The 103,971-nt window shown below is 42.6% G+C and overlaps 3 protein-coding genes and 1 long non-coding RNA gene across 9 annotated transcripts; 3 read left to right on the top strand and 1 right to left on the bottom strand.

Moving 5' to 3' along the window:
* Nucleotides 1–7,089: 7,089 nt before the first annotated feature.
* On the top strand, nucleotides 7,090–33,630 carry CSE1L (chromosome segregation 1 like). Of its 2 annotated transcripts, none has more exons than XM_081916720.1 (25): nucleotides 7,090–7,239; nucleotides 10,072–10,167; nucleotides 11,962–12,104; nucleotides 14,327–14,428; nucleotides 15,709–15,854; nucleotides 16,018–16,108; nucleotides 16,656–16,763; nucleotides 18,282–18,374; nucleotides 19,213–19,380; nucleotides 19,472–19,601; nucleotides 20,824–20,889; nucleotides 21,964–22,166; nucleotides 23,165–23,249; nucleotides 24,127–24,188; nucleotides 25,192–25,328; nucleotides 25,703–25,806; nucleotides 26,046–26,143; nucleotides 27,072–27,222; nucleotides 27,629–27,837; nucleotides 28,955–29,052; nucleotides 29,221–29,306; nucleotides 29,741–29,822; nucleotides 30,809–30,955; nucleotides 32,120–32,351; nucleotides 33,129–33,630. In XM_081916720.1, exons 2-25 carry the CDS (start codon nucleotides 10,083–10,085, stop codon nucleotides 33,216–33,218), a joined length of 2,916 nt encoding a protein of 971 aa, XP_081772846.1. In that variant the 5' UTR covers nucleotides 7,090–7,239; nucleotides 10,072–10,082; the 3' UTR covers nucleotides 33,219–33,630. The 2 variants fall into 2 exon arrangements, with proteins under 2 accessions (XP_081772846.1, XP_081772845.1); XM_081916719.1 differs by having other exon boundaries at nucleotides 7,112–7,229.
* A 5,870-nt stretch (nucleotides 33,631–39,500) lies between these two features.
* STAU1 (staufen double-stranded RNA binding protein 1) lies at nucleotides 39,501–79,647 on the top strand. Of its 4 annotated transcripts, XM_081916840.1 has the most exons (17): nucleotides 39,502–39,677; nucleotides 49,158–49,349; nucleotides 49,743–49,810; nucleotides 53,795–54,071; nucleotides 55,539–55,663; nucleotides 56,751–56,907; nucleotides 61,676–61,814; nucleotides 64,724–64,889; nucleotides 68,293–68,391; nucleotides 69,486–69,716; nucleotides 70,570–70,713; nucleotides 72,535–72,681; nucleotides 73,532–73,604; nucleotides 74,856–75,172; nucleotides 76,096–76,218; nucleotides 77,115–77,200; nucleotides 78,639–79,647. In XM_081916840.1, exons 4-17 carry the CDS (start codon nucleotides 53,867–53,869, stop codon nucleotides 78,724–78,726), a joined length of 2,100 nt encoding a protein of 699 aa, XP_081772966.1. In that variant the 5' UTR covers nucleotides 39,502–39,677; nucleotides 49,158–49,349; nucleotides 49,743–49,810; nucleotides 53,795–53,866; the 3' UTR covers nucleotides 78,727–79,647. The 4 variants fall into 4 exon arrangements, with proteins under 4 accessions (XP_081772967.1, XP_081772966.1, XP_081772968.1 ...); XM_081916841.1 differs by lacking the exon at nucleotides 49,158–49,349 and having other exon boundaries at nucleotides 39,501–39,677; nucleotides 70,576–70,713; XM_081916842.1 differs by lacking the exon at nucleotides 49,158–49,349 and having other exon boundaries at nucleotides 69,504–69,716.
* LOC309373050 (retinol dehydrogenase 10-like) lies at nucleotides 77,475–89,841 on the bottom strand. Of its 2 annotated transcripts, XR_014169768.1 has the most exons (6): nucleotides 89,180–89,841; nucleotides 86,507–86,605; nucleotides 86,155–86,300; nucleotides 83,912–84,043; nucleotides 82,362–82,604; nucleotides 77,475–77,496 (listed from the first exon to the last, which is right to left on the bottom strand). XR_014169768.1 is itself a non-coding variant. In XM_081917249.1 (5 exons), exons 1-5 carry the CDS (start codon nucleotides 89,633–89,635, stop codon nucleotides 82,526–82,528), a joined length of 912 nt encoding a protein of 303 aa, XP_081773375.1. In that variant the 5' UTR covers nucleotides 89,636–89,841; the 3' UTR covers nucleotides 81,125–82,525. The 2 variants fall into 2 exon arrangements, 1 of the variants encoding a protein (XP_081773375.1); XM_081917249.1 differs by lacking the exon at nucleotides 77,475–77,496 and having other exon boundaries at nucleotides 81,125–82,604.
* A 659-nt stretch (nucleotides 89,842–90,500) lies between these two features.
* On the top strand, nucleotides 90,501–96,487 carry LOC309373182. The gene is made up of 5 exons (XR_014169799.1): nucleotides 90,501–90,515; nucleotides 91,762–92,575; nucleotides 93,674–93,794; nucleotides 95,159–95,229; nucleotides 96,352–96,487. It is a non-coding gene; the product is annotated as an uncharacterized lncRNA (long non-coding RNA).
* Nucleotides 96,488–103,971: the final 7,484 nt, after the last annotated feature.

The raw sequence follows: 103,971 nt of genomic DNA, 5'->3' as shown, positions 1-103,971 counted from the left end.
CTACTGGTTCCCTCTTCCGCTGCTACTGCTCTCTCACCCTCAGTGAGCCTTTGCGCCTCCGGCGCTGTAGATGTCAGTTCCCTGACATCCACCTCCCCTCCAGGGCCCCCTTCACCCCCTCCCGTCTCCTCTCCTACTGGCGGTGAGGAGGTAAAACCCTTGAAAGAACCTCCCTCATCTTCCGACGTCGCGAACACTTCCTTCCACTTGTTGCTGTTCCTACTCTCTAGGTACTCTTCGTCATCAGAGTCCACTCCCTCTTCCAACTCCGACTCCGCGAACCCTTCCATTTCCTCTTCCTCATCGGTGGTGCCGAAATACTCCCTCCTAAACCTTGCTATCGGCTGAGGTTTCCTCGGGAACCTTTGATGGAACGTTTCTGTTAAAACCTCGTCATTGACTTCCTGCGCACTTACCCAGGTGTTTTCTGACTCCGGTTCCCCTTCCCACGCCACTAAATACTCCACCTGATTTCCCTTCCACCTGGAATCGAGGATTTCCGCTACATGGTTGCGGCGTTCCCTCTCTTCCAAGGCTGGTCCCCTGATGTGCTCCCCTTCACCTCCTCCCCTGTATGGTGACAGTAACGACCTGTGGAACACTGGGTGCAATTTCATGTGATTGGGTAATCGGAGTTTGAAAGCTACCGGGTTGACCTGCTGAATCACCTCAAAGGGTCCCAATCTTCTGGGCCTCAGTTTCTTACAACCCCCTTTGAACGGCAACCCTTGGGTTGACAACCACACTTGATCCCCCACCCTTATGGTTTCACCTTCCCTTCTGTTCTTGTCTGCCTGCTTCTTATATTGTGCCTTAGCCCTTTCTAAGTTGAGCTGGAGCTGCTGATGGATGGCTTCCATCTCTTCTACAAAATGTTCAGCCGCTGGGACGCTCCATCTCTCCCCTCCTTCCCCTGGAAATGCCCTGGGGTGACACCCGTAATTAGCCAAAAAGGGACTCATCCCTGTGGACACATTCTCCGCATTATTGTAGGCAAATTCTGCCAACGCCAACTTTTCGACCCAATCGTTCTCTCTGTCATTGACATAACACCTAAGATATTGTTGAAGAATGCCATTTGCCCTTTCCGCCTGCCCGTTGGTTTCAGGGTGCCGGGCAGTTGAAAAATTGACTTCCACGTGTAACAAGCTCATGAGCTTCCTCCAGAACCTGGAAGTAAATTGTTTGCCTCGATCTGAGATCACCCTCGAGGGAGCCCCGTGCAACCTAAAGATATGTTCCACAAACAACTTCGCCGTTTCTTCCGCTGTGACTGCATGTGAGCATGCTACAAAGTGGCACATCTTAGTTAACAGGTCTACTACTACCATGATGGCTGTTTTCCCCTTGGACCTTGGCAGATCCGTCATAAAATCTATTGATATCGCTTCCCAAGGCCGTTCTGGTGTGGGTAAAGGTTCTAATAACCCTGCCGGCGCCCTTCTTTCCCCTTTGGCTCGCTGACATTGGTCACACCCTCTTACATACTCCCTTACATCTTCCCTCACCTTAGGCCACCAAAATTCCCTGGTAACCAACCACATGGTCTTGTGTTGCCCAAAATGTCCCGCCGTGGGGCTATCATGCAACTGCTTGAGTACTCTCCCCCTCAATTCACCTTCGGGTATATACAGTGCCCCTTTGTAATACAATGCCCCATTTCTTTCCTCAAAACCTCCGGGGCTCTCGCCCTCCCCCCTGAGACCTCTGAGCTTATCCTGGGCATATTCATCATTTTCCGTTTCCTCCACCAGTTCTCGTTGCCCCACCATCGCCGCCCCACACACCCAGTGGTCCTCCGGGATGACATGTCTCTCTTCGATCACCCCCTCCCCTTCCCAATATTCTGGTTTGCGTGAGAGCGCGTCCGCCCTGACGTTTTCTGGGCCTGGCACATAACAAATCTCAAAGTTAAATTTGGAGAATTCCTGTGCCCATCTCACTTGTCGTTGGTTGAGCACTCGAGCTGTTCTCCAATACTCTAAATTTTTGTGGTCGGTGCACACTTGCACCTTGTGTTGTGCCCCAATTAATAAATGTCTCCACCTCCGGAATGCTTCGTGAATGGCAAGTAGTTCCCTGTCATACACCGTGTAATTCCTCTCGGACTTATTCAGCTTCCGCGAGAAGAAGGCACACGGTCTCCACTCCGACGCACTCCTCCCCGGTTGAAGAAGGACCGCCCCTACCGCCCGGTCGGATGCATCTGTTTCCACTCTCATGGGTTTTCGTAAATCCACATGCAGAAGTTGTTCTTCCGAGGCGAAAGCCCTTTTCAGTTCTTCAAAGGCTCGATCCGCCTCTGCCGTCCAAACAAATTTCTTCTTGCTGCTGAGACAGTCGGTGATGGGCGCCGTCAAGTGGGCAAAGTTCTTGATGAACTTCCGATAAAAGTTCCCAAATCCCAAGAATCTTTGCACGTCCTTCTTGGTCTTCGGTGTCTTCCATTCCAGTACCGCTTGGACCTTGCCTGGATCCATGGCCAATCCCTTGTCTGACAAGCGGTACCCCAGGAATTCCACCTCCTTGGTATGAAACTGGCACTTCTCCAGTTTCACCCACAGCTGGTTGGCTTGCAGCCTGCCCAACACTTCTCGAACGTCCCTCACATGCTGTTCCTCATTTTCCGAATACACCAACACGTCGTCTAAAAAGGCCACACAATTCTTGTAGAGCAAAGGTCCCAGAACGTGGTTTATAAAAGCTTGAAAACACGCGGAGCCCCCTTGTAGACCGAAGGGCATAACGAGGTATTCAAAGGCTCCCAACGGGGTAAACATGGTGGTCTTCCATTCATCTCCCTTCCTTATGCGTATCAGATTGTACGCCCCCCGCAGGTCCAGTTTTGTAAAAATCTTTCCCTTCCTTACTCTGGTCAAAATGTCATCAATTCGGGGCATAGGGAAAGCCAGGGGCTCCGACACTGCATTGAGGGCCCTGAAGTCACACACCAGTCTCGGTTTGTCTGTGTTCTTTTTGTCCACAAAGAACACTGGGCTGCCCCCCACCGCTCGGGACTCTCTGATGAAACCTCGCTTCAAGTTTTTGTCAATGAACTCCCTCAGCTCCTGCATCTCCCTGTCTGACATGGCGTACAGCTTGCCTACTGGGAGTTGGGCCCCTGGGAGTAGGTTGATTTGACAGTCAAAGGGTCTATGCGGTGGCAGTTTGTCTGCTTCCCTTTCGCTGAATACGTTGCTCAGATCTGCGTATTGCGGGGGCACCTTCCCTTTGTCCATCACTTCCATCCCCGCTAGGGTGACTCTGTCTCCTCCCGAAACCTTCCCCTCCTTGCAGTGTTCTAGGCAATGCGCTGACCCAAAGGAGACCACCCTCTGATGCCAGCCCACTAGCGGATCGTGTAGCGCCAGCCAGCTCATCCCCAAAATGATGGGCGCTCCTCCCAGGATGGCCACATTAAACGCTATCTGTTCGGTGTGCCTTGCCACTCTCATTATCATCGGGACAGTCTGTTGGCTAACTTCTCCCCCCAACAGCTCTCTGCCGTCAATCGTAGTCACCTGCAAGGGGTTACTTAAAGGGATAGTCTGTATCTGGTGCTCAGCTGCAAACTCCTTACTCATGAAATTACAGGAGCTGCCTGAATCCAAAAGCGCCTTGACCTTTAGTGGGTGTCCGTTTGGCAGTTCTAGTAACACCTCTATCACTAAAGCGGGTCTGGGGGGTTCTGGCATGGGCACTTTCATTGCTCTTTGGCCTGGCTGCTGTGCCCCAACGGTGGCAGCCAGGCGTTGGCTTTTACTTGCTCCTTGCCTTCCTCTTCCTTTCCCCCAACAGCTCCTGCCATCCCTTGCCATTCCTTTCTTTGTGGGCAAACTCTGGCAAAGTGCCCTGGCTGTTGGCAGAGATAACATCTCTTGGCGCTCTTTCCCTCCTTTTTCCGCCCTTCACTGGGATTTGAAACTGCGCGCGCCCGCGCTGTTCCAACTTCCATCGGCTCTGCCGGCGGGAAAGGTGGCTCTGGAATGTCTGGAATGCGGAACTCCCTCCAACGGTCTCCTTTCCCTTCCCACTTTTCCATAGCCCTCGCCTCCTGGCGCGCTCCTATGGCCAGCGCAGATTTGGTTAACTGGTCCATAGACTCCGCCCTGGGGCCCCGGGAAAGCTCATCTTTGACGGTTGAAGAAAGCCCCTCTTCGAAAAGCATTTGGATGGGCTCCGCCGATAGGTCCCACCCCAATTTGTGAATCAACATGGTAAATTCAGTCCAGTACTCACGGACAGATCTGCTTCCTTGCTGGCAAGCCATTAACTGCCTTCGCACCACCCCCTGCTCAATATCGCTGGAAAACATCAGGTCCATGGCACGAAAAAACTTCCTCGTGTCCTTTAAGATCTCATTATTCGCTGCCATCAGGGGTCTAACCCAATCTTTCGCCCCGGATTCGAGATGGCCAATCACATACGCCACTCGCGATTCCTCATCGGGGAAGTCATCAAACTGCAAGTTTAGAGCGTATTGCATCTCTGTTCTAAAGGCATGATAGTTCCTGGGATCCCCCCCGAATTTCTGCACCAATCCTGGCACCTTTCTGGCGAGCGGGGTGGTTTTCTCCTTTCCCTTTTCTGCATCCTGAGCCCTCCTCTCCTCAAGCCTCGCCGTTTGCAGCGCCAACTGGATCTCCAACGCCCTGTACCTTTCTTCCAGGCTTGGACCTCCTCCAGCTGCTCCTGCTTCCCCGGTTCCGGCTGGATTGCTCATGATGCTTCTCCCTGCACAAGCTGGCTTTCGGAGACTTTCGGATTGCTGTGATGGGACGATGAGCTGCTTGTGCGTAAAATGCAAGTCCCTCAGAGTTTGATCAGGCTTTCAAACCTCTGCCTGTGACGGAGCCCCTCCAGCATGGCTGCGTCAATCACTAGTAGAATCCGAAAGTGGCTGCTTTTGGAAACGTTTCCAACATAAAAGCTCCTTAACGGAAACACGTCGTCTGGCCTCTCGGCGTGACAGTTTCCGTCGAGGTGTGGGTGTCCCTATAGGAGGTCCTGAGACCTCCCCACTGGTTTCGCTTGAAGCGTCTCTGAGCCATCCCTCCGACTCACTTTCCCTTGGAGTTCTTGCTCGCCCTCTACTGGTTCCCTCTTCCGCTGCTACTGCTCTCTCACCCTCAGTGAGCCTTTGCGCCTCCGGCGCTGTAGATGTCAGTTCCCTGACAGCTAATAATGATGATAATGCCTTAGTGGTGGATTTAGTCTGCTTTATTAGTTATTCTGTGGTGCTTCCCCGATACTACCACATTACTGCTGTCCAGAGGGGCTCCAGGGCAACTAAACTGGGACCAAAAATAAAAATCCAACACATTTGCAGTATGAAGTTACATCATTTCAGCAGGAAATTGCAGGATATGCAGGGACTAGAAACGAAGTAGTATGACTACCCCAAAACTTCTGCTGGCACAAGTAGTATTGAAAGTGGGATTGCATATAACTGCCGCAATAGCATCATGAGCAGAAATTATGTGCATTGAAAAGACTGAATGGAGGGGTCCCTATGGAAAGGGTGGAAGGTGCTATACCAGTTACGCTCAGCAGCTGGCAGCAGTGATACACAGACACCAAAGCATTTAGAGCACAGATGGAAACACGAGCTAGATGTCATGGTTAATTCCCACGACAGCCTCCCACTTATCTCCTTTCCTCATCCACATTCAAAAGCTCCTATTATGTGTGTGTGTGAAGCAGAGTTTGCCAACTTTGTTCTGGCAACATACAGGGTGGGGCGGTTAAGGGCATTTAAAAAAAAATCATCTGGTGCTGAAGTGATTTCAAAGCAATCCATTACCATTTATTGCAGCCTAACAGGATAGCCGCTATGGAATCTGTCACACACATACCCCACCCCCACACACGAACTTGTAAATCTGTCTGTGCTTGGCTACCCAGAGCTTAAATACATGATCTTTTTCACACATCCCTTCAAACATGCAGTTAAAGATGATCCCTAACCTGGCAGAGAGAAGACCTGAAATATAGGACCAAACTGTATCAATTCTGAAATGCGAGACAATCCTGTATTATATAGGACAGGTTGCAACCCTGGCCGAAGGTACACAAACAACAACAACAACAGTTGATTTGTACCCCGACCACCTGACTGGGTTTTATATACAAGAACATTAAAACGCTTCCCTATTCATGCAGTGAGAGATTTTACTTTCTTGGGCTCCGTGGTCACTGCAGATGGTGACAGCAGCCGCGAAATTAAAAGATGCCTGCTCCTTGGGAAAAAGGCATGGCAAACCTAGACAGCATCTTAAAAAGCAGAGATATCACCTTGCCAACAAAGGTCCGTATAGTTAAAGCCATGGTTTTCCCAGTAGCGATGTATGGAAGTGAGAGCTGGACCATAAAGAAGGCTAATTGCCGAAGAATTGATGCTTTTGAATTATGGTTCTGGAGGAGACTCTTGAGAGTCCATTCTTAAGGAAATCAGCCCTGAGTGCTCACTGGAAGGACAGATCCTGAAGCTGAGGCTCCAATACTTTGGCCACCTCATGAGAAGAGAAGACTCCCTGGAAAAGACCCTGATGTTGAGAAAGATGGAGGGCAGAAGGAGAAGGGGGCGACAGAGGACGAGATGGTTGGACAGTGTTCTCGAAGCTACCAGCATGAGTTTGACCAAACTGCGGGAGGCAGTGGAAGACAGGAGTGCCTGGCGTGCTCTGGTCCATGGGGTCACGAAGAGTCGGACACGACTAAACAACAACATTCATGTACAGAGCAGGGGCAGAAGTTCAAAATGTGATGACGACATTATCATAAACCTTTACAAGGTGTGCCCGCACGTCCCGCTCCGCCTTCCACCCACCCCTGGGTTAGCCTGGGTGGACCGATGCGCAGCAGCAGAACGAAGCCAAAGGACAGCAGCGGCGCCGTCATCCAGCTTCCGGGCGCGCCGCCGCCCTTCTGCTCTCAGCCTCGCGGGTCAGGCTTGAGCCAAGCCGCGGTGCCTTGTGGGAAACCGCTGAGCAGGGCGAAGCCCATTGGCCCGCCCGGACTGGGCAGGCTCGCGCTCGGAATTGGCTGGGGCCTTTCGAGAAGGCGGCCGCTGATTGGTGCCCGGCGGGGAGGGGGGGGGGAGAAGAGGCCGCTCGGCGCCCTGCGTAATTCGGTCACTACGTCGCCGCCGCGCCCTCTCGCCGAGGTTTGAATGTGAAGCGGAGGAGTTGCTGTCGCCGCCGTCGCTGCCAGTCGTGCTCTCTCAAGGGGTCACGTCAGGTGAGGCCGGGCGCCTGAGCGGCGGGGGTCCGGAGCCCTGAGTCGGGCAGGGGGGAGACGGCGGAGCCCCGAAGGGAGGCGGCTGCGGTCCGCCTTCCCCGGCCCTCGGGTGGCTCTCGGCTTGTGGGCCCAGCCGAGGGAGGGGGCGCACCTGAGCATGCTGCGTCTGCCTCGGCCCGCCCCTTCGGGGCAGCGCGCGCCCCCCGTTGGTCCTTGAGCCTAGCCCGTGACGAAAGCGCCCTGTTGATTGGCCACCGCAGCTGCCACTCCGGTGGGCGAAATAACGAGGTGGTGTGATCCGAATATACTTTCAATCACTGTCTCTCCGTTGCGATTTCCCCCTTCGTGGTATTAAGGCCAAGCCTCTCTCCTCGCGGACTCAGCCCGGAGGCCACGGGACTGCCACATGCTGCGGAGGGAGCGGGATTTGTAGCTCCTGGTTCCCTGGGTATAATGAGCGGGTGCCAACCAAGGCTTAGGCTGCAATCCTGTGCGTACTTTTCCTGGGCATGAGCCCCACTGAATAGAGCTGGGCTGACTTCAGAGTAAGCATGCATGTCAGTGACTACGCTGCTGGTAGCTCTAGAAAGATGTGATGGGTCTCAGGCTTATGCGGAAATGGGGTGTTTCCTAACCTGACTTGGAAAAGACTTGCGGGTGTTCAGTGGCGAGGGAAAGCCACTCTGCAATTGTTCAGAGGTGATTCTTAGGTGCTTGCATGGAATGTTACATTTCAAAGGATTTCCATAAACGTTTGTGGTAATTTTGCATGGCATTTTATTTCCACATTGCAAATTAGGAGTTGAGAAAGAATAATGGCCACTTCCTGAACTCACAGCACAGCCTGTTTGTAAAGGTTACTTTTGCATTAAGTGAGGAAGCAGTCAAGGTAATAGACATACCAGTAAATGGTATGAAATAGAATATGTTTACATCTCCCAGTACAGTGGTACCTTGGGTTACATACGCTTTAGGTTACAGACTCCGCTAACCCAGAAATAGTGCTTCAGGTTAAGAACTTTGCTTCAGGCTAAGAACAGAAATCGCGCAGTGGCGGCGCGGCAGCGGCGGGAGGCCCCATTAGCTAAAGTGGTGCTTCAGGTTAAGTACGGACCTCCGGAATGAATTAAGTACTTAACCCGAGGTACCACTGTATTATTTAGGAGATGTGCAGTAGCATTTTGTAGCAGTGAAACTGGGTTAACAGCGGCTGGATCCTTCTCATACAACAGTGGTTTCTTAAGCAGTGGGTGGACCTTCTCCAGGAAAATGTTTGTAATGGTAGCTAGAAGTTTTCATCTGTCATGATGGGTCTGGGGTGAAAACACACATCATGGCCTTCACAGTATCAAACAACCTGTGTGGAAACTAGGTCAGACGTGAGCCATGCAACTGCAACAAGTGGATGCTTTTGACACTTCCTCTATAGCAGTGTTTGCCAACCTTGGGTCTCCAGCTGTTTTTGGACTACAACTCCCATCATCCCTAGCTAGTAAGACCAGTGGTCAGGGATGATGGGAACTGTAGTCCAAAAAACAGCTGGAGACCCAAGGTTGGCAAACACTGCTCTATAGGTAAGGTAAACGGTGTTTCCATGTGCTGCTCTGGTTCACCAGAAACGGCTTAGTCATGCTGGCCACATGACCCGGAAGCTGTATGCCTGCTCCCTCGGCCAATAAAGCGAGATGAGTGCTGCAACCCCAGAGTCAGTCACGACTGGACCTAATGGTCAGGGGTCCCTTTAGCTTTACTTACTATAGGCAGTATCTAATTATGCCCCAGTTGGACAGTACCTTAGTAGCTTTTTCAGCAAAATTTAACTGTTACAGTGAGTGGAGTCTAACAGCCCCTGCACCATATGGAAAATTCTTTGTTTTTTACCACTAGTGTTCAAGCTTGTCAGCAAACCAAGAAGCGTGATCTATGGAAGAGACACTGGAGGGTCACCCTTGGTTGCCTGATTAACCGCCTCATGCCTCTAACAGGCCATGTATTGAGTTAGCCATGTTCATCATTTCTTGCATTATCCATCAGATCCATACATTCACACATAATGTGCCCTCCTCTTTGCTCAACTGTTTATTCTTGGTCCCATGGCTCTCAGTAGATCAGTGATCAGCTTAGAATTCAGGAGGAGAGTTCAATGTTCCAACTGGGGCTGTCGGTTCCAGAGTTTCAGAAGAGTAATGAGAGTATAGTGACTTTTCTGTTGCCCAGTTGCGCAGGAGAGGAAATTCTTGTTGTTTCCAGAAGCCTCTCAGTATTATAATCAGTTGTCAATAATTGTCTGTGTGTACATGTATGTGAATGATCACTTTGGTTCCTGATTTTGTATGTTGTATGTAACTTCTCTAAAACTAAAGAAGAGAAGGAGTTAGGATTTGATATCCCGCTTTATCATTACCCTAAGGAGTCTCAAAGCGGCTAACATTCTCCTTTCCCTTCCTCCCCCACAACAAACACTTTGTGAGGTAAGTGGGGTTGAGAGACTTCAAAGAAATGTGACTAGCCCAATGTCACCCAGCAGCTGCATGTGGAGGAGCAGAGACGTGAACCCAGTTCCCCAGATTACGAGACTACCACTCTTAACCACTACACCACACTGGCTCTCAAACTGCATGTGTGCACCTAGAGGTTTTCATACATGCCTGTTGCATTTTTTCTTCTAGTGGTTGTTCCCAAGGGTTCCTTGACTTTCCAGAGAGATTTTTCAGAAGGCAATGGAAACAAGTATAACAGGTGGTTCAAAAACATGTAGCAATATACAGAAACTTTGCTTATGACTCTTGTTCTTGTTTCTGATTTTTATAGAAATTTTTGTTAAATTTTTAGGTTCTGCAGTTATGGAACTGAGTGATGCCAATTTGCAGACTTTGACAGAATACTTAAAGAAGACACTTGATCCTGATCCTGCCATAAGGCGTCCTGGTAAACAGTTTAAAAATATGAAATTTGAGCCTGTATTGAATGGTGTCTAGTGATAGTTTGACCCAAAACATTATAAGAACTGTTTAGTCATTTTCTGGGTTTTTCAGAATCAATGGTAATGGCCCAGAACATGGTTTTTCAAACTGTTGGGACAACATTCATTAATGAAAAAGAAAACTGCTTGATTTTTTTCAGTATATTCTTATGTCAAGGAGCAGGCTGACTGAAATCAGTATGTGTCAAAATGAGACCTCTGTTTACTTTCTGTCACTTTAAATGCAGATCAGTTGTGTGGGTGGAATGGCTGACCCCTGGAAACTTCATGTGACAGTTGGACATACATTCTTTTAAAAAAAAAGTTAGAAGGTCTATCTGTATGCTTTTTGAATTGCAGTCAAGTTACTGATTATTAAATGCAAGTTAGCTTTAATCTTGCTGCGATCAAAACTGCATGACGGATCAGTGAATACTTTCTGAGTCATATTAACTGTCCATGGTTCCATTCTGAAATCTGCCTTTGAGGTGATTGGACATGATGCAAAGAGAGTAGGTTGCATTGAAATCTGAAATCAGTTTTGAAGTTGAAGTGAACTGTTTAAGTACTTCATGTCCCTTCGGCTTCATTAGGCATGCCTTACTTATCTTGATTATAACCACGGTCTCACTCAGGATAGTAAATGTGAATTCAGGGGGTCCTGCTTAGGCAAAGTAACTGGAAATCTCAAGAAAAACCAAACTGATTTCAAAAAGACTAGAGGAGGGGCAAATGTGTATTTTGCACATCTCTATTTATTAGCTGTTCAGATAAATTAGTGATCTATACATGCTTAGATTTGAGTAAGCCCCATTGAATATACTGGGATTTGCTTCTGAATAAATATTCGTTGAATTGCATTGAAGGTCAGGTCCACACTGTGCTGACCTCTTAGAAAGAGTCACTACTGGAGGTGCTGTTTTTGCCTAGTGGAATTGTTGACTCCCTCCTCCCGCTTTTAACAGCAGATCCTCAGGCCTAATCTCACACAGCTTATGAAACTGCTCTCACAACAGGCTTGTCATGCAGCATGGAGAGCTTCTGTACAAGAAACATTAAGTCTAAACATCTGTTGGCTGTGTGGAACTAGTTATGTGGTTCGTTGAATCCAAAACAGTTTATTAACACTGCAAAATATAAGTAAATATGTATAATATTGGTGTTCAACTGTTAAATTTTACAAAATACGTAACTATTTCATTAAATTACTTCCCATCAGTTAAATTGCGTCTTCCATTACTAATTCTTGCTGTGCATTCTGCATTTCTGGAAATACTATATGAGTCTTCAAAATACTATATGAGTCAAAGTTTTTCAGTAAAATGAAGAGTCATAACATGTAGGTTAAGATGACAGTCCAAACTGGGCTACCTTTTCAGAAATTGTGAAGATACAGAATTTAAGAGCAGCTTCCTGATCTGCATCTAAAATGATTTGCAGTTGCCATATTGCAGCTGTTTAATAATTGTGGGGTTGCAAGTACTGTCAGAAATATTAGGCAATATCCAACTAAGTCATACTCTGTGTAGGTCAAGTAACAGTAACGGTATTGAACAAGCTGGTTGTGAATAAAGTAAATTGATTTCAGTGGATCTACCTAAGTGTGGCTTAGTAGGATACAATCCATTAATAGCCATTTCTTCACTGTATCATGCTAAATACCAGCTTGGTATTGTATTAAATGGTGTTAAATGTTTGGAGCTTAGACTGTGGAATAGCTAACCTTTTTGCTAAATTCATTATATTTAAATGTTTTATAGCGGAAAAATTCCTTGAGTCGGTTGAAGGAAACCAGAATTACCCACTGCTACTTTTAACTCTACTGGAGAAGTCCCAAGATAATGTCATCAAAGTCTGTGCCTCTGTCACATTCAAGAATTACATTAAAAGGAACTGGAGAATTGTAGGTATTTTGTTTATTACAATTGTACTATGATAGTGTGTTTCCTTGTAAAGTAAGTGGTTATGAATAAAGTAATAGGAACACTTGTGAACTAAGATGTTGCAGGATGATTATAGATATCAGATTTGGTATTGTGGTAAGCTACTGAAGGGAATACCAGGGACATGGGTGGTGCTGTGGTCTAAACCACAGAGCCTAGGGCTTGCCGATCAGAAGGTTGATGGTTTGAATCCCCACGACGGGGTGAGCTCCCGTTGTTTGGTCCCAGCTCCCCACATAGCAGTTTGAAAGCACGTCAAGTGCAAGTAGATAAATGTGTACCGCTCCAACGGGAAGGTAAACACAGTTTCCACGCATTGCTCTGGTTCGCCAGAAGCGGCTTAGTCATGCCTGGAAACGATGCCTTATGAGGAATGGCTAAGGGAGCTGGGCATGTTTAGCCTGGAGAAGAGGAGGTTAAGGAGTGATATGATAGCCATGTTCAAATATATAAAAGGATGTCACATAGAGGAGGGAGAAAGGTTGTTTTCTGCTGCTCCAAAGAAGCGGACATGGAGCAATGGATCCAAACTACAAGAAAGAAGATTCCACCTAAAAATTAGGAAGAACTTCCTGACAGTAAGAGCTGTTCGACAGTGGAATTTGCTGCCAAGGAGTGTGGTGGAGTCTCCTTCTTTGGAGGTCTTTAAGCAGAGACTTGACAACCATATGTCAGGAGTGCTCAGATGGTGTTTCCTGCTTGGCAGGGGGTTGGACTCGATGGCCCTTGTGGTCTCTTCCAACTCTATGATTCTATGCTGGCCACATGACCTGGAAGCTGTACACCGGCTCCCTCAGCCTATAGAGCAAGATGAGCACCGCAACTCCAGAGTTGTCCGCGACTGGACGTAATGGTCAGGGGTGCCTTTACCTTTTACCCATAAAGCTACCTTTAGAAACAGGTATCTATTCTTCCAGAACAACATACTATTAGTACACTTATTTACTGAAGGGAATAGTGATTTTGTATCTGAAATCCCAGGTTAACAGTTTCTTTGGTTGCTTTGCTAGTTGCAAGGATCCACACATTTGGACTTGCTTCACTAGCCAATCCTTTATTGGTGTCCTTCATTGTCTCCTCCCTTCCCCAAGTTCTGTGGCACCTACAAATAACTTGAGAAAGGTATGGATGATGGTGCTTGAACTTGGCTTTTGCAGAAAATATTACAAATGCCTTGTTGTTACTATCTTCTGCAAATGAGCTGTAGAAAGAAAAATGACAAGTAGAGGAAAGAAAAAGAAGAATTTTCTCTCACACAGGATTTTTGAGACAGTACAGTGATCTTGATAGATGAGAAATAGTTCTCACTGGTGAACTGTTGAATGAATTTATTATACTTCCTACCATGTTACCCTTTTCTGATTTGGTTACTTTCATTAGAATTGGTGTTTTAATTTTTATAACTTTGAACTGTATCTGCTTCAGATCTTCCAACTATTGATACTAATTCACTGCAACAGGAAATTAGGACACTTAATCACAACTGAATCAAATGGTCCACTTTGAGGTTAATATTTATTATTTTGAGGATGTTCCAGAATCTGCTTTAAGGGCTTGTACTCGGTTACCCTTCAGGTGCTTTCTCATCAATGGGTTTAAAACGTTGAAAAATAACGTCATATAAATAGTTAAATCATAAATTTGGAAAAGTATCATTTTACAGCTGCAGTTATTGGCACAGAATCAGGAATTGGGAAGGTAGCTCCTTTCTCATGGAGCATTTGAACCTGTGAAGATGATAACTGCAGCAGCGGGGGTGGAGTGGGGAGGCTATAAGCCGGCAGTGCATGCTGCACCATGGCAACCCCTGCAGTTGCTGTTTAGTTTGATGATGGAGAACACTGATGCAGTGACCAGTTTATTTCAGATGGAAGTGGAAACAGAGCACGAAATGGAACTCTGCTTCCTGGTGTCAGCAAATTCCACCCATCTCGCCTGATGCATCCACATGCCAGTATGTAGTGTTTACAGCTGAGCTGTTGTGATGCAACTGGTTATGGTCTATTGTCTGTCTGATTGGCGGTATGCACAGGAAAATATTTCCTGGGCCCAACATGTTTCAGAATAAATGTGTAGTGTTTGCTTTTTCCTGAAAGCTTACAACTCAGCCAATGCACTTGCTGCAAAAATGCAAGTATCTCGAGATGTTATGATACTAGCTCAACTAACATTTTGTTCCTAGATTGAAGATGAACCAAACAAAATATGTGAAGCCGACAGGATAGCCATCAAAGCCAACATAGTACACCTAATGCTTAGCAGTCCAGAACAAATTCAAAAACAGGTGAGGTGACAACGAAGAAAAAAAACACCAGAATTCTGCTTATTTCAAGAGGGAATTGTTTTGTGCTGGGAGACTGATTGTGTTAATATATGAAATTTTGTTTTAAAGTGAGAAGCAATAGATACATCTAAGGGCGGATGAGTTGCTTTGTTTCTGGTTTGTGTCAGTTTCACGCAGTTGGTTCACAAAAAAAAAATTAGTATGAAAATTGGTTTTTAAATATCTTACCCTAAAATAAGTGATTTTGGGTGCATTTCAGTATGTTGTTTTGAGTTGAGAATTGTATTACAAAATTCAGGGAAGTGTGAAATCTGAAGGATAAGCTTGCTCCAATTTCTTTTGGTATTATTAATTATGTATCACTACTATTCATATTATATGTATCTTATACATAAAGAAGGGAAGCTGCTATTAAGTTTTTTATTGGAAATAAGATGAAACCTGCATTAGCATTTCAGAAGTGTTGGGTTTTCCCCTTCTCAATTTTAGCAAACATAGCTGATATGGTGAAGATAAAACATGTGATTACAGATGTCCCATTGAAGCCATGGGTGGGAATCCTATGAGAACATTTGGACAGATTTAAAAACCCACGAAATAGCTAAGCAGTGTGTGAAACTACCCCAGTATGCCAGCTGAATTTCCCATATGCAGTGTCTTGTTCTAGTTTGATATCCAGGGTGAGTGGGAAAAGGCAACTAAATAGGCCCACTAGTGCAATAATTTCTGCTTGAGCACTGAAACTTCTTCTTTCTCCTTGCCCTCCATGCACCTCCCCAGTTTGCTGTAGATGGTCAAGGGAACCCCCATAAAAGATTTGAAGGGTTGTGGGGGGTCAGGGAGAAGAGAAGGAGAAGAAATTCATTTGCACAGCCAAAAGTCCTTGCCTTAGTGGATCTATTTAGTTGGATACCATCCATAGTGGCATATTCTTAAGGCAAAATGAGCCAGGACCCCGAATGTGAGTCTGCCACTGAAAATGGTAGCTATACATGCAATTCCCCCTCCATAGTATCTTGTACCACTTTCATGATTTCACATAGTCCATTGTCCTATCATGCTTCCATTGACAGTGGGGTGGGGAAGGGGGGAAAGTTGTGGTGTCATGAATAAGATCTGCTAGATACTGCAGACAGGATCAGGGAGGTACACATGCACCTGCTTTTGTCACTGGAAGTTGCATACTTAACATGTAGAAAGCCTGTCTTGAGTTTACTATAAGGTGGTTGTTTATCTCCATGCAAATATCTACATAATGTTTCTGTGTCTCTCTGTCCTAGTTAAGTGATGCTATCAGCATAATTGGTAGAGAAGACTTCCCTCAGAAATGGCCTGATCTGCTAACGGAGATGGTGAATCGCTTTCAGAGTGGAGACTTCCATGTTATTAATGGAGTTCTTCGTACAGCGCATTCTTTATTCAAAAGGTAGTGGGTGAATTTCCAAGTTCTGTTTTGAAAGTAAAAGCACTCTGCTCTAGCAATAATGCCTTTCAACTGCTAACTTCTTTCTTTTGCTTGGCTCTAGTTTTCAAATTGATAGAAAATGATCATGCAAATTAAATAGTTCTGGTTTTCCTTCATTTGTCAGGTATCGTCATGAGTTTAAATCAAATGAACTGTGGACAGAGATCAAACTTGTTCTTGATGCTTTCGCACTTCCCTTGACAAATCTCTTTAAGGTACAGTGTGGTATTTGAAATATGGAATTGTTTTATATACCTTCTGTGTAATGTCTTTTTTTAACTTCACAGCCAGCATAAAGCATTTTATGTTGACTTTTATGAAGTTCCTACTTCTGTCCTAGCTGCTGCGATGGTCAGATATATAAGGTGAAGAAGATAAAGTTTGAACTAAAATCTTCCATGCTTACTCTGATCGTTTTTAAAGAGGATGTGTTAGCACCCTATAATATGCTGTTTATTAATAACTGCAATAATTGATGCTAAATTAAGATGTTTTTATTAAAACAATGCTATTGGTGTTCAGACCTCTCTTTTTTAGGCTGTGCCATTTTGTTTTGTTGCTTTTATATTTTATTGATGTTTTAGCTTATCTGGTTTTGTACATATATTGTGCTTTTAATAGAAAAGAGAAATTACATTTAGTTGAATTTGGATGAGAGGCATGAATTTGTGGCATCAGTGAGCTTTCACAGAAGTGGAACAGTATTGGCAAGTGTCTGAATAGATTTTGTTGGTGATTGCTATTAAAATTGCTCTTTTCCAGGCCACAATTGAGCTTTGTAGTACTCATGCAAATGATGTCAGTGCTTTGAAAGTACTCTTCTCATCTCTGATTCTGATTGCTAAGCTGTTCTACAGTTTAAATTTTCAGGTAAGCCATCTTTTACATGCTCTTCTAGTGGATAGTTCTGATCCTGCAAGCAACTTTCTGTATAGGAGCAATTTCACTGATGGATAACTGCATGATTAAAAACCTCGGTGATGCTAGCCAAAATTCTTGATAGGTTTTGGAGATGCAAGCAAGTTTAAAAACGCAAGTATCTGGCCAAATGTCAGTGCTCCATAAGTGTGCTAGGATAAGTTGTTTGTTAGAGCTTTAACAAATCTAAAGTAATGTGCATGTAACCTTTTAGTATAAGAAGCTTGGCTTTTCAGATTTGGATTCAGCGCTGATTATTTTTGGTAAGACTGGATTTGATCAAAGGTTGTGTCAGGAGACAAAAGAACAGAGGGAACGATAGCTGTTGACAGACAGAACCTCTCAAATTTAGGGGTAATAAACCTACTTAAGTTTACAGTGGTGCCTCGCAAGACGAAATTAATTCGTTCCGCAAGTCTTTTCGTCTTGCGAGTTTTTGGTCTTGCGAAGCACAGTTTCCCATAGGAATGCATTAAAAATCAATTAATGCGTTCCTATAGAAACCGCCTTCAGACCAGGTCCGGGGACAGTCTGTCCCCCGACCTCTTCTGAAGGCTGGCGGGGGGGGGCGAATGTCTTTGCTTCCCCCCCGCCTGCCTTCCCGGGACAGCAGAGACTTCTCCGCTGTCCCGGGGCGATCTTAAAATGCTGGCGGGCGGCAGCAAAGGCTTCGCTGCCGTCCCCCAGCATTTTAAAAGCCCCCGGGACAGCGGAGACTTCTCTGCTGTCCCGGGGTGATCTTAAAATGTTGGCGGGCGGCAGCGAAGCCTTCCTGGACCTCTTCTGAAGGCCGGAGGGGGGGAAAAGGCTTTGCTCCCCACCGCTTGCATTTAAAAGAGGTCCCCAGAGATTTCCCTATGGGCTTTCTTCTTGCGAAGCAAGCCCATAGGGAAATTCGTTTTGCGAAGCGCCTCCAAAACGGAAAACCCTTTCGTCTAGCGGGTTTTTCGTCTTGCGAGGCGTTCGTCTTGCGGGGCACCACTGTAATTAAGTCAAAGGAAAGGTGGGTGCTTCTTGTTTTTTACTCATCATAGGCATAATGGTAGGCCAGTAAATAAAGAAGCAGGGCTTACATGCATCTGTTACTAAGACTAATGTGGTCCACAATGATCCTTAATTCTGGGAACCCTGGGTGAGCAAAACGGATCTGACACAATAGGCTGCAGTTCCATTGCCTTGAAGCACTGTCAAGCCGTAAAGCAAGCTGGTTGTTACACAGCTCCTGCTATGCTGATTGAAAACTGAGGAGAAGGTTGATGAGCTACACACGTTAAAAGCTACAGAGAAATTGACTTGGTTTGTGTCTCTTGGGCTTTGGATTTCCTTTAGCAGTTGAAAATTATGTTTCATACCTTCTCTTTTTTTAAAAAAAAGTAATTCTGTATTTCTTTGAGCAGGTTGCATGCCAAAATAAGCAATTACCTAATAGAAAAATAACTATGGATGTGGATCTACTTCTCTATTTTGTAGGATCTTCCTGAATTTTTTGAAGATAACATGGAAACCTGGATGATGAATTTCCATAATCTTCTAACTTTGGATAACAAACTCTTACAGACAGATGTAAGTAGCAACATAAAAGTGGGATAGAGAAGCTGTCGCTCTCCAGATGTTGCTAGACTAAAACTCATCATCCCTGATCATTGGTCATGCTGGCTGAATTTGATGGAGTCAACAAAATTTGGAGGTTCACAGTTTCCTCTTCTCTGGCATAAAACCTTTTGGAAAATTTCTGTGTAATGGGAAAGGGAATTCAACACTCCACTTGAGCTGCAAAAAAGAAGCTTTCCTGGGTTCTGAACAGGACACTGAAATTGCAGTAGCTCAAGTAATTCTGATTTTTGTCATTCTCTTGGAGGGAAATTGTGCAGCCAGTATAGGAAAAATTAAAGGTAGATGGTAATTTTCTCAAATAAAAAATTGTGTCCCTTTGTATAACATATCATAGCACTGGGTCCATATGTTGATAGTGGTAATTCTCTTGTCATGGTCATATGTGATGACTGGGCAATGAGAAATTGGCTTTGGAAGAGGGAAATGCTACCAAGCCTGTCCTCAGATGAGCATCTAGTTAATCTGACCTCACTTTCTGTTAGTGTTTGGGAACATTTCTCCAGCCAGACTAGGATTTTGGCTTTGGGCAACACAAACTACTTTTTCAAGACATGGGGAATTGCTTGGCTGATTTTGGAACCCAGTTGGGACTTTTACCCTAGATGATGCCCTTAGGCATGTATTATTGTCCCGTTTTCATCCCCTGAGCCTCCTGACCATCCTGCCCTCCTCCTGCCCTCCAAATCCCCTCCTTTCATTTACTTTACTTGCTGCTTTGGCAGATGTCAGGGGTACTAAGAGACTACATTTTCCAAATACGTTGGTGGTGCTTCTTTTTTGTTGCTAGGATGAAGAAGAAGCTGGTCTGCTAGAGCTTTTGAAATCCCAAATTTGTGACAATGCAGCTTTGTACGCCCAAAAATATGATGAAGAATTTCAGCCTTACCTGCCCCGTTTTGTCACAGCAATCTGGAATTTATTAGTCACAACAGGGCAAGAAGTTAAATATGATTTGGTAAGTGACTCTTTTCCATCCAGCTTGAAATAAATGAACCTTTTTTAGGTCTTCTTCAGATTATGCTCATTTTGTGCCTTTCCCCCCGCAGTTGGTAAGTAATGCAATCCAGTTTCTAGCTTCGGTTTGTGAGAGGCCCCATTATAAGCACCTGTTTGAAGACCAGAATACACTGACAAGTATTTGTGAAAAAGTAATTGTTCCCAACATGGAATTTAGAGGTAAATATTTCCTTTCTTAAAAATCTTGATTAAAATTTTCCAGGAAAGCAAAAATTGAGTTTTTAGCAATGAGGGCTTTAGAACTGGCACAGTAGCCAAGTAATGGACTGTATTTGTGGCCATTTGCGTTCAAGAGGTTTGCATCATGGTTTTGAGAGGCATTTTCTGTTCTGCACTCTCAGAACTGCACTTCCCTTTAATATATATGCAATATGTATGTCCATCAGAGTTGGGGAACTTCTGTCACTCCAGCTGTTGTTAGATTGCAACTCCCACTATTTCTGACCATTGGTCATGTTGGGCGGGGCTGATGGGAGTTGGGATTCCTTCAGTATCCAGAGGGGTACAGGTATCCCATCCCATCATGAGTGACTGAAGTAACTCATCAATTTGGAAGTTCCTCTTCCACCAGTTCTTCTAGCTCAGTTTAATCTGAGTGTAGTACACTGCTTTTACATTAATTGGATTTTCCCCTGTCTCTTATCATGAAGTGGTTCATACATAATGCCAAAGAAAGTTTTTGTACTCCAGAAATGAGTCTTTCAGTATCTCAAACTGATTTCCAGTCTTAGTTTGCTGGGCCAAGTACAAACTATAATTTTGGCAGTTCAGATGAAACGGTAAATCATAGTTCACCTCAAATGATGAAAGAAGTCAGGGAATCATGTCTAGGGAGAGGCTGCTTCAAATCTTGTTGTTAAAGATTTGGCTTTATGTCTGAAGCAGCCCAACGGTTAAAATCCCCAGCTACTCCAAGCTATCCTTAATATTTTGTCGTACAAAGATATACATTGGTTGTGATCAGGATCTAAAGAGCATCTCATGCTAATGGAATCTTTTACTTTTTGCCTTTGAAGAGCAATGCTATACCATAAGCTGCTGCTTCTGGAAATCTCTCTATTTCAAAACTAATTTGCTGTGCAGTATGGTGCGGGGTTGCTATTTAAAGGAGGAGTAAACACCATGCATGGCTTTATGAAAATAGTTCCACAATGTAATTTGGACCCTGACCTGAGTATTCTAGATGAGAACTTTATTTACTACTCTCATATAAAATACTGATGGTTCATGAACTCCCATTGCCTTGATCATGGTAACTTCATAAAACAGAGCCCAATAATAGGTGATTTAAATTTATTTACAAGCATATGTTATATTAAAATAAATGTAGTTTGTATATCATGGCTGATCCTTTACATGTTTGTGGACTGCTTTTCTGCAGCTGCTGATGAAGAAGCCTTTGAAGATAATTCTGAAGAATATATCAGAAGAGATTTGGAAGGATCTGGTAAGCAGTTCTATACAGGGTGTATAATGGCATTTGAGAAACTGATGCAGTTTTCTGAAGTGTTGACATGTGCGTAAGTACATGCATTAATTGTCTTCCCTTGAATAGGCATGCAGTCGTAATACTTCTTCCCTTTGGGATTCAAATATGTAATGGTGTGGTTTTTTGCGCTTGTCCTGTGATTCCATGGATGAGCACATTTGTTGGCTATTGTGGGTGGGGGTTCATCTGACAAGCCTTAAGGCAATTTTGCTTGCTTTAAGGGTTACTTGTTTTTGTCTTGCTTTTTAGTAGTTCCTGGTGTATTACTGCTAACACTAGGAGGACTAGCACTACATCAGATTAAATGGTTGTTGCACCTTATTTATCCAGTGCCTACAGCCTTCTCCTACTGAAAGTTCAGCCTCCACTCCTGAGTTACTCCAAACAGTTCTCTATGAAGTTCTTCTTTACCCCAGCCAGAATTTTCTTCTTGTAGCTTTTCACACCCTCTCTTCTAATGTATAGTCTGTTTCTATGGAGTACCAAAGAAGCAGATGCATTTGGGTTGAGTGCTTCACATACTTCTTACTCAAAAGTCTCAGTTATATATGTGCACACTTGGAATTTAAAACCCATTGAACTCTGGGACTGAGTGTGTCTTCTGAGCCTTTAAGGGGCGCATGCTGCAGGGAGCAGTCATTTTTAGTGAACCATTTGTTCCCCTTGTGATCTTAAATTGCTGACTGTGTCAGGATAGGTTTTATAGGATCCTAAACTAATCCTTTAAATAGTCCCAAAATTCTTCTGAATGTTATTTTACTTGTGTTTTGATGCTATGGCCCTGCAGTTTTTGCTTTCATTTATATTCATGAGAATCAATATTTTGGCAGATTTTGTAATTCTACATTCCTTAATATCACTAGCGTGGTTTTTATGAATAATAATAGAGAAGCCTATTTTAGCAAATTGCTCTGTCCCTGAAGCACAGCAGGGTGAATCCAATTTAGCCGTTTTGCAAGCAGAGCTTCAGAATGAAGAAACATTGTTTTAATATAACCCATAATGCACCTTGTTTTTATCTCTGCCTTGCAGATATTGATACCAGACGCAGAGCAGCCTGTGATCTTGTAAGAGGGTTGTGCAAGTTTTTTGAAGGACCTGTAACTGGGATCTTTTCTGGTTACGTTAACTCTATGCTGCAAGAGTATGCAAAGAATCCATCTGTCAACTGGAAGCATAAAGATGCTGCTATTTACCTTGTAACGTCTTTGGCATCAAAAGCTCAGACACAAAAGGTACTTGTTTGCATTTGACTGTAAACACAGGGTACTAGACATAAGTTGAATACCCATCCAGACCTGTTTCCTTGGGGAGAAGAACCATTATTTAATAGTAAGCACTCCGTGGAAGAGCATTCTTGACAGTAATGACATGTTTATGACCCACAGACTTTTAGATATATAAAATTGACTTTGGAATAGTTTATATAAAGTAGATCAACCCATGAGCAAAATTTGGTATTTGCCCTGGGAACAACCTCTGCAGTCACTGCTTCCAATTTTGTTGCATTCCCACGCATGCCGCCTTGGAAGTATACTAATGTAAGTGTTCAAGGATTGGATTGCTATGGTTTAACAATCTCTTCTAGGCTTGGCAAAATTTTGGGGCAGGGACTTCAGCACTCGATGTAAATATAAGAGGTGGGACATATGAAAAATAAAGTTTCTGAACAGGGGCCCAGCTTTATAATTTTTGGTGTTTTGTGCTGCCATGTGCTGCTATGTTCGAATGGGACATTTCAATTTTTACCAACAATTGAAATTAGAAGTACTGATTATGTTACTTCATCGATTTAGAGTACCTCTACAATAAAAACCTAAATAGTGTGGGTTTGACATAACAATCATGAGCGTATTGAGAATTAGCTTTTTTCAGGACTATTATTATGTTTGCAATATCTATCAACTATCAACTAGTTGTGTTTTTTACATTTTAGAAGACATGGCGTAAAATGTATTGTGGTTAACCTACCTTTCACTTGCACCTTTTATAACTATATTAGATATCTGAAATAGACTAACCTATTATCTTATAAGTAGAATATAAGAGTATTTATTCCTTCTCCCATTCACAATCCAATGCTTGAAGCCAAAGTATATACAATGAATACTTACAGATCTTGCCAGATATCATTCACATGCGAACTTCATTAGTGTGTAAATGGGAGCCTCTATAAACCAGTCCAGCAATTAATATTGTTTATGATTATTTTATCACACTTTTTTTGTCCTAGCATGGAATAACACAAGCCAATGAACTTGTAAACCTGACGGAATTCTTTGTGAATCACATTCTACCAGACCTGAAGTCTCCTAATGGTATGCTTAGAATTCTATATTAAACATCTGTAACACCAATAAATGTAAACGAGCATGGGAATAATTTTGGATCTGTGTTGTTGTGTCATGCAGGGAAGACATGGGCATAGATAACTAAAATAGGCATAAGATCTCTTTAATTTCTTACCAGGTTTTAGTGGATTGCCTTGTATATTGCATTTTTGTAGATGCACACCTGGTATCGGTGGGCAAACTGTCCAAGATCCTGGAAAGCCTCTGCCACTCAGAGTGGTCTGGGATGCGGAGCCCTTATCAGCTGAAGATTATCAAAGCAACCTTCCAGGGGCCACATGCAAGTGGTGGGCAGGGCCAAAGACAAAAGTGGGCAGAGCAATGAATGCAGATTTTGCCTTTATACAATAAACTAGTTTGTATGCATGTCTCACTCTCCTCTCTGTGTAGGCAAGCAAGTGCCATTATCGGAGTTCATGGGCACATTCCAACCAGGGGGAGAGGGAAAAGTTGGGGAGGAAGTGTGGCTTGTGTACAGTGCCAGGAACTTATGTTCCCCACTGTTTGAGTTGACAATATTTGTCAAGGTGGACCAGTGTTCTGACATAGTAGAAGACTGCTTCCTGTGTTCTTAATATGAGTCCAGAAATTGAGGATGGCTGGAGTTATTTTTTTGAAGTTGGGTGGGGTAATGGGTATGGGGGCAGAACAAAGGAGAGCCAAGTGAAGAGCATTTTTTGTGTGTGTCATTCTGCAATCTTGTCTCTCCTTAAGCTTGAGACTGTCAGTGGGAATCTTTATTCTGTTGATAAATTGTGGAAATATGCTGTGAAATTTGAACTTCTATTATATATCTAATTTTGTCTATATGGTAACCGCATAACTAGTATTAACTTTTTGGCAGTGAATGAGTTTCCTGTGCTTAAGGCTGATGGTATCAAGTACATCATGATTTTCAGGAACCAAGTAAGTTGTATCTTCATTCAGAGTTCTTAACATCCAGCCGAAGTTGTTTGATAGACTATTTTTTGTGGGCAAAATACTGCAAATGGTGTACCTAGAACTGTACTAATTGTTTCACAATGTGCTATCAGTACTTCTGGAAAATAACATAAATTATTTTAGGGTACTCCAACCCCCATTTTAAAACCTCCAATTCTGAAAAAGTTACAGTATATAGATGAAAAAACCCTTTCCCTGGAATCCATTGAACAAATCATAATTGATTTAGGGAAGATTCTCTAATTTCATACTTTGTTTTTTAGAACAGGTACAAAAAGTGCTCCTGTTTTCGTGTGTGTGATATCTTTTAAAATCTTCAGCTATGCAATCTTCTAATATGCAAAACATTCCAAAGGTCCATGGGACAGCATCCTGGGGGACCATAGGATTTCATGAGCCTCAGTTTCTGTGGCCTCCTGGAAACCTCTTTGTTGTGGCTGCAGCAGCCTCCAAGGCTGTCCCTCTACTATCAGTGATTTGGCAGTAAGGAGGTAAAAAGGGACATGTTAGGGGCACATGAAAGAGAGGCTTGGGGTCCATAGGCTCCAAAGATCTCTTGCTTCCCCAGCAAGGGAGGGGGAAATTGCTGGCTCTTGAACTGCTGTGCTTGTTTTTCCTCCCCCACACCCAACACACACGGTGTCTGCAGTTGCTGCTGGCAGTTCTTCCCCCACAGATTCCCCCACCCACATTGAATTGCTGTGGCTAGGAACTCTAGGAACCCCATGACCTTGGTTTAATAGAATGTGCACAGTAATTTTAAAAAAAGCTTAATACAGGTATGGGTGCACAATGTATGTACACCTCATGCAGGAAAGTTACAGTGGTCTGCTTATATAACAGTTGCAATGACCCAAAGATTTTGATAATAGATGGAATGTTTCAGTCCATTGTTTCTGACTTAATTCTTCCAAAACTGCTTGGTACTTGCTTCTAAAGCATTTTTACCTATGTGTCTATTTTGTAGGTACCCAAAGAACAACTATTGGTTTCTATTCCTCTCCTAATCAATCATCTTCAAGCAGAAAGCATTGTAGTTCATACTTACGCAGCCCACGCTCTTGAAAGGTTATTTACAATGAAAGGAGCTAACAACACTACACTGTAAGTTTATGTTCAGGTATATATGTTACACTCATCTATTCATTGATTTCTTGCCGCTTTGGCTATATCCCTCACTGTATATGGAGAATCCTAAATTGATAAAACCACACACGTGTATTTATTATGCTAGTTTTTGCATTTTCTAAAACCAGAGTTTTTAGCTGATTTCCAAGTTGACTGCGCTCCAGAGGCACTTGAAAATGAGTTGGCCTTCTCCATCTCTCTGTCCCTTGCACTGTCATACTCTAGGATTTCACACGTTCTTGCATTCCCTCTGGTGTCCATTCAGGATTGGTAGGGCTCTCCAAAGTAGAGGATCTTGATGAGTCATTGGAAAAACATTGGCGATAATCAAACACTCTTTTCCTCTACAGGATTACGGCTGCAGAGATGGCACCATATACAGAAATGCTGCTAACAAACCTTTTCAAAGCACTGACACTTCCAGGGTCATCAGAAAATGAGTATATTATGAAAGGTAAGAGGTTACATTTATTAGTCCAAATAGTTACCCTCAAATTTAAACCACTTTTCCTATCTTAGAGGCTCTCCCATTAGTATTTTTGAATGCTGTGCTACGTGCCTATATAAAACTTAATGAACGAAGTTCTTATCTTGCATGCATCCTAGTATTTTTATGCAAGAAAAAAAATGTAATGTTAAGCTTAATGTTGCTGTCGTTTCTGCATTCAGTAATATAAGTCTCTGAATTTCCAGCTATCATGAGAAGCTTTTCCCTACTTCAGGAAGCCATAATTCCCTACATCCCTTCTCTCATCACTCAACTCACACAGAAACTGCTTGCTGTCAGTAAGGTAAAAAAGAAGATACTATTGCTTTTCTCAACCTGATTTAGAGGTTCATTTTTTATCACTTGTGTTGACGTAATTCCTCGCCAATTTAAAAACAAAGCTTGCTTGAATCCTTGTTAGGGAATCAAATTATGTATTGGGGGGGGGAAGTACTTACCATGATCCCAAGATCCACTGGGCACACAGTGGACCTGCGCACACAATACTGCTCTGGGCTCATGTTTATGGATGAGAGCTATTGAATACAACTTTATTTTAACCTTAGGTTTTCTCTTACTTATATCACTTTATCCGCTTTTTAAAACAATTCCATTGAATTTTTGTAGAAGCACATCAGGAGATTCCACTGAATACTACAGAACAATTGTACATATAAAAGCATAGCCAAAAAAACCCAAGTGTGTAAAGAAAAGCATGTCTGCTTAATAAAATCAATTGTTAATAAACATCAAAATATTTTTTCACTGTGTTTTCATGTAAGTCCCATGCAAGTTAAATGAGGATCTAGTAAGGTATGGTTAAAATTGTGATTGGAACTCGCATGGAAGCATTTAAGCTTGTCATGTGATTTTTCTTAATATATAGTTGTATGTCCACCTATAATTTTTGTAACTTTTAATCTATACGGTGAAAAGTAACTTGGTAGTCAGAAGCGAGTTGATATTCATCTAAGGCAGCCTTGGGAATTCAAGAGGAGATTCTAGCCAGATACAGGCTAAATAAGGCCATTTTCAAATTTTGACCTGATTGGAGATCGAAGGAGGCCCATGTCAGAGGTTAACTGTTTGCTTTCCTATGGTGTGACTAGAATTCTCATGTTTTAGGTAATGATAGTTGCACTGAAAGCAACTTCCTACTTTTTAGTTTAAGTAAGAATCTTATCAGTGACTTTGTGGTGTTCACGTCTTCTTTTTCCCCTTTTTCTTTTTAGAATCCAAGCAAGCCTCACTTTAATCATTACATGTTTGAATCAATTTGCTTGTCAATAAGGATAACTTGCAAAGCAAACCCCACTGCTATTGGAAGCTTTGAAGATGCTTTGTTTATGGTGTTCACAGAGATTCTGCAGAATGACGTGCAAGGTATAAAGAAAACATCTGGCTTCTTTGAAATAGGGTATAAGCAGTGTCTGCAGTTCAGGTAGCCATTATTTATTTATCTAATTGAAAATATACCTATTTACACCTTTTTATATTTGGCAGATATACACATGATCACCCATAGCTGTAATAAAGTAAGCCAAAAGAAGAAAAAACTTAGTTTGCGTGGTTATATTCATTTAGTTATGTTATTAGCCCACCCTTACTCCAATAACCTCAGGGTGCTATAAATGGTGTTTTCTCATTCTCTGAGGAGATAGGTTAGGCTGAGAGTTCACAACCAGCTCAAAATCACAAAATGCTCCTTTGGATTATACTGTAGGTATCAATATTTACACACATGAATACACTCTCCTGTCACCTATAAACTTCCTTCCCCTTTCAACAGAATTCATTCCATATGTGTTTCAAGTGATGTCTCTGCTTCTGGAAATGCATAAAAATGACATCCCATCCTCGTATATGGCCTTATTTCCACATCTGCTTCAGCCAGTCTTGTGGGAAAGGTCAGGAAACATCCCCCCTTTGGTGAGACTCCTTCAGGCCTACTTGGAGAAAGGTGCCAGCACGATAGCAAATGCCGCAGCTGACAAAATTGTATGTATACACTGATTGCGTTCCTTGATTTCTAAAAGTGTGTGTGTTGGTGTTTCATAAAAAAGAGGTTGGAGACTCTCTCCTGTGTTATTAAATATCAGAAAGAATGAATTATATTTTACTCACACTGGAAATCCAAGCTGTTAATTCAAGTTGGCTTGTGAAGTTATAAAACTTTATTAGACTCTAATGGCTATCGCTAAGGGAAAAGTCTGCACCAGACTGCAGTCCTAGATGCTATGCATTCAAAGATGCTATGCATATGCTTCATTGTAGAAAATGACACATTTTGAATGTATTATCTTGAGCAAGTTTCTTTTCATGTTGGAATGGATTCAGATTTGCCCCTCCACAAATGGAAATGCTGCTTTCATTCAGAGAAGGAAATGAGAACCACCTGGGGCTCCCCTGTAGCCCCCAGAGCCACTTCCATTCTGTTTGGGAGATTTACTGACTCTTCAGATTTTTGCAGACTGAAGAGATTACTGGCTGGGGTTCCGTTTAGAATTCTCATAAAGATGCCAGCCCCCAAAAGCAGCCCTTCCAGTCTGTTGGAGAGTGCTGGTTTGCTCATGTCCTCTTATGGGCTTCCCATAGGGATCTGGGCAGCCAATCTGGGAACAGAATGTGGGACTAGTTAGGTCTGACCCTGCAGGACTTAAATTCTTAATCTGCACTTGATGCTAGGCATTTGTCACTTACAGAGAATGAATGGCTATGTATTTCCCTGTTGTTTCCAAGCCATGCAATACTTTTCAGTAGTGCATTCAATCTGTCCTAGCACTGCTGAATACCCAGCTATGATCTGAAATTCCTGAATAATCTTAACTCAGTTTTTTACCCCATTGCTAGGGGTAAGTTTAACTAGGCAGAGTTAAATCAGTTCCCAGACTCATTGACTGTTCTGCTCTGCTAGTCAGTTACATCATAATTCCATTCTGGGTAGATTTTGTAGCTGCCAGATCATTTTACTGTTAATAATTTGCTGGCATATGTCTGTCTCGGGAGACAACGGAGGAGTGCACCTTTGGAGGTGAGGTCAAGCTGTTGGAAGGTTGCAGCGCCTGCTGTCGCAGTGGAGGCCGATACAAAACTTTGTGTTTTCCTTATTTTACAGCCTGGACTATTGGGTGTGTTCCAGAAACTTATTGCCTCTAAACTTAATGACCATCAAGGATTCTACCTTCTCAACAGTATTATAGAACATATGCCCCCGTGAGTATGAACATACCAAATTCAAGTAATTTTGCTGCTATTAGTTTGCATTATTGTAGATCTCCTATTGCATGTACTCAAAATATGCCAAAAGAAAGTTAAGAAATAGTACACTCAAATGGCCTACTGGATTGATTAACCGGTTTCAACATCTTTTTGTCATTCTAGTGAATCCATTGATCAGTACAGGAAACAAATTTTCATCCTGTTATTCCAAAGACTTCAGAATTCCAAAACAACAAAATTTATCAAAAGTAAGCTATATGTTTTATGGCTGAATGATTTGGGGAAGAACTCTGCACTGAGTGGCTTGGTATGCTTTGGATTAGAACAATCATCATGTGTCTTTTGATTTGATTTCAAAGATGGCAATAAAGGGCATACTGGTCAGAGTAACAGGATTTGGAAGCAAAGAGAGGAATAGTCATTGAAGCTTGAACTTGGCGCCTAACTAGTATAAGGGCTGGGTTGGTGGGGATTTGTGATGGAGTTGGTCCCTCTGCATAACAGCTTTGCCAGGTGGGTCCTAGAGACCCTGTGAAACCAGCAAAGAAGTTTTGTCGACAGATAGCAGGAAAGATACAGATGCTTATTCACTGTGATTTTATAGAAGAGAGAGACACATATTAATACTGTTATACGTGCTCTTTTACAGCTACTGATTCATTCATTCTCCTTCTTTTAATAGGTTTCTTAGTCTTTATCAACTTGTATTGTGTAAGATACGGAGCAATAGCACTTCAAGAAATATTTGACAGTATACAGCCAAAGTTAGTATCTTTTTTTAAAAAAAATATATTTCTATTTCTTATTATTACATTTCTATCCCGCCTTTCATCTCAGTTATCCTGCTCCTCATTTTATTCCCACAACAAACCTGTGAAGTAGGTTAGGCTGGGAGGGGGTGATTGGCCCAAGGCCACCCAGTGAGCCTCATGGCCAAATGGGGATTTGAACCCTGGTATTCCAGGGGGTCTAATCCAGCTCTGCAGCCACTATACCACACTGACTGCACCAGGCTTTACTAGGGATAACTGATAGCTGTATTTTCAGGTATCATTCTGTTTCCCAGGAAGAAGGCATCGGAGCTGGAAGTGAATATGAAAATGTATTATTTGTTTGTTTATTTATTAAATTCATATCCCACCCTTCCTCCCAGTGAAGCCTAGGGCAGCAAAACCAATTTATCCCCTCGCAAGTGGCTAGACGTCATAATTAAGTTGGTGTCATCTTGCAATAAGGGCCTGACAGTTATGTGCTTTAATTCAAGGTGGCAAACTGTAGAGGAAGACTCAGGAGCAATCACCCTTTTGAAAAGTTGTTTATGCTGTGAACTGTCCTTAGATAGGGTGGCATACAAATTTAATTAATAATAATGTAACAGTAATGGTAACAACAAAAACATAACTACTTTGGTTGCAAATAAAGATTCTTTGTTTGCACTTCCAGCTTTAATTCAAGATGACAAAGTAAGGCTCAGGAGCAAACATAATTTGGTACTTTTTGGATTTGGCCCCTTTTCTCTGTCACTGTTCAGTCAGAAATGTTGAGCCCTCTTAATTCGCTTCTCTCGTGGTATACTGATTAAGCCAGGAACTCGTAACACATCATTTGGTAATGCTCAGTGGTCTGCCTGATTTGTGTTCAGATTTCTAAGTCAATGGATCTCTAGCCTCTCTAAATATCTGCACTTGACCCAATAAATGCATTAGGTGGATACTGCAAGATTAAATGGGTTTCTTTTGGCACTTAACAGGATGTTTGGAATGGTTTTAGAGAAAATCATAATACCAGAAATACAGAAAGTATCTGGGCAAGTAGAAAAGAAAATCTGTGCTGTTGGTATCACAAAAATACTCACAGAATGCCCTCCTATGATGGACACAGAATACACAAAGCTGTGGTAAGTGCAATTACTTCTTTGATAAAGTTTATTATTGAAAGGTAGAACTTCTAAGGATGAAGAAGAAATTCCTCTCTTTAAAAAAAAGATGTCTATCTTACCTGGGGAACATGCTAGTTTTTGCTTAAACAGTTGCAACAGAGATTTTTGCCAAAGGAAGGAATCTCTCTGTTGGCCTCTCCCTCCCTCCATTGCTTCCCTTTCTATTTCAAAAAAGATTTGAAAATGTGCTGGCCAAAATATGCCGTGCTGTTAGGAATAAGAGGATAAGAGTTCCAACTTGGGGGTGATAATTCAATCTTTCTGTGTCTAAAAGAATTCAGGGGACCAGTTTAGGGGACAGGAACCGTTCCAACCGGCAGGAACCGTTCCAAATAAGTTGTTATTAGTTTTCCAATATTCCTCCAATAATAGCCAAATTATAACAATATCAATGAATTTGGCAGGAACAGTTCCAGGGGCATTTATACCAAGGCAGTGGTTATATTGTAGAGGAAATATGAATTATAAGGAAAACAAATAAATGTATGGAACATAATGGAAACAAGAGCAAGTAAATTGTTTTCCTTGGACACCGTCCGAAATAGAAGAACAGCCAGAGTATGGATAGGCTTTTTCCAGTTTTTCTGAATGCTTGTGCCGTTCCATTGCCAGTTTCTGCTCTGGCTCTGATAACTAGATCCAGGTATTCCTCTGCCTAAGGAACATTCTGCTGCTGAAAATTGGCTGTTTTCTGCGGCGGTTTGAAATGGTTTTTGAATCCCCGCGGAGGGGTGAGCTCCCGTCTTTCGGTCCCAGCTCCTGCCCACCTAGCAGTTCGAAAGCACCCCCAAGTGCAAGTAGATAAATAGGTACCACTTTATAGCGGGAAGGTAAACAGCGTTTCCGTGTGCTGCGCTGGTGCCGTCTTGCCAGAACAGCTTCGTCATGCCACATGACCTGGAAGTGTCTCCAGACAGTGCTGGCTCCCGGCCTCTTAAGTGAGATGAGCGCACAACCCTAGAGTCGGACACGACTGGCCCGTACGGGCAGGGGTACCTTTACCTTCACCTTTAACATATTGTTTTTGTGCTACGCCTTTAAGATTTTAATTTTCGTAAGTTGCTTAGATTCTTTTGCAGCGAGCAACGAATAAGTCCATTAAATAAAAGGTTTTCTCCACAGGACACCCCTTCTTCAGGCTCTCATTGGTCTCTTTGAGTTGCCTGAAGATGATACCCTTCCTGACGAAGAACACTTCATTGATATAGAAGACACGCCAGGGTACCAAACTGCATTCTCCCAGCTTGCCTTTGCTGGGAAAAAAGAACACGATCCAGTGGGCCAAATTGTGAACAATCCTAAAATCCATCTTGCACAGTCTCTTCACAAGTTATCAACTGCGTGTCCAGGCAGGGTAAGATTGTGTGGCTGTAATCTAGTGTGTGTGGTGATATGAATGTGGGGAATCATTTCTTTTTCCTGAGTCTGTTCTCTTATCCTAGAAAATGCAGTGTGCCAAAATCGGAAGATTCCTTTTTTGACTGCTGTCTTGAATGAACATGCTCATAATCGCACTCTGTTGAAATCAGTTGTGCTGATTTTGTAGATGTGTTGAGGACTGGGGTGCCCGTCTTCTGCAAGAGCGATTTCTAAAGCGTGCCTCACTTTCAGATTATCTGGTTCTGATATGGCTTAATTTGTCAAACTCTAGTCAGCAACTAGATGGTTCCTTGGTTGTGGCATTGCTCAAAGCAACAACTCACCAGGTAGAAGGTGAAGAGATGTGTTCATAACTTTCCACCTAGCTTCATGCTGGTTGGACTAACTGGATAACCACATACATGATTCCATCTTTTCCCCTTTCCTTGCATCCAAAGTTAACCTTCCTCAGTCCTGGCATCATTGTACTGCCCCCTTATTGACTAGAAGCAGATTCAGGCTGTGCTAGCTCTGCGCAGTGTTTGCAGCAACGGTACCAAAGTGTGTAGATGCAGGCAATAGCTTAAGTGCTGACTGAAAAACGAAGCTATAATATGAAAGTATACGCTGAGATGCACACAAGTCAATTAACGTTTTAGGATTTGGAGAAACTAAAATGTTAAAACATTTGCCTGCAAGCCTGCATGCTGGTATTTTAAACTACTGTAATTTAGATGCATATTAATAATGCCACTCTATCTTGTGTTTAAAGGTTCCCTCGATGCTGAGTACTAGCCTGAATGCAGAAGCTTTGAAATTTCTTCAAGGATACTTACAGGCTGCAAGTGTAACATTGCTCTGACCTCTTTATTTTGAATGGGAGAATTTCAAAGTTGCATCAAGGAACGCTGATACTGACTGTTCTAAACAAAGCTCGGACAAGGTGAAACGAGTTGCTACTTCAAAAAAGACATCACTGAATTACTGCTTGATACAGAAGCTGAATGATACTTTGTTCATGTGATCATAGGTAAAGAAGCAAGTGACTTTTCCATTCCCAGTTTGCTTTCAAAGGGAATAGTAATAGGAGTTTATCATTTGGGATTGATTGAAGTTCCACATCTGCAGTGTTTGGGTACCATTTTAAAATGTATAGAGTACTGGATGCAAACTCATGTTGTCACTTATTTTTTCCAGTTTATTGTCATTTGTATTTCTTTTGTGTCTCAAAAGATTTATCTGAATTGTGAATAAATAAGCTCTTGTTTAAAGTATTTGTCTAGCAATATATATCTTACTATGGTAGAATAAATTGTAGTTGTCTGCAAAGAAACTGTCAATTAGTCCCAGCAATACCCAGCACTTCTTAATTTGCTTTTCCACCTGAGCTTTACCTTAACACTATTCATGACAAACATTAAAATTGTATTTGGAGAGGCACCTTCATAGCATTCTGACTCTTTAGTGTCTCAGTCATACTTGAACATCCCACCCATCTTTCAGGAAATGCATTGCTATGAAATATAGTGGAAAATAAATGTCTCAGATTTAATCCATGCAGGTGCTTCTTGTTAAGCAGTTGTGTTCAGCTGCATTTGGGACTTGCTGGTATTCTTCAATTTCATATTTTAAACACTGAAATGCTGAGTCTTAATATTGGTCAGTGAAAGGTAACAAATGATTCTGGAGGAACTGCATCTTGCTGAAATTTTGTCTAGGGTTGTGTAATCACTGCTGTTAATATGTGGTATGAGTACATAGGAGGCTTAAGGTTACAGATATTCAGAAATAAAGAAAATAAAAAGAGGCAATTTATTATCTCTTACTCTTATCTCAGATGTTTAACAAGACTGCAATGGCCTTTACAAATTTAGTGCTATATAAATAGGAGTAATCTTCACAATTGTATACAGCTTGAACTCCCTTAAAAATAATTACTATGGAACTTGAATATTCTAACCACTAGGCCCAGAAAACAGTCTTGAAGGCACATGATGCAGGTCTACTGCTGAAGGTCTGGGCCTCAGTACTGCATGAGTGTGTGACTACCTAAGAACCAAGTACAAACCATTTTCTGCAGCAAGAATAGGACATAAACCAATTAAAAAGCAAGTTGACAGTCAAATGTATTCTGATTTCCTTTTTTAGTATGGACTCATGACGTGTGTGTGTGTGTGTGTGTGTGTGTGTGTGTGTGTAACTCCAGAAATCCTTATGCAACACAGACAGTAGCAATGGGCCTTTAAATATGTTTTCATGTACCATTAGTCCAATGTCTAAAGAACCTTCTATTTTAAACTTAGGATAAGTTTGCACAAAAGCATCTATTTACTGTATTTCAGTCACAATTGTCAAACACTTGTAGTTCCCAAGTGGCTCAAATAAGTAAGTAAGTAAGGAGAGAGGAACCCTTGACATCAGGCTTACAAACTGAAAAAACAACAGACTAGGAGAACATCGAGGAAGGAGATCACATTATTCAAGGTCAGAACAAAGTGGTGAGGTTTAAGAGGGTGTTTATATCCAGTTCAGGCCAGGCTGATCTTCCCTTGCTAGTGATCATGCTTGATAAGCAAGTGGTGGTTTTTGTTCCTTTGACTGATGGATGGGGCCAGAGTGTTCTTTCTCCTTCCATTTGCAGTTTTGGGGTAACAGTCAGCTGGAGCTGAGTGTTCTTTCAGGCAGCAAGAAGAGAAGTGAGAGTTCCCTGCAGCTAACTCCTTCTCTAGATGGTGCCAAGTTGGTGTCATCATTCCTCACCTTTTCCTTCATGCTACCTGTAGAGGCAATGGGGTTCAGCCTGCCCTCTCTGTTCGGCTGATGGAAGCCTCTACTCATCACCTCAGGGATAACATTGGATGGAACCCCATGGTGCTGAAGAAAGCAAGCCAAGGAGAAAGTAGAACTGGGGCTCTGCTCTACCAGAAGGGAAAAGGCAATGTTTGTTCTGGAGGGCAAGATAGGAGGCGGTAGATGCAGACATGAGAGACTGATAGGAAATCGGTCATTTGTTTTGTTGTACCATTTAACCTAGCAGCCCAAAGCAGGCAATGGGGGTGAAGAATCGAGTCAAAATGATGAGCAGGGGTTTCCCAAACATTTGCCCTAAGCTTCAGTTCTAAGCAAAAACCGTCCACAAAGTTATCATGCTGTAAGAGGCAGAAAGCTCACCTTTTAGGTTTCATATGTAATATACACTTGCGTGTAATGCTAACTCTGCCCATGTGCTGCTTTATTAAGGCTGTCACTAGATTAAATAAATGCTGGTTGATTAAACTTGCATAAGCATGAAATTAATAGTTTCTGGATCAGGCTACTGAGGAGGGCTTACTAATTTCAGTGGGACTTTACAACCAAGCAGTGCTGCAGAATTGCAGCTTATATGGAAATAGTTCATGTGTTGATTGTCCTTTTTCCTCGCCAAGCCAACTCCTCAATACAGAGCAGCAATGCCTCCAAGCACATATGGGATACCTTTTGAACATCTGTCCCTGTTCTGCTGCCCAAGAACAAAGGATGGCAGGTACCAACCTTGAAATGTGGAGAAAGAAGTAACTTTTCTACAGTGATAGGAAGGGGGAAAGCCTTCAGCTGATTAAACTGCAGCTCTATTTCAGAGACTCATCTTTCATAAGCAAAATATATTACACATTAAAAAAAAAAATTCTTCCCTGTTTGATTTTCAGGGCTGGCTCTACCATTAGGCAAAGGCACCTGCCTCATGCAGCAGATGCTTTGATTTCACTTGTAGTATAACAGTTACCATGGAAAATATGGATTTAAATAATAGAGTTTGGAGAAGATGCAGTTTTAAATGATTAAAATGGGACTCCAGGGAAGGAGTGGGGGGAAGTCCTGAGATTCGGAGGAATCATATGGATATGTAATTGATTTTTTAAATATAATTTTGTACTGTAAAAACATAAAAATAGATTTCAAAAAAGGGGGGGAGGCAGCAGATGTTGAGGATAGTGGCAAACCAATAGCCCTAGATAGGATCAGGTTGTACATGTAATTTATTCATGGATGAATGAACGCCCTCCCCCAAAAGAAGGAAGAACACAGTGTGCCTATTCAAAGGATATAATTAGTCACCAACCTTTTTAGGGTTGTTTTTTTGGGGGGGGGTAGTTTTGGGTCCCATCCCCACTCTGAACATCTCTTTCCCCCCTTTTGAGGATTAGTCCATCCCATTGAAAGACTGGATGCACATTTTTTGCTTTCCCAAGTCAGATCCAGTATAGTTAATCAGCCTGGAAAGGTAGATAGAACTGAAAAAGGAAACCAGAAAAAGTGTCTCTTTGAACTTCCTCCTCCATCTCTATTCAAGGGAAGGAAAAGGTAACCAGCCTCATGACCAAGAGAGCAGGAAGTGCAGTCAGGGGGTCAGAGGCTTAATGCATGCTAGGAGAAGACCTTAAATGAACAATGTTGGCAGTCCATGGTATATATACCTTATACTATATAATTCTCTGACTCTACCTCAATACTTTGGGCTTTGGGGCAGCCAAATCTTTCGCCCTATGGGAAAAGAAGACAGGTGCAAAAGTAGTCTTGATGTTTGCTATACTTATTGATATGAAATTTTCCTTTAAAGCCAATTTTGTGACTTTTTTAGAGGGGAGGGGGGCGCCATTTGCTACCCCACCTTAGGTAGGAAAATGTCTCCATTCAGTCGTATTTTAGACTGTGAGCAGGGTGTTCTAGACTAGTGACTGGAAGCAGCTGCCAAGACCATATAACACTGGTCCTGAAAGACCTACATTGGCACCCCAGTATGTTTCCGAGCACAATTCAAAGTGTTGGTGCTGACCTTTAAAGCACTAAATGGCCTCGGCCCGATCTACATCCCCATCATTCAGCCCAGAGATCCAGTCCTGAGGGCCTTCTGGAGGTTCCCACACTGCCAGAAGTGAAGCTACAGGGAACCAGGCAGAGGGCCTTCTTGGTAGTGGCGCCCGCCCTGTGGAATGCCCTTCCCACCAAATGTTAAGGACATGAGTAATTATATAAGGTTAGGTTGCTGAAATGAAAACTAAGAAAGAATGGACTGTGTGTGTGTGTGTAAGGACTTTTGAATTCAGGTTGGTTCTGGTACTAAAAACAAATCCCTAGGCTAGGCTCAGAGGCAACTCTCTTCTTTAATTCCAATGTGTGTCTTTTGTGCCTGGTTTTGACCGGTCGGGGTTCCAGGAGAAAAGCAGCAAAGTCGATTTGACAAGCCTGAAGTTCGCCCACTCCTGTACAGTGCTAAAAAGTCCGTTCTGCTTAAAGGAAGCAGAAATAACACAGCTAGAATGCGTGGGGCAGGTTTTGCGGCAGTCTCTACCGCCAATCATGTTCTCAGCTAACACTATTAGGACATGCGGCAGCGCGCAGCCTGTAAGCTCTCGCCCACTCGTTTGCCACATAAGCACTTTGCGGAAGCTCCTTAGGGGGGCCGACTTGCTTTAAATAGAGCAGCATGCTTGGCTCAGCGGCTTCCAGTACTACTTCGTAAAAGACTACAATACCCAGCACCTACAGTTACTTTCTCAAGTTTTAGTCGGAGCTTGACGGAAAGGAGGCACTACAAACCCCTAGGAGTCAGAAAACACATGTTGTAATCTTCCAGTCCGTTCCATAGATAAGGCTGCAATTGCAAACCCTATATTGCTTGAAGAAGTGGTGCGAGAGCTTTTGATCTAGCTTAATTAGAAAACTGTTGAAACTACTATCTGCCCCCCGCCCGGAATCTTGCGTTCCCAGAGCGAAAGTGATCTCTTACTGATCTGGAGGTCAAATCTGATTATTCAGGCCACAGTTTCAAAAAGGAGATGATTTTATGGCGTTGCAATGTATTCACTTTTATGATTCAGAAAGAGTACGCGGAATGAAGCAACCTTTAAGCCTGAGATGGTAAAGCGGCGCCCCTCTAGATATTCTTGGACTCCAACTCCCATCAGCCCCAGGCAGCATGGCCAAAGATCAGGGATGAAAGGAGTTATGGGTCAACAACGTCTGGGAGAGGGGGGCACCGGGTCCCCACGCCTGCTTTATGCAAAGAAGCACAATACGTATATGCGGATCTGTTGGTTGGCGCCCTAGAATTCAATAAAAGGAGGAAGTGGGTGCTGCTTAGAGCAAAACTGGGATCCCAGAGAAATAATTCCTATCTCAAATACAGTGGTACCCCAGGTTAGGTACTTAATTCGTTCCGGAGTTCCGTACTTCACCTGAAACTGTTCTCAACCTGAAGCACCACTTTAGCTAATGGGGCTTCCTCCTGCTGCTGCTGCTGCTGCCGCGGCGCCGGAGCCCGATTTCTGTTCTCATCCTGAAGCAAAGTTCTTAACCTGAAGCACTATTTCTGGGTTAGCGGAGTCTGTAACCTGAAGCGTATGTAACCTGAGGTACCACTGTAATGGTTGTTTATTAAGGAATCCTGCCATCCAGGTTCTTCTTTCGTCCAAAACCTAACCGCGAAATAGCAGATACCAATATTATACAATGCTGGGCTGTCCCCTCTGTTTCCTTCCGCGCCCTAAATCTACTCCAGAGTCCGAAAACAGTTCATTCAGCTCGTTGCACCCGCTATCTTTAAGAGGAACGGAACACAGGGTGCAATTCTCCGTAAGCAAAGCCTCGTTGCCCTTCACTGGTCTTCTCAGCTGAGAAAGAAAAACAAGCATGTCCACCTGGGACCTCCCGCGAGGGCCAACCTTGGGGACCCGACAGGAATTGTTTCCTCACACGCCCCGCATTCCCCGCTGCGCGAAGCCCCACTACCTCCCTCCCCGCATCCTCCGGCGCGGCTGCGGCCGGGAGTCCCGGGGTTTCTGGTTGGAAAGCGCGTGGCGGCAGAGCTGTCACTTCCCCTGCGAGCGCAGCATGCTGGGAAATGTAGTCTCGCCTCCTTCGCAAAGGAGGGAGGGAAAGCGAGAGCGAGCTGCAGACTCGGACGGGCCGCCTAAGTGACAGCCGCGGGGCATGCCGGGAGGAGTAGTCCCGCCGGCCGAAGAAACCGGCCCGTGCCCGGATTGGCGGCGCGCTCCGCGCTGGGCGGTGCTATAAATAGCTGCGAGAGGCCTGGTTGGCTCCTCCTCCTCCCCCCCCCACGCCGTCGCGTGGTGCCGTCACTTCCTTCCCGGCCGGAGCTGGCCCCGCTCATTCTCTTTAGTGTTTGCCCTGTGTCTGCCGCCGCCGCGACTCGCTCGCCTTCCCCCCCCTTTCCCCGGACCCCCCCCTCTTCGGCCTGCCAGCTGCCCATGGACTGAGCCGCCCCACGGCCCGCCCGCCAAGACGAGCCGGCCCGGGAGCCGCAGCCCAAAACAACCGCCAGGTGAGGGGCGGAGAAGCAGCGGGCGGGTGGGCAGCCGGGCAGGCAGGCAGGCAGGCAAGGCGGGCGTCCCTCCCAGCCGCCCCCCGCCCGCCACTCCTACCGCGGCGCTGGGATATGTGGGAGGGGAGAGGCCTCGGCCGGGCCTGCGCTTGGGGTTGGGCCTGTGGACGGGGCGCGAGAGACGAGGCTCGGGCCCCTCAGGCGGCGGCCGGGGTGGGGGGCGCGGGTGGGCTGCTGGCAGGTGGGGGGCTCGAGGCTGCCAGGCTCTGCCTCCTGTTATTTAGGGGAAGGTGTTCGTGGGGAGCTGGCTTGAAGACCCACCACTCCCCCCTTCTTTCGACTCCGACCCGCCTTCCCTCCTGTCCGTCCCGGGCTCTTCCCGCCGCCGGCTCGCTCTGCCTCCTTGCTCTCCTCGTGTCCTGCACCTGTGAGAGAGCAGGAGGCCGGGCTTGGGAGGCCTTTCCACCCCCACCCTGTGGCCTGATCCTGCAAGGGTCGCCTTACGTTTTCCTCCTGGCCGGCGCCCCTGTTTACAGGGATCTTCGCCGCGCGCATAGCAAAGTTCGTGGCGGGCAAGGAGAGCGTAGGAAGGGAAGGTTGCGTTCTGGCTATTCCGAATTACCTGTGCAAAAAAAGGGGAACGGGGTAATTGGTGCACAGTGGGCTACAATAGTACGTGTCTCTGCCCCAGCTCTTCATCTTGCCTTTCTGGATCGGGTGAGATTGTGCAGCCTGCTCAACGTTTCTTGATAGTCATGTGCATTGTGTTCTTAATGTGTACATGCATTGCCAAGTTCCCTGATGTTCTCGTCCTGTACCTGTGCGAAACAGGTGGTAATGCTTCTCTATCCTGGGTTGTGTCAGTTGCAGGGCATGTGCTTTCTCATTTCTCTGGTCAAGAAAATAATGCTGGAGTGTAGAGCCTGTAATTTAAATCCTGTAGTGTTTACTGGATCACACTTTAGTTGCTTCAGGCTTCTCCCAAGACTTGCTTTCTCCAAGATAGCCTTGGAATATTGCTGTCAAGTTTCAGTTTAATTGGGGGGAAAGTCTTTTGTGTTCTCGCTTACAAACATAATGCTTTCATCTCCTAATGGAAGTAATGAATGGCTTAATGGCTCTAATGGTTTAATCTTTTTCCACTATATATGCCTGCACACTTAATTGGTCTCCTGTCATTTAACTTTAGCAATATAAGCAAGCTTTTGATGTGTACTCTTTTCCACTTCAGCCTGGAACCAGAACCACTTCTGAAACTTAAATAGTTTTGTATTTGCATATGTTGCGTCATCTTTGGTGATAATGAATTTTTCATTTTATTTCAAAGCATTTATATACCACTTAATACTTCAGTGTGCAGTCTAAAAAACAAAACAATATATCTTTAATACATTTTTTTAAAAACCTATAAAAGCAAATAAAGCAAATTCAGAAGATTCAAATATGTGAAGCAAAGTCAGGGGAAGCCAGGGTGAAAAGATACATCTTCACAAGACTTCTGCAGCAACTGATGGTTGCTGCTTCACATACAGCAGAAGGAAGGGATGCCCGTTTTGGGGTCACTACCATATGATATTCTGTAGGATGCACAAGTTGAATTTCCTGAGATGATCTAAGAACAGGGGCAGGTAGTCTTCCAGGGTTTTACATATCAACAGGACCTTGAACATGCTCTGGTACTTATTGGCAACCGGTGCAGTTCATTCAGTTCAGGTGTAATATGTGCACATCTTGGTGCTCCACTCAGCAGCCTGGCCGCAGCATTCTTCACCAGCTGCAGGTTTTGAACCAGTCCCAAAGGGAGCCCCACATAGAGCACATTACAGTAGCGACGTGAATCACAGTAGCTAACCCTGTCCACGAAAGAGCATAGTTGGCATATCAGCCTAACACTGTGCCCAAATTTGATGAGTACTTCTAGTGGTTTCATATAGTTCCATCTGTACTCCCATGAAAGGAGCAGGTTCATAATTTGGGGGTGTTCCTTGATTCAGTACTGTCACTGGAGGCTCAGGAGGCCTCAGTAGCTGCTTTTGCCTTTTCTCAGCTCTGGCAGATTCACTTTAGGACAGAGAAGATTTGACCACAGTATTCCATGATCTGATAACTTCCAGAATGCATTAGTTCAACATGCTTTACATGGGGCTTCCCTTGAAGACGACTCAGAAACTTCAGTTGGTCCAAAGTGCAGCAGCTGGAGGTTCCATTTAGATCTCCTATAACCCCTCTTTTAAAACAGCTGCACTGGCTACTAGTTCATTTCCCAGCACAATTCAAAGTTCTCTCATTAGTGTTTAAAGCCCTATTCAACTTTATTTGGGCTCCAAATATTTGAAAGACCACCTCCTTCCCTACAGACCCTCTTGCATGCTGAGACCAGCAGAAGGGGCACTCTTGGAAGTTCCTGCAGGTGACAGCCAGGAGAAGTTCCTGCAGGTGCCCCATGTGGTGGCTTCTAAATCCTGGAATTCCCTCCCCACAGAGTTATGTCTGGCACCTCCATTATGCACCTTCCAAAATGCTGTATAATGGAGGTGTGAATCTTTAGGACCCACCTTATTTTTACTATTGCAACTTTAAACTGTTTTTAATATTGTGCTTTAATGTTCTAACCTGCCCTGGAACCTTAGAGTGAAGGGTGGGTAATAAAAAAATATTAATAATACTAAACGGGGGGCAGATCCATAATCTCCCAATCCAGTTCTCTGAATCAGTCCTGGTGAGTAGGAATTATAGCGAACAATACTTTGTCACAGCCACATTGTCACACTTTACTATATGCTTGAACTTGAAAATATTTTAATACTGTGGGTTTCATGGAATCGTAAAGCTAAATCCTGTAGAAGTTACTGGTAACTGGTAGTCAAGAGACCAATGCGATTTTTGATATATTTAAAATATCAGTCTGGTTGTTTTAAGTCATGTTCTAAATAGCACTGTATGGTGACCCTACAAACCAAACACTTGATCAAATAGATATTCAACACAGCACCAGAATGTTTAACATTTTTTATTAAATTCAGCTTTGCTAGACTGTATTCTGTGCTATATATTATCAGACATTCATACCTGACTAGTAAGATGCTCTCTCAGATTAAAGCTTCAATCTTAATAACTCTTAACTAGGAAATGTCATATAGAACTTAGTGATACTTAATGCATGATAGGACTGTGAAAGGAGAAGGAAGTGATCTCCAAGTGAATTTACCCTTTTGTGACACTAGTAAAGTCATGTTCCAAAGACTTACTGGGGGATGATTAATGCATGGCCTGTACATCCCTTGATTACACAACATCTGACAAACAACTGCTAAGGGTGTGAACTGAATCTGTTGAAAAACATTGTTTAGGAGTAAATACAGATCTATCTGTGATGGCTTATTTATGCATGTTGTGTGAAGCTGCAGTCAACAAGTAGTAAATGCAAATGTGTGAACTTGTTTGTAAAACCTAGGCTAACATTGGTTTTAGGCATATGCAAAAGTGTCTGAAATCAAGTGAGAAGAATTTGTCTCTACCAGTTGCTCTGCTGCTTAGCAAAACTCATAAGTAAACTGAAAGCGATTGCAGGAACAAACTGAAGTGGGGCCATAGAGGGTATTCCTTTGACACTTCCTTGAGTAGTATACCATGGGATGATCCATAACATCAAAATTATGATGGTGGAGGTATGGCCTTGTGCAGTGTTCTTCGATCTTGGATCCCTAGATGCTGTTGGACTACAGTTCCTGTCATCCCTGACCTTTGACCATGTTTGCTGGGGATGATGGGTATTGTAGTTGAACAATATATGCGAACAATGTCTGGGGCCCAAAGGTTAAACAGTAGTCTAGTGTATGAATACTGCCCTTTGTGCAGACCTGTTGGATGAGAGGAAAGAGAGAGGGGCTGAAATGGAATTGAGAGCAGAGCTAGAGACTTTCTGTGGACCAAGCTTGCTCACCCACCTCTGCTGCTTCCTTCCCCTGAGTCCTAGAATTTAACTGAAGTTTAGCCTACAACATGGTGCCTCCTTCTGTTGTCTTTTTTAACTACATATTTCTGTTTGCCTTTCCTTTTTCTCCATTTTATTATCTTAAAAGTTGATAGTGCTGCTAGTGTGACCCACAATAGAGCGTCACAACCTACCAGTTATTGTGCATCTGCCATACATGACCTTACTTATTGTGCTATTGCAGACAGCCTGAATTGAGTCAGGGTGGCAAACTCACCAGTTTCAGAAGCATTAATGCTTTTTGCTTTTATAGCATGGTGTGCTGTTGAAAGTCTCAAAGAGGCAGGTGGTGTTTCCATTTGTACAATTGTGCAGCTACAACGAAAGGATTGCTGCAGGTACCATCGGTATTAGCCATCAATTTTGGAATTGGCAGTCTTTCTTAAAATATGCTTACCTTGCTATCTTTGTGTTTGGCAGACTGAATTCTTTCCATTTCAAAGTGTTTGGGTACCTTTTGACATGGAACATACAGGCTAAAGGGACCAGGAAATTGTGTGTGTGTGTGTGTGTGTGTGTGTGTGTGTGTGTGTGTATTTTGTTGTTTTTCACTTTTCACAACTACAGAATGCATTCCATCAGGGAACTCATAGGTACAAATCTTGCTCGAATGAATGGTAATTGAGCCAAAGCACTGATGCGTACCCTTCATTTCACTTCCTATATAAGTCAGTTGCAACAAAACCAGAGTCTTGTAGAGAGGCTTAACATTGGGCAGATTTATTATGGCATAAGCTTTTATTGATGCATCCAGTAGCTTTTGCTATAAACAATTGCCTGGTTCCCCCATGTTTTTATTGGGATATTTCTAAACCACTTAATATTTTAAATACCATAATGATGGACAATAAAGGTACAACAAATAGCTTGAGACAAAAAAACCCAGAAAAAACCTAGGTTCCCCCCTCCCAGTTTTTCTGATCTGGTACCCCCCACCACCACCACCGGTATGCCTTTCACATATCTAGATATTGCCTGTCTTTCTGGGGAAACCTATAAAAAATAGCATCCAACGAAATGTATACAACATCTCAGCCTGTCTTACTTCAGGGAGCAGACTGTAGAGTGAACAATAAGGCAGCTCTTCTTACCAGTTACCGGTAATTCTTCCCTGATCTTTTTCTTCTTTAATTGCTTTTTATTGAGTTTTAAAATTATTATTCATATACATATCCCATTCACTCTTAAACATATATTGTGCACATATATCAACCAAACAATAACAATATTGCTTTACAAGTGACTTCCCACCAACTCAGTTCGGCTTCTTGTTTCTTCCTTCTCTTTTCAACTGTGTTGTTTTTCCTTATTACCCTTCTCTTATGCAATATTTCTTATCTGTTCTTTACTTTGCAAAATTTAGTCAAATCGTATCAAGGATTTTATCTGATAACAGTGTTTTTCATATAATCTTTTCCATCTGAAGGCAGCTCAGTTTAGAGAAGTTTTTAATGTTTAATGCTGTATTGTGTTTTTAACATTCGGTTGGGAGCCACCCAGAGTGGCTGGGGAAACCCAGCCAGATGGGCAGGGTATAAATATATTATTATTATTATTATTATTATTATTATTATTATTATTATTATACATTCCCACTCCTTTTTAATTTTTTTGTTTGGTTGGTTCCTAATTGCCTCTGTCATTTTTGCTAATTCCAAATACTAACACAATTTGATTTGCCATTCTTCCTTTGTTGGTGTCTTATCACCCTTCCAATTTCTAGCGATTAACATTCTTGCTGCTGTTGTAGCATATAGGAACACCCTTTTTAATCATTTGAAGTATCAATTGTCATAATGCCCAGAAGAAAGGCTTCAGGTTTCTTCTCAAATGCTTTTTGAACATTTTTTAAAAATTCGTCATAGACAAAATTCCCCCCAAAATTAATTTTGTGACAATCCCACCACATGTGGTACATCATTCCTTCCCCTTGATTACACCTCCAGCATACACTTGACTTTGATTTATATATTTTGGCCAGTTTTCTGGGGGTTATGTAGCACCTGTTATAGCATTTTCATGATGTTTTCTTTTATTGTGTAGCAGGCTGTAAATTTTAAATCCTTTTGCCACAATCTTTCCCAATCCTCCATCTGGATGGAGTACCCAATTCTTCCCTGTTCTATCCCTTTTAGCATGTTATAGTATGAGTCCCTAGTCATGTACTGTCCAGCACAATGAAAATGTAGTTGGTATATCTGAAGTTCCTGGGGTTTTGAGGAACAGTGTTCTTTAGAACCACAAGAAGATTGAACTCTAGGTTATCTGTGTTGGTAATAAGTGAACCCCTGAAAATGTTGATGATAAAAACATTCAGGACCCCATAATGTACATGTTAAGACCTGAAAATCCAATCTTGGGGAGCATGCTTGAATCCAAATGTATTCTCTCTTTCTTTCTCCACACACACACACACACACACACACACACACACAGTGCATTGGCAAAAAAACAGCACATACCACAAATATATTACTGAGCATAGCACAAATCATAGTGGTAGTAATGTAATCTTGTAGTGCCATTAAGATGGCTCTTGCAAGCAAACTAGCAAAACATGAGGGGAGAGGTGGGTTCTTCCACTGTCTTGCAGTCATATGTAACACTGACAATCTGCACTGTTAGGAACATCAAAGCATGTCCATGTTTTTAAGAAGAGGTCTGGCCAGTTTTGCCTGGAGCAAGAGAGAGCTTGATCTGTAAGCAATTGGTGAATAGTTGGGTAGATTGCAAACTATTTTTTGGCTTGCAGTGTAGTTACAGAACTTCTGTAGTAGATTATCTAACATGTAAGGCTGCTGCTGTTATTTCCATTTCAAACTTATTTGCTACCTGTTATTGCATGTGACTTCTTTAAATGACAGACATAAGACACCTCTGTCCCTAGGAACGTAAATGTTAAATGTTCAGGCAGTCGGGAAACAAGTACCGGTAATTAATTTCCCACCAATTATTCTTAGAACTTTGAAAGAAATGTAGACAAATCACTTGGTGGTTGGCAAGTGTTACACCCCAGCATGGGGTTTTAATAACTATAATAGACCCCAGTATTCAGAGGCTGCAACCTATTTGGACGTGTGTACCACGAGCACACTATCGTATAACCTGTGTGTGAGCTCTTTACGGGCTGTTATGCTAACTTGATAGATCATGTTTCTACATAGCCTATTGAAGTCTTGACATTTTGCCTTGCTTACCTTGGTTTTTAAGAGACTTTGAATGTAACTTTTTGGTAATAATGATCCCATGGTACAAGCATAAGTCAAAGCTGTAGATTAGGGGTGGGGAGCCTTTGGCCCTCCAGATATTGCTGAGCTACAACTCCCATCAGCCCTAGCAAGCAATGCCAGCATCTGTAGTCCCACAAAAGTAGTAGTAGTAGTAGTAATAATAATAATAATAATAATAATAATAATAATAATAATAATACTTTTTATTTATACCCCGCCCTCCCCAGCCAAGGCCGGGCTCAGGGCGGCTAACAAGCAATAATAAAAACAAGTTGAATGATTACAACTTTAAAACAAAATTAAAATACAACATTAGAATATTGAAACATTAAAATATTAAAATGTAGCCTCATTGCAGGAGGAGAGAGAAAAAGAAAAAAGAAAGAGAGGGAGGGAATCAAATTGGCTCCAAGCCAAAGACCAGGCGGAACAACTCTGTCTTATAGGCCCTGCAGAAAGAAATCTGATCCTGCAGGGCCCTGGTCTCATGAGGCAGAGCGTTCCACCAGGCTGGAGCCAGTGTTGAGAAGGCCCTGGATCTGGTTGAAGCTAATCTAACTTCCTTAGGGCCCGGGACCACTAGGGTGTTGCTATTTATGGACCTTGAGGCTCTCCGTGGGGCATACCGGGAGAGGCGGTCCCGTAGATACAAGGGTCCTAGGCCGTGAAGGGCTTTAAAGGTCAAAAGCAGCACCTTAAATTTGACCCTGTACTCCACCGGGAGCCAGTGCAGCTTGAAAAGCACTGGGTGAATATGCTCCCATGGCAGAGACCCTGTGAGGAGCCTCGCTGCAGCATTCTGCACCTGCTGGAGTTTCTGGGACAGCTTCAAGGGCAGCCCTGCGTAGAGTGAATTACAGTAGTCATGCCTGGAGGTGACCGTCGCATGGATCACTGTGGCCAGGTCAGGGCGGGAAAGATAAGGGATGTATGTAGTGTATGTATGGCATCTTCTACAACACACAAGAATAATGAATTATATGTATAGGGCAGCAAATCTTTCCCAGCAGGATATGTGTGTAACAAGCTGGATGGAGATCAGGAAGAGTCTCTAGAATCTTTTTATCTTGAGCTTTATTGTAGTCACTAGCATCCCTAATCTCCAGTGACAAATGTGTTGTCTTTTAAAGCATTGTCAATGATATCTTTGTCAGGTCAGTTTGCTCTAGTTTGTGGTACAACTTGGCCTTGTTGCTGATGCTCCATAAAACTCCTAGCTAGCTACATATCTCCACATATTGCATCATTTGATCCGTTTGTCTTGCAGAGGAGGAAGCTGTATGCATATTTTGTCTAACATCTCCACTGTTATTACATATCAGGACTGGTGTAGCCATCTTTTATACTCACAACAACATTGACTAGGAGTGAGGAAAAAGGAAATCTGATAGGGTGACATTCTAACCAAAATGCATTCCATTTCGCTAGCCGCTCTAACTTTATTCTTCATGGTCATCAGATTTCTGCAGTCCACCACTTCCTTTGTACAAAACAGTAAGCATGTCACAATTATGTTGGGGCACAGGGCAGTTGTTTAACATGAGGATGTGTTGCAGTAACTAACTTGGATTAATCTAAGGCATTTGCCATGAAGAAATTACTATTTAAATAGGAAGGTTCATGAATGTTCTGTAACTTTTTTATAAAGTGCAGCACTGATCAAAGTATCTGTAAAAGCTACTTTTTGAAATGCACTCAGGCCTGATTTAAGTTCGCACAGCTGGTTTCACTTAACTATGCATGATTGGGCATGGCTGTCATCACACTTCAATTGGGTTTCATTCCCTATAAAATGTAGAAAGTTGACACACCTGGAATTCACAGCCCAAGTGTGGTGGTGTGGTTGAAGACTTAAATCAGGGGGTCATTGCTACAGTAACTGCTTATAAACCTGCACAGGTAGGTTTCTTGCACATTCCTGGCATCATATTTTAATGGACTCTATAAACAATGAAGTATTCTTTATTGGTTCCACTTAATCTTAACTGGAGGGGACAGCAAGCTATGAAATCTCAGAGCAGGCTGCCTTTCTGTTGTCAGAGCAGAAAGACATGTAATTATCAGTGTGAGCTTTATATGTGTGTGCTTATGTGTGTGTATAATTCTGATTTGTGCAGGGCTGAGAAGAGGCTGTTAATAGGTAGCACCAAGATACAGTTAAGAAGGCACGGTTGCCAAAATTAAACACAGTTCAAGCATACTTACAGGGCTTGTTTTGGCAAAATGGAAACAAGACTCTCTGTTCTCTTTCTTCAGGATCAACAACTTGCTGGCTCTAAAGAGGAGGCATCAAATATTGTCATTTAACCACCTCAAAAATGTTTGGAATAGTGAAATGCTTCAAATCAGCCTTTTGGGGAGTGAACTGGCTTTGTTTAGATTTAGGTTTATTCAATTTATGAATCGCTTCCAACAACAAAAAGCCCTGAAGCGATTTGCAGCAAGAAGGTAATACAATATTTAAAATGCACAAATATAAACATTCAGATTAAAAACATCCAATTGATGATGCCCAGGAAGACAAAACACCTTTGACTGAGGCCAAAATGATGACAGAGTTGGTGCCAGGAGAGTGTCAAATAATTACTGGCTAATTTTTAACTGTAATGGGTGCTGTCTCTTGAAGACCCTCTCTGAAATGACTTCATAGCTAACACTTCTGAAGAAGTAAACATTTCTAAACCTTTCAAAGCATATGTGCTGAACAATTTTATCTAATGAGAATTTTTCTCCAAATGTTGCTCCTGGTAATGTTGATAAGTACTTCGTTGTGGAATAGTATAATACTGTACTACTCAAAAGCATCTTTCTAACTTTCTCCCCTTTTTCTTTTGTTTATAGGCAATCTCCAACATATAAATCCCCTTGGAACTAAAGCTAAAGCTACACTGTCCCTGGATCACTTAAAGGTACAGGAAGTTGGGTATTCTGAAAGTCCAGCAGCTCTTTATCACTGGCTGATATTTTGGGGTGGACACAAGTATATGGGAGTTCTGTTGCAGTTTCCTATCTTAAGATGCTGCTTTAATGTCAGTTGTATCCAAAGCCATCAGTACTTGAGCTGAACAGACATATGCACTTCTCCCTACTGCAGCACCCTCCTGCACCCTCAAAAAAAAACTGCTGTGGGTGGTTAGAGAAACTGCTTCTCAGTTTTCCCATATCCTGGCTACTGCTTCCCCCAACCCCTGTGTCTTCTCTCCCTGTTCCATTACCATCAACAGCATCTTTGAATCTCTTGCTTCAACAATATGCCATATATAAGGATGACACACTTTAAACCTGAAAGGAAACATCCAGGGCATGGATTAGTCTTCCCTAGATATTGGGATTTGCTTGTGGAGGGTGGCTTAGAATATACACAGGCCTGTTCATTTGTCTGGAGTATTATTAACTGCATTCTGCAGCACATTTCTGATACTTGATTCTGGTATAAAGCAAAAGAATAATATTTACAAACAGGAGAATTTTAAATTCTATTCAAACTACTGAAATCTGTAATCATATCTTTGTTAATGTTTTATTCCTTCATTGAAACAGTCCAAATAGTGAGGCAGTATTCCTGCAAATGGGGGCATGTGTTTTCAAGAGTATATGCTCTAGGTGTGTTGCTCTCAACAGATAGTTAGGGGGCTGTGCATGTTAAAGCTGATGCCTGCATTCAGCAGAGAGCCAGTTTTTTGTCTTTTGTGTATATCCAGGTGACTCAGTGCTCTTAATGTAGTGGTGAGTCATTCTAAACAGATATCTAGAGGGCAGGCCTCAATTGCATGTCAAGATAATGGGATGTGTCCAAGGTTTTCTGAAAGGGGCAATCTGTAAGAGTGGTATGTGCATGCTCGGCCATTTTATAGAAAAGGCCTTCAACTAAGCAGTTCAGTTAGCGGAGTCGGTTTAGGAAAAACAGGTTTACTCAGTGACACATGTGCCTGCCTTCAGCTTTTTAATCTCTAATGGAAAATGTCCTTGCCACACGTTTGTGAACATGCTCTGTCTTAAAATGGCAACTTGAAATTTTCATTATTGAACCTAATATGGAGAGAACTTTAGGCAAGAGCAAAACAACACACACACACACATGGCTGGTGTGTGTGTGTGTGTGTGTGTGTGTGTGTGTGTGTGTGTGCTCTTTGTGAAACCTGTAGCCTCTTGGGTCCCTTTCTTGGAAATGTAGGAACATACCAGGTCAGGCCATAAGCAAAACTAGGCACCACATCATTCACACAGTTACCAGTTATGCAGATGGCTTTTTAAAAGGAAGTTTCAGGTGCAAGGTCTGATCCAGACCCTGAAGTTGAAGGCCGGTGGCTTTGACCCTTTGTTCCCTGCTGCTCTCCCAATAAGTGTCACCACAGAGTTGGGGGTAGAAGTCTATTATATTCATAGTTGGGGGTGGAAGCTTTCCTCCAATGCAAATAGCAGGGCCTAATCCATATTGGGACCCACAGCATAGGGCAAAAGGCCAAAGCACCTTTTCCAGGCTTGAATCAGGCTCCTGTACCTGCAATTTGTAGAGCTGATGATTGTACTAGTTTGGCCCTTTTTGAACTGGCAGGGCTTCTCCCTGTCTCTGTCAGAGATGTCCCTTCATTTGCTACCTGAACATTTTAGCAGGAGATGCCTGGGACTTTCTGCATGCAAACCCTATGCTATACCACTGAGCATTTAGTGCATTAAGGGTAGTGTGAGGTACAACATGGCCCAGCTGCTGCTGGGCTGTAAACTCCTGACTACTAGTGAGCTATGGCCCCTTTCCTTAAGCATGCCCAACCCTGTTTCTGATGGTCATTCATAGCTTTAAAAATGGCTGTTTTGGGAGCTGTGCCTTTTGAAGCTGAGCCAAGCTATTGTAATTTACAGGAAGCATTAATGCTGAGTTGGAAATCAATAAAATCCTTAAAATAGTGAGTGCCATGTTAAACATCAACTTAGTAAAACAAAGCTGTAAACCTTTTTGCTCTCTGGATAAAAAAAACCCACCTAGCAGCATGGTGGAAGTCTGCTTTTGATAGCTTCATTTACAAGCAGAGTATTGGCTTATTTGGCAATGAAATTTGTGAACTTGTCAGAATATTAGAAGACTTTGGTCTGTGGTGCTTCACGTGAATACTTTCTGCACATCTCAGGCTAGCATGTTGAGCCCAGCCTGCTATTTTGTATGGCCAGGTATTAGAAAATGTTTGCACACTGGAGAGCATTCAGTTTCCTACCTGCAGTCCAGCATCAGGTTCATCAAGTGAGACTTTGGATTGTGTATTTCAGCTCTTAGATGCCAACTCATTGTGTTGAAAATCCATTTGCTTCCACTGGCCCATAAACCCTTGTCTGCCTTTTCAGAAGTACGCGTCTTTCCTAAAATCCTTAAGAGGCAGTTTGCAGATCACTTTTGTCTTTGACTCATCCTTTCTAAATTTGGAAGCCTATTCATGACATCAATTCTGAAGGCCCACAGAATGCTTAGACAAATTGCTACTATTAGCAGCCAGTGATTGCTCATTTTTAAAGCCAGGACCTTTGCTGGTTCAAGATAATTTTTTAAACATCTACAGGTTTTATTGGGAGACCGAAATTGGACTATGGTAACTTGACATTAGTGCCTTGTGTTTGCTTTCATCACTGTGAGAATATAAGTACTCTGTTCACCAAGCACTACTGCTCCGCATGCGGTCCTTAATTCATTATTCTTGGCTAACACAAATGAAGTGTGTTGGATTGTGCCCAGCATTGTTTCTGGTCTAGAAAAGTTGCCTGCTAAACCTACCATTTGCAGAAAGCCTGAACTCTCATTTTTCCAGTACTAACTCCTGAGCAGTTGACCACATGCATGCTCAGTTTGGCATTCATTTGGCAGCACAGGTTCATTGTATCCAGGGTTCGAACTTAGCAGGTGCCAGGCGCATTTTGCACCTAAAGTTTCTCTATTTACGAGCACCTCAGAAAGTCTGGGTGCCATTTTTTGCGCCTGGCTAACACTCGATTACTGAAATGTATGTGCTTTGAAGCTTCAAAGTATATTTCAAGGATAGACAATATGTTAAGGAGTTTAACAATAAAGAGTGGAGTGTTTTGAGAGCTGAAGTATGGTACAAACATTTTTACTGTAAACACCAAATTAAATATGTATTAACAATTTCTGTTAAAATGTAATATTAACCACGTTTCTCTTACGTGAATTGCATATTAGTTCATGCTTACCAAAATAATAAATAAAAATTTATTTATTTATTGTTGCTGAGCCCCCCCCCCCATGACACTTAAACATTCTGTTTTGGTGCCCACAACCCAGCTTTTCTATCCCAGTTTCTAACACTGATTGTATCCAAATGGAAGGCTTGTGTAGACTGTATGTACTCAGAAGGCCAAAGATACTTGTAGAATAGTCTTATAAGTATTTAGCCTTAAATACATGACACAGTGTAATATGTGTTGTTCATCAGAGGTTGTATTTGCCTAATTTCAAGACCTGCTAAGGAACAGATAATTGTTATTACCCGGTATGTCCTGATATGTAAAACCACAGAATTGAAAGAGGGTGTATTTTCTTTTTCCCATGACTGTAAGGTGTTGGTGGCATCTCAATTGAATATTTTACGTGGAAAGACAAAAAAAATTCCTTCCAGTAGCACCTTAAAGACCAACTAAGTTAGTTCTTGGTATGAGCTTTCGTGTGCATGCACACTTCTTCAGATACACGTATCTGATACACGTATGTGTATCTGAAGAAGTGTGCATGCACACGAAAGCTCATACCAAGAACTAACTTAGTTGGTCTTTAAGGTGCTACTGGAAGGAATTTTTTTTGTTTTGACTATGGCAGACCAACACGGCTACCTATCTGTTACGTGGAAAGGTTGGGAAGCAATTGATTCTCTCCTTTTTCTTTTCTTTTTAAGGTAAAAATTCAAGCACTTGCACAGAAATAGCCTGCATTCAAAGCCAAGTTTACCTGCAGCAATTAGCTTTGGATGGAAGTCAATATGTCTCAAATTCAAATCCAGAATCCGTCTGCTGCTCTTTCTAGCAGCCAAATACTAAACAAGAACCAATCACTTGCACAGCCTTTGAGTATTCCTTCTCCCACTAGTTCTTTGCCCTCTGAAAATGCAGGTAGACCTATTCAAAATTCTGCTTTACCCTCTGCATCTGTTACATCTACCAGTGTAGCTGCAGGTAAGCCTGAAAATTTATTTGGTATATTTCAATGATAATGTGAGTGTCAAATGCCTTAAAAGAAATGTCAGGTCCTAATACCCATGTTGTTCATACGCTGTTTGTTTAATGAAGTTGTTTTGGAAATAGTGAAAATTATAAGGAGAAATGTTTGATGGAACAAACGGAGATAAGATGAAAACAAATGGCTAAAATGGCTTTATAAATATTTTATATCATCAAATTCACTGCTCCATCGTTCTGGTTCTGTACAGTGTTTTCTGATCATGCATGAAGACATGTTTAACAAGGATTGTTCCAGAGAGCTTCCTTTCTAATATAGAGTGGTTTATGCTAGTAGCATAACTGTAGTTAAGTAATTTACTTCATTGACTACATGTGTGCATTTGCCATTTGCTCTCTTCAATCTGGCAAACTAAGGTTTCAGGTATCCCTCCAAACGAAAATTGCAAACTGATTTAGAAGATCTTTGGAATGTACACACCCATTGTGTGTTTATCATCATGGGTGGTGGCATAATTCTTAAAGAGTGTGGCATTCCATAAGCACTGACCATTAAAAATGTATGGCATTTTGATTGCACGGTTCTAGTCATCTACAGCCTCTGGCCACTAGATAAGCCTAGATTTGTACTTCCAGAACCTCTTGAGAAATTTGGGGAAGCAGGAGTTAACAGCAATGCTCTACTCAAGGCTTATCCAGAGGCTACAGATTACCAGTTCTCTGCAATTAAAGTGTGCCTCATGTGATTCCACTTTCAGAATATTGAATCCTGGAAGACACTGAGCTTTCATGGGTTGGGCTCCCTTCTTTGTACAAACTAAGCTTCTGTAAAGCTTATTGGGTTTGTGTTCTTGTTTTCTTCCAAATTGGGATGACTGGCAAAATGGAAACTATACCTGGGACGAAGCACTCAGATGGGACACCCTTTTTAAAGGATATGACAGAGTAGAAGCAGAGACCATTAAGTATTAAAAATGAGAAATTAAGAATATGAAGCAGCTTCATTCTTAGGGAGAGAGAAGCTGTCAGATTAGGACCAAATATGTCCTGGCAGTGGAAGAACTTTCTGAACAGCATATGCTGTGTAGGTTAAACAAGAGGCCTATGGCTTTCAAACATCAACTCGATGATGCAGGCACCTAGCTAGTTTTGTTGCAAAGCAAATTAGTTTGATCTTTCCTTATATTGCAACTGCAACGTTCACTCGCTGTCTGATCCTTAGAGTTAGTCTTACAATCAACTTTTATCTGGCATTCTGGACAACTAAATTAACATTCTCTGAAACCAATTTACTTTGGGCATCTTCTGTAGAAAGCCACTTAATTTTATAAGTCTAAGCCTCTGTGCGGTGTTTTCCCAGCTTTGAGTGCTAAAGTCCTTAAGTGCTTCTGTGAATGTAGAATAATACTGAGCGATCAGATTGATTTCTCCATGCTGAAGTAGCTATTGGTCTTGTCTTTTCAGTTCCTTCTAACATGGCAAACCCCAAAGAGAAAACCCCAATGTGTCTTGTGAATGAGTTAGCCCGTTTTAACAAGATTCAGCCTGAGTATAAGCTTTTGAGTGAGCAGGGTCCAGCTCACTCGAAGGTAAACATTACCTGTCTGACTTCCATGTTTATAGTAAAACGATGACTTGAGTGTGTGTGTGTGTGTGTGTGTGTGTAGAGTAAAACAAACCTGAGAGGTCTGTTAGCCTGACACAGCTTCCAGGGCACAGCTTGATTTTATTTTTAAGCTGGTGCTACTAATATAACTCAGTGGGCGTTATTCATTTATTATCTTCCACACACATCTCAGGGCACTGTACAAAATGTAATAAAAACAGTAAAATGCACAGAAAATAACAGCAGATAAAAGAAAAACAATATCAAGTATTCAACCAGCTTGGAAGGGTGGGAAGTAGTGTAGGTTTGGCCCTTTGCTGAAATCCAGCTGGCTTAGCAGGTAGTTGCACTTCACCCCAGTATCCAAACCCAGCTGCAAAAGAAAACGGAGGGGGGAGGAAATAGTAGAGGAGAAGTCCAATAAAGCACACTGTTTGGAAACGGCAGCATGCAATTCAAAGTACTTATTTTATCATTTATAGCCTTGCATGGCCTCAGGCCCTGCATTCCCACAAGAGATTTCAAGGTTTCCAGATTTCTTTGCTTTAGGAAGCAACTTACTGGGCAGCATTTGATAATGTGGTAGGGAGGAAGGGCCTTGGAGGTCTCAGTGTGCACATGGTAGCTCCCGGGATGCAGCCTTCTGGATCCCTTTGGTTCTGTGCATTACTTTCCACAAAGTCCTTGGCCACAGCAGAAAAAAAACATTTTAATAACATTGGATACTTTTACAACAATTCATGTGACTTTTCTTTCCTATGGTTTAATAGTGTTTCATGAAGTAGTTGTTTTATAGTAGGCATGTCCAACCGGTAGATTGTCTTTGGTAGATCACTGGCTCCCCAAAAGAAGCTCTTTGACCTGAACCCCCCAAAAGAGGGTAGATCACTGCCAGTTTTTTAACTCTGTGAGTAGATTTCAGTCTCTTGGGAGTTGGCCACCCCTGCTTTAGAGTGATCAGTGCTGTACCTGTGCCTTTTGACCTGTGTGTGTTCAGACTATTAAAATATCACACACATGCAAGATCAGGCAGTGAGTTGTTGCAGTAAAAACTTCTTTCTCATTCTTAGGTGTTTACAGTGCAGCTGACTCTTGGGGACCAGCACTGGGAAGCTGAAGGAACTAGTATTAAGAAAGCTCAACATGCAGCTGCTGCCAAAGCTTTGGAAGGGACGAGATTTCCTAAACCTACAGCTCGCCCATCACGTAATGAAGGAAAGAACCCAGGTACATACAGCTAACATGGGTTGTACAGTGATGTGAGCCATCACTTGATGTTTTAGTGGTACAGTGTACATACTGTACACCTAAGCTGCCCCTGAATTTGCCCGTTATATAATTGCATCCTATGGTGATCATGTTTAAGTATTTGTAACAAATATTTATATGCTGCTTAATATAATAAAAAAATTCAAGGCCGTTTACATGGAAACAATAAAAATACAATATTCAATAAAATTTCCTTAAAAGCCAAAAAAACCAACCCTATATATCACATGACAGCAGCCAACCATCAATTCCTGGTTATATAACAGCCAGAAACTTCTCACTACCTGAACACAGATGTGCTAAAGTAGCATACAATTGTGTCGGCTGATACCCATTGTGCAGTCAGCTTTTAGCCCTCTGAATCCAAAGTTCTGTGGTTAAAAATTCCGGATTCCAGAATGCTTCCACTACTTAGACTTTGAAGGCTTTGCTTGGCATTATTTTATTAATTAATATATTTGTATCCCACCTTACATCAGTTGATCTCGGAGTGGGGTACCTATTCCATAAAACAGGATAAAATGTCAATCATCAATCAAACCACCTCCTAGGCAGATCCCACTCCAGACTATATTTGGCATGACCCAAACACCAGTGTAAACAGGCTTAACCTGCTGCCAAAAAGAATCCACCACTGGTGTCTGCTGAGTATCCAAGTAAGACTAAGTCATGCTTTTATCAGTAAGTCATGGTGCCTTTTGCCACCTTTGCATCTTGCCCCTGGAATTTTCTCTAAAGCTGAATGGTGTATGCATTGTTAGCCTCGACAAGGGAGCAGGAATATGATAAAGTGATGGTGCAAAGTTACTACTTAACCTCACAGTTCTTTTCAGGGTTTCACTGGAGCACAAAACCTTGATAGTTCTGTTTATTTTCCATATTCTCATCCAGTTTTTCAGACATTTATTGTCTCCCCAAGAGGCTCATTAAAAAAAAGAAGAGACATGCCCTGCCATTAGACTTACAGACTAGAAAGGCAAGGTTTACAGGGGCAGGGAGGTAAAAGGCAAAAGAGGAAGATTGGTTCAAGCCCTGCAGAAAGTGGTGAGCTACAAGCATTTATATCCAGTCCGGGCCAGGTTGGTTTTCCTTTGCTGGTGCTCTTGCTTGGACATCAATTGGTTGGGGTAGTGCCTTCTTTCCTCTTGCTTTTGCAGTCTCAGGGCGGCAGGCAGCTGGGAAGCCAAGTGTTCTTTCTGCACGTAAGGTGGGGAAATAGAGCTTCCAGCGACTCTGCTTGTTTCGGTTGCTCTCCACTTGCCATGATGTTGTTTGTGAGGCAGTGGTCCAGCCTTCTAGTAATCCTTGATTCCCAATGGCAGAGACTAGAGTGTGATGCCCTCCAGCTCTGCAGCCCCAGGAGAACTCTTTAAGTATCAGTCATTTTACTATTTATAAAAAGGAGCAAACCAAAAAACCCAGTGCTGTCTCAGGGAGAAATTTAGTAATTTTACCCAAAGCCAGTATCATGAGTAGCTTGAGTCTGAATTGACCCAAAGACATATAATTGTAACTTAAACATAAAAATAAAGTATTGAAGGAAAACAGGATTTACTTTGCACTGTGAAAGTGATATGGACAAGGAATTTGCTAGCTTCTTAACTTTATGGCTGCAAGGATTGTTATCAATTAGAATTGGAAATATTTGTAAGGAGCATTGATGGGCGCTTAGTACAAAAATAAGTGGCAATTTGCAGTGTCTGAGAAGCTGACTGAAAACAATTCATTTCAGCAAGGGACAAATTAAAAAACTAATAAATTCATTTTCCATTGTGTGGTATGGCTTTCTTGTGCACATGAACTGAGAAAACGGCACCAAACTGGTCCTGGCATGTGCAAGTATATATAATTCAAAGCCAGTCTGGACGTTCACTTCAGAATATTAGCTCTGTTCTTCCTCTACTGTGCTTCGCCTAGCAAACCCTGTAGAAAAACCAGAAGAGTAATAATGGAGCCATGGGGCCATATGGAACTAAATAATTGTGCTAGCTCAAGGTGTGCCCTGTGTCATCCCCAAATCTGCTCCAGAAGGGGGCTGGAGGAAAGCCAAGAAAGGATTTAGGAGGGTAGCAGAGGGAGAGGGATCTGTTGCAAAAGGGACAATCCTTGCATTGATTGAACATATCACTATGTAGAAAGCTACCCATATTTCATATGCTATTTTAATTTCTGTTGCCTACATTGGTTTTCTTTATTCCTCTTATGTAAAAAAACAAAAACAAAAAATCCACTATATAATACTAAATATTTCCAAAACTGAGAAAAGATAAGAAATGTATACAAATGCAAACTTTCTGATCTGTCTGAAGTTATTTACCCAGGAACAGCCCCCAGTGTTTGCAGAAAATACTATTGTTTATTTACACCATGCTTGCAGTAAGTCAAACAGGGATAAATGGAAACAGGAAGCTTTTCCCATGTCTACCAGACTTCCACTGAAAGCACTCTAGGCAACAGGTTAGTCTCATAAGAAAAAGGGATGGCTAAATGCATATTTGACATGGCCAGTCCAGGTCAGCCACATGAGGCAGTTTTAAGGCTTGTTCCAGTTGTAAAGGTAAAGGGAACCCTGACCATTAGGTCCAGTCGTGACCGACTCTGGGGTTAGGGTTAGGGAGCCGGCATTTGTCTGCAGACAGCTTCCGGGTCAAGTGGCCAGCATGACTAAGCTGCTTCTGGTGAACCAGAGCAGCGCACGGAAACACCGTTTACCTTCCCGCCGGAGCGGTACCTATTTATCTACTTGCACTTTGATGTGCTTTTGAACTGCTAGGTTGGCAGGAGCTGGGACCGAGGAACGGGAGCTCACCCCGTTGCGGGGATTCGAACCGCCGACCTTCTGATCAGCAAGTCCTAGGCTCTGTGGTTTCTGTTCCGGTTGTAGTGTGTGCAAATAAGGTTTCCTAATCTTACACTAATGCAGGTAGGAGGCAGTTCTTTCCCCTGGCTACATGATGGACCATTAACACACCTGGTTATGATAGTAACAAATTTGCCAGCAAAGAAATCAAGTAAGCAGCTAACTAGGGAGATGCTTAAAGTTTAGAGAAAATAGTTGTTTTGCCCGAAGAAGCTTACACAATTTAAAAGACTTTTGTCACAGGGAGTGCAGAAGATGGCATGGTGCTCTCTTTTACCAGGTGATGATAATCCTGGAAATCAGGGATTTCCTAAATAGTAGGTTGCAGGACTTGGTTGCCCATAGAGTAATATCCTTATGAGTTAGTTGTAATTAGCTTTCCTTCAAAGGATATGACATCATTTTGATGTATGGAATGAGCTTGGAAATAAGTAGTTTGTGCCACCAAGATCTTGGATGTGCTGTGGAATTTTTATTTTACGTTTTTTCCTTTTGAGAACAGATCCCCATGCCATGTCACAAACTGCTTCCAAAACTCCTTGGTGTCAAGGGAAGATTGCTAGGGATGGGTGGGTAAGGGGATGCTGCTGTTTTTGACAGTTGACAGCTTACGTAGACTTGCTGAAATGTGTGGGTCTTCAGTAAATCTCCCAGCTCCTTGCCTTTCTCTAATGTCCCTGGCTCTGCTGTCATCTGTCCTCAACTGTGGTTGCACTTGCCTTTCCATACCATGCTTTTTAGTCTTCCTTCCCAGCTTTGTTTTAAGCAGTTTCGGGGGGCAGGGCTTAGATAAGAACATGCAGCTTTAAGATACCAGGCAGCAACATCTCCTGTCTTCCCTTAATTTGGTTCACAGTAACACATTTTCTACTGATAGACATTGGATAAAAGCCTTATTCAAGTGTGCTTTATTGCATTTTGTTGCTTTTTTATCTGTAGAATATGAGCTTTTAAAACTCATATTGCCTGACAGTTGTGTAAGTCTCTGGGGAAATAGTGATATTTAATCAAGACAAAGAAATCTAGAGCGCTATTTGTGGCTTTTGAGGTTTTTCAGAATCTTGGATGGAGTCCAGAGAGCTCCATGCATGTGCTTAATATGCCTCCATGCACTTGTAAAGGATTTGTGGGGGGTTTTTTTTGTCCCCTTCCAGGTGCAGTCCCTTGCACTGCACCAGATGCTGCTATGAAGCTTTCTCGGACCTTCATAGTGACTTCTGAAGCACATAGACTATGGCTTGGGGTGGTTGTTGGGGGCATGGATGCTGGAATGCTCCAGCTCACTTGAAGCCCAGGTGTAGAGTTTGGATTTCTGCCATTGATTTTAATTCTCCAAAATTGAGAATTTGCAAACAGTGCCAAGGTACTATGCAAATAAGAAGAGGCGTGCAGTCAGATAAAAGATCGATGTGGGCAGCATGTGAGCTCTCAGTGAGGGGAAAAGGTGTTTATATTAAACCAAGCATGTGTAATGCAAGCTTTTGTAGTCATGATAACCTTCAGTTTGAAGAACAGCATGTCTTCCATATTCTACTCATATAGTGCTAGGCTTTCCAGTCAAATGCCAGTATTTAAATATCAGTTTGCAAATACAAATCAAGTTATATGCTGCAGCAAAAATCTATTCACATGGCATTTGCATTAACACTTGGTTTCTGTAAAATAAGCATGACTCCCCTGAACAAATTTAAATGACAAATTGCTTTCTGTCCTTATTTAATACACATGACCTTCTCTTCCTACCACCCATCCCTTTGATGCTTCTCAAGTTTACTCCTAGCTATCGGGGGAATGAATGTCTGAGGCACAGTGTGGAATTCTCTCTGACCTCCACCTTTAACAGTTGCTTTATCTTCTTCTCTTTAGATAGTGTAACCCCCACAGTGGAGCTGAATGCGCTTTGTATGAAGCTGGGAAAGAAACCAATGTACAAGCCTATAGATCCTTACACAGAGATGAGGTCCACTTACAACTACAGTATGAGAGGTGGTGCTTATCCCCCACGGTATGTCATGCCATTATTCACTCTCCTGTAATGAAGTCCTCCGATCACACTCTTTCAAATTCACAATTTTGGTACTTGTGAAGAATACTGCACTTGTCTTCCTAGTATAGTGATTCTCAGACTTATTTCTCTGGGCCACACTTTCAGAATAAAGATTTGCTTGTGCCATGCCGCACCATTGTTATTTTTATTTTATTTTTTGTTAAGAAATACACTGGGAAACAAAAAGGAAAAACTCCTACCAGTGCTTGACTTAGAACAGCAGAACACAAATGCTTTATAGTATGATCACGTGACATCCAGAAAGCATTAAACAAGGCAGCTACATAAGAACATGAATCATTCCCAAAATATAATTATAAGTGAACCTCTTAAATATGTACCTTAAGTACGTTTATGATCTTGCTTTTGCTGAGTAATCTCATTTATATTAGGTCTAATTTGCAAGAACCAAACTCTCATCTCTTCATCAACAGGAAGAATCTTTTCTATTTTCTAATCTTTTGTATTCTAGCAGGCTTAATCATTTTGTTAGCTATTGTATGTGGTTTATTATTATTAATTAAATTTGTATACCACCCTTCGTCTGTAGATTACAAGGTGGTTTTGTCTGTTGAGCAGTCAATTCAGCCACTTGGTAAGATATAATTTGCATCTTATCTGAGACTTCTACTCGTTTTTCAAAACAAGATCATTGACATTTCTGCTGTTCCAAAAGCCTTTCAAAATATTGAAAATTCTTGTTTGCCAGATTTCCATGTTTGACAACAGATGTCTTCATCTTGTCTTTGCCCATATTGGACTGGGAAAAGCTTCCCAAACACGTGGCTGAGGGACGTTTTCCTCTCCATTCCATGTGAAATCAAGACTCAAAATAGCTATCCGCATATTGTTGACAAACTTTCTTGTTTGGATGTTTGCTTGGGCCTGCTACCAGTGTCAAATTAAATGGGTCTTCTCTAGCACTCGGTTCGAACGGTGATTTTGGATCACAACTAGGATTGTCCTCAATATCACTTGATGCTTTTGCTCTCATTTTGAAAATATATCTATCCATATCCCTAAAATTAAAATAAATAAATTGATACTCTACTATACTACACTAAAATGTTAAAATATTTATTTGATGATTGTCATTGAACCTTCCTGCCACACTTGCCATCCTCTCCTGCCACCCAAGTGTGGCATGCTACACCCTTTGAAAAGCAGTGTCCTAGGACAAGCAGGTTTTATGCATGAGCTGCACAGACAGTTAAAAGGCAACCATTCAAAACATCTGGTTCCACAATACAGTCATACCTCGGGTCACAGACGCTTCAGGTTGCGTTTTTTTGGGTTACGGACCACCAAAACCCGGAAGTACTGGAACGGGTTACTTCAGGGTTTTGGCGGTCGTGCATGCGCAAAAGCACCAAATCACACTTTGCGCATGCGCAGAAGCACTGAATCGCAACCTGCGCGTTCACAGATGCGCCGCTGCGGGTTGCGAACGTGCATTCCGCACGGATCACATTCTCAACCCAAGTGTCCACTGTAATGGCCAGCTATTGCTGCACTGCAAAACCCCAATTCTGAATCACCAAAATAATACCACAGCCTTCCCAAGCTTAGCTATAGTGAAGAAGAAAAAATGGATGATTCAGCTGTCCAAAGATCCATGGTATCTGGAATAGAGGACACACCAGAGAAAAGGCTGAGAGCCAAGATCCACTTAGAGGAGCAGATTTTTGGGAGAAGGAGGGGGCTGCACCCCTCAGCCTTTCTAAGTACTACATTTGTGTAGCGGATGGGAGTACACCTGCTGCACACTATTGGAGAATGAGAAGGTTGGCACTTTGCCCCCAAGCCAATTAAGCCACACTTCTACAGCCTCCTGGCAACAGCCTCAGTCTCCCTGGTGAGGCTTCATAAACACTTTTAGAACTCTTTATTTAAAGCACCCCATTCTCTTTGTTTCTAGATGCAAAGGGAAAACTGGTTTCATGCCGTCTTACCCTTTATTTATAAAACTCTTTACAAAATGTCAAGGTTGTATACAGCAACGTATGCAGATACAACAAAATATAAAATACCATTGAAAAATAATAATTAAAATCACTGGCTCTACTTAAGAAAACATAAACAACCTAATAGGCCTGATGGAATAAAAAGGTCTTCCAAGGACACTTGAAAACTAGCAGTGAAGGTGTATTCCGCAGAATGGGACTGGCGACATTAAATCCTTGAATTCTGGTTGTAACCGGTCGGACTGCTGAATAACTAACACCACTCCTGGATTATCTCTGTGATCAAGCTGAGATATAAGGGCTCAGGTTGTCCTTAAGCTATTATGGACCCAACCTGTTGAAAGGAGCCATACACCTTTTTCTTCTTTTTTGCTCCCAAATCTTTTCCTTTGCAGTGTGATAAACATCCCTGCAACCTCCTCCTCCTCCAAAAAGCAACATCATTCGAAAATGTGAAAACAAAAGCTAGGAAGTGAAAATGGTGGTCTGCATTTTGGGGGGGGGGATGGGGGCACGCTACACTAAACAGCCAGTCTCCTTTTTCTTGTAGGTTCAGTTGGCCTAAATAAAGTGGACAGAATTTACGGGCCTGAGCTTGTAACTTTTAAAAACAAATATTCTATTGAATGCAGCCGAATACATTAATAGCTTAACTTGCTGGTTGAGTTCAGAAATGTTTAATGTGTGTTGGTAGCTTTATGCTTCTGGCTTTAATGTTAATGCTTCTAGTCATGCAGTGTCTGCACTGTAAGTGCTGCAGTCAAACCTTTGAGGGCCAACAGTTGATTCATTGTGTTCAGTGCTGTTTCTCCACTTAACGCTTTATTTGAGCCCTGTCTGCTGGCAAGGATGACCTTGTACACCCCCCTCCAGGCCTGAAATGTCAAGTCTTTCTCTTTTCAGGTACTTCTATCCATTTCCTGTGGGACCCTGGCTCTACCAAGTGGAGCTCTCCATCGGGGGACAGCAGTTTCACGGGAAAGGAAGAACAAGACAGGCTGCTAAACATGACGCGGCTGCTAAAGCACTGAAAATCCTGCAAAATGAGCCCTTGCCTGAAAAACCGGAGGTAGTATGTCTAAAACATAGTAGAAGTTAACTGTTTTGAAATTAGCGTTTTGGTTTGCCCCCAAATGCTGTTGCTTTAATGTGTGAAGGCTTGCACTCACATATTTTTCTGTCGCTTATGATAAGCCTGACTGTGGCACTTGGTGGTTCCCCTATTTAGCCATAGTGAACTGTGGTACCTCTCTGCTTGACAGCCCTGTCGCTAATGAAGTGTAAATGCATCAGTTACTCAAGTGCTAGCAAGGTAAAGAGGGAAGATATTTGCAGAGTTTTGGCCTCCTCCAAGGCTGCTATTCTTTCCTTCTCAGTTCCTTGCATTGCCCCAAGGCAGACCCAACCAGCCAGCTGCTCCTCACTGGTTTTAAGCATCTCAGCCTAGAGAATGTGTCACAGATACAGCAGGTCTCATAAAATGGTGCCTCGGTCACTTAACTATATTGCATTGTGAAAATTACATCTTCAAAGTCAAGGCTTTGGGGTATATAAGTGGATATACCCAGAATTTGGAGCGAGGGTGGGAAATGAGCTCGATATTTGGATGTGGTAGTAAGTTTAAAAAACGAATTTGGGCCCCAGGTTATATTTAGTTCAGTTTAGAATAACGGAGAGTACACAGTGGCATAACTCGAGGTAGATCTATAGTCAAGTCTGTGCTGGAGTTAAATTGATTTCAGATTTTGCAGCAACCGCTGTCAAGTCTTTGAGACACTGTAGAAATTGTGAATGGGAGACCAGTTTTCCCACAGAGTATATTTAAGTAGTACTGGAACAGCAACTGGAATTCTATAAATAGGTTCCACTCAGTGTTGGCTGCAGAACGTTATTGTTAAAGCTGTCACTACTTTGAAAATACAGCATAATTCTTTTCTGTAATCAGCATCAGAACTGCATTGAAACTCCATATTCTACCTTACCCATAACTTGGGTTACATGAAGAATAACAGCCGAAGCAGAACTGAATTACTGGCATCGTGTCATTTTGCAGATGCATCTGGATGAACATTAAACTGTTTAATTTGGCATTGCCCTAGAAGCTGCCTGAAGTATTAACTTTAATAAAGTTTACCTTGACCAGCACCAGTTCTTCAGGGGCTTGGATCAAGCAGTCTTCTCACACTGCTCTCTGAGGCCTTCTTAACTAGAGAGATCAAATTCTGGGACCTTCATACGTTCCGTGTGTGCATAGATGTTTCTTAAATAATGTGTTGAGTTTTTTCTTCCTCTACCCCTTACATTATTTCCTGTTGACAGCAAAATAAAATTCTAAAGAACTGTTCTCTCCTTTAACTTCTCTTACATTCTCATTTGCTCCGCTGTTGTTGTTTAGTCGTTCAGTCGTGTCTGACTCTTCGTGACCCCATGGACCAGAGCTTTGCTTTGCCCCATGGACCATTAGCTCCGCTAGCTAGCTCCAATTAACTTAATTTTGCATGATACCTATTTGGAAAGATTATTGTACTTTTGCTGTGTGTACCACTGCATGGCTGTTTTGCCCGGCCTCTAGAAGGGCGTGTGTATTTGCTTTCAACCTCAATATCCTCATCAGCATGCTTGTTAATTGTTATGAATTATCTGAAGCATGTGTTCAGAGTTTTGTATATGCATGGCTTTATATAGGCCTAAAAGTGATTGCTGCTTTATGAATGGAGCTTGTTTGAAGAATCAAATCATAAACTGGCACCTTAAAAATGGCTCAGTCAGAACATTTTATTTCCTTGATCTTACAGCCTGACATTCTGCCATTATCTCCTCTGTACTATAATTCCCCGGTTAATAAATAACTGAGCCACTAATTCTCCAAACTTGGGCTTATTTGGCAATGTTGCTTCAGTCCGTATATTTTTTTAAACCCATGGTAGTAAAATAAGTAGAAAAGAGATTCAAGGTCTTAGCTTGCATTGGGGAGTCTTTTTTATAGATAGAGAGAAGTCCCATAACTTAAATGCTTAGCTTTTAAGGTGAAGGCTTAGAGCCCTCCCCTCCCTGTGTTTGGCTTTCTAATACTGGAAGAGATGAGATGCGTTTTTGAGTAGGTGAAGAAAGACTCAACAAAACATAATGTCTTTGAGTGTAGAGGGGGGGGGGTTTAATGAGCCTCTCGGTTTACATTTTATTATTGCCTGCTTAGATATAGATTGTCTATTTTATTGATCACTTACTTTTATATTACTTGTTTTAAAAAGCTGTTGATTCATTGAGTATTTTCTTACAAATATTTTAAATTATTTATGTAATCCACTTAGTTTTCTGATTAAGTGGTATATAAATCTTGATGAACAAATAAAACGTTATTTTAGTTTTATTGATTTTCTTCGTCTTTAAGGATGTTTGTATTTCTGCCCTGGGACCATTTGGTAAAACGTCAGAAATAAATAATGAACCACTAGTTTTACAAAGTAACTCAATCACATTTGCTAATTCTTAGCATTCGTGGACTGTACTGTGTCTCTCTCTGTGTATAAAATGTCTGCTGAAACTTCCGTAGCTAGAGTGTGTGCTGATTATGATTTGTGTGGCGTCTTGAGTGTGTTCTGCATAGCTTATTTTCCCTTCCCTTGGAGCACAATAATCTAAGTAGAAAAGGACATTCCACTGACTACTTAAATGCCAGATCTGTCATTCTGAAAGGCATGGCAGATATAGGAAGCAAATACTATGCAGAAAACTCTCTGAGAGATTAGTTGTTGCAATAGAAAATAGTATTTCTCCTCAAGCAAGGGAATGTCATATGACTCCAGTCTTCACTGGGTGAATACCACAATTCAGCTCCAAAGGACTGCATTAGGTGTTTGTAAAGAGTTGGGTGCACCCAATGGATTTAATTGCTGCTTCTTCCCTTTTAGTTGCAGCTCCTGTGCTAGACAGCAGACCACTTTTGAAAACTGACCTTTATAAAAGGAGCTTTCCATGTGGCATTGGGTGGGGTAGGGAGTCTGCGGTTGGCAAACCCAGGCACAACACTCCCCTCAGGCACGCAGATATTCTCTGGGTTAATAATGGCCTGAAATTGGAAAAGCTGAAAATGGGTAAATAAGATTGGGCTTGTATTTTGAAAATGTATTTTATAAAGCTCTGAACTTTATTGCCAGTTTTTACAGTTTGCCTGCAAGTAATTTCATGTAGACACCAAAATTAACCTCTCCCATGCTTCATGTGCATCTTTCGGAACTGCTGGCTGTTTCCCCGTAGATTTTTCAGACAAGGGAATAACTCTGGAAAATCTCCTTGGCATGTCAGGCACTCGTGATGAAAACTGTCCTTGAGCCTTCAGTTTAATCTCCTGGGGGTTGAGTGGAGAAAATCATGTTTAATATTATGATACTAACCTTAGATACTGTGTGTGGCAGATTTGTTAGTGAGTCGGTGCAAAAGAAGCTTCTTCAATATCATTGTTCTTCTCTTAGATTAATGGCAGAGAACCAGATGATGAAAATCTCAATAAATCTGAAATAAGCCAAGTGTTTGAGATTGCACTTAAAAGGAACTTGCCTGTGAATTTTGAGGTAGGTTTAGTTAATTGCTCTAAAAGTGGTTTTACTTTAGAATACTGAAGGTAGCACTACTTGGCGGGTGGGGGGAGATAATTTGGGGCGGAATACAGCTGGGCTTTAAAATCGTGTGTTAAAATATATCCTGATTCTCTTTCCATGGGTCCAGTAGTTTTGTTTCATAGCGGAAAGCCATTAAAAGGGGAAATATGAGAAGCTGTGTGCTGGCAGCATTTAAATTCTTCCAATGTATTTGGAAGGAACGGCAGATGCCACTAATGTCATAAAATGTTGCAGATATATTTGCTTATGTGAGTGGGAGGGAGGGTGTCACTGATTTCCCCTTTGCTGCAGCCCCCACACTGTGTACCACCCGACCCCAAAGGTTCCTCCAGCCCTCAGAAGCAGATGTGCAGGTGCATGAGGGCTGCTGTGGAAAGGGACTTCATTGCAAGGGGAAGGAGCTCTTCCCATAAATGGAAGTCCACTCTTGGTAGTTGGATTCAGTGGGTAAGGCTATTGAAAGGATTAGAAGAATGGGCAAGTTGAATTATCCTGTTATGAGAGTATAAATATCTAATGTAATTTCTTTCTGTTTAAGAATGTACTGTCTTGCTGTTTATTGTGTGTAGAGTGCAAGAAAAAAGAAAATTTATTCAGTACCAAATATGTCCCTTTGTTGCTTTATTATGAATTGATATTTGGATACTTGCTTAACGTTAAGCATGGATGCATGCCAAGGTTTATAGCCTTTTAATTTTTTTAAGTAAAAACTGCCACAGACCTAAATATTTGTAGTTGGGGCAAAACGTAGTGCCCCCAAAAGACTAACTTTGTACATACGGAATAAAATAAGACTTGCAAAGACTGTCTTTAGCATGTAAAGTTTAGCTGGGTTTACATTTTTAACCTGCATGGGGTGGGGTAATGTACTGAGAGGCTTTTAAAATATAGCCACTTCCCGCTTTATTAGGAATGTTGTTTAAATTAGCCTTGTTCTTCCCTAACCCACCCCCCAAAAAAATTGTAGTTTAGTATATGTGAGTAAAGTTTGCTACAACCATTTTACCCTACCATTTTTAATAAATGTTTATCACGCTTTCACTCAGTTTTTCCCTCTGAAACAGGTGACCCGGGAGAGCGGTCCCCCTCATATGAAGAGCTTCGTAACAAAGGTATCTGTGGGAGAATTCATGGGTGAGGGTGAAGGCAAGAGCAAGAAGATCTCAAAGAAGAACGCGGCCATAGCAGTCCTAGAGGAATTGAAGAAACTGCCTCCCCTTCCTACGGTTGAGAAAATGAAGCCACGAATCAAAAAGAAAACAAAATCAATAGTCAAGGTGAGAGAAGTATGCGCTTAGCCAAACCTCAGCTGTTGTAGAAGGAAATTCTTGATATGTTTAAGGAAGCTGTCTTCCACCATAGCAGACACCTCTCTCTGTGCCTGTAGTCATCGGAACTCTTTGTTCACTGTTGTTACGCCAAACTAGTGGTGATTCTGTATCAGCAAGGAAGCACTTAACTTGTCTAAATGCCAGGACCTGTGCTGTGTGTTTGCTGCCATCTGTAATCCAAATGTTCTTGTGCAGCTGTTTTGGTGGAGGCTTGCATAGTAGGCATTCTTAGTGTATGAAGCATAGCATGCATGTTCAGCTTTCATGTAACAGCCTTGTGCAGAAATCAGGCATAGATTAATCTAATGAGCACAATTGGTGATGTAGTATATCAGATCTCCTTTTTAAAAACAAACAAACAAAAAAGGTCCAGCACCATAGGGAGCATAGAGACAGTTCATTTGCAAGTAAGTAAAATTTTCAAACTGAAAATTGTTTCAGTATAATTTATTTCTGAAATAATTGTGATCGTAACCTTATTACTGATGAACGCTGGAGGTTGTGATGCTGTAGATACCTTTCCCTGAGTCAGTTTGAGCTTCCTGTGTCTATGTATCATGTTTGCAGTTGATACTGGTTTTGTTTTGTTGTCTTCTTAAAGTGATTCAGAATAATTCTTCGCAACTGTGTCTAACTCTGCAACATGTACCAATACTTCCTGAAAACCCAATAGCAAAGTTAACAGTTAAAAAAACACCAACCCAACACCACCCTATCTCCTGGAGTGTTTTCATGGGAATGTGATGTATTGGAACTGCTCTTGCCAACTGTTGGCTGATTCTTGCTTTTTCTATCTAAGTTGCAGACAAGTCCCGAATACGGCCAAGGTATGAATCCCATTAGCAGACTGGCTCAAATACAGCAAGCAAAGAAAGAGAAGGAGCCAGAGTACATGCTCATCACAGAACGTGGACTTCCGAGGCGCAGGGAGTTCGTGATGCAGGTTTGTGTTGAGCTCAGCACTTTATCCAGGACAGGGCAGCCATGTAATTAATTGATTTATTTGAATTTATAAGCTGCTTTGGGCCACGACGGCCCTCCAAGCAAGATTGCAATAAAACCACAATAGAATATCATAAAAACCTCAAACAGTTCATATAAAAAATGCACGGCAGCAGTTTATCTTGTATTAAATAATTGATCAAAGTTTCTTGGCCTGGCAGAGCAATATTTAAGGTGCTGCAAAGACATTTTTTACAATCGAGTGAGCCGGCTGAATTTCCTTGAGGAACAGAACGTAGGTGGTACCACCAAATGAAACTCCTATTTTTTGGTTAGAAGGTAATCTTAATGCATATTGCTTTGGGTGCTACTGCCATCTATCTGGTAGATCTTAACACAGAAAGGGAGTGGGATGGGCATATATGTGGAAGCAGATGCACTTTTAAATATCACAGACTTCAAAGGTTTAAAATCAGCATAGATAGTGAATTGAATCCAGAAGCACACCTGGTAAATAATAATAATTTAATAATAATTTATTATTTAAACCCCACCCATCTGGCTGAGTTTCCCCAGTGAGGTTTTACCCACAGTGATGCTCATAGAAAATGGATGTCATATTATCTCTGTGGGGAGAAGCACACAAGATGTGGGACCAGATGACAGTTTCTGAACTATTCAAGGGAAGCCCCATGTAAAATGCACTGCAGAAGCCAAGAGGCTATCACAGATGAGAGCCTTGCATTAGACAACCAACCTATGCTATGCAGAATGTAGTCCCGTGCTAATTTCAACACAGTGTATTTCTATGGTGCTCACATAATTTCCTCCTTGCATCTGTTGCTGACCGAAAGCTACTGTTGCTTCTAGAAGCCGCTGCAGCAGAGCTTGCTTACTCTTTCTCTTTCCCCCAGCCAGCCCCTGTGATGCAGCTGTCTAGTGGTAGTGGTAGGAGGAAGGGAAGAGTTCTCCATGGCCGGCCAGCAGCTTGCTTCCTCTGGTTTTTGCTGTCTTTATATCATGGGGAACTTTTTTATTGGTGTGACAGCAGTACGTGATGATTTGAATTCTATTTTCTCTTGCTGGGAGTGCATTGTCTTTGTGTCCCAAACTCTTATGGAGGTGAAGATAAGCAGGAAATAGCTGACGACTTCTTCCCATGGCTGTCATAGGTTCATTCGATACTCCATCCCTATCATGTTACCATACATTATTGTATTCCATATTCCTCCTTAGCCCACACTTGCCACCCCTTCTCCTTCTGCTGACATAGTCCTCTGTTCTCTCCCTGGTTTGGATTTTCATATTCTTCAAGGTTCATAATGAGATCAGTGTGCTATATTATTAAAGTAGAATTCTGGGAAGCCTTGTCTTCGTCTGCTAGTCCATTCTCATAGAATCCTTTGGAAGCTCTATGCCTTGTAAATGCAGAAACTGCTTAGATGAGCAGCATGTTGCAATAGTATTTGGGAGCTGTTACAGGGGCTGAAGAACATTGAGATCATTGCAAAGCACAAAATTGATTGCCACATGCATGCTAATAGATTTCTAATCATGTTATCTTGATACTATACTCTGGACACTTCCAGAATCAAAACTTATTTGGAGCGTTAAAACAAACATAAAAGCCAGAGGGAAAGTCTTGGAGCACGAATTGCCTGCTTTGTGTGTCAGTGCCTGCAGTCAGTGGCATGGAGGCACCATAACTTGGCTATCCTCCAAGGCCATATTTGGATACATTACTAATGATCACTGGTGTTTAGTTTCCCCTTCCTACATAAAGAGATACTTGTTCTAATAATCCATTTCTCCATACTTCTAGGTGAAAGTTGGCATGCACACAGCCGAAGGAATGGGAACTAACAAGAAGGTAGCAAAGCGTAATGCAGCTGAAAACATGCTGGAGCTCTTAGGATTCAAAGTCCCTCAACCACAACCCCCAAAGCCAGCACTAAAGACAGAAGAAAAGGTAAGACATCTTAAATGATGGGCTGTTCAAGTTCAGGTGGGGACTTGTGTACTGAAGATTATCCAGACTGTAAAATTCACAGGTGTAGGGTTGTCCTGGGGCCATCAGGGTGGTTGTAAACTGGGTCATTTAGACCAGGCATGTCCAATGGGTAGATCACTGCCATTTTTTAAAATAGTGGGAGTAGATCGCAGTCTCTTGGGAGTTGGACGTGTCTAATTTAGGCAACTTCAGTTTCTTGACTCGGTTGTAGGCATGATCTTGCTTACCTTATAAAATCCATTTTTTTCTGTGTCAATAATAAGTGGGTTGTGCTGAATCCCAAATATAGTCCTTTATTAAGGTCCTGCATTTCTTGCAATTCTATAGCGTGCATGGTTGCCAAAACGAGTCTAAACCAGTGTTTCCCAAACTTGGTTCTCCAGCTGGTTTTGGACTACAACTCCCATCACCCCTAGCTAGCAGAGCCAGTGGCCAATGATGATGGGAATTGTAGTTCAAAAATAGCTGGAGACCCAAGTTTGGGAAACACTGGTCTAAAAGCTAAAGGTCGATGTGTAAGAAGCATCATAAGGAGAGAGAAACCATATCTGCTATGGATATGGACAAATTTCAGCAGGGCCCTTGGAGTGAAACAAGATGCTTGCCCCAACATCGCTGATGACCTAGTGTTCCATTAGGTGGCAATGAGGGCAAGTCTCATCTCTTAGGTTCAGAGGGATGGCCCTGGGTTGTTGATTTTTGCTATTGGGGTGGTGTAAGAACAAAGTGGCGTAGCCTTTGTTTAGAAAAGGTGTTGGAAACGCTCGACTCTTCAGCGCAGTGGCATAACAACTCTCTTTTGTGCTAGACGCCAGTAAAGAAGCCAGGTGATGGAAGAAAAGTTACGTTTTTTGAGCCTGGCTCTGAAGAAACATCTGCTAGTAAGTGACCTTCATTTCATTCTTCTTTTACTTTATTATATTGGTATGATGGCTGTATCAGAGCAGATTGACATTCTGTGATTTCAAGAATTGAAGGTCAGTTAGGGCATACTACTTGGTTGATAGTTAAAGGTAAAGGTAAAGGTACCCCTGCCCGTACGGGCCAGTCTTGACAGACTCTGGGGTTGTGCGCCCATCTCACTTAAGAGGCCAGGGGCCAGCGCTGTCCGGAGACACTTCCGGGTCACGTGGCCAGTGTGACATCGCTGCATCTGGCGAGCCAGAGCTGCACACGGAAACGCCGTTTACCTTCCCGCTAGTAAGCGGTCCCTATTTATCTACTTGCACCCGGAGGTGCTTTCGAACTGCTAGGTTGGCAGGCGCTGGGACCGAGCAGCGGGAGCGCACCCCACAGCAGGGATTCGAACCGCCGACCTTTCGATCAGCAAGTCCTAGGCGCTGAGGCTTTAACCCACAGCGCCACCTGTGTCCCGGTTGATAGTTACTAGGCATTAAATAGGTAGAATGGGTCACCCAGGTAGACCAGGGGACACTAGGGCTTGGCGATATCTGGTTTTCAACAGTGTGATGTTTCAGCAGCTAAATATCACAATATACCAATATATCACAATGTCTGAAATAAGTATGGAGCTATGTGGAGTCATTGGCTGGCTTCAGTTTTTCCTGCATCGTGATTTTTGCCGGCACCTGCTCTTGTGATTCGCTGCCCCCTCCCTGCATGAGGCAGGGGGAGAGCTGAGATGGCAGAGTTAACAGGGCTGCAGGAATCGAGAGAAGCTTTGGGTGGCTTTATGGTTTTCCCACCTTGTGATTTTTGCATAGCATGTACACACATATGTGAAAATAAGTTTGCTGGCCCAGTAATATAAAGGTTTGACCATTTGCTTATTTCCCAAGGTATATTTCCAGAGCAATGCATGCGCAGAGGGTGATGCAAGATTTATTTATTTTTTAACCCACTCTGATAAAACTAAAATACTGATTTATTTATTTTTCTATTTGGAAAAGACTTTCAAAGTTTTGGCTCATATCAGGCATTGCTTGGGACATTAGCCTTATTGCTTGGGACATTAGACCCAGAAGGAATGTTACCATCTTGCTCAAGGCTAGGATAGGGTTTGGATTTCAGAAGCGATTTTGGATTTTGTGCTCTGTGATCTGCCATTTTGTGTATGACCAGACCCTTGCCAACTAATGAAACTTTTTTTGTTGGTTCTGTCTCGTCACTAGGTAATAAAGAGGATGAGTTCAGGATGCCTTATCTCAGCCATCAGCAGCTTCCTGCTGGCATTCTTCCCATGGTCCCTGAGGTTGCACAGGCTGTAGGAGTTAATCAAGGACACCACACCAAAGAGTTCAACAGGGCAGCCCCCAATCCTGCCATGGCTACTGTGACAGCTATGATTGCTAGAGAGCTATTATACGGTGGCACTTCTCCTACCGCTGAGACCATTTTAAAAAACAGCTCCTCGGGCCATGTGCCCCACGGACCTCTCACTAGACCTTCCGAACAGTTGGACTACCTTTCCGGTGTTCAGGGAATCCAGGTAAATCGGTTGTAAGCAGCATAATTCAAGGTGTCTCTTCATAGGATTTGACTTGCTCAATAAAAACCTTGTTTCACAAAACCATATGGGACGGGTACCAATTCATGCATGTCAGCCTTTTGCCTAAGACAGAAAGTTTCCTATGCTTTTGAAAACCAATATATTACACTTTTTAAAATGGAACGTTTCCCAGCTAGTATACAACTTGAAGGCTGTTCCTATGTTTTTTTGTGCGTTGTCTGTTTAATTACTCAACAAAAACATAGCCCTGTCCATCAAATACTGCACTAAAATAACTTCTGTTCATCTCTGTATGGCTTGCGCCAGAGCCTCTTCTCTTTGAAGAAGAAGCCGGCTCATGCAGTTGAAGTGTATGTCTGAATTTCTTCCTCAGAGACATTTAGATTCAGCATACTTTTTGACTTGTTTTCCATTCTTACATGTGTACCAATCTACATGATCAGGATAATTATGCAATTGACTTTTTCTGGACTAGGCTCCCTGCAGGTGAGAGCTTCCTCCAGTTTTAGAATGTTGCTGAGGAAGCAATCTCCTTGCATATAGGGAAGTAGCATACTCGTTGAGATGCCCAATAAAAGCCCTTCCTGGTGTACCACTTTCCTACATTTTAGAGGACCATTCTAACAAGAAGCAGTTCACATGAGTAGAGTGAAAGTTTAGCCCACCTCCAATTCTCCATCACATGCAGAACACCTGAAAGATAGATGAGGTTTTTCTTTTCTTTTCTTTTCACTGTGGTTTGGAGTAGACAAGAACAGGGATCTTTTTCTGTCTGGGAGAAGCTCCTGCTTGTTACCATATCAATGTTGCAGTACTAATGAGAGTTCTGGGGAGCAAATAGGAGCTTGCTTAGAGGGTTGGGGGACACCTGTTTGGAAATAATTCAAACTTTTTTTTCTTAGGTTGAATACAAAGATTTCCCCAAAAACAACAAGAACGAATTTGTGTCTCTTATAAATTGTTCCGCTCAGCCGCCACTGATCAGCCATGGAATTGGAAAAGATGTTGAATCTTGCCACGATATGGTAAGAGAACGTGGAGTTGATTTTATATAAATGAATTGTGGACCAGTCATTAACTTCCTCCAATGTGATCACTTAAACATTCAGATGGATGGGAGTCTAGATTAGGCATCTTTAGTTTTTTTTCTCTTTGGGTCCAAGAGAAACCCATTGGAGTGATGACAAATGTTGACTAATGGAGGACAGTTTGTGAAATGTGTAGGTGTCTGTTGCTGCTCTACTTGAGGGAACCAGTGTGAATTAGGAACCAGCACACTTTCCCATTAAACAACAGTATATCTTCACTGAGCCAGCTGCTTTTAAAGTCTCTGAGATGCTCCATCCTAGTAGATTTCACTGCTCAGATATCTCATGCTGGTGTGTCTTACAAAAGAGAAACCTACAGTGGTGCAAAAAGTTTTGTCGTAGAAGCCTTAGTTTCAGAGTTCTGAGTTGACCAGAACTTTAGGCTACATACAGGGCATTCTTCCCATGCTGAGCCCTAGTTCTTACATTTGCATACCTAACTTGCCCAGTTTATCCATGAGAAATGATCTTCATTCTGTGCAGCTTGGAAATGGGAAAATGGCAAGTCTGCTAATTGAGGCCATGGAAATCCTGTATGGAACAATTCCTTTTCATTTCTGTGTACATGAATGACCAACTTTAGCAGAGTGTTGGGTGTTTTTAATACACATTGCCCAGTATTCTTCCAGCCATTTATCACAACATGCATCCATTATTTATTTATAAGCATTGATGAACCACCTAACATTTCAACAGTCTAAATAAAAAGAAGAAATCATTGAAACAAAAATACAATCTAAAACCAGTAATATAAAAGCTTAATTCAGTGACTTCAGACACGTAAAACATCCATGTTATATGCAGACATTTAATTCAATCTTTTCCTTCTTCAGGCTGCATTAAACATCTTAAAATTGCTGTCTGAGTTGGACCAACAAAGTACAGAGATGCCAAGAACAGGAAATGGACCAATGTCTGTGTGAGTGAAAATGATCTTTTCTAGCATTTACCTCCTTGAGTGAAAATGATCTTTTCTAGCATTTACCTCCTTTTTTACTAAACAAAAAACCCAGCCACAACATTATAACCGTTTCACAGAAATATCATTTGCCTTTAGAGAAGTATTTGTTTACATGGAGAGTTATAAAAATCAACCTTGTATCACATTGGCAGATGAGTGGGAGAGCAGGTTTATGCCCAGCCGTTGTCCATTTAGTATCACAGCTAGTCTAGTTTCGGTTTCTTCCAACAACCTTTGAGGTTTTGAATGTGTTGCTGTAAGCTGAACATCATTAACTGTACCCATTCTCAAGGTGTGCTTTGCAGAGTCGTCTTAAATAAATAATAAATAAATATTTTTTAAAAAATTTACCCCCGCCCTCCCCGGCCAGAGCCGGGCTCAGGGTGGCTAACACCAATAAAATTACAATAAAACATAATGGGGGGGACAAACACCCCCCCAAAAAACCTGATTTATTAAAATATGGGTGAAAATACAATTTAAAATGCAGCCTCATTTTAATAAAGGTAAAGGTACCCCTGCCCGTACGGGCCAGTCTTGCCAGACTCTAGGGTTGTGCGCTCATCTCACTCTATAAGCCGGGAGCCAGCGCTGTCCGCAGACACTTCCGGGTCACGTGGCCAGCATGACAAGCTGCATCTGGCGAGCCAGCGCAGCACACGGAACGCCGTTTACCTTCCCGCTGGTAAGCGGTCCCTATTTATCTACTTGCACCCGGAGGTGCTTTCAAACTGCTAGGTTGGCAGGCGCTGGGACCGAATGACAGGAGGGCACCCCGCCGCGGGGATTCGAACCGCCGACCATGCGATCGGCAAGTCCTAGGCGCTGAGGTTTTACCCACAGTGCCACCCGCGTCCCTCATTTTAATAGTAGCCCATAAATCAAAACCATAAGGGGAGGGAAACATAAGGGTCAGACTGAGTCCAAACCAAAGGCCAAGCGGAACATCTCCATCTTGCAGGCCCTGCGGAAAGATGTCAAGTCCCGGAAGGCCCTAGTCTCTGGTGCCAGAGCGTTCCACCTAGTCAGGGCCAGTACTGAAAAGGCCCTGGTCATGGTTGAGACCGATCTAACCATCTTGCGCCTTGGGACCTCCAAAGTGTTGTTATTTGTGGACGTTAAGGTCCTCCGCAGGGCATATCAGGAGAGGCGGTCCCATAGGTACGAGGGTCCTAGTCTTAAGCTAGCGGAGCAGAGTTTTCTTGCCAGCACTAGTTTAATTGCATTACTGGCAGCACATTTAAAGTCAATGGATAAATGCGACTGTGGGAGTTTGCTATTTCAAAGGAAATATGCCTCTTGGCATGAGTTTGAAAGTGCCACAATTCTGGCTGAGAGATCCATAATCCCAAGCGTGGTTCCCTTTTAAAAAAAACCTTTTCCCTTTTTTTTCTAGGTGCGTGAAGCAAGAAATGGAAAACGACCCTCTCCTCAAACCGGCTAGCTCAAACACTTTGGGACAAACACTGGACACCACTGCCTAAAAAAGGCTTGACTGGACCCAAACCTTGAAAGCACCAGAGAAAATCAAATGCTTCCTAATTAATGTAACCTAACTGTTTTAGAGCGCTACAGTTGTCACAATCCACTGTAGTATCTAAATCATAACCGTTGCTTTTCAAACAGTGATAAAATTTTTAGTTTCATTACATTGTTTTGAATGACACTATAAATTTTTCATTTAAAAAGAAGAGAAAAGTTTCTTAATTGTACCTAGAAATATAGCACAGTTTAGAAACTTTTGTTGTCTGATAACACTTACCTATGAACTAACTTGGGAAGATCATATCCATGTATATGTTTGGTCATTTGTTTTTAATGAAATTGTAAAAGAATTTCACTGGAAACAACTGTGTGCCTGCCATTTGATTGAAAACAAAGCTAGCTAGGCAAGTCTAGCCTAATTATTGAACGGTTGAATAAATTACACTTTTTAGGAATTTTAAAACTTCATTTGATCATTTTGATTTCTAGAATATTGGGGGGGTGGGACTTGAATGCAGCAGAAGTTTAAATGGTCTCTAATCTTTGTTTTTTAAAAAAATTGTGTGTGTGTGTCTATATATAAAGGCACACAAACTCAGTACAGTACAGGATATGATCTCAATGTAGTGCATATAAAACTGCAGATTGATTTTCCTTGAGTGCTTTATACTGTTTAATTACATCTCCATGTAGGGCTGAAAAAAAATACCTATGTTTATATATAAACTGTGTTGCTTTTGATGTTGTGTTTATTGCACACAGTGGTGTGTGCAATAAAGTTTTTGCATATGGTCCAGGTAAAGCACGATAGCCTTGCAAGTTAAGTACTGCTTCAGTTCATTGTTTACGCTGGAATTTTTTCTCCCCATGGAATGTAAGTAAAACTTAGTGTTTGTCACCAATAAATGGTAAATACTAAAGTGGTGGGTTTCTTTGTTCCCCTCGATATATATATTTATATATTTGTTTCCTGTGCTAATATGAGCAAAGATGAAGGGCTAAACCTATAAAAGTTGGTCTGAAATCTCTCGACACAAATGGATCCAAAACTGAGTATATTCAGAATAATACTTCATATGGCAATTTCCCTGGCAGTTTCCCTTAGTGCTCAACATACTTTACATACGTGTTCTGGAATCATTCCAACAATCCTGTAAGGTAGACCAGGGTTATTCTCCGTATATAAAGGAATGGGAGGGTGTGTGTTAAGCTCATCCATGGTATTAACAGTTATATTGTGTCTAAATACCAGTATTACCTTCCCGGTCCACTGACTCCAGAATTTGCATGGAACTTTCTTAATGATTTTATTTCATAAGATTTATGTAACACTTGATTAAAAAAAGAGAACCCAAATCTCAAAGCAGTTGTAACAACTGCTAACCCTAAACCTAAACCTAACCCTTCTTTCACAACATTATTTGTATTTTTCACTGTTTCTTCAGCTAAGGTTTAGCTTTCACTTAATGCTGGGAATCCATCTTTTTGTAGCCGGACTCTGATTCACTAAGGCTAAGTTAAAGGTAAAGGTAAAGGTACCCCTGCCCGTACGGGCCAGTCTTGACAGACTCTGGGGTTGTGCGCCCATCTCACTTAAGAGGCCAGGGGCCAGCGCTGTCCGGAGACACTTCCGGGTCACGTGGCCAGCGTAACATCGCTGCTCTGGCGAGCCAGAGCTGCACACGGAAACGCCGTTTACCTTCCCGCTAGTAAGCGGTCCCTATTTATCTACGTGCAACCCGGGGGTGCTTTCGAACTGCTAGGTTGGCAGGCGCTGGGACCGAGCAACGGGAGCGCACCCCGCCGCGGGGATTCGAACCGCCAACCTTTCGATCGGCAAGCCCTAGGCGCTGAGGCTTTTACCCACAGCGCCACCCGCGTCCCTAAGGCTAAGTTAAGTGCTCCTAATTCTAAGTTCCTTCAGGTTATTTTCATGGTATATTCAATCAAAGGTTAGGCTTATTTTTTCCATAGCTATGGGCATTTCCCTTTATCAGCAGGGTGTGCCTAAGTTGAGTGGTGTACAGATAGTATCTTCATATACCCGATTCTACTGAATCTCCTTTTACCTTAATGGGGTCTATACAAAATGCACTGAAATGAGTAGAGAAGGCAGCAGCATTTGGTAGGTTGAATCATCTCAAGGCTATTACAGAATGGCTTTTTGGATACTATTTTTGTTGTTTATGCCATTTCCCCAGAATCTTAATGGTCTTCTACTTGGCAAAAGTGAATTTTTACATTAGTTTAGATAACTTGGGTGTGCTATTTTCTTTTAATGTACTTTGTTCACACAATCCACTTCTTCTGTACAGGTGTGGGTAGGGAAGAAGATAACCTTAATGGCTACATAAGAATACTCTCACTGTTCTTGCACAGTTGGTATATAACCTGGCCAAGTTGTAAATAATATTCTGAGTTTGCATCTCTTCAGTTTCCATACACATAACTGGTTTTCTGACACTTCCCACAGAGCAGCAAAACATCCTTGATGCCACCCATTATGAATGTTTCCCTTACATGTGAACTTTTTTAAAAAATATGTTCAATTAAGCTCCAGTGTTACACTGCAAGCTTTGTAACTCTCTGACCATCTGTGTGCATGTGGTCTGCATCATATCTCTTGCCTGGCCAATACCAAGAGATACCAAATATCTCTTGACTGGCCGATACCTGTTTGTCTTGGGACATGTTCCTATCCTACATCAGGGGAGTGGGACCTGTTAACACTCCAGCTATTCTAGGACTCAACAGCCCCAGCTCACTTGCAAATGATCAGCTTGCTTCATGTCAATTTGTCTCCAATGTCAGAATAGAGTTGCAAGGGACCACGAGGGTCACCTAGTGGTGCAGTGCAGGAATATTGCCCAGTGTGGGCCACAAACATACGATCCTAAGATTAAGAGTCTCATGCTCTACCAGTTGAGCTATCAGAGCGATTACATGTCTTGAATGGTGTTGGTTGTGTTGGAACACAAGATGAAGGGAGAAGCATTGTGGGAAGTTGGAAGAAGAGATAAACAAGGTGGAAAATGCATAACTGTTTTATTCACATAGGCTTAGTTTCTTGAGCAAGGGCAGTAACATCCCACAAACATGTTCTGCCTGACTTGCTAGGAATGTGTAGCTGTTGTTAGAAATCCCTGTCTTCTGCATTAAATTCTACTTCCTAAAATGGCTGTATCCCTATTCCTTTCCATTCTCCTATATAAAACGAACAGCTGGAAAATAGGTGACCCAAAAGTGTTATCATGGGGTTTAATACAATACACAGTAATGCATACTTCAGATCCATTGTTACAGGCTGCCTCCAAGGCCGGCATCATTCAACTCAGATTATATCTCTGCAATGATAGGGAGCTGAAAATGAGGTTTATCAAGTCGGTTTCCTGAAGAAAGATTCTTGTGTATACCTCAGAATATAATGGAAAGTCAAGTGAAACACCCCCAAATAAGAATGGATGAAATATTGCGGAGGAGGGAAATCTCTTATTTTCCGTCAATGCTTAAAATGTTTCTACCTGCTGTATCATTTGATCTTTCTGAACGCTGAATGTTGAAAGAGATTCTCCAGCAATTGTTCGATAGCCAAAGGCATAAATGCTCACAAAGAGAGCCCTTGCATGTACGTTACCTGTGCAAAATCAGAATATTCCAGTGAATCTTGAATGCCAAACTTTGATTTCATCTGTCCTTTTTTGCCTGCATTTAGAATCGGAAATCTTGCTACCGAAGCAGTGATGCAAAAGGACAACACTTTTCATCCTTTTCACCTTCCAGCCACTTAATGGTGGTAGTTTATTTAGCTTTTTGTGGAATACATTTGTCCAGTCCCAGGAATTTTTGAATAAGAACTTGAACATCCCAAGGAAGGAGACTGAGGAAGAGAGAGAAGGAAAAATTGTAGCTTTGTTTAAAAGCATCTCTGAAATATTGGGAGCACAAATAACAAGTCTCATTCCCACCCCTTATTTCAGGGTTGCAGAACCTGTCACTTCCCCAGATATTGCTGGAGACTGACTACAAACTTGCCATGAATTTGTGACATTTTGGTTGGGCATAGTAAAGTTATTGCCCAAGTACGGATTTTGTCGTTCTGTTCTTATGAACCAACGGAGCTATCTTTTCGCTTTTTATGTGTTGTATCCAACTATTTGTCTTTATATCTGCTTTGGCCTCCCACAACATGTTTCTAACATTGCAAAATCAAGCCCTTTGGGGTGCTGCTATGAAATATAGGGTGAGTCTTTTAAAAGAGGCCCTGTGGAACATGTGAACTCTGTATCCACGGGGCCTCTTTTAAAGGACTCACCCTGTACATAGCGTTAAACTACGCTTCTAGTGAGCAGAAAGGATTTACCCAGTTATCACCCAATCCATAAACAGAAACCAAAGTGAGGGGTTAGTGAGTCAGATGTGAAAAGGGACTTTCCTAAACTCAGGCATTTTTCAACATGGAAAGAATTACTACCAACAATAAACGTTTTCCACCAGAGTCTTCTTGTGTCTTAATTAGTAATGTTTCAGTGTGCATCCCCTCCACATGAAAACTCTCCATCTTGGCTCTGGAGAAGAAGGGAGAGGATAGAGGGTGAAGAAAGATTTGTGGTTGGAGGGGGGCTCTTTTCCCATGATTTGGACCCCCTGGGAAACTCAACAAACCTTCCGCACCTGGAACTGGGTGTGGCGTGTGCAGGTGAATAGAACACATATGTGAGCAGCCCTGAGGAAGGACCCATCTATCTGGAGAATGCCCATAAAAAGCAAGTCTAAAATGTGAAACTCAAGTGATAGGATGTCTGCTGCTTCCAGGATCTTGGGAGACTTGTGAATGAACTGAGAGTTTGTTTGGACCTTGGGTGAGAACTCAGGAGATTGAGAGAGACAGTGTGTCAGAAGGAAAATGAACTGATACTGATTTATATATACATATTAGTAACTTTGTTAGTGTAACATTTTTATAGGTTACTGATGCTGGCCTTGGTCTAGCCAAAAGGCTACAGCATGGTCAGTGAGGGCAAGGCAAGTGGGCTATGGCACTGAGGTCTGGCCTGACTCCTTGCTCATGAAACACTGCTTTAGCCTTTATTGGCTGCAGTAAACTCTCAACGCTGTCCAATTAACCCCCACCCCACCCCTATTAAGCAGTCATAGGTCTGCCAGTTCCTGAATACAGTGACTTACTTTTTTAAAATGGCCACAAGGTACAGCATTCTGGGGACGTAGATCACATGCTGATTCTGAACTATTCTGTGCATTGCTGATTTCACAAACTGGTCTGGCCTTAAGGGAGAAAGTAGGGTTTCCAGTTCTTGCCTAGAAAAAGAAAAAAATGCATGTTGAGGGAAAGGAAGCAGTGTCAACTTTCGTGTGGAAAGAGCATTGCTCAGTTCTGCTGCTCAAAACAAATTCCTGGGTGCAGAATTCTTTCTCGATGTGTTTCTTTTGGTCCAGGCTCCAGTTTGTGGATCTCAGGATTTAGGTAAAAAGCAAGGTAGACCCTGCAAGGCTGAAGTCTGTCAACTGGTCTATATAGCTCAGCGATATATGCATTTGCATGTAGAAGGTCCAGTCTGGCATCTCTAGTTCAAGAATCAAGTAGCAAGCAGTAGAAAACGCCACTGTCTGGCCATTAAAGGTCACTTCCAGAGCAGACAACGATATTGAACTAAAAGTTCAACAGTCTTGAGTTGGATATATGGCAGTTTCTTATTTGGGGACCAGATCATTGATATTAATTGTGGGTGGGTGTGGTTCTGTTTTGCTTTGCTCTCTTGTGTAATCTAGCTCTTTCTCGGAAACCAAGCCACGAGGCCCACCCTTAGCTAGAAACCTTTTGATTTTCCATCCTCGCAGATGAACCACTGCCCCTATTAACAATGTTCCAAGTTAACACTTTGCAGCAACCACTTCAGACAGGCTAAAAACATTATTAATTGCAGAAATGCATGAATCGTTGAACCAGAGTGGAGTCGCTGTAACAAAGTCTAAATATGGATCTGCTGGTTCTGTTCTATATAAGGTGAGTTCAAGGTATCGTTACGGCTTGGCGAACCCTGTCATTAATCATGTGAACAATATATTCCCCTGCAAGAATCAAGCAGCTAAGGGATGAGTCAGTAATCCATGGAACAATTCAAATTAAGTAAGTGGACATCTCTCCATTCCTTCTTTCTCTGCCTCAGGCATCACACTGAATATTATGACTCTTTGTTTGGTAAGTCACACAAAAGCCAGAGGTGAACACACACACACACACCTGGAAGACTGCATTCAACCCCCCAGGCCTACTGTTTGCCACTCCTGTTATGGATGAATATATACTAAATTTCAAAAGCTGACGATAGGAGGAGAATTTTGTGCTAAGGGATTTCAGTCTAGGGTAGAGTTCACCTCACTTCATGCCAGAGTTCTGGCCTGGGGAGATAAGAAGCCCCTCCCCTGATGGCATCATGTCCTGATGATGCCCTGCTTGGTTACCAGAGGTGGTATTTTACGTAGGTTAAAGACTGGAACGTCCAAGAATGGAAGCTTACAGCCAGTCTACATTTCCCACTACTCATTGAGAAATGAGTGGCTCTGAATCCATTCTGAACCTTTCATTGTGCTGTTGAAATGAATGGGTGGCCTTTAACTAACCATCCCATCAGTGCCAGGGCTTCCAACTTCTTGGTGTGTGACTCCTGCCGCCTCTGAAAAGGGTTGGGGGAACCCTTACAACAGATTAAGGGGGTGCACCGGGGGGAGAGGGGCAGAATGTTCTGTTGTTCAGCTAAGTTTACTAAGAGTAGGTGCATTCCTTGTACCAGGGATCAAGTTGGTGTGTGTGTGTTTTGAGTAGGAATCTGTGTGAGTGTCAACCAACCAACCATTCATGTTATTTGTACGCCCCCTTTCCTAAGTCAAAACCGTGCTCAAGGTGGCTTGCAACATATATATAAATTAGAAACCTATAAACATAGCAAAAGTAGTCATAAAAAGTGAACAAAAATGGAAACAAGAGGAAGTACCGACGATACAAGAATGGAGAATGAAATTAACGGACTATGCAGAACTGGACAGATTGACTGGGAAAATAAGATATGTTCGAAACCAAAAGTTCATTGAAGATTGGGGAAAGTTTGTAGATTATCTGAAAAATGTATGTGAATTGCAAACAACGCTAATGGGGTTTCAAGAAACACTGTAAAAGTTTGAGATGTATTGTCAAAAAGAAATAGAAAGGGGAGGGAAGACAAATGGCAATACAACCAAGGGAATGCGTACTGAAGAGTAAATATGGATGATTGCCAGAGAAGCGGAAGGAAGTCAAAAAAGATTAATTTGTTAAAACATAGAGAAAAATGTATAATTGTGTTGGAAAACTAATAAAAATATTTATTAAAAAAAGTGAACAAACAAAACATCAAAACTGAGTGCAGCGTTACCTGATTCTACAGCCATGGAACATGCCAGTGTCTGTGAAATATGGACAAACGAGGGTAGTCTTCACACCACTGACTCTTTTGGCTTTCAGCTCATGGCTCAGAGCTTCATGGAATCCAACCACGGCAAACTTGCTAGCGCAGTAACCCTGAGGAAACAAGCAACATTTTCCCGTTTACATGCTTAACTTAGGGGCTCAACCACTGTTTTAGTAAGACCCTGCAATGAGAGAGATGCCCTGCATCATTAGTGATGGTTGGCCTTGGGAACCGATGGATTATAGACATAAATCATGCAAATGTCAAAGTGGTAATTTAGCTTTTGTGAACTTCCGTCAACGTGTCGCTTACCAACCTCCAGACAACCTGTTGCAAAAAGTCCAAATGATCCTGCGACTGTCACAATGTGGCCATGATCTCTCTCAATCATTTGTGGAAGAAAAGCCTTGACTGTCTGCAAAAGGGGATAAGAGACTTTTGATTATACTCATGCTTCCTTTTTGTGTGTTCAGATTTGCAGCTAGTAAGCAGCAGTTGTAATGTTTGAAGGCCTGCTTTGCAAAGGTACCAGCAGAATATAAGAACAAATCTGTTTAGTTTCTTTTATTATAAATATGTAAACACACACACACACACGCACGCGCACACACACACTACAACTGTCCTATTAAATATATCATTGTATACACAAGGGTAATATTTCTTAGTTTTGACTTCTTCTAAGCTTAGCTCTTATTTATACCAACTTTTTTTACATGTATTTCATCAGTATTATTTTTTTTATTTTAGAAATAGAGATCAAAGTAGCTCCATTTTCTTTCTATAAGCAGAAATCTGCTTAGTTTTTTTACTGTTACGGGATACAATGTAGGTAAAATTATTGGTGGCTATTATTATTATTATTATTAGTAGTAGTAGTAGTAGTAGTAATAATAATAATAATATATTTATACCTTGCCCGTCTAGCTGAGTTTCCCCAGCGACTCTGGGCGGCTCCCAACAGAATATTTTAAAAATTCCCTAAATAGGGCTGCCTTCAGATGTCTTCTAAAAGTCAGATAGCTGTTTATTTCAATTGACATCCGATGGGAGGCCCTTCCACAGGGCGGGATGTTTGATGTTTCAGCATGTTTTTGATACAGTATTTTGTTGGGAGCCACCCAGAGTGGCTGGGGAAACCCAGCCAGACCAATGGGGTATAAATAACAAATGATTGTTGTTATTTTATTTTCAAGTGGGTGGAGTTGAACAAACCCAAGCTTAATGCAGACAAGATGCAAACACTCTGGCTTGGAGTGTCTGGAGGTCTCTGTCTATTTTCCAAAGATTTTCTGACTAATCGTTCACCTAGAAAGAGGAGGAGCCACCACAACTTTGCTTTCATCCATGTACTTCCCAATTTCCCCCTTTCTTCTTCCAAGTAAGAAACATTAATGCCTATTCAAAGTTCCTTCAGAAATTTGAGTCTTAATGGCACATGTGACAAGGATAAAAGCGTGTAACAAGATTAGTTTTCATTGCAATCCTCTTAAAATTGCCCTCCATTTGATTGTCTCTCCATCTTTTCAGGCTCTGCAAAGTAGGATTAATGAGAGCCAGGCCATGTTCTGCAAGACGGAACTGATAAGCTGCTTTTCAGAATTAGCTGCTGCAAAGCTACCCATCCACACTGCGTGAGTGAGCTGGGCAAACTTGATTGAATAATTACAAGATATAGCCTTTTGCATAACTCCTTGGTCATATCCACACCATGAATTTAATGTACTCTTCTACCACTTGAACAGTCGTGGCTCACCACCCTGCCAAGAAAAATGGGAACTATAGTTTGTTAAGGGTGCTAACCCCCTCACAGAGTTAAAATTTCCAGCACCTGTAACAAACTGCAGTTCCCAGGTGTGTGTGTTTTGAAGCAAGTCACAACACTTAAAGTGGTATAAGAGTCCTTTAAATGTGTAGTTGGGATACGACCTTTTATGTGCCAAACCGTATGAATGCAGCATTGAGCTTGCCAAGCAAAGATCAGAAATTTTGAGAAGAATTCAACATAGCACTGTGGTGTTCATTCCACCAGCACAAACATTTCACCTTTCCAGATTGTTATAAGATGTACATTTTTTGTTTCTTCAGCTTGTAAACCGCCTTGAGTATTGTAAGATAGAAAGCCAGTATACAATTAAAAATGATGATGATGATGATCCCCCCCAACACCTCACATGTGCTGTTCTGGGGTTTCCCCCGACAACACCCCACAAAAGACAATTTGTGAGGGGCATCAGGATGGAGGGAGGGAGCCCTGTTGCACTAGTGGAAGTCCTTCCATGGGATTTTTCATTGTGCTATCTGTTAAGAAGGCATCAGCCTTCTGCAGGGTTAAACTATTATTACAGATTTTAAAGCTGTTTCTAAGGCCAATGTTTAAATTCGTTTATAATATTTTTAGTCAGTTGTATATTTCTATTCATCGGTGTTATCATATGCTACATTGAATATTGTGGTAGAAATATCAGAAATTTCATACTTGAAACATATAACATCTGATATAACTAATGTATTTTGAGCCACATACTTCATCATTTGCTGAGAAGTATATATCAAGAGTACACCCATCACAAAGTAAGGAAGAGAATGAAATTGCTTAAACTAAAGGTGAAAATAAGAATATTATTACACTGATGTTTCCCAAACTAATTAATCTGGATTCTAATGTACTAACACTGCCATTCCCAGACACCATTAATCAAACATATTAGTAAGGCATGCCAATAATCTATGAACATCTATCACCATTGTCACAGTTGCATTTATGGTCTAATTAGCCAGTGCCATGGATACAGATGGATTGGGAGGAATACTGCCTCAAATAATTGCTAAACTGCTTCTATATGCATCGTCCAAAGGTGCAAAAAGGGGCACCCTCTTCTGCTTCCCATCCCCTGGTATTTTCACAGCTGTCAAGAGCTGCAGGTTCACAACTCAGCCTTCCTCTCATTCAGGAGCCTGATTCCTGTTTCATAGGATACACACTTACCCAAAAGTGAGCATGGCAGTTAGTCCTCATGGTTCTTTCCAGCAGCTCATCAGGACACTGTAAGATGGGCTTTCCAGCTACAATGCCAGCATTGTTGACCAGGACTGTGACATTGCCTACATCCTTTCTCACATACTCGGCAACGCTATAGACTTCTTCCTTCCGGCTCACATCGCAAGTATAAATGTAAGCCTTCGCTCCCAGCTTGCGAACTTCCCTGGCTGCATTTTCATTGCCTTCGGTATCTATATCCCACAAAACAAGTGTTGCTCCTCGTCGGGCAAATTCCAGTGCAAAAAACCTCCCAATGCCAGTTGGGCTGGCTGCACCTGTTATCAGGCAGATTTCATTAGTGACTCTTTTCTCTGCAGGTTTCTTTACCCACCGAAGCAGAGCATGGATGATGTAGCCAAATACTTTAGCTGTAAGTATAAGAAAGTCTACAAGCACAGACATTGTCTTGGATCTCTGGGGAGACGGTAATAAGAATGAAAGCTCTGTAAGGCTAGTGCATTGAGAAGCCTTCGGACAATGCAATCAGACATGCTGTATTTATGGGGAAAGTAAGGTTTAAGAGATTATAGCAACCACTACCACTAAGAAGGTGGAATTTGGACAACAATGAAGGCATTTCGTCAGTAATTCCCAAGTGGCAGACTGGTACATGCTAGCATATAATGAAAGTACTGCTAATAGGCTGTGATGGCAAAGCAATGGATTAAGAAACTAAAGTGGAGGAGACTCTTGAGAGTCCCATGGACTGCAAGAAGATCAAACCTATCCATTCTGAAGGAAATCAGCCCTGAGTGCTCACTGGAAGGACAGATCCTGAAGCTGAGGCTCCAATACTTTGGCCACCTCATGAGAAGAGAAGACTCCCTGGAAAGGACCCTGATGTTGGGAAAGATGGAGGGCACAAGGAGAAGGGGATGACAGAAGACGAGATGGTTGGACAGTGTTCTCGAAGCTACCAACATGAGTTTGACCAAACAAGACAGGAGTTCCTGGCGTGCTCTGGTCCATGGGGTCATAAAGAGTCAGACCTGACTAAACGACTAAACAACAACAAGAAGAAACTAAAGACTCCTATAAGAACAAAACAACAACAACCATGAGTCACTGTTGTGGCCACTCAGTCTCCACTGGAGGGGGACAACTTTGTCTAGTTATTCCATTGAGTATGATCGGATCATTCAGTTGCATCCAGGAGTGGCGGCTGCTGCTGTCCTTTGGGAATGACAGGTGTACAGCAGGAGTCCAACAGTAGGTGGAGCAACAGCCAATGTGAGGCACAGTCAACTAATTATACTTTCGTTCTCATCTTCCTTCCTGCCAAGTTCTACAAGGGCAACACAGGCGAAGGAAGCTGAGGGTCAGTGTCCTATTCTGAATGGGGTTGCCATATTTCAAAAAGTGAAAACGCAGACACAAAAGTTGTGCAAAGGCACAAAAGTTCAGTGCAAAGGCATGGCAGAATTTCCTCTAAAGCTGTGTAGACACTTTTGCCTTTAAATCACATTTTAAACACATTATTTACTTCAAAGAATTCTGGGCACTGAAGTTTACTCCTCACAGCAACCCTTAAAAAGCTATAGCTCATGAGGGGTGAGGAATGTACTCTGAATGTGTTTTAAAGGTATAGCATGTACACAACCTAAACTGTAAACTGCCCTGTGTGATCCTTGGGTGTTGGAAACTGCCTTATATCAAAGACTGTTGGTCCCCTCTGAGTCCAGTAACATCATCTGGAAGTGACCCTTGAAGAGCAGACGGGCATTATCTACTGCTTGCTACTTGATTCTTGAACTGGAGATACTATTGACTGGACCTGGGACCTTCTACATGCAAAAGCATGACTTGCTGAGCTTTATAAATTAGTTAGCAGAATTCAGCCTTGAAGGATCTACCTTGTTTCTTACAACCAGTCCAGAAGGTGGCATTGACTGTTCCAAGAGATCCTACACCCTCTAACTTTGGAACAAAAATATCACGTTTCTATTTATACTTCAACTGTAGCAATCAAGCATGACACAGTATACTAAATAAGCAATAATAATTATAACAATTCTCCATCTCCATTTCTCCGATGAAAATAGGGATGTCCCATTCCATAATGATAATGTTACTATTTATACCCCACACATCTTACTGGGTTGCCCCACCCACTCTGGGCAGCTTCCAACATATATAAAAACATAATAAAACATTTAAACATTTTAAAAAGTCCCTATATAGCATTGCCTTCAGACAGCTCGGGGGTTAGATAACTCCATACCCTCCAACATTTTTCAAATGAAAATGAAAACAGGGAGATCCTGAGGAAAACTGGGACATTCTGGGCTCAAATCAGAAACCAGGATGGCTTCTGTAAATCAGGGACGTCCCTGGAAAAGAGGGACACTTGGATCTATCTATACACCTATATGGCATATTTATATGGGGTGTTTTTAAATCCCTGCCTAGGGCATAGTCTGCCCCTACCATTCTTGACCTATTCACCAGCATCTGGTAAAAAAGCCGGCAGGACTCCCAGCGCATAGAAGCCACACCCCACGGGCTACTAAAGACTACATTTCCCGAAGTGCCTTGAGAAGAGCGTGCGCAGTGAGACGCTATGGGCTATATAAGAGCCCACGGCACGCCTCCTCGTTCTTTTCACATGTGGCTTCCGTGGAGGTAAGATGTCCTTTTGGGGAAGCGGTTGGGTGGTGGGGCTGGAGGATCCTTTGCCATCGGCTCCCTTCCTTGTTTATTACACGATGCGTGCTGGTTCGAGCTGTTCCTCAGAACCCCTTTAACCCCCTTCGCCCTATATTGACCGTTTTATTTTCTCGGTTAGGAAATCCGGGGCGGGGGCGGGTGGGAACGTTGCTTCGCATTCGAAGCTTTGAGTTTTGCAACCGCCGAGGGCTAACTTGTTGCAGAGGGGAAGCTTTCTCGTTGTTTTTCCTCCTTAAGTGGGGTCCCCCCCTTGCCTTTCCTATGGGGCCAGTTCACTTGCATGCTCTTAAAAGCTCGACTTTTAAAAATCTCCCCTCCCCCCGCGTATCTCAAATTGCAGCCATACCGATCGGATCCTAACTGGTGCACATGATGACTTGAAACTTTTTTCCCCATCAGAGCGTCAGTGTTGATCTCTTTGCTGTTATAGCCAGAATTTGTCTGATGCACCAGTGTTTTAACAGCGAGAGGAGAGGGCGGTTGAGATTCTCTTGAGCCCAATTCATGCAGTTTGCAAGAGCAAATCTCTCTCGGTTAATCTGACTGTGGTGGGTGTCTTTCCGTTTAGGGCGACGATGCCGCTAGGCATGTACAGAGCGAACTGCTGCAAAAATCGAGCTGGGCGCAAGGAGGCGATGGAGTCACCTGAAACCCGCACACGATCAGAATACACGTGTGAGTTTACGCCTTCAATCCTATTTTTCATTGAGACACCAGCCACCAATGATGTGTTAAAGGGTTTAAGTTTGTTAATATTCCACATACAAAAGGTTGAAGGCCGCAATCGTCATTTTTCAGGAGTTAAAAGTGTTGAACTCCATGAGACTTGCTTTTGAGTAATTAAACTAGGATTATACTGCCTCTTACTCTAATGTGAACTCAGTAGGTTCTGCTGGCTGCTCTTTTAACAGTTCATTTCTAGATGTTAATATGGTACTAAGGGGTGTATCTTCATGGTACGCACTGTGCTTTGAGTAAACACCTTAAAATTCATAATAAAACTTAATTGAGCACACATGTGAGTGCCTGATCGTTGCCTATTTGTAAAAGAATTTAAAGGAAAGATTGTGATTTTTGTGTAACTATTTTGTACTGAAGTTTTCTGTTACTAGAGTAGCACATGGGTCAAAAGTAGCTTTCGATCAGGAATCAACTCAGTATGTTGGTTTGGCCTCTGAGAACAGGGTGCTGGACTAGGCTGCTTTTTGTAAACCCAAATTTGTGTATCTGCAGAATTAATACGCAGCTTACAATATGTTGGCTGTTGCTGTATTTTTGAACTGCCCACATATTTTTGGCCATTGTGATTTGGTTAGGCAGCTTCATTGTCAAATTCACCAAGTATTCCAGAATTCTGATGTATAGTTGCAATTTGTCTCCCAAACTGCTGCATACGGCAGCTGAATTTAATTCCAGGGATGGCCATGTGGCTGGAAGATACCATTCATTCAGTTGGGGGCAGTGTTCTAACTTCTGTGCAATTTAAGCCTTCCTGTTGATAAAACATAAGATGGTTCAAAGTCCTTAAAACAGTAACTAGAAGTAGCCTTACAGTTTCTTGTGTGTGGCGGCTGTCCCTTCCTTGCTATGGTCTCTAGCTGATGTTTGTGATGACCAACACTTTTTTCCCCATCAGAGCGACAGTGTTGATTTGTTGCTGCTTTAGCCAGATCTTTGTCTGACGACATCAGCATAATCTGCTTTTACAGCAGCCTCCTCCTGGTTCAAAAATAAATAAAATGACAGCTCTTTGGTTTTCTGTATCATTTTTAGGATCGAAGTGAGCCTGAAGTTGTAATCATTGAGGTAGGCCCAAGCAGAAGAGATGGGTGACTTGAAATAAAACCTTGAAAGGAGGATATCTTGCTCTGATACTACACAAGAAGCATGGAAGGTAGGGGCTTTGCATTTTCTTGTTCTGTTTAATTTAGAAAAGTTAACCTGAGTAGGGCATCTTAGGAAGTTGATGTGTGTGTGTGGGGGGGGGGGGGGGGCTTTTGGTTCAAATCCTTCCTTCACTGACATGAATGCACTAGGTGGCTGTAGCACTCTCAATTTCAGATTTCCCCCACCCATCATCTTTATCAGTAATTTCTTAATTCCTACAGCATCTCAGATGGCAAGTCATCAGGCATGCCTAAGCAAGGATGTATACTCTGTATTAAGACACATTCCCCCCCCATAACTCTTAAAGCAACCCTAAAGTTGGCCAGTATTAAAGCCTATTATTATTTATATCCCACTTTTGCCCCAGAACCAGAACTCAAATGAGACTTGCAAAAATGAAAGCAAACACATCACACAGAAAGCTAAAAAGCTGTAAAAGATAATAAATTAAAAAGTAATTAAACTATTAATACAATTAATATGATGTAAAGATGGGAGTTGGGAGGTTAACGACATGTGGAAGTTAAGTGTAGCTGGTATAAATCAAGCAGACGACTGAAAAACAGGACTGGTGGTGAACCTTAGGCTTCAAGTGGGTCTTTGCATAATTGCTTCTCAGTCAGTTTTCTGTACATGGAAAACTTAGAGGGGTGGTGAGGACTAGTCTGGAAGTCTCCCTGAAAGCCTTGTTTTCTGTATGCAGGGACTAAATAGTACAAAGAAGCCCATGATCCTGCAAGGCCACTTCAGGATATCATTCAGCCACAGATTGGTTCTAGTGGGAAGTGAGCATCTGTACAGTGGTACCTTGGGTTACATACGCTTCAGGTTACAGACTCTGCTAACCCAGAAATATTACCTCGGGTTAAGAACTTTGCTTCAGGATGAGAACAGACATTGTGCTCCGGCAGCGCAGCAGCAGCAGGAGGCCCCATTAGCTAAAGTGGTGCTTCAGGTTAAGAACAGTTTCAGGTTAAGAACGGACCCCCGGAACAAATTAAGTACTTAACCCGAGATACCACTGTATTGGATTAAACTGTCAGCCGCACATTCTGAGCAATCTTTGCAGGGTTGTACAAAATAGAACTTGGAAATCCTATTTTAAGTTTAGTTACTCCCCTGAAGTAGGGATAGCACTGCAGGCTCTGGTGCTTCAAGTGAACTCAAAAGACCCATTCATACACAGTTTTATGATCATGTTGACTCGGTCTTATGTGAGCCTGTCCCCACAGGCCTTGAGGCTTATGCACTCCCCTCCCACCTTGTGTGATACCCTGCTGCCCTAAAGCATGCGTTTGTTTGAAAATTCACTGGTGCAATACAAAGCAAAATGTTCCCTTTCTTTACTATGCTCCCTGTTTCTTTTTTCAGACTGCAGGACCGTATGACAGACTGAATGCTTGGGAGGATGGCAAGGGAAATTGTGAAGTCTTCCAAGTGCTGTAAGTTTTGTAAGACCAAAATCCCATTTAGAAGATTGTGGCAGGGCGCTCACATGGCGTGCTATTCAGTGGTACATGATGACTTAATCTTTTTTCCCCATCTTATCGGCAATGCTGATAAAACATGCGTTCTAGCCAGATGGTCTGATCCCACTGATGTCCAAATCTTACATTGCATGCTTTTGTATTGCACTTCGAAGACAGAAGCCTAATGTAAATATTCTGCTATAAATGCACACTGCTTGCTGGATTTTCATGATGGTGGGAGCATGAGGGTTGTGGATAATGAGAAGGTGAAGGCAACTTTCCCAAGACTGCTGACCTCTTGATTCTTTGGTTTATTAGGTAGCTGGTGCAGGAGGGTAGATTTGAGATCTACCTACCTAGGGTAATGTACCTCCCTATTGAATGATTATTGCACTTGTGTGAATAGATGGATAAATGCTTTCCTTGCCTTTGAATAGATGGCCAGTTTTATAAAACAATTCAAATTTCTGCAACAACAGTTTTTTACTCTAAGAGCTAATGTAACAGCCTTTATTTGTTGAGCCCTTTACTATTTTGGCTTCAGGGCAGATTTAAGAGCCCCTGAGAAGGAGATACTATTTATTGTTGTATAGTCGTGTCCGACTCTTCGTGACCCCATGGACCAGAGCACGCCAGGCATTCCTGTCTTCCGCTGCCTCCCGCAGTTTAGTCAAACTCATGTTGGTAGCTTCGAGAACACCGTACAACCATCTCGTCCCCTTCTCCTTGTGCCCTCCATCTTTCCCAACATCAGGGTCTTTTTCAGGGAGTCTTCTCTTCTCATGAGGTGGCCCCAAAGTATTGGAGCCTCAGCTTCATAGCCATCTTCAAATATTTTAAGGGCTGTCATGGAGGAAGAAGCCTGGTTGTTTTGGGGTGCAAAGCAGCTGCTCTTTGTCACGTCAACCAGGAAGCTTTTTTTTTGCTGCTGTTGCAAGCATTTGTTAATAACTAGAATAAAATGATCATGCCCTCAATCGGAAGGAAGACATAAGTTAGTAACACAAGTGGCTTTGTTGGCACATGAGCATGGTAGTTAACTTAATCCTACCTGCAGTCGATGGGTGGCTAAGCCTTCTCTGTTTCTTTCAACAGGCGCAGGGGTTCCTGGTTCCTGCCCAATGGATGGCTTGAAGCAGAACGGCTGAGACTTGAAGGAGAAATCATTTCAGTGTCCCATGAATGTTGCTGTACAATAAATGCATGGTTTTGCACCGTGGCAAATTAAAAAGCAGCTTTGAGTTTTCAGTGGTGGCACGGGGCAATTTTCTCCTCTCCTTCCCCAGGAACATTCCTCGGTTTGCAGGGCTTGTCCTGACGCTGTTTCACCAGGGATTGCCATCATTTAGAGAAGGGGCAGTTGGGGGCAAGGCTGCAGCTGGATGGGAAAGTGCATATTTTAGTGTTCATAACAACCTGGGTTTTATAGCATTTCCTGCTAAAAAGTATGTCAGATGCAAAAGCCTACTGGGGCAGACAGTCTTATAGTTGTATATGTTTGGCGCTACTTGTCCCACAAATACAGGCTTCATTTCACAAGTACACATTTAATTTTGCTGTTCAGGGCCTTATCAGCACTGTTCCCATTCTCTTCATTTAAGTCAGGGATAGGCAAACTTGGCCCTCCAGATGTTTTGGGACTACTATTCCCATCATCCCTGACCACTGGTCCTGTTAGCTAGGGATGGTGGGAGTTGTAGTCCCAAAACATCTGGAAGGCCGAGTTTGCCTATGCCTGATTTAAGTGGTTGGGTGCAACTCTTGCATAGCTAGCAGGTAAGAGTTTTGTGGAAGGGAATGTCCTAGGAAGGACCCCACAATTCTATATAGGTCACCAATGGTTCTTAACTTCTTGTTTGATCACCATAGGCGACTAGGAATTCCATCCAGGGAGGGAATGGTCAGCTAGGTAGATGGGTGGCTATCCTGATGGCAGCCTATTGCATTTCTGCTTGCTGTGGAGGAGGAGAAACCATCCTGTGTGTTGAGCTTAGGTGCCCCATTTTAGTAGGCTAGGAACTTAACGGGACTGATTTTACAAAAAACTTTACTAAGTTGTCTGTCTTCCAAAACTGGAATGATTGCACACACCTGTGATTCTTAATTGGGATCCCTGAGGGAACATTGAGCCCACAAAGCTCTTTTGGGGGAAGAAGGTATTGCTACTTTGGGACTCTTGCATATGAAACAAATAGCAAATAGCATGGAGGTCTGCATTGACCTTGCTAGGAAAAGCTGGGAGCTTGTCTGCTGCAGTCGGGAATGTTTTGAGTACAGGTAAGAGAGCAGGCCAGGAGGGCAAACTTCACCAGATGTTTTGCCAGCTGGTAGACAGGTGTAGAGGGCTCCGGGAATAAACAAGCTAGGAGCTTAATTGTCTTCCATAAGCTCACTTGACAGTCCAAATGGTGCCTTTTATCACAATCTGCCATGCTTAATGTAGTATAGGGAGGACATCTGTACATCAAAATCACATCCCTCCTAAGGGGAGGCTAATCGCTTGTATCGCTGTATTTAACTTGTCCTCACAGCAGCCCTGCAAGGCACTTCCTTTTTTTACCCTTTGACATGAGATACTGATGTGTGTCTCACCAATCAGGTTTGCTGTTATATACCCACATCTTGAAATTTATGACATTTGGGTGCCAAGTTTCCCCAGGACTTTGCAAAAGCATTTTGTCTCTAATTGGCTCTGGGCCATCTGTCAATAGATGCCGATCTTGATTCTCCTACATAAGGATCTGATTGCTGTGTACCCAGTTTGAGAATGCCTCCAATTGGAAAGTCTCCAAAGGATCACCTCTGATAGGATGGCAAGGGAAAGTTTGGGATCTGGCTTTTATCCAGTCTGTAAATATCAGTGGTGATTTAAGACCTCCAGCCACTCACTCAAGCTTGCTTATAGAGAGACTTTCATGGATAGTTGAAGCCTTGATTATGTATTTAGTTGTTTGACAATGTCCCCACTCGATTTTTCTTTTTATGTGTGATTGATACAAGCGTGCAACACATCACAGGTTTTGTTGGAACTGATCAATGCTGTTTTGCCACAAAATCAATAAAACTACAGGGAGAGAAGAGACTAGCCAGTTGTACAAAGGTAAAATTCACATTCATTGCAGTGCCCACTTTTGCCTTTGATAGGGACGCGGGTGGCGCTGTGGGTTAAACCACTGAGCCTAGGACTTGTCAAATCCCCATGACGGGGTGAGCTCCCGTAGCTCGGTCCCTGCTCCTGTCAACCTAGCAGTTCGAAAGCACATCAAAGTTCAAGTAGATAAATAGGTACCGCTCCGGTGGGAAGGTAAATGGTGTTTCCGTGCACTGCTCTGGTTTGACAGAAGCGGCTTAGTCATGCTGGCCACATGACCTGGAAGCTGTACACCGGTTCTCTTGGCCAATAAAGCGAGATGAACACTGCAGCCCCAGAGTCAGTCACAACTGGACCTAATGATTGGGGGTCCCTTTACCTTTATTGATATGTTCCCTCTCCCCCCCCAAAAAAAAATTCCCAGAAGAAAATACAGCCCATGGATTGAAAAAGGTTCCTCCACCCCTGACCTAGATTGTGATCGCCTTGCAAAGGTAATGCTGGTTTTTCTGTGAAGGACAGAAGATTGTTACTTCGGCTGTCCACAAATTTGACTTTAAAATGTTGCTGCATCTGTTACCCTCTTCGTTGGCAGGTGGTTGCAAAGTGTAAGCACACAGCTGAAAAGTGGAAGAAATATTGATGGAATCCAAACTTCTGATGGCCTTTAAAATGCAGCCTTGTTAATTCTGTGCCCGCTAGTCAGTGCATAATGAATAAGCCTTGGCATGGTTATTATTTAGGATAATTGCATTCTGAGGGGCTGCTGCAATATTCAGATCTCAATGGAAGGGGGAGGCGGGTACAGAACATGTTTGCCCTTGGCTCTGTGTGTTAGATAAGGTGTTAAAAAAAGAGGCTCACTAAAGCTCTTTCCAATTACGTAGATTGATTATTTTTTCCCCTCATTAGCAACTGCAGTAGAAGTAACTGAAGTCTCCCAATTAAACAAGGTAATATTTACCATTTGCAGCAGTATGAGCCTCTCCAGTCAAACTAATGGTGCATAGGACAGCTGTAATTATTTGAAGGCGAATGGGCAGGTGCAACTTGTTATTTGTGGCACTGCAGGAGTGAGAGAACTCAGGTACATGGGAAGATGGGTATAGCAATTCACATGTTGCCAACTAACCAGAAAAATAGTATCACAGCCTGCTCTGTTTTATAGAAGTTTGACCCCAAGAAATTCGGCAGCTGAAATTGAATGGCATCAGTATATTTATTTTTACTTATGCATGCCTGCAGATGAAGCACCTGTTAAAGGCCCAGTGACGTTGGGGCAATATAAAAGCTGGCAACTGTAGCATCTGTACAACTTCTGGTGGTTCCCTCACTGCGAGGTTAGGGAACCAGGCAGAGGGCCGGTAGTGGCTCCCGCCCTGTAGAACTCCCATCAGATGACAAGGAAATAAACAACTATCAGACTTTTAGAAACAGGCAGCCCTTAGGGAAGTTTTTAATGTTTGAAGTTTTATTCTGTTTTTAGTGTTCTGCTGGGAGCTGCCTAGAGTGGCTGGGGAAACCCAGCCAGATGGGCGGGGTATAAATATTATTATTATTATCATTAACTTGAGATCCACCAATTGCAGTGTAGCCCATAAACCATGTGTAGTGAGACCTCCTGGGCTTGTCTCCTTGAGAGAGCAGAAGTTGGATGGAGTTGGGTATCCTTTTATGCCTGGTAGGTTGGCTGCAACGATGGCAGGTCAGCTTCCTTTCTTCATAAGTTGCAAGTTGTTTGGGGCTATCTAAGTGAGTGTGTATGTCTCTCTCTCTCTCTCTCTCTCTCTCTCTCTCTCTCTCTCTCTCTCTCTCTCTCTGTGTGTGTGTGTGTGTGTGTGTGTATGCAAGAAATTGATGCAATGGCTTGAGTTCTGCCAGTGGAAGCAGATTGTGGGACCTTGCGCCTATAAAACGCTGGCAGCAGTTCCTGCAAGCTTTTATTTCTAATAAAGACAACTTGTCAGTAGGAATGCACAAGTCAGAGATGGGCAAATGAAGTGTCTTATATTAATTGCTAGGGATGTAACGCAAAAACTTGCATTTGCTTATGAGTCTGCAGGGGGCGCTGTGTGCACACCTTTTGCTGAGATTTCCCTTTGATCTGATTGCCTCTTGCCCATTCCTCCTTCTGTGAATTATGGAGTGCATTTCAATCTGCCAAGCCATCTCTCTGTTCTGTGTTGGTGCTTTCTCTTTGTCACTAGACCAAGGGATGCCATAAATAAATTATCTGACCAAAAGGTTGCAAGGTTTTTAGCTGGGGCAATCAGAATAAGATCCACTATTTGACTATTGATTCAAAACCCTAAGATTTATTTATTATAATTGACTTTTTATTTCTATTCTTTGTATATCGTATTGTTGTTTTATTGCTATGGCAAATAAAGATTCATTCGTTCGTTATCTGACCAATAGATCATGGACAGTTTAAAAACAATGTTCTTACTTTTTATTAATAAGGGGCTGGTGGGAGGGAGGGGAGACTCCCTATTTGGCATGTAGCCTTGGAAGAAAGAATTTACCCATTAGCCTGAACTCTGAAGGACCTTTAGGTTCTGAGTTGTCCGAAGTGGTTAATGCCATCTGCAAATATTTTAGGGAAAGGTTCCTTTGACACAACCCAATAAATGTTCATCACAACGAAGTCCCTTTGAAATAAACGACAGTACTGTGCAATCAAATACATACGGCTGCAGTTCTGTGCAAGCAGCGTTTCATCTATGAAACTATGAGACAGTCTGGTGTAGTGGTTAGTGCTGGACTGGTACCTAGGAGACCAGGGTTTAAATCCCCACCCAGCTCATAGTTACTATAGTTTGTATGTTCAAACAGATCTGTTTTCTGGTTCCACTGGGGAAGATAGTACAAAATATAGCTCTGCCAGACATTGGAATTTCTTCTTTCAATAAGCAAGGAATAATTTAATATTTATATTCCCTTCCCCAGACTTGACTCTTTCTAGACACATGCTGGGGGTTATATTTAATCTCCCAGTGCTCAGCAGGACAGCTCTATTAAGAGAGAGAGCAGTTTAACCTATTCACTCAGTGCATCCTTCCTTTTTCATCTGAACACCCTGTGATCTTATGCATGTTTTACTTGGAAGTAAGTCCCATTGATTTCAGCGGCGCTTACTCCCACATCATAAGTGTATACAGGATTGTGGACCCAGTTGATTTCCTTCCTGGGCTCCTGGTGCATCAATTTTGTTGATAGTCCTTTCTGTTCCACCCCACCCAACGTTATCAGTCAGATTTGTTAGATTTTTGCCGCTCTTCTAGGCAAGGACAGGATGTCCTGCCCGTGTTGCACGGTTGAAACATTCTACTCCGTGCTGATGTGCTTATCAACATGGCTTTTGGATTGTTCAGCTTTTGCGTCCACCAGTTGTGTTGGAATGTAGGCATAGCCTTGAATGCATTACAGCGGTACCTCGGGTTAAGAACTTAATTCATTCTGGAGGTCTGTTCTTAACCTGAACTCTTCTTAACCTGAAGCACCACTTTAGCTAATGGGACCTCCTGCTGCCGCTGCATCACCGCTGCACGATTTCTGTTCTCATCCTGAAGCAAAGTTCTTAACCCGAGGTAATATTTCTGGGTTAGTGGAGTCTGTAACCTGAAGCGTATGTAACCCGAGTATATTGAATTGCAATGCATTTGAGGTTATGCTTGATATGCCACTTTCAAGCACCCCTCACCTGCCTTTCTAGAACTACTTCCCAGTCCTGGGGCACCTGTAACTTGTGATGATTGCCAGTGCCCCAGACCTGGCTGCCACCTTTCTTTATGGACCTGAACCCCCAGCTTAATTCTGTTAAAAAAAGGGTTCTAGGTTGTCAGTTTGTCATCCATAGATGGCATTAGTTCTTTAAGAGTTCTGGAAAAGAGGATCAAGCCAAGACTTCTGCCATCATTGCCGGTCCTCTCTCTTACCTGGTGTGGGGCAGTGTAAGCATTCTGCTTGCTCTAGCAGTACGGAGGGAAGGTGGATGATGGGATTGCCCTGATTTGCATAGGAATCCCCCCCCCAAAAAAAACCTGTACATCACTGTAGAAGGTATTGCCTTCCTCAGTTTGATCTTTCCTTGCTATTGCGTTTTGAACTTTCCCTCTCTGAGAGAGTTGGTCCCGTCATGGATTATGGCAGATCACTTGTCATGCTCAGATGGTTCACTTTGGTCTGCGCAGAATGTACATGCATTGAACTTTATTCCTCAAAACAAGTCTAGATTTGTCCTCGTTGCCCTACTTAGCAAGCACACGCTCCCTGCGCAATTCTGATGTTCTTATGCAAAGTTGACCACAGCTGTAGCCTAACCTCTACTGTATCCCGCAGAAGCCAAAGAATAAATGAGAAGAGGTAGCCGAAGCAGCGAGAGGCTCTCCCCCTCCCCCAAGGATTGGTCAATTTAATTAATCAGCTTTTGGAAAATGAGCTGTGTGCGTATGAAGGACGACAAGCTTCTTTCATCATAGCTTGCTTTGCTGTTGGTGGAAAATGGTACAATAAATGACCCTCACTGGAGAATCATGGAATTGTAGAGTTGGAAGGGATCCTAAGGGTGATCTAGTCCAACCCCCTGCAATGCAGGAATCTCAACTAAAGCATCCATGGCAGATGGCTGTCCAACCTCTGGTTGAAAACCTCCAAGGAAGGAGAGACTGTTCTATTGCCCAACAGTTCTTGCCATCAGAAAGTTCTTCCTATTGGTTAGTAACTTAAGACCTGTGATTTGTGCCTAAATGTACGTGTGTGTGGGTGCGCGCGCAAACAGATAAAATCTTGTTTGCAATGACATAGGCTGTCAAGTCAGACTATTGGCCCATGCAGCTGAGTCTTGCCTCCACTGGCTGGCAGCAGCCCTCCAAGGTCCTAACTATATGAAGATGCTGGAGGACTGAGCCTGGGACATTTGGGTGATGATGTGGAGGAGAAATTTTGCCCACTTTGCAATAGTCTCCGGTGGTGTAGTGTTTCTCCCTCCACAAAAACCTCAGTGATGACCTCAGTGACTTCCCCCACAAATAATTAAAACCTGCTCTTACCTGAACATTCATTCATTCTGTATCTTGGTCACAGCAGAGTGTTGGAAGCGTACTTATTAAAGGCGTTCAAGGAGCAGCCCCACCTTACCAGAGCCCCAGAGGCAGGAACAGGGTCCATGCTGGGGTGCGTGGAAGAAAATGGAAGACTGAAGGGAAAGATACAGATAGGTAGCCGTGTTGGTCTGCCGTAGTCACAACAAAATAAAATAATTCCTTCCAGTAGCACTGTAAAGGTAAAGGGACCCCTGACCAAGGGAGCCGGCGTACAGCTTCCGGGTCATGTGGCCAGCATGACTAAGCCACTTGTGGCGAACCAGAGCAGCGCACGGAAATGCCATTTACCTTCCCGCTGGAGTGGTACCTATTTACTTGCACTTTGATGTGCTTTTGAACTGCTAGGTTGGCAGGAGCAGGGACCGAGCAACGGGAGCTCACCCCATCGCGGGGATTCGAACCATCGACCTTCTGATCGGCAAGTCCTAGGCTCTTTGGTTTAACCCACAGCGCCACCTGCGTCCCTAGTAGCACCTTAGAGACCAACTAAGTTTGTTATTGGTATGATCTGAAGAAGTG

The sequence above is a fragment of the Podarcis melisellensis genome (assembly GCF_964234715.1).
Source record: "Podarcis melisellensis genome assembly, chromosome: 6".
Lineage (NCBI taxonomy): Eukaryota > Metazoa > Chordata > Lepidosauria > Squamata > Lacertidae > Podarcis > Podarcis melisellensis.
The sequence above is the reverse complement of the archived record's forward strand: the minus strand, read 5'-3'. Positions and strand labels throughout refer to the sequence as shown.

Excerpts from the sequence above, each read along its gene's own strand:
- CSE1L (XM_081916720.1), top strand. The coding sequence starts at position 10,083 with ATGGAACTGAGTGATGCCAATTTGCAGACTTTGACAGAATACTTAAAG. Across the intron at positions 29,307-29,740 it reads AACAACAAAATTTATCAAAA|GTTTCTTAGTCTTTATCAAC; the intron begins GTAAGCTATATG and ends TTCTTTTAATAG. Across the intron at positions 32,352-33,128 it reads CAACTGCGTGTCCAGGCAGG|GTTCCCTCGATGCTGAGTAC; the intron begins GTAAGATTGTGT and ends TTGTGTTTAAAG.
- LOC309373050 (XM_081917249.1), bottom strand. The coding sequence starts at position 89,635 with ATGTCTGTGCTTGTAGACTTTCTTATACTTACAGCTAAAGTATTTGGC. Across the intron at positions 86,606-89,179 it reads ACTGCCATGCTCACTTTTGG|ACAGTCAAGGCTTTTCTTCC; the intron begins GTAAGTGTGTAT and ends CCCCTTTTGCAG. Across the intron at positions 84,044-86,154 it reads TTCCATGGCTGTAGAATCAG|GCAAGAACTGGAAACCCTAC; the intron begins GTAACGCTGCAC and ends TTCTTTTTCTAG.
- STAU1 (XM_081916839.1), top strand. The coding sequence starts at position 53,867 with ATGGAAGTCAATATGTCTCAAATTCAAATCCAGAATCCGTCTGCTGCT. Across the intron at positions 69,717-70,569 it reads AAACAAAATCAATAGTCAAG|TTGCAGACAAGTCCCGAATA; the intron begins GTGAGAGAAGTA and ends TTTCTATCTAAG. Across the intron at positions 72,682-73,531 it reads CACTAAAGACAGAAGAAAAG|ACGCCAGTAAAGAAGCCAGG; the intron begins GTAAGACATCTT and ends CTTTTGTGCTAG.